General features: G+C 37.6%; 2 protein-coding genes across 5 annotated transcripts; one reads left to right on the forward strand and one right to left on the reverse strand.

Annotated features, from left to right (window-relative positions):
* The first annotated feature begins 15,817 nt into the window (after positions 1–15,817).
* On the forward strand, positions 15,818–93,455 carry LOC121313572 (glucocorticoid-induced transcript 1 protein-like). 3 transcript variants are annotated; one of them, XM_041246248.1, is made up of 8 exons: positions 15,826–16,452; positions 28,393–28,544; positions 61,893–61,982; positions 72,241–72,357; positions 77,231–77,380; positions 80,215–80,425; positions 91,411–91,531; positions 92,794–93,455. In XM_041246248.1, exons 1-8 carry the CDS (start codon positions 16,071–16,073, stop codon positions 93,116–93,118), a joined length of 1,548 nt encoding a protein of 515 aa, XP_041102182.1. In that variant the 5' UTR covers positions 15,826–16,070; the 3' UTR covers positions 93,119–93,455. The 3 variants fall into 3 exon arrangements, with proteins under 3 accessions (XP_041102184.1, XP_041102182.1, XP_041102183.1); XM_041246249.1 differs by having other exon boundaries at positions 15,827–16,452; positions 72,244–72,357; XM_041246250.1 differs by lacking the exon at positions 77,231–77,380 and having other exon boundaries at positions 15,818–16,452.
* A 2,011-nt stretch (positions 93,456–95,466) lies between these two features.
* Positions 95,467–115,310, reverse strand: ica1 (islet cell autoantigen 1). Of its 2 annotated transcripts, XM_041246251.1 has the most exons (15): positions 115,202–115,310; positions 114,265–114,328; positions 114,044–114,080; positions 113,640–113,811; positions 112,882–112,954; positions 112,425–112,548; positions 111,879–112,077; positions 107,196–107,321; positions 106,952–107,050; positions 102,091–102,197; positions 100,276–100,322; positions 99,166–99,243; positions 98,511–98,786; positions 97,792–97,887; positions 95,467–96,905 (listed from the first exon to the last, which is right to left on the reverse strand). In XM_041246251.1, the coding sequence occupies exons 3-15, from the start codon at positions 114,055–114,057 to the stop codon at positions 96,784–96,786; spliced, it is 1,533 nt and encodes a 510-aa protein (XP_041102185.1). In that variant the 5' UTR covers positions 114,058–114,080; positions 114,265–114,328; positions 115,202–115,310; the 3' UTR covers positions 95,467–96,783. The 2 variants fall into 2 exon arrangements, with proteins under 2 accessions (XP_041102185.1, XP_041102186.1); XM_041246252.1 differs by lacking the exon at positions 99,166–99,243.
* Between the last annotated feature and the right edge of the window lie 10,904 nt (positions 115,311–126,214).

The following is a 126,214-nucleotide window of genomic DNA, read 5'->3' on the forward strand; positions in this document are numbered from 1 at the left end:
TGAGGATTTGTGGAAAAAAATATGTTTGTCCAATGAAAAGCTGCAACCTTGGAAAGGAGGTACTTTGTTTTTAGCTAATGGTGACCCAAGTTGTCCATTAGGTTCTGTTAATCTAGAGGTTAATTTTCATGGAGTAACAGTTGCAATGCCTGTAGCAGTGGTGTCTGGAGATGAGTTGGCTTTTGCTCTAATTTTGGGGTTAGATTTTATTACATCAACTAGAATGTTGATAGATGTAAAAAACCTTTACTATGTTATGCAGAAAGAGAAATTCCCTTTTCAACCAGGTTTTGCACATTTACATACTTGGCATGCATGTGAATCTACCACTAATACTTTTGTGTATACCAAGATTAATCCAGTAGTTGCAGTAGAGTTAAAAGCAGAAATGTCTGTGGAAGCGTAAACTGTATGTGAAGGAGGCTTTGTCTCGAATGGATACTGTATTTGAGTGTGAAAAAGAAATGGCTGATGTGATGGAAGTGTATTTGGGTGTTTGTACACCAAAACTTGGAAAGACTGCAGTGTTATCTCATATGATCCATGTGAGAGAAGGTCCTGCAATCAAACAACGGTCATATCCAATGTCTGCGGGAAAGCAACAAATTGTGAAAGAGCATTTGGATGATATGCTAGATAAGGGAATAATTGAATCTTCATATTCTCCATGGAGTTCCCCTGTAGTACTTGTCCCTAAGAAAGATGGCTCCCAAAGATTTTGTGTCGATTATCGTAAATTAAATGCCCAAACAATAACTGATGCTTATCCTATGCCTACAATTAATGATATGTTAACTTTGTTGTCTGGTTCACAAGTATTTTCTACAATTGACTTGAATAGTGGTTATTGGCAAGTCCAAATGGATGAGACTTGCAAACCATTGACTGCATTTGTAACAAAATATGGCTTGTATCAATTTAAGGTCATGCCTTTTGGCCTTAAAAATGCTCCAGCATCTTTTCAACGTTTAATGGAGTTGGTGTTAGGAGATTTGCGTGGTAAGGTTTGCTTAGTATATCTAGATGATGTGATCATTTACTCAGCAAACAAAGAACAGCATTTAAAGGATATCCAGTCAGTCTTTGATAAACTTCAAGAGGCTGGTCTTACTATTAATTTAAAGAAGTGTCAATTTTGCAAAACTGAGATTAAATTTCTGGGACACGTTGTTTCTACAGCAGGTGTGTATGCAGATCCTGCAAAGACTGAAGCAATTCATCAATATCCAGTACCAACTAATTTAAGGGACTTGCAAAGGTTCTTAGGAATGGCAGGCTGGTATCATCATTTTGTTCCTGGATTCTCTGTCATTGCTGAGCCTTTGAACACTCTTAAGAAGAAAGGTGTGAAGTGAAGGTGGTCTCCTGAATGTCAGTCAGCATTTGAACAACTGAAAGGACATTTAATGTCACCACCAGTGCTTGGTCACCCAAACAATGAGTTGCCTTTAGTGGTCTGTATTGATGCCAGTGGTTTTGGTTTGGGAGCTATATTGGTGCAGAGCTTATCTCCTACTCAAGAAGAGGTGTTAGCGTATGCCAGTCAAGCATTGACTCCTCCAGAGAAGAATTATACCACCACTGAGCAGGAATGCTTAGCAGTTGTGTGGTCTTTAGAGAAATGGAGACAATATTTAGAAGGCAAGCCGTTTAAAGTGGTTGCAGATCACTCTGCTATTTTGTGGGTTTTTAATACTACAAAGCCTAACTCTAGACTCATTCGATGGGCTTTACGCCTTCAAGAATTTGAGTTTACTGTGGAGTTTCGTAAGGGTAAGCTGAATGAAGCCCCAGATGCTTTGTCACATGCCCCATTGGGGACAACTGAGAAAGTTCTATTAGGAGTACAAGTGGAACAACTAACAGCTGGGCAAAGTTATACTCCATTTCCTTATACAGATGACGATGTTTGGAGAGCGCAGAGAGAAGATCCGGAAGTACAGAGAATCTATCAAACTCTTTTGGAAAAGATTGAAGAGGATACCACCTCTGAACCAAAGGAAAAGGCCTATATTGTTTTAGAGGACAATATTTATAGAGTGAGTAAAATGTACAATACTACAAAGTACCAACTCTATATACCAAAGAGTTTACGATCTGATGTGTTGCATGCCTATCATAGTAATCCTCTGAGTGGGCACATGGGTCGGTATAAAACTCTGCATCGTATCCTGCAAACAGCATATTGGCCAGGGATATGGAAAGATGTTGTTACTTATGTGCGCAACTGTCAAGTTTGTCAGTCTGTAAAACCTGAAAATATTCGCCCTGTGGGTAAATTACAGTCTATAACAGTCACTCGACCATGGGAAATGGTTGGAGTTGACCTTATGGGTCCTCTGCCTAACAGTTCCAACAATAATACACAATTGTCAGTGGTGGTAGACTATTACACCTGCTGGGTTGAACTTTTTCCATTAAGACAGGCAAAACTGTAACAATTGCTAACTGTCTGAGAAAGGACATATTTACAAGATGGGGTACGCCTGCTTATCTTTTATCTGATCGGGGTCCGCAGTTTGTCTCAGAAGTGTTGATTACTCTTTGTAAGCAGTGGAATGTAGTAAAGAAACAGACCACTGCATATCATCTGCAGACGAATTTTTCTGAACGTATTAACAGAATATTGAAGTCTATGATGGCATCCTATGTGCAGCAACGACATGCTAAATGGGATTGCTATTTAGCAGAGTTCAGATATGCTATTAATTCATCTAAGCAGGAGACTATTGGTTATTCTCCTGCAGAGCTCAACTTGGGCAGACCACTGAAGGGACCTATCGATCAAGCCTTGTCTGGAGCAGGTATATCACCTGACATGCCTGCTTATGACACCCTACAACTGGTTCATGATTTGAAGGAGCATGTGCAAAACAATGTTGCCAAAGCTAAAGCGCGACAGAAGAGGAATTATGATAAGCATCGGAGAACCGTTAGTGACAAGTCCCAAGATAGAGTGTGGGTGCGTAATCATGTTCTTTCTGATGCTTCCAAGAAGTTTACTTCCAAACTAGCACCTCGCTGGAAAGGCCCTTATCGCATTGTTGAGAAACGGGGTCCAGTGAGTTATTTAGTTTGTTTAGAAGACACCGGACAAGATGTCAGGACTATTCATGTTTGTGATGTGAAACCCTTTTATCCTACAGCTGAAGAGCACGATTTCCAACTTTGTCAAAAGGTGCTTGAAATCTTTAAGGATGATGATGTGGATGAAGAGCTGGAGTTTGATGGTTTTACTAAAGATGATTTAAACCAATGACTTGTGCTTTTTTAAAAGGGGGAGAATGTGGCAAACACAACATATCGATATTGTCCGTTTAAAAGAGAACTAATTGCGTATAAAAGGGGAACAATTAGCTTGTTGAGGAGGGCTTGCTGGAGGTCACTTCGGGTGCTGTATGGAGGTTGGCGGTTCCTGTTTGTTATGCAGTCTGGGATGGAAGGCATTGTGTGATGTCATCAGGAAGTTTTGGAGTTGAGGGCTGTGACTGTGATGGTGTGATCAAATGAAAACAATTTGAAAAGAAGAAAGTTTTCTGTATGAGGAAAATGTTAACTAAACTACTTGCCAAGTACTTGGAACAAACTACGTGCCGGAGGCCAGATGAACAAACAAGGTTAACTAACCTGTTTGTTCCAGCGGAACAGGTTGTACAGTTTTGAACATGGGTAGTTTGGTTTTAAGTTATTGAAAGGATTCCCGCATCGTTGTTTCGATTACTAAAGGGAAATTGACATTTCTGTGACTGGTTAAATAGCCAATACAATCTCTTTAAGGAAGAGAAAATAACTCGAACATAACTGACTTGCAGCATATTAAATGAACATTACTCTGTCTATCAGAACTGCTAAAGTATTACCGTCAATCTTTGTGTATTACAAACTCGTGTGTTGTTTTCTTTACTTTATTATTTTTCTCTTTATTTATTTTGTTTTGACGAGTAAATAATGTTAAATATTGCTTTATAGTATACTGGTGTTTTTTGTTTCTGTATTTTATTTTAGTAAATTGTTAATTAACTTTTTGCTTTGTTGATTAATTGTTGGGTATGTATATTGTGTTGTGTGTGTTTGCTGAGACTACTGAAACCCGGCTTGCAGTTTAATAGTGTAATTTGGCTCGTGAGGGTATATTCTCGCAACCACTGGCATTGATTACTAAAGAGGTGTCTTTGGTAATACAATGGTAAAGTTAGTTTGTCTCTTTGAAGGACTGTATTTAAAGCAGCTTTCCAATAGGGATGAAAAGCTTTTCATTGTCTTGTACTGTTTGTTACTACCATAGCAATTAACTGTTTTTTTTTTTTTATTATGTTTTGGTTAATTAATATTTTGTTCTGTATATGTTTTGTTTCTTTATTTTGTAATTTGGTTTAATTAATGGGTAAATGGACTTGAAGCTGGAGCCATTTAAATATATATATTTTACCTCATAAGCAACTTGTTTGGTTGTTCAATTAATTAATTGTCCCCTTTTTCTCTGGTTGATTATATAGGACTTGATTAGGATGATGGGTTTTCTGGTCCTGGTAATGTGGTTAAGTTAAATAATTTGATAGGACATTTATTACTATCTGGCACCCTAGAGCTTGACGCCGTTACATAAGTGGCACCCCAGATGGGACAGAGCTAATTAGTACTGGACTAATTGGGATATAATTAATTGGAGTTGATAATTGGGCGATTGTTTTAGAGGAAAAAAAAAAAATCTGCAACTTGGATTGTTTACATGACGTGGATATCTTCATAATTCAAATGTACAGAACAGTACTAAACATTACATTTTTCTAAATAAAGTGGAAATGGGTTAATCAACTGATGTATGTCAAAGAAAATATTATAGTAAGGTTGGTGATTCTTATGTGTTTCACTTAAAAACTCGACATGAGGGCCTCTGGGCTTGTTAATTCCTGCCACCTGGACACAGATGCCAATTCCCTGACTGTCCGGTCAAACCCAGACAAGTGGCAACCCTAACTTAGGGAGACGATGTTGAATTCTTAAATGCTGTGCAACCCTGTGGCAAAGTGGTTAACATTGTACAGGTGCAGGTGATTTAAGAACAGACAGACAATTGTAATCCAGGTGAAAAGGTTTGTTTTAATTAGTTGTTTTTGTCCAGTGCCTAACGGCGAAACAAACAGAAAATAATAATGCTGGTAAGTAATACAGCGGCCTATATTACTTACATTTATAATCCCCCAAACTGGTCCCGAAATAATAATCCTGTTATTGTATCCCCACATTAAACACTAAACACATACACAAGTCCTGTTAGTGTGTGAATTAGTGATTGTGGTGCAATACAGTTTACAGTGGTACAAGTGAAATGCAGTTCTGGGTTTGTGCTGGCCTCTGGTGACAGCTCCAGAACGTATCAGCCATCTAGAATACACTCAACAATAGATAGTACACACAAACACTTAGGATTTATTTCACCAACAGTACAGGTCTTTCCAGGTCAATGACACAACCAAAACGAAGGAACAGATAACATTGCTTTGACCCCTATTTATACCTTCACTCATGACCCCTTGGTAAATGATTGCAGCTGCTTTTTATGATCTGCAGCTGCCACATCATTTGCCCTCCGGGAACAGATAACATTGCTCACAAGTCGGGAGGGAGATTTACCGGTAAACAACAACACACATTCTCCCCATTCACTAACTACGCGACCCGCCCCATTACCCTTACAATACATGTAAGATAGACAGACGAGACAAACTGAACAGACAACAAGTCCTGCAACAAAGCAACTGTCCGGGTCGTTACAATATATTTTTTAAATTTGAAAGTAAAAATATATGAAAGCATGATGACCTTTATGTACAAAAATTTTTTTTGACAAATATAGTTTATATATTTATAGTTTATATAATATAGTTTGTGTATATGTATATATATCTTATATAATATATATAGACATATATATCATACATATATATATATATATATATATATATATATATATATATATATATATATAATAGTTATGTAGTTAACATTTTGTAAAACCAAACAATTTATACCGTGAAACTTATACTTATACTTAAAATAAGTAAATTTATTACCACAGTTATTTTTTCAATCAGACTCTTGTTCCTGTAAAAAGTAAAGTAAGCAACACGGACACTTCAAAATGGCATCGTGGATAATGTTTAAGTTGTTTGGACCACTTGGCAAATATTGCTAGCAACCGAGTAACGCAGGAAAAAACCTTTAGAACGTCTTTGGTACAGTTCAGAAAACCAAATGTCCAGCACAGTTGTGAGAATCATATTTACACTCCACTAACACAGTAGTTCAGTCTACAAATAAAGGTGTTTTGAAAAGACATGTTTAGCTTATTGCTGGCATTCACAATAACAATAAAAAATATGAAACTGTTTAGTAACAGTCCAGCAATGTCATGTGAGAGTAATCCTGTGTACAGTACTCAACAAATGTAAGTTTAGCATTTTACTGGCATTATAATAATAACCAGGATAAAATATGAAACACAGATAAAGGCGTGTTGACGGACTCAGGTTCACTGCTATGTATTACCCGATTGTAATTTAAATATTGCCCCTTTTAATGTAAATGCATAATTCATCCTCGCAATTGTTTCTTTCCTAATTCTGCAGTGTTATTTGTAAGATTTAAAAAGAGGTGTGTCTCCAGACAGAATGTCTTTATGAAACCAACGGTGTATAGTGTAATGACTGCATCCTTTACATAGTAAAGTGATCAATTTCCTTTAAAGATTGTATAGCTAGAAAAATAGTTTTGAGCTCATTTCTTCGTCGTCAGAAAATATAATTCAATTAAGAAACGGCCATGGTTTAAAATTGCTAATTACAGCTTCATTAAAAGCAGGTAGCATGGAAAGAAATAAACTAAACAATAATGCAATTAATTTAGCTTACTTTGGGAAATCTCCGTCTTGAGCGCAGTACCTTAGGTCTTAGTTTTTCAGCATACAATGCAGTGCTTTCCTATTGTTAACGTCGTATTTGCTTTCTTATTCTCTACGTGATTTTACGACTGGCATTATTATATTTAATGGTTCTGACTTGTACATGATCATGCGAATTACAGCAAAACTTTAAGAATACTATTGCACCATCCTGATATAGATAATCAGATTTCTTTTAGCTCTGTCTTACTGAAACATTGCTTTATTTTCTTCATTGGTGCAGCCGCCATGTTGAGTTTCAGCAGAGATATAGTGTGAAGTCACATGATGAATTAACTCGCAAAAAAATAAAATAATGCTTCACCCACCCTGTACCAGTAGACTCACTGGTGCACGCGCGAGCTCTGCATAATGTGAAGTGCATTTTTACAGGAAAATCAGAGAATCAGCTGCAAGACAGCCACACATATGCTTATGTTAATGCTTAGTAAGAATGGTATCAAAATAATAGGTTTACCTCAAGAGACTGGAGTCTCGATTTGAGTTTGATAGTTATGATAACTAGTAAACTGAGTGCGAAGGTTGTTGCCATTTACTGGTAAAAATACGTTTTAGCCTTAGAGGGAACACTGATGACAACCAAAACGAAGGAGCGGATAACATTGCTTCGACCCCTATTTATACCCTCATCATTTGCCCTTTTTATGATCTGCAGCTGCCACATGATTTACTGATGTGCAATATCAGGTGTTCTACTCCGTCAACCTTTTTGGACAAGACTGCACCCAAACCCACATCCAACGCATCAGTGGGGAGGATGGATCTCTTGGTGAAATCTGGTGTGATGAGAGTGGAGTCCTGGCAGAGTCTTAACAGTATCAAACACCCCTTGATACTCAGCTGACCATTTAATTAAATTTGGAGCACTCTTTTTGGTGAGGTCAGCTAGGGGTTAACCACTGTGGCATACTTAGGGATAAGGCGGCGGTAATAACCGGCTAATCCCAGTAGCGACCTCACCTGAGTCTTGGTTTTGGAGATCGCCGCGTCTACCAAAGCCTGGATTTTGTTGACAACCGCTTTCACCCTTCCATTCCACATTAAAAATCCCAAATATTGAGTTTCTGATTTGGCAAACAAGCATTTTCCCAAGTTAGCTGTCAGCTGGAATACCCTTAGAGACTGAAGGATGGCTGTAACCCTAGCCAAATGCTCTCGCCAGATGGAGCTGTAAATAACCATTTCATCAATATACGCTGCTGCATATTCATGATTTGGGCATAAAACCTGGTCCATCAGTCTCTGAAAGGCAGTAGGTGCACCATGTAGCCCAAACGGCATGATTTGGAAATGAAACGGCCCTTCAGTGGTTGAAAATGCTGTTTTCTCTCTAAAACGGTGGGTTAAGGGTATCTGCCAGTATCCCTTCATCAAGTCCAGAGTAAAGATAAACTTTGCCTTTCCCAGTCTATCTAGAAGTTCGTCGACCCGAGGCATAGAGTACGGATTGAACTTGGCAATAGCGTTTGCCTTCCAGAAATCTATACAGAAGCAGTTGATGCTGTCTTTCTTGGCCACTATGACATTAGGACTGCACCACTCGCTCCTGGAAGGTTCACCCCAAGTTCGAGCATGTCCCAGACCTCTTTGCGAAACCCACTTTGTCGAATTTCTGGGATCCGGTAAGGTCTCTCTTGTACTTTGACACCTGGTGGAGAGATAATGTCATATTCAGCTAAGTTAGTTCTGCTGGGCAAGTCAGAAAGAACATCGCTGAACTCCTCAATAAATTACGCGGTATCCGTTGCTGATCAGGAACAAGTTGTTCCCCCATCAAAAAGATTTTAGTGCTAGGGGTCTCTAGACAGGGGCCTAAATAATCCTCTACATTTCCTGGGGCTATAAATAAGGCATCTCTTGCCTGCTAGGGCTTTAATTAATGTATGTGATAAATTTTACGTTCATTACGGCGATCAGGCTGTCTAATTTCATAATTCACCTTTCCTATAGCCTGAATCACTTCATATGGCTGCTGCCATTTAGCACATAATTTCGATTCCGAGGAGGGAAGTAGCAACATTACCTTGTCTCCTGATTGAAAAGTTCAAATGAATGCATTTTTATTGTAATGCTGCTGTTGCCGATGCTGAGCTGATTTGAGGTTGTACTGGGCCAAACAACCGACCAAATCCAGGAAATCTTTTAGTAGGAGCACATGCTGCACTACATTTTATGGACAAGCCTTTGTGCTCCTCCCACCCCTCTCTCAACAGATCGAGGATGCCGCGAGGCTGTCGGTCGTACAAGAGCTCAAAGGGGCAGAACCCTGTTGAACTCTGCGTAGAACCTCTCCTACTGCAAAAAGGAGATAAGGAAGAAGCGATGCCCAATGTTTTTGCACTTGGTTTACAAAACGTCCCAGCATCTGCTTTAGGGTCTGATTAAAACATTCCACTAAACTATCCGATTATAAACAGAGGTCCTAATGGGACGTGTTTTTTTATATATTTTACACTTGCTGTAGCTTGGTAGACAGAAAGTTGGTTCCATGATCAGTCAAAATCTCCTTGGGGATCCTTACACTGGCCATAATCTTTGGTAACTGCAGCTGCATTAGTGGACATCAATGGAACTGCCTCCGGGTATCGCTTTGCATAATCTTCCACCACTAATATATGCATATTCCCGGAATCAGAAGGTAGCAAAAGGCTCACTATGTCCATTGCAGTGCGTTCAAAGGGGGTAGAAATAATTGGCATTGCTACCAAAGGGGTTGGGCGCACTCGAACCTGGCGCTACTCGCTGGCAGTCTGGATATGTTGCTACATATTCCACACATCAGTATGAAGCCCTACCCAATAGAATCAAGCCAATAGCCATTCATTTGTTTTGTCAGCTCCGAGGTGCCCCACAAAAGGGATATCATGCGCCAGCCTCATGACCTCGGGCCGACAAAACGGGGGAACTAATAATTGTTTTATAGGCTATCCTATGCCCGAGGCTAGGTTTACCCTATATAGTTGTTGCCCCTTGATACTGAAGTGTAGAAATACTAGAGCCCCGGCACTATCAACATCCTTACCTTCAATAGACCCGACCTGTCCCCATGCGTGCACTACTGACGGGTCATTATGTTGGCCCCATGCTATGTCCGTTCTTGAGTACCACATGTCCAGTATATTGAGAGGGGCTGGAGTAGCATCTGCCCTAGATGGCCCCGTAACCTCGCCCTCTCAGTCACACTGCGTTCCGACTCCCTTTGACTGGTGTTTGTTACCATCCGAGTGCTCTCCCACCAGACCCCAGCCTTGTCTTAGTGATGCTCCCTCCCATTTTGTGGTCCTTTTCTGCATTCGTTTTTCTAGAACGGAAGATAGGAGAAAACATTTCGGCTTGAAAAGGAAGCACATCACCAATTCGTTCCATTTACCTTTTTTCTGCCACGTTTACATGTGCGGTCGAGACTGCCATTAATTTAACCAATTCTCTATAATTTAGCATTACTACCGATAAATATACTTTTAGGGTGGGGTATGTCGCTGTACCTCCATGGACGCAGGAGATCGCCACCTGGCCTTGTGGCTGCCATGACACACCGCCCAAGAGAGCTGCTTTAATTAAGGTCTGCTCACACCTGGTCTCCACTAATGCGTGGGTTGTCACCTTGGCTAAAACTGTATTAACAATACAAGGCCTCTCCCAACCATTTTCCCTGCACTTACCTGCACCAGATGCCCAATTGCACATCGCCATGTCACACTCCATTGCTGATGGGCATGACCTGGCCTGGTGCCTCTGTTGGTTGCATCTAAAACAGATAGGGGAGATCCGGAAATCTAGGAGATCTTGGTCCCAATGGGCAACCTCGCCTCCTATTCATAGAGATCAAGGTTGGCCCCCAGCGGAGGTAAAGCTGCTACTCCGGCCCCATTACCATACCAGCAATAAGACAAACAGTTAACCAATGTTCCCTCCTTCTCCCCTATCTGTTTTAGATGCAACCAACAGGGGCACCAGACCAGGTAGTGTGGGCTGAAACCAGGGAGTCCTCGAAATCCTCCGCCAGTTTTATCGCTGCTTCCAGGGTGGCAGGGTTGTGGTGCCGTATCCATACCTGGGTTTCGACGCCGACCACATGGCAGAATTGCTCCACTGCTATGGCTTTGCCCATTTGCAGACCCGTTTTCTGGGCGGGGCTTAGCCAGTGCACCATGTGGTCACACAACTGCTGCGCAACCACCTGGGGAGTGTATCTGAGGATCATCGGTACTCCCAGAGTCGTACCCTATGCGTTTCTCCCCGTGATGTTGAGCCGGCATAGGATGGCTCGTTTTACCAGGTCGTAGATGGTACGCTGCCTGAGCCTCCTCGATCAGGCAGAACCCAGCTGGCTCCCCCAGTACCTTCTGGGCCATGACGCGGTGGTAGCCAGCAGTTTGAAAGCAACCTGGTAAGCCTCTGGGTGATCCTCCACCATCATTTTCATTGCCCGTATTGGTACCGCAGTCTGGACCGCCAGACCGACCTTCTCCACCAGCACCGCATACCACTTCTCTCTGTCTCTCCAGCGCCTGCAGCAGCGTTGAAAGTGCTGCGTGATCCATAGTCCCACTTTTAACACCATGTGTGGCAAAGTGGTTAATAGTGTACAGGTGCAGGTGATTAAAGAACAGACAGACAATTGTAATCCAGGTGAAAAGGTTTTTTTTATTACTTGTTTTTGTCCAGTGGCGTTTAATACAGTGGTGTATATTACTTACATTTATAATCCCCGAGCTGGTCCCGAAATAATAGTCTGGTTAGTGCGTGAATTAGTGATTGTGATGCAGTACAGTTTTACAGTAGTACAAGTGAAGTGCTGTTTTGGGTTTGGGCTGACCTCTGGTCACAGCTCTGGAACGTGTCAGCTGTCTAGTAAATACACTCAACAGTAGACAGTACAAATTAACAGCTACTATTTATTTCACCAACAGTTCAGGTCCTTCCAGGTCAATGACACAACCAAAACGAAGGGACAGATAACATTGCTTTGACCCCTATTTATACCGTCACTCATGACCCCTTGGTAAATGATTGCAGCTGCTTTTTATGATCTGCAGCTGCCACGTCATTTGCCCTCCAGGAACAGATAACATTGCTCACAAGTCGGGAGGGAGATTTACCGGTAAACAACAACACACATTCTCCCCATTCACTAACTACGCGACCCGCCCCATTACCCTTACAATACATGTAAGATAGACAGAAGAGACAAACTGAACAGACAACAAGTCCTGCAACAAAGCAACTGTCCGGGTCGTTACAATATATATTTTAAATTTGAAAGTAAAAATATATGAAAGCATGATGACCTTTATGTAAAAAAATCTTTTTTGTTTAAATCTTTTATATATTATAATATATATATATATATATATATATATATATATATATATATATATATATATATATATATATATATATATTATATATAATTATATTAATTCCTTTGTTTTCATACAGTAGTAAATGTCATTGTTTATATGATAGTGAAAAAAATATCAAGATAAATAAATACATAAATGTCTGCATTCATTTATGTATTCATTTATTTCAGCATTTATAGTAATGTATTTATTTATTTGTATTTTACATTTACCAAATATATATGCTATCCTTCAGCATAGCTAATTCACATACTCATTAAAAAAAAAAAAAAAAAAAAAAATTCTAACAATGTTTTTCTGTCTAATTTAAATATATTGCCTCACTGCTGCAACTCACTTGTCGATCTGGGCAATGAAGAATCACCAGGAATGCAAAGACCAATACAGCCAACCTGTGGAAATGTTCTACGAGATGAACCTTGTGGCCTAACAGTGTTGTGTAAAATGACGAGAAAAGAATATCTGTTTTTGTTACCCCTTACATCATTATTACTACTTGATTTACTGTTTGCTGTTTCACTAACCATTGAGACGCCAGGAACCAACAAGGCAGGCCTACAAGAAGCTGGATAAGGTGAATGTGAGCTGTGCAGCTTGCTGTGCGTATTCCTTTTCTTTTTTTTTTTTTTTAGCAGTTATTTTGATTAATTTTCCAATTTTCCTCCCAATTTTGGAATCTCCAATTATTCTTCAACCCGGCTCACCGCTGCAACCCCCAAACTGACTCAGGAGAGATGAACTTGAGCGCTCGCGTCCTCTGAAACGAGCGCTGTCAGCCATCTGCTTTTTTTCCCGCTCTGCAAGCCCGCCGTGCAGCCATATTCAAAGTTGGAGGACCACGCATTTCTGAACTGTGTACAGGCTGGCCTGCAGGCGCCCTGTCAGCCACAGAAGTGGCTGGTGTGTGGTGAGCCAAGGACTCCCCAGCCAACCTACCCCTACCCTGCCCAGGCAGCGCTTGGCCAATTGTGTGCTACCCTCTGGGAACTCCCATCCACGGTCGGCAGTGGATTCGAACTGGCAAATCTCCAAGCTAGTGCCTAACTATGCCTATTCTTTATGCATAAGTTTAAATATCATAATTAATATTTTTCAGTGCATAAAACACCCAGGACACAGCTTATCTGAAGTGCTGGATGGCACTGTTCATTGCAACTGAAAGTAGTTTTCCATAATTAAAATAATATGCCCTTGAGATGTAGGTGTTCAGCTATCTGAGTAGAACACACAACATATAGCCCACTGACCCTTATGAAACAGGATGAATGCTCATTAGAAACCAATTATGCTTACTAACAGCGACATGTTATCACATACTGTAACACATACCCCCCCCCCGGGTGTAGTGAATAGAGGATAATGCATGCCAGAATATCTGGTATTTTATGTGTGAAGAGCAATCACATTATTGTATTTTTATGCTTTATGCTTTATTAAAGTACCATAATATCACAAATAAGCGTGGTAAAGCTCAGTAAATTCATCTTCACACAGCTGAGCTGGGATTTGAATAGAACGTCCTGGTATCAAGCCCTTTTCTTTAACCACTGGACCACCATTTTTTGTTATAAACTTATTAATACATTTTCCAAACTAACACAAAAAGACCACCTCAAATGTAACATTTGAAATCACCCTTATCATTTAGAGACACAATTATGTTCAGTTTTAAACTTAAATATAATTATTATTATGCAAATCCTCCAAAGGAATACAAGATTCCTCCCCCAGTTTCCTGCCATATGTTATTTTACTCTGTGACAAAGAGCATGTTTACATGCAAAACATTCGGAATACTGCTGTATTCCAAAAAAAGTATTCAGTACAATCTGTTTACATGCAAGTGGAATGTAATATTACACTATTATTCCAAGTTTACATGCAGACAAAAATATCCAGACTACAGTAATACATACCTTTGGCATGATTACAAGTTTTTAAGAAGCAAGATTAACTTAGCTAATTAGATGTATGTATTAATTATAAACACTACATAGACGATCATAGCGTGTTGCCAATGTATTCCTTCCTCCATCATAAAGTTGTAAACTTCACGTCTGGGTATGTATTTATCTACTTCCAATACAAATGCTGTGTGCACCATATGTAGAGGTTGTTTCACACATGCACCTTGATAGAGAAAGTTGGGTATTTGGAATATGCTGTTTAAATAGCTTCCACATATCTTATTGTGAACACTGTTTACCTTATGCTGTCAATGCTCTTTACATGACTGTAACCCTAATTTTGAATATTGAGTATTCAGAGTAGTAGTCGAATATTAGCCTGCATGTTAAAGTACTCAGAGTGTAATCAGGCTGTGAGTAGAGTGAACTGTACATTAACATTCATTGTAATACATTTTGACTTTGTGATGTCAGAAGTAATGCATACTAGTGTTCATTTTTTTGCATGGGCCTCGCTGCAATTTAGTTATGCACAATGTAATTTGGTTATTTTTGTGACTTTAGTCAAATACCAGAAATTCTAGTTATGATTAGATGATCAAGTCGTTAAATTAGTGATCACTGATATTTGTGTTAAACCTAAATGATTGTAAAATAATTTACAGACCTTTTTATTAGGTTGTGATTTGAAGAACAAACCATTTTTGAAGAAGCAAAAGAAGAAAAAAAACAAGCTGTCCAAATTCTTACATATTTTCCAGACACTCTCAGAAGTGGTTTGGTACAAATGACCAAAGAATATGTATAGTATTATCCTTTTTTTTGTACATAAAAACAATTAACATAAAACATTTGTTTATGTCTATTTACTATCAAGTATTTCACAAATATTGGGTACTGTAGAAATATGTAGACAAATGAAACTAAATATAATTAAATATTATTTTGCGTTCGACTACACTGTGCTTGTAATATGGTAAGGGTTTTTTTTTTCTTTGAGTTTTTTTTTTTTTTAAATATAAAACTCTCCACTCTCAATCTGCTACGGGTATACTGTATTTGAGTTTTATAGTCGTTACATGGTTATTTCTAAACACTCGCATACAGTAGTAAATAACTAATCTGGATATCTTCCACCAATCAACATTCTGTACGATGACAACGTTTTCTTGCGCGACAGTCTTCTTGAATGTACAGTGCATGCAAAGAAGGATGTCAGATTCTTTCAATAACCAATCGAGTGCTGAAACCATGTGCTAATCCCAGTTCTGGGAAACCTCAATGAATGTATTGGTTAAATACAACGTCAGTATTATGTTAAAGGCCTATAGCTGAAAGCACTGTATTTTACAACCACCAACCAGATGAGTACAGTCAATAATTGTGACCAACCCCTGTGTGGCAGCGACTGCTTCTGTCGTTGCAGCTGTCATTTGGAGTATAGACAGGGAAGAAACAGTGTTGTGTAGGGCTGTGTAACAGAGGCTTGGGTAATTGCACTATCGTTCAACTTCAGGTTATAATAATAATAATAATAATAATTATTATTATTATTATTATTATTATTATTATTATTTTAATATTTGATGTTCATGGAATTTCTGAAGGGATATTTATATAAAAATCAAAAAGTATATTGGACAAAGTGATCAAACATGTAAAAAAAATTTTTTAAAAAAGAGCTGGCTCTATTATTGTTACTTTATAGCTAGCTACTAATACACCTATAACCCAAAGTAAGTTAATGCTAATTGCAAACCATTATTTGACTTTTACTGATCGTGAGACGGATATTTCGTATTCATTTGGATTGAAGTGCAGTGTACTGTAACGATCATGTCCGCATCAACTTCAAACACATCTCACCACCAGCAGCAAAGAATGAGACGCAGCAATGCAGGTTCTCCCACCTCAACCGGCATCAGCAGCAGCAGCAGCAGCAGCAGCAACCGCCTGCTGCAGCCCATCCGCGCCACCGTGCCCTACCAGCTTCGTGGCAATCAACAGAGCCCTACCCGTTCTCCTTCTTCCTTTTCAGTGGGGAGTAACACAGGACTGACATCTTCCCGGTGCTCTAGCCCGCCCAGCCCGACACAGCTGATTACTAACCCGGGCGGCAGCAGCTCTGTGGAAGGAAGACGGATTGGGAGGCAGAGACGATCTCCCGACTGCAGGAGCTCACCTGAGCGAATGAGTCCGAGCTTGCCTGTATACAGAGGTAAAGTTGGGATACGAAATTAAAATACAATGTGTGTGTTTAATGGGAATGATACTTTGCACAGAACAGGCTACCTTGGAATGAATCCTCTAAAGTTACTACTGTACTACTACGACTACGACTACTACTGCTAATGTTCAGCTGATGTTTGTCATTTGGCTTTACTAGTACGCTACCCCTGCCGTTGTTTTCAATACTACTGTGCGTGTAACACGACAGCACAGCTTTCAATTACTGTAGTACCGGCTAGTACTAATTGTAATATGAAGTAAATCGGTTGTACTGCTCTTTACGGGTTGAAGTACCCTAGCACTACAAAATAATGAGCAAGCTGTGAGATCTTTAGTTCTGGCCTAGATATAATCACGTTGTAGCGTTAGGCACAAGTCTCAAAATCACATACTTTCATGCAAATGATGACAGTGGTTTAATAGACATAGTGTAAACAAGGTGCACTCATTATATTAAAAGTCGCCAAATCCTTGGTTTATTTGAAGACAAGGCCAACGAAAAGCTGTGTTCCGATTGTTAAGAGTCAAGTTACAGTTAGCGAAGAAGCACATAATAATATTGCTGTACCAGACATCAGGTTGTGTTTAAGAATTTTGCAGTGTTGATGCTTTTTTTTTATCACACAGTCATTTCTGTTTGAAAGAAATCAGTTCCGATTGAAAGAGATAAGCCTAGAAGAATGCCAACCAGGGGAGATGTATTCAGACATGAAATCATGTAAAATAGTTATATGCACCAGAAGTTACAATATATAAAAGCAAATGTGACAATAAAATGATACCTTCATTTACAGAAATAACAGTTGAAACTTACTTTGCATTATGTTAATCAATAGCAAGTCAAAAACGTCTAATAAGAACAGTAACATCTTGAGGTATGCATGGGTTAGCCTAATCATATTAGTAATGCTTGTAGGAATTGTTGATGATCAGTTCAGCTAACTTCCTTGTTGCTTCCTTTAATCTAATACCCACTTTGAGATAAGGAGTGCCTTTGGCAAATTAAGCAGGTCTTTGTACTGTCAATTTCAGTGGAAATGGAGTTTATAGAGCGTTTGTCCCTCCTCTAATTAAAAGAAATTCACCAATAACAAGCTTATTAATAATTTGTTTTATCCATTTTCCTAAGAAGCTTCTCTGTTATGCATACGTGCAGTCTCAAAATATCCAAGCTTCAGTTGGCATACTTTCCTGTACATTTGCACTTTATAAAGAATGAAGCTAATATCCCAGTCGTTACTGTACTTTCTTGAAAGTGATTTTATCATCATGCTAATTCTGTTAGGTTGATGAACTGGTTGTAACTTGAACACTATTGTCCATTGATAAAATGACAAATCGTTATATTGAACCAGTGCTTCTCTGCTTGAATACTTATTTTCTACTGTAGTAACAGTTCTAATAAACTCCCATCAGCAGTGTTTGCACAGCGTGTGTTGCTTTGCATGATTTATTTTATTGTAGTGATGTCTCTTACTGTAGCTTTCTGTGCTAAATGTACTGAACGACTCTTGGATTACAGCCTCAGTAATCACTGTACAATAGCAAAGCATTGACTGGACTCAATAGGTACACAGCATCTAAAATACAGTTAGTATGTAAAGTGTAGTATGGTTTGTGAAATAGCTCCATATGATATACTGATATGGTGAGTCATCCTGGTAATGTATGATTCACTGGAGGTTTGTTTTGATATTACACCAATATCAAAACAAACCTCTTTTTGTTGTGTTTAACTTCTTTTGGCTCGTCACACTACAGATTTTGAAAATTGTATTTGCTGCTTACTTGTACCTGAGTTATTGCAGATTTTTAATTTTTTTTTATTTTTATAAAGCCGTAAGTCACTTTCTGTACTATGGGTCATGTGGTCTGGTTACAGCTACAGTAGGTATTTAGGATAAATGGACAAGTATCCTCTCAGCCTATTCTTGGTTCATCATTTCACACAAGGGGTTGGCAAATCTCTCTGGAAACATAACAAAGCCCCTTGATTCCTTTGGCATTAGTGTTTAACTTGACACAATGTTGTAATTGCGTTGGTATTTGAAAGAGTATTGGAAATAATGCTGTCCACCCGAAAAATGTGGCTTTCCTTGTCAGTTTGGATATTTATGGCAATGCACATGCAGTCAGTATCTTACCTTCTGCAGTGCTTAGCCTGCCTGTACACTATGCGGAAAAAGAAGCTGAAGTTACCTGATTTGAAATACAATGTATGTATTGTTTTGCACTGTGCATTGTGCAGTTTAATCCATGAATTCAATGGGCAAGTATCGATGGTCTCTCTTTCCAACAGTTTTACCTGCTGAAGATGGTCACGACCCAGCAATGCTTGAGTGCATTTAGAACTGGAGATGATCTGGGCTATGGACCAGGAACGCTGACGTTTCACCCCTGTGTTAAAACATTTACAAATAAACATTAATGCATGGTACTCATCAGGGAATTACTATATTGGTGAACTTACACAGTAGTTCTCTGACTTTGTAATTAAGCATTAGTCATTTTCATATAGGCTGTCCTGTGTCAGGTTTCAGATTTTTTACAATATGATCCTCTGCTGTTATGTCATGTACATGATAAACATTACCGAGTAAGCTAAATGCATTTCAAAATTGATTAAAATAAATCAGGCTATATAAATATTTATGTGATGAGTACAGGGAGTATCAAGTGTACAAGGGGAGAACAGTCTTATTTGTGGATAAAGACCAATCTGTGTTTTTGTTTAGTATGACAATATGACTGCAAATCTTCAAGCAGCTGTCATTCTGCTTACTGTGTACATCACAAGTGCAATAGCTTTTCAAATCTAGTCTGTAGAGTTCAGCTTCGCATTTCTTGTTGAAAAAACCTGTACGTAACCGAGTGACGAGCTGTCAATCAAAGCGATGATTTAAGTCACGTCCTGGTTGAGTCTCACATTTGCAGAAAATACCACCAGCTTTAAAGACTGAAAAACACAGTGTTTGTTCAGCTGACACGCTTACTTTTTTTAACCTTTCGGTGCCTTTATATTGCACTTGTAATATGTTAATTGTGAGAGGTCTGGCCATATTCCTTATCAGGTTATATCACTAGTGTAATGTTACTTAATGTTCAATTTGCGTGGCAGTCGAAAGATTGAAGACATTTTGAGGACTTTTCACGTGGTTGTATTGTGAGACCACAAAACACTTTCTCAGTTTATCGTGTAACATCTGTGGAGGAAAAACAACGATAAGTTAAACTAGTGCAATAATCCACCATTTCCATTGGCAACTGCATGAGAAACCAGATTATTTGGATTATTATTATGAGGTATTATTCTACTTAAAAAGATGTAATTCAGGTTATATATTGATAAAGCTCTGTGTTTTGCTTGATGTATGTGTTATTGCAACTAAGACCCAGAGGGAAGTCTTTCATTTCCTGTTTTTATTTTTTATTTTCGACGCATTTATTTATTTCTACATGACTTTGGCAGGAATCTCTTACCAATTTGTCTGGGGGCCAAAAGAAATAAAGGAATTTGAGGGGAATGCCACTAGATTTTAAAAACAATTGCTTATAAAAGGAAGAGAAAGACGTTGCCTAAAAATACTAGTGAAATGCAACTTTTATTTGCCCTTTTATTATTATTAATACTACATGCATCTGGTGTTTATTCTATTTAAGACAGACTCGCTTTGTGCAACACTGCAAACACTTACATAAAGGAAAGATGATTAAATAATACTTGTAAATACTGTAACAATGTTACGATTAGTAATAACACTGAATCCCAATGGAACCCCCACTTTTCGAATCAATTAACAATAATAAATCACACTGGTAATAATTGATTGGCTGTATAGAACTAGTGAGGATCTTTGCCTGCCACCCGGGCTTGTCTCTCTCTTTAGTGTTTTTTTTGTGTTACTCTAAAATGCAAATAATATTTGGTTGGTCGTACCGCAGTTGTACTATATATTTGAAGTATGAGAAAAGATAACAGCAAAGCAAGGTAATTATTTGTGTATTTCGACCCTAACAAAGTAGGGAAAAAAATCCCTCCTTTCAAAACTGGATGAATAAACAAATAATAAACAAACAAGATAATGATGTCTTAATAAATGTATAAAAGGTTTTATTTCACAATTCACGTCAGAAGTGAACAAATTGCAGCTGTTGTAACACAAAGAGCCCTATGCGTTTTCAGCACAAAACACAATGGGAAATGCAGTTTCCTTACTGAAATTCGCATAATGACTCACTCAGTTCCTCGGATGGCAGAGCGACGACCTTAATGGTATTCTTAATTGCCAACAGGTTAGTTTAGGTCTCAAATGGTGACCTGGCAACCGGATTTCTGCCACGCTGCTAGAGCGGCTACCCATGAGTGGATTTGCCACAACAGTTTAAATTTCCACAGTATAATATATATATATATATATATATATATATATATATATATATATATATATATATATATATATATATATATATATATATGTAATGTACTGTAGTAGTTAAACAACAAGAATTAAATTGTATACCTTCTTTTTATTTTAATTAAATTCATTCTTATTCCAAATATCTGATACAGAACTTTCAGTTGGCTGTATCACATTATTATCAGTACAATATGTACATCAATATAGCCTGGCCCGGATTATTGTATATTTTTTGATTCTTAATGTTATGTGCGTTTTGGGTTTCCTTTAATAAGGTCTGTCCTGTTCATACATCTTCCCTTCTGTTACAGTCTGGTTAATGCTCAGATGATCATTTTCTTTAATCCTGCCGTAATCTCTACGCTATGCACGCACACAGTACAGTCCTCTTTTCCACATAGGGATTTACAATGTATTGTATGAACCAAAGATCATGTGTATTCTGTATTTCAGTACTGTGCTTAGACATGCATTATAACACACAATAAATATTACGTTTGCTGATAATAATTGGCAAACTATACAAAGTCTGGTCGTCTGTGTTGCTGCACAGTAATATATTCACACTGCTGCTTATTGATGTTTTTATATTCTAATACTGTGGATGGCCTCTTGTTGTGATTTCATGGCCACTGTACAGTAGCTGTCTCCTTTGACATGGTTTTGATTTGCCCCTGTGCTTCTACTTTTGTGCAATGCAGTAGGTGTACAGGGTAGTATTTTTACACAGCACCTGCAGTGTAGGATTTATACGGCACCTGCAGTGTAGGATATTGAAGTCTTCAGTCAAGCAAAACATCAGTTGTGCTGATGGTTTATTTGCATTTTAAACAATTCACTGCTTACAAAAGGTTTCTCCTAGCAATCTGCAAGTGAATGAAGCAGTCTGCTGTAGATAAATGGATTTGTTTTAACTGAGAAGTGTGCAGATGGATTAGGAATACGCTTGGAGCAGCGATTGCACGGATTTAAAGTCTGAACATGCTTCTCAAGAAAGCACATGCTTGTTCTTTATAGTCTGAAATCCTTTGCAAGAGAATTACACATCATTATATATATATATATATATATATATATATATATATATATATATATATATACAGTGCCTTGCAAAAGTATTCAGACCCCTGACCAATTCTCTCATATTACTGAATTACAAATGGTACATTGAAATTTCATTCTGTTTGATATTTTATTTTTAAACACTGAAACTCAGAATCAATTATTGTAAGGTGACATTGGTTTTATGTTGGGAAATATTTTTAAGAAAAATAAAAAACTGAAATATCTTGCTTGCATAAGTATTCAACCCCTGTGCTGTGGAAGCTCCCAGTTTGCACCGATGAAAGAAATTGCCCTAACGAGGACACAATTACCTTACCATTGGCCTCCACCTGTGAACCATTAAAGTTGCTGTCACATTTTCTGGATAAAAACCCCACTGTTGAAGGATCATTGGTAAGGCTGTGAATCTGAAGGAAAATGAAGACCAAAGAGCATTCTACAGAAGTTAGAGATAAAGTAATACAAATGCATAGATTAGGGAAAGGGTACAAAATAATATCCAAGTGTTTGGATATCCCAGTGAGCACAGTTGGATCAATAATCAGGAAGTGGAAGCTGCATCACACCACCCAGGCACTGCCAAGAAAAGGCCATCCCTCAAAACTCAGCGCTCAAACAAGAAGGATACTTGTGCAAGAAGCCACAGAGAGACCAACAATCACTTTGAAGGAGCTACAGAGTTCAGTGGCTGGGAGTGGAGTAATGGTGCACCAGTCAACCATATCAAGAGCTCTGCATAACACTGGTCTGTATGGGAGGGTGGCAAGAAAGAAGCCGTTACTCAAAAAGTACCATCTGAAGGCACGTCTGGAGTTTGCCAGAAAGCATGAGAGTGACCCAGCTGCGATGTGGGAAAAGGTTTTGTGGTCAGATGAGACCAAGATAGAGCTTTTTGGCCAAAACTCAAAGCACTATGTGTGGCGCAAACCTAAAACTGCCCATGCCTCAAGACACACCATCCCTACAGTGAAGTATGGTGGTGGCAGCATCATGATGTGGGGATGCTTCTCATCAGCAGGGACTGGGCATCTTGTTACAATTGAAGGAAGAATGGATGGAGCAAAATACAGGAAAATACTGCAAGAGAATCTGCTTCAGTCCGCTAAAAAACTGAAGCTTGGGAGGAAATTCACCTTTCAGCAGGACAACGATCCCAAGCACAAGGCCAAAGCAACATTGGAGTGGCTCAAGAACAAAAAGGTGAATGTCCTACAGTGGCCCAGTCAAAGTCCTGATCTCAATCCCATTGAGAATCTGTGGCACTATTTGAAAATTGCGGTCCACAAGCGTCGTCCAACCAACCTGAACAACCTGGAGCAAATCTGCCAAGAAGAATGGGCCAAAATCACTCCGACACTGTGTGTAAAGCGGGTACATACTTACCCCAAAAGACTTAAAGCTGTTATTGCAGCGAAAGGTCGCTGTACGAAATATTAATATGTGGGGGTTGAATACTTATGCAAGCAAGATATTTCAGTTTTTTATTTTTCTTAAAAATATTTCCCAACATAAAACCAGTGTCAACTTACAATAATTGATTTTGAGTTTAAGTGTTTAAAAATAAAATATCGAACAGAACGAAATTTCAATGTACCGCTTGTAATTCGGTAATATGAGAGAATTGGTCAGGAGTTTGAATACTTTTGCAAGGCACTCTCTCTCTCTCTCTCTCTCTCTCTCTCTCTCTCTCTCTCTCTCTCTCTCTCTCTCTCTCTCTCTCTCTCTCTCTATATATATATATATATATATATATATATATATATATATATATATATATATATATATATATATAATTTATAATATATTTTATATAAAAAAAAATATATTATAACCTGTAAGTAAACTTATTAGTAATTAAAGTGTAACAAAATATTAGACATACTGGGATCTTTTACCCATTATATGGGGTATCATATCATAAAGACAGGGTACGACATATCTATATTCTATCTGTCAGCGATGCTTCATTTTTTTAATTTTTCTTATTAGTATTTATTGTTATTATTAGAGACTGGAAAAGCATATTCTGGATAACTGTAATGTAATGGAGGTGTCTGTACATATATTAAGGGCAAGGTTTTCATACTGTATCTGTCAAATCTTGTATCCAGTTGTGATAACAGTTGGTTATCATTATTTAGCTGTAAGTGAGATTATAAGAATTTGGGTAGGGATGTGGATAAATGACATGCTTACATTTTTACAGTACATGTACATATGGATGTACTGTACAAGTAGATAATTGTGATCAAGGGCTACTTTTTCCAAATACACTACACAATACAGTTTAGCATTTACAGTTGAGATGGGGGATATTAGTAATAGAGTATATAGTATTGCATTTGAAAGACATCAAGAAACAAGGGAACATTCTAAAAAACTGGATCATCTGACATGCTTTAGAACATATAACTATAGCAAAAGAATGTGGTTATTTTTGGGACACAACGATCGTACTGACATACAGCAAAGTCTGTACAATGGGGATTCTCACTACACCACTTCTGTATAGTAGTTTTTTGTAGTCAATGGAACAGAACTTTCATATGGGCTCACTTGTTAGAAAAATAACACTATTGTTATCTTACTTACAAACCTACAGTTGGCTGTAGGCCTATATTTGAGTGTGTTTGGAGACTGGTGTGACTGGCGTATACTGATGCCAGCACATGCTTTTTTGTAATTCGGCAGTTTCCTAGTATAATGCTAGAACAGTTCTAATCCAAACATAAATAAACATCTAGATGTGCAGTATTTGGCAACTTGTTTTTGTGCTGTGTGAGTGAATTCTCAATTAAGTGTCTGCTCTTGGCGTCTGCGTTTGTTGACACAAACCAATTCTTTCCATCTGTGATGATTCAGACACATTTGAAAAAGACACTGGTAATGCACTTACACCAAATGTTGTTTTTTTTTTTTTTTTTTTTTTACATAACACCCACAATCCATTTAACATTTGGTATTTGCTTCATGATTGTTGTTTTTGATTAACTTTTGTTTGTTCTGCATTAAGTGTCATAGACAGTACATTATGCAAAGCTAGTTCTGCAAAATATTCAGTAAATGCCAAGATACAGGGCCTACCCCTCCTCTAGTTACATTTTGTCTAATAATAATAATAATAATAAATAATAATAATAATAATAATAATAATAATATTTAACTAGTTCATTTTAGTGTTTCTATAAAGTTAAAAGTGAATGATTCAGTTTATCAGAACATTCCACTAAGAAGAACAAAGCTAGCCATCACATGTCGACTCAAGCCTTTTTTGGTTCAGTTACTCACTTACTCTTGATTACAGTGGGCGGGCGTTTTCCCATTTTTGTACTTTGTGCATAAAAAGATGTAGAGCTGGCAGTTTGTCGTTTCAAAATTGACAGGAAAATACCTAAGCCTAAGGAGTATTAGTTTACATGAGCATTGGCCAGATGGTTTATTGTCGTTTTTGATAAATGCTCGAGTCTAGACTAAACCAACACTTTCCAGTCTCAGGCAGTGCTCCAGGTGTTAGAACAACATGCCAAGCCTGTTAGATTTGAATGCATTTACTGGATGCAAGAAAAGACTGTAAACAGGTATGTGGAGCGCATGAGCTTGCAAAATAGATCAGTAAATGGTTTTCCTCCATTTATGTGAAACATGATTTCCAGCTTGCCGTTGTTGAACTAATCTTTCCCCAGAGACACAAGCAACAGAGGCTTCAGTGGACACAAGTACACAGTGGCTGGACTCATCTATAATGGCAATCTGTGTTTCTTTCTTTATAAAAGTCTGGTGGAGTTGCTGGTTGTGTGTTTACTGCCAAACAGGAGAGTATCTTGGTGCTTTACAGGACAATCTATAGACTAGAGAGAGAGTGGGGTGGCTTTAACAGACATAGCTAGGGACACTAGTTTCCTAGAGTATCATCATTGTCTGAATGATTTTCTATCTCCTCCAGAAGTCATTCCAGCAGGAAAATAATCTCAAGTTGCCATGATGATGATTCCCATCTAGAAATGATGACTCTTTGTTGGACACTTTTCAGACCTCAGTGAGAACAACCTGTTACCTTTTAGTCATGTGTTTGACCCATTCTATTCATTTATCCTTTTTCTTCCTTCCTTTCGAGTCAAACATCTCTTGCTCTTTTTTCTGTCTTAACAGCAGGTCAGGTAATTTGAATCTAAAGGAAAGTTCCCCTCTGCAATGAAAACTGTTGATTTGTATTGGATAAGATCAAAACTGTGCCATATAAGTGCAAAAAGAAATAATCTTACAGGTAAAAAAAAAACCTAAACATTATAGAAGTGAAGACCATTTACGACAGACCAGGATCTTTCAGGATATTTGAGCCAATCAGAGTCCCAGTTTCGCATTCTGCATGCCAAAACACATCACAAAGAAACCCCATTGATGACATCAATCATACAATATTGGGTTTCTCCCTAGCTTGTTGCATATAAACTTCTACTTATTCCCTGATAACCAGACATGTGCTGTCTGATACACAGACATGTGCTGTCTTATAATGGGCACCAGATATTTGGAGTAGTACAACATTAGCTGCTAATTACCATGAGCTTTAAAAAAATAAATACATATCAGAAATTGGCCTGATGTGTTTTACAAAAAAACTGATCCTGAGAAGAGACAAAGTGTCTGTTCTGTGGTGGCTGGATATGCAAAGCTTTTATAACTGTCTCGCACTGTAGCTCTTGTGTTGAGACTAATGGCACAGGCTTTTATCTCGACCTTAATTTAAAATCTTAATGCTACTGTATATGGTTGTAAGAAGATTTTGGATCCTACAAATATGTGTTCTGGTATGGTTTTGTTAAAGCTTATGCCTCCTGGGTTTGTGTTTTTCACAAGAGCATATTTGTAAATACAGTACAGGCAAAAGTTATGGTAAGTGAATTTGCAGAGCTGTCTAACCTTGATTATAACCATGCTGCTAACCGTTAAAGTCCCCAAAAAATGCTGTTTACACGAGCAGAGATCAGTTTCACGAGAAAGAATCCATGTGTCATTGTGTTTGATGTAAATGGTTATTAAAGATCTGATTTGCCGATGGATCGTGCCTGCTTTTTTAATATTTTGTTTTAGTGTTGTCACTCACACTGCTTTTCACACATCATCTGTGTGTGTGTGTGTGTGTGTGTGTGTGTGTGTGTGTGTGTGTGTATTAATAATAAACTGGGCCAAATTCGAGTGGTTTTTGAACAGGCGTTTGGGCTATTGCAAGGGAGGGGGCCGATACTACTGAAACATATTGAAGTGAACCATGAGCTTGTTCCCCAAATTATTGCTGCCTGCTGTATCCTGCACAGTCTGTGCCAGGGCCATAAGGAGGTGCTCAGGCAAGTGGAGGAACAGCTACCTCAGCCTCCAGCAAGAACTGCACAACAGAGATATGAAGAGGGTCCTGCTATTGGAGATGCACTGCTATCTTTATTTTTCTAACCCGATGGTGTACTTTTATTTTGTATCACAATTTTTGTTTCATTAGCTTATTTTGTATCTCAAATACCAAATATAGCATCCTCCTTTGCGCTGTACTTGTATGACTACTTCTGCTTAATAAGGAATTGGAATATTGAGTAGTATTGTTGATTCCCAAGAAATAAGTCGGAAAAATTCCACACTTTTTATTTTGAGAGTGGGTTAAACAGTGTTCATGTTGTGCATCGTATCAAGCTGCCTCATCATATCCTCTTCCCTTATGGATATTAACACCTGAGTCTCTTTATCGCTCCAGCGGACATAAGTGGAGGATGGACACAGGTTTTACTCAGACATAAGCAACTAGTAGAAATTTCATGGGAGTATAGTTATACACATTTAAACATAGTACTTAGTAGCACTTTACAATAAAGACGTTTTGAAAATTGTTTGGAAATCTATTTGCAAGTGTATTCTGAAGTACTGTACAGTAGCTGTAACCACCTAAATTCACAAGCCCACAATGCAATTTATCAAACATTTTTAGTAATAGTTTGAAACAGAAACTTGGTAAATACAATCTGTATGATACTTTACAAACACATTATAGATCCATGTATGATTAGCATTATGCAAAGTTCTAGGGAAGACAGAGAAAAAAAGGGTTATCTGCAACAATAATCTTATAAAGGAAATACTGCAAACAAAACATTAATTTCCCTGCTATCATCTTTGGTAACTTACGTATTTCCATGTGACGTTTATAGCAGCTTTAGGAAAGGACTTGAATGAGCTAATTAACATTTTCATGAGAAACTTGTGTTTACATGTGTAAGTGGACGTTAATTTCACGAGCATTTCCTGGACTCTTACAAGAAATGGAGACTTTCATGGAAAATGCTGAGACTGTTTTTTGGGACATTTTCACAAGTTTTCTCCTGTCAAGCTTCAACTGGCCTATTATTATCCATTAACATTTAAGATCCAGTTAAAAGACATGCATATCTTCATTTTCACAGTTGAGAGATCCAAATCCCTGCAAATAAGAACCTCGAATACCATCAGGAGGACCTCCTCCCTGGACACAATAACAGGACCTTACCTCACTGGACAGTGGCCTCGTGACCCTCAAGTGCACTACCCTTCATGCATGAAAGATAAAACGACTCAGGTAAAACCAATACCCCCTATCTTATCACTCTGGTGCAATCAATCTTGAACATTATGTTTCATGGCTGTGGCCACTGTGTAGAACACATCAAAACTGTTAACTGTTCAATTACTGTCAGTTTAGTAAACTGTAGTACAGTCACGGTCAAAAAATAGTAATAGAGTCAGTTACTGTTTATTATTTTTTACGTTACTGTTGAATATACTGTAACAGGTAACAAACAATATGTTATGCAAATGTAAAAGTATCATTAGAAAGTGGCAGTGCAGGCTAAAACATAAAAAAAAAAAAAAAAAAAAAAAATTTTATCAGGCAGTTATCATGGTTTAGACAGGTACTTAAAAACCTGAAGATTGTGGAAGAGTAGTTTGTGATGTATAGGTCTCAGTATTGTTATTGTAACATTTGAAAATCATTTTTGAGTTGTACTGTTTGAAGTAGAATTTATTTCTGTATGTGGGTTTGCTAGATTGTGGTTTATATAATTCATAACCTTAATCATATCTATACGTTACTGTAAAAGTTCTAACCTGGTAACTCTTACGTTTTACTGGTAACAGTCAACATTTACCAAGTAATGTGGTAAATGTCTGGAAATATTAAGAAATATATGTTTTTTCAGACATTTACCAGTTAATCAACATTTACTGCTTTACTTGGTAAATGTTGACTGAGATTTGCCAGTATTCAAACGTTTACTGTAACATACACAATGATTGTCCTTGGTCATGATAACTATCAACTGTGATTTTTAAAAAGGATGGTTATTGTCCAGTGATAAGGCAAGGAAATGATCGTACTTAAAAATTCTTGCTTATGAACCCTTGATTATAAGCTATAAAAGCTATAAAAAAAATCTCAAAAGAATTACAGAAGAGGGATCAAGAAGCTGAAATAACCCCATTGTTTTCAAAAGCTTGAGGCTATGTGCTTTGTATGATGAACTACATTACAGTAAATAGGACAACGGTTAAAAAAAATAAAATAAAATTAAAGCCAATTAAGTTTTTTTATAGAAAAAAAATTGAATCAGGTTTTATTTATACTGTTATTTTGTGTGAATGGGTTAGAGTATTTAATTGTAACACTGCAAACCTTATTCTACACAGAAAGGACTCTCAGAGTTTGATCAGCAGTCAAGAAGGGAGTTAAACATATCTGCCAGGTGGATTATTACCTGCATTGAAGGAGAGAAACCTTTAGAACTGTTGTTATCTATTCACTCACAGGCTTCTGCGTTTCATTACCAGGGCCAGCTGTGTGGTACAGGGATTGTGTTTCTATGTGTGTATTACAGTATCAGGGAAAAGGTAGGGAGGTGTATTTATAGAACTGAGTTAGTGCAAACATTTCCATTTGTTACTATGGCAACATTCAAAGGGCCCAGACCACTAAAAATGTTGGTTCAAAAACAATAAAGATTAATAGCATGTGCCCTACTGTGGTCTTAATTTGGGTTTTCCAAAAATACAGAAATTCCAAATTCTCAAATTTGTTGCTTTACAATGTGTTAACTAAGTATGCATGTCCGATTCTTTGTCTTTTTTTTAAAATTCCTAACTGGTAGAATTAATGTTTGCAAATACTGATCTAATTGCGGTAAACCTTATCAATATGCTCTTCAGTGTGGTTTTGTAGAGATACTTTTAAAATGAGGGAGACAGGGAAAGAGAATTATTATTTAAAATGTTTGTATTGTAAATTATATTTAAAAGTTGCTGACAGATTGTGTGCTACAGTAGTACAGTACCGTATGAGTCATTGCAGGGTTTTCATGGAAACATAAAAATAAGTCTCACCTTTTTCTCATGCTATTTTGTTGTACCTTTCGGGTAATTTGGGTTTACATGTACTTTTCTTTTAGGCAGAGAAATTCTCCTTTCAAATGCAAATAACCTAACAAATATACCACCCACTTGATCTATTGCTGGTGTCGGGGTCTAAAATAAATCTACTGCATATCGAGGGCCGCGATATAGCGAGAGACCCATAGAAAAACAAATAGGCTAATAACAAATACTGTACAACCACTCCCTCGTTTTATCGGGGTGTGAGGGTGTAGTATAAATCCTCTACGCAACCCGCTTTTTCTCATTTTTCGTATAAAAAGCAGCACACCATTTTAATTCATACAGCGGAGGGTAATTGCTTGTCACGAGTCTTCCTCTCCTTTCTCAAATGCACAAACCCGCTGCATTGAGATATTTCATTCCCAACAACAACATAGGAGGCTTGTTGCTAGGGAGCTGACATCACTCTCTTGTGGCTTTTGCTAGTGCATTGCTGCCAGAAGTGAACACCTCGTTGGCTAAAATGAAAACCGCTTCAGCAAGTAGATATTTAATTTGCTTTGTGTTACTGTGCAATACTTGTGTATATATTAACTGTACGATATTGATGCTTTGTTTTTAATTGTTTTGTATATTTTTGTTTGTAATGTGGAGTCCGAAGTAAAACGGACAGTAATTCTAAGTGCCTTTGTATATTGCAGCTAAGCCATACGCAGTTAAACAGTAAAAATGGGGAGCCAACTCCAGTACCGCGATATATCCGAATCCACAATATAGCGAGGGGCGATTTAATGAGGGGTCGTGTATTATAATACGGGAGGGTATATTTAAATGTTTCTGACTACTTTCCAGTTTGGCCTTGCAGTACGGATATCTTGTAGCTTTCTTAAACTGGTTTTCCACTAAGTTTTTAGGTTGTGTTGAAGAAACATGAGTGCAGTCTGCCTCATTTAGCCACCAAAAAAATGTAATAAAAAAATTAAAAAATGAGGGAAACAAAACGAAAACCCAGACAAAGCGTTACACAAATACAATTACAAAAAAAAAATCCATAAGAAAGCGCTATGTACTATCCTTGTATTATTTGCTAAGAAAAATCAATCCCCATATATATATATATATATATACACACACACACACACACACATATATTATATATTATATATATATATATATATATATATATATATATATATATATATATATATGTGTAACAAATGAATGCACTTACCCATCACACGCGATTTCTGACTCCACCACTAGTTTTCTGATACAAAGCCCATCTCTTCAAGGTTACAATTGACTTGTTTAACTGTCATAGCCCACGTTTTTTTTTTTTTGCATGGCAAATCAGTCTGTCTTTATTGTGCAGTGCACTTAGACAGCGCTTCCACCAAAAACAAAGTGAACAAGACAAGGCACGATAATGTAAAAGTTAATCATTAAAAAGTTTTAGATACTGTGATGCTTTTTTTTTTTTTTTAATCTGTGATCTTTAGTTGCTTTTGTGCATTTTCATTTGCAAGTGAACTGTGACATTATAGCCTTATCGAGCACTCTATACTGTAATTTTGAATACTGTGGGGAAAATGATTTTGATCAAAAATACTTTATATGCACAAAATAAATACTTTTAATACAATCGTATAAACATTGGATACAAGCAAGCAAAGGCACCTGGTCACAGCATGAACCAAAATATGTTTCACAACACGCGTCATGTGGAGACTGTGTAGGGAAGTGACTGACAATTCAAACAAAAATATGAATATTAGCATTTCCACCCCCATTTCTTCCAATCACTATGGATCCACCTTACTATTACACACCTTCAACACATCTGGTAAGGGGAAGGAGACTCGGCCAAATCTATAACATACTATAGTGCGTCACATTTAAGCATTTTACAGTCTTAACCTAATCTGTTCTTTGTTTGTGATGTTCTGTTTTCACACTGTGTCCACACATCTTGATTAGATACCTGCTAACTTTGGCTATCTGCCCTGATGCCAAGATACGAAAGACTGCAAATGTCTTTCTTAGCTAGTTCCACTTGCTTTAAGCAATATCAAAATATGAAAATAACATACAAGTAGAGAAACTTATAGTCAAATACATAATTAATACTTTATGCAGAATGTCATCACGTACAATATGGTTTTAATTCTGGAAACTGGTGTTGTTGGTTTTAAATTTTTTGCTAAATTGCATTCCCTTTTATGTTTTAAGCAGTTCTGTGTACGGGTAACATTTTCATTTCATTTTGCTATTGTGTCGTTAATTGGGAATTTTACATACTGCTACAATACATACCGGATTTAAAAGTATGTACTGTATTGCATGCCACGTGCCCATTGTTGTCTCTTTTGGCAAGTGATATTTTCAGAATCATATTGTTCGGAACTAAAATACCACTACAGTTGAAAATATAGTACTGTACCAACAAAACCAAGTACAGTACATCTAAATGGAAACCTACTTATTTTAAAACACAGTCCTTTCAGATATGTATTTGATATTGTATCTTTTTTTGTGTTTCCTGAAAAAACAGGCATGTTTTTGTCTTTTACTGCTGTGTGTTATTCCCCCAACTCTTGTGCTAACAAATTTCAATGAAATATATTAGTACCTTAAATCTAATCGTTCTTCCAAAACACAGTGACAAGTCAAAAAAAAAGACAAATTAAGATGACACCGGCACTGTGTTGATAGACAATAATCCTAACTTTTTGCTAGCTGTGCTGCCAGCTTCTACAGAGGAGCACTGAAGCTTTTAACTAATCATATGGGAAAGAATGAGCGCAGAGAAGCCAAGCTTATGTGTGGTAGCGAATGTTGCTAGATTTGTCATCAGAACTGTTGAAACATGTTGAAACATTTGTTACCATGTCATGTAATTTGTGTCTGAAGCAGTAAATACAGTAACTGCAGGACTTAAAAACAAACAAGCAAACAAAAAAACTAGCTCCATAGGCTATAAAGCTAAACAAATACTTTGTAGACAGCTGTTTAATATTCTTTATCAATATATTCTTTATCAATGTAAATGCTGTACATGGTCATTTTCTTTTTTTTTTATTTGTTTTACAAAACAAACATTTAATGTATTTATAGGTAAATTAAACAATGTTTGTGGGATACCACTCACTACCCAACATTCAGATAATTATTATTACTAGTCGCGGTGTAGCCGTATTGTTGTTGCAAACTTTAAATGACCAGTAGACTATAAATATATAACCTGCTTCAATATTTGATGTAGTTGTTATATTGGATTTGTTTATAGCCCCCCCCCCCCCCCCCCCCCCCCCCCCCACCCACTTTTTCTTTCTCAGTCCGCGTCAACTGGATGGAGTGACGCGCAGTTGACCTACATACACGTCAGCTCAGATGAAATAATCAGATACGCGTCACACTAGTTTAACCGCCACTCAAGTCAAAGTTGTATCGGGTCGAATATGTGAGTGCTGACTGTAGGCAAGTTTTCCTACAGAACTGTAGCTTCAGTAGTTCTGAACCTTATTGTAGCCTTTGAATAAAGCTAAAATGCCAATTTTATAAATACTTGTTGTAAAAATGCAATGGGTTACCTTACTCACCCACATTTCCCACATAATAATAATCCTATTATAAATGACTCTGCAGCAGCAATTGTTAATGCATAGTACACTCCTAGTCTCTGTAAGTCGCTTTGGATATAAATGCTTCAGCTTATTGACTAATAATAGTAATAATAATAATAATAATAATAATAATAATAATAATAATAATAATAATAATAATAATAAATACCTGAATCCGAATTCCGCAGGGACAGTGCAAGGCTCTCGCCAGTAGAATGGGGTTACATGTTTTTTGTTGTTGTTGTTGTTTGAGATCCAGTATACCGGTAGTCCATATGAGTTCAACACATTTCTCAGTGGATGCTAATACACACAGGACTTTCTAGAACTTGGTTATGCAAGTCTTGCTGATGTTAAGCCCTGTATTTGTCTTTTTGAACAAATCTGTGGAACCAGCTGTTGTTTTTTTTTTCTTTTTCATGTTTTCATTCTTCTAACACAAATCTTGCTCAGTGAGTTAGGTTTAAGAGATTTAACTTCAACTCTAGCTGGTTGCTCAAGCCTGATACAGTCGGTAGCCCGCAGCAATAATACAGGAGGCACCAATTCCCAGCTGTGCTAATTTAATACATTTTGGGGTAGAAACATTACTTTTTTGTCCTTGGTAGGTGCCCTTGATAGATACTACTTAAGGCTAGTGTACAGTACATTGTGTCTTATTGCTACAGAACTGAAAAGTATAGATTTAAAGCTTTGGGAGACTATTTCAAAAACTGTCCATGGACACCATATTAAAAGCAGTTGCATTCTCTTATTTCCATCAACCCAAAGACACGTTGCTATGTTGGTGACAGCAGCCAGAGGTTGAAGTGTTGACGAGGCAGACCCAGCAATGCAGTGAGCAAATCAAAGTGGTGGATATTTGAACCACCATGTTCAAATCAAACCGTGCTCACCGGATGTAATGTAATCCAGGTGCAGAGGCTCACAAATTAGAAACAGCAGGTGCTATCTGAGCTCAAGTAACTAAGTTCTCTAAGTCCTTTTGGTGCTTCAAGATCAAACATAATTTGTCATTAAAAGGTGAGAATTTACTAGTGGGGCACAAAACACAAACATTTAAGGTTAGTATTGTAGATTTAGGAGGATGCCGTATTTCAAGATCTCTGACTCATTAGTTAACATACATTACACCCTGCAGTGTTTACAGTAACCTTTGGTATATCCTGTGCTGTCTGTATCAAGGTAACTTTAATCTGCTGGGAAACAAACCTGGACCCAATTCACACTTGTGATTTAAGGCGGCCCAGGAACGATCCAAAAAAGAAAAGAAATTTACAGTATAATCGTAAATCTCGATAAACTACTCACTTCTACATCTTTTGTAGCCATTCTTGTATTTCTTTAATATAAATACATGTTAATTTGGATTCATATGTTGTTTTTTTCTGACTTTATGTGAACGAAAAGACACAAAAGCGCCCGTTTTCTCACTGGAAATAGTGATATTTCAAAATATCACTGTCCTGGTCACAAAAGCAAAGTTTGTGGGGAATAATAGCCATTTTCTGTACTTTTGAGGCAGAAGCAATTAGGAAATAACACTTACTACCCAGGAACAAAAATTGTGTTACATAGTGTAATTAAGCTGAATTTGTCACAATTACATTTTCTTCCTGTTATTTAGTAACTAAGCGATAAATAAAAAAATTAAAAAATGCAGGATTATGGATCTCAGTAATGATCAGCAATAGGGCAACTTGGCATATTCAGCCACCTTTGCTTATTTTGCACTCAACGATATACATAGATACTGAAGTGTGCATCTTTACATTATAATGCAGATTTTTTCCTTTAGCTGCATGTTTTTGCACACACATTAATTACTATTCTAATCCACAAATATTAAGATTGATGCACCATAATATTAACTCAAAATAGTCAATGGTATATCCAAGGTGTTGAGTTAACCACGGGTGCACATGAGCCAAGGCATTAACATGCATATAAGCAATAGAACTCACACGTCTACAGTGTTACGGTACTTACAAGTTTATTTTTTAGTTAAATGTCCTTATGAAAACGGTTGAAAGAGCTGCAGTGAAAAAATCAGTTAGTCGGTATACAGTACTATATAAACTCGGTACAACTAATATAGTTCCATATAGTTCCATTTCAAGACGATGGGTAAACCTGTTGGAAAAAGAGAGCCCAACTTTCAAGAAATACTCAGTTATTTATCAAACAGGAAATACCCAGATACACTTAAAGTGAACGGTGGAGGAAAAACTAATTTTCGGAGACAATGCCAGCGTTTTTTCATTACTGGTGGCCAACTAGTGTACAAACACAAAGTACACAGAGAAAAGGACAAAAGTATGCATCAAAATAGACACGTTCTATCAGTATGTACAGGAGTTGCACTTTAGTATGTTAATAACAAGTGGTATTTGTTCCAATATTCATAAGTGTGTATATATATATATATATATATATATATATATATATATATATATATGTATGTGTATATGTGTGTGTGTGTGTGTGTGGTGTGTGTGTGTGTGTGTGTGTGTGTGTATTATATATATATATATATATATATATATATATATATATATATATATATATATATATATATATAGTTCATAAAAAAGGTTTATTAAATAAGATAACATATTAAAAACATGTTGTACAGCAAAAATGTTTGTAATTGCTTGAGCGTGATTGTTGTTTTTGAAGCACTTAAAACAGTATGCTTGAAATAAGGTCACCCGTTAGCTATAGATTCCAATTTACTCTGTGTGTGTGTGTTTCCGGATGTAGTACTGTGTTTTTGTCTTTAATGTGTAAATAGGTAATTTTGGTAATTTTTTATTTTTGTTTACTTTGTATTTCAACTCACCGTATTGTGAGTACGTTTGGTTAGCTTTATCTGAAAAACATATGGGGAAAATGCAAATGTAATACCAATAACTGTAAAAAAATCCACATAAATGCTTTGAACTTAATGTACTAATGTGTTTTGAGCATTAGAAGTAGAGTGTTGTGAACGTGCACTAAAAACACTCAGAGTGTTTTGAACACACTACAATTGTAGTTCTTCCATTCTGAGTGCAGGCTATCGTTCCATTTAAAAAAACCAAAAAAAAAAAACCAAGCAATTCGCCACATTTTAGGTCTGCTTTTCAGTCAGATATGTGAACACATATAGCTGCCTTAAACCAAAAATGTGAATGGGGTTGCAGACCTAAATATGTGGCGACCCTGAGGTGGCCCTGGGCCAGCCCAGTAGTGTGAATAAGGTCCTAGAACCTTTCTCAACTTTCACTCGGGAGTGTTGGCCAGGAGAAGGAGGATTTGCCTTACGAGTGTCAAAGTGTATCCAGATCACAATCCCCCCTGCAACACTGTTGGTTGATCTGATTGAAATGAATGACTATTGTGGGAACAGAAAACAAGCAGCATTGTTGCAGGAGGGAGCATGATGTGGATACACCATGACACTTGTAAGTTAAATCATTTTTATTCTGATAAACTCTTGAGAAATGTTCCTTTGTTTATTCCCCAGTTGATTTGACCCTTGGTGTGTGAATAAAAATATCAAAACAATCGAATACATAACATACAGTACTGCGGGTGTTGTCTTCTGTGTAACATTTCATAGAAAGCATCAAATTAATCGTAAACCCCATACACTAGGGGCACTCAAATGTAACAGACTATCAGCCGCTCTTCTAAACTAATGTCCTTCACACAGCCACAGCTAGCAAGCCTAATGGTACTGGCAAATGTTAAAATTAAGCGTTCAATAAAGCCTTTTTCTTTTAATGTACCTTAATGCTGCAATTAGTTAATAATAATAATAATAATAATAATAATAATAATAATAATAATAATAATAATAATAATAATAATATAAAAGCTAACAATTAACAATATTTCAATGCTGCACAGATTGAAAACATGTGAGTCATAGGAAAAGCACTGATTGGTAACTAAGGAGTCCTGGTGCTCCTGGTTGTTTTATGAGCACTCCCAGAAGCCTCTGGTTTTGGCTGCCCTTCTCACTAACCTAGTGCTGCTTTTCCAGTGACTGCTGTGCTTCAGTCTATCAGCGTTCCTTCATGTGACTTCTTGAAGTGGAATGCAGAGACACAGTGCAAGTGAAGCATTGAAATATCTGAAATTACTCCTCGAAAAAAATACAACAAATAAATCAAATGCATGCTTACCAAAACACATTTGTCTTTTCATAGAGGAAATTATAAATAAGATGGTCTTAACTGGTTCCTAGTAGAGAAGTCACTATCCTACACAAGCCAACTTGACTTTACAATCTTGTAACTCATTTGAAACCGCAACTTAAATTTCAATCAGCCTAACCGAAAAATATAACCTACAAACACATTTAAAAAAATGTCCTCATACACAAAAATATTTGTTTGGTGTATGTTAGCATCTTTTGAAGGGGTCTTTACTTGGCTCTGGGCATATAACTGTCATTATCTAGCAGTAATACATACTAAGTAAGATTTACTGTAATTATTTTGTTATTTCTATGTATTATGCACTGAAACTCTGTTTGCCCTGTATCGCACGCCAATGCTGACAGCCTGCTGTGACATCAACATAAGGGTTAGTCCTGTCAGGGTGCTTGAAAGGCTAAATTGATGTAGGTAAAGCTATCTGACCAAAGACATTTCAGAAAAAACAAAAACACACATTACACTGTTCTGTTTATATACGATTGTAGCAGGGCAGGAGCCCTGCACATGAAGAGTGGGTTTTGTGTGTAGAGATATTGTAAATAAATGTGTAAATTGTTGTAATTAATTTAAGGAAGTACCTGATGCTCCTGGGATAGCCTGCCTGCTGTGTGTGCTTGCCAGCTGTGGATAATCAGCAGGTAGATGTGTTCCAGCACGGCATCAGGTATAAAGAGGTCCTGTTTGTTCACCTCAGGGATGCTGCAAAGCCACGAACAACGGGCAAAAGATAGTCCACGCTACCCGGACATGGAGACCTGGCTGCGTAATCCTGGTCGCCGTGAGAGTGACCCGGGATCAGAAGCGAAACTGCCGATGGCCCTGCTAGTAGTCGGAAGTCGGGGTTTGTTTATGATTGAACAGAAAAGATTAGTTCAGGGATTGTAAATCCCACTAATGTATAGTGAGCGAGGTGTATAAAGCGGGACCTCCATGTCTTAGGGAGTAGCGCACGCCATTATTACAGCACCTTTATTTTGATAGTTTTTTGTGCTGTTTTATTTAGCATTATTTTTTTTTGTACAGCTTGCTGTAGCAGTCCTCTGTGCGTTACCATCGTTGGTAACGTCACATGACCATTTGTATTTACTTTCACAACTTCAACCCCTGTCTTGATCTCCTGCCTGTCACTCAGCAGCGAATGCACACACCCAGAAGCAAGACCCTGTTACATATGGTGGCAGTAGTGGGATTTGCTGCGTTTTGCCGAGGCAAGGCGGGACATCAGGAGGAGATCGTGATTCCAGGGGGGAGGACCCTGGGGAAAGAGCTGATGCCCCAAACCCCTGAAATTTTTTTTGGGGGGGGGACAAGGGCAAGCAGGCAGGTGACGCTCAGCAGCCACTGGAGGCGCTGCTGAGGGAGCCAGAGAGGGGAGCCAACTGAGACTTGGGTGAAAAGCCACAGAGGGAGGAGCTAGAGCCCTGAAAGCCAGAGGGGGAGGAGCTACCGTCATCCAAGGCCAAAGTAGGAGGAGCTGCTGTCCTCAAAGGCCAGAATAGGAGTGGCTGCCTGCCTGTCTGAAGAGCCAGAGGAGGCGCTACAGTCCAAGAAGGAGTAGCTGCCGTCCCGTGGGCCAAGGAAGGAGGAGCTACCGTCCTGACAGCCAGAGGAGGAGGAGCTGCCATCCAACAGCCTGAGGAGGAGGTGCTGCCACCGCCGACAGTGAGGAGAGAAGCGATGGGTTTCTATGGTGGAGGAGTCAAGGAGACCAGATCCACCACAGCCCCGACCTCCACCCCTGTAGTCCATTCCGGCGCCTAAGGGTCAGCTCCCTCGGCCCGTGCTCCCAGACACCCCACCGTCGTGTCTGGACCTCTCATCGCTGGGCCTGGGTCCCAGGTCGCGGCACCACCAGGCACGGTCGTTCGCCCAGACTCCTGTTTCGCTCCCCCTGGTGAACCAGACGTCACTACACTGTCGCAGGGGCTCTCGCCTCTGCCTGCAGCTGCAGCCGCCCGGTGACCAGCCTGCGCTCTGGTCGCCCTATCCACGCCGCCTGGGTCCCCTGTCACTGGTCCTCGGTCCCTTTTTAAGGGGGCACTGGAATGGAAAGAGCGGCCCATAAAAGACCCACCATACCCTCCTGCCCAGCTGTAACTCCCACCCACACAGAAGCGTCAGTCAAAGGGGGAGGTGGCCGGTGGCGGCCATCTGTGCTTTGCACAAGGGGGGAGGTATGTAGCAGGGCAGGAGCCCTGCACATGAAGAGTGGGTTTTGTGTGTAAATATTGTAAATAAGTGTGTAAATTGTTGTAATTAATTTAAGGAAGTACCTGATGCTCCTGGGATAGCCTGCCTGCTGTGTGTGATTGCCAGCTGTGGATAATCAGCAGGTAGGTGTGTTCCAGCACGGCATCGGGTATAAAGAGGTCCTGTTTGTTCACCTCGGGGATGCTGCAAAGCCATGGACAATGGACAAAAGATCGTCCACGCTACCCGGACAGGGAGACCTGGCTGTGTAATCCTGGTCGCCGTGAGAGTGACCCGGGATCAGAAGCGAAACCGCTGACGGCCCTGCTAGTAGTCGGAAGTCGGGGTTTGTTTATGATTGAACAGAAAAGATTAGTTCTGCAGTCCTCTGTGCGTTACCATCGTTGGTAACGTCACATGACCATTTGTATTTACTTTCACTTTCTGTTTGTATGTGAATAAATCCTGCGTGCCTGTGCCGGCATTTCAACTTCAACCCCTGTCTTGATCTCCTGCCTGTCACTCAGCAGCGAATGCACACACCCAGAAGCAAGACCCTGTTACAACGATGCAGTGTAGTTTGCTAAATATCGTCACAGTTCTGTGCTAAGGTTCTTAACAATCAATTAACAATAACTATAACAATATTAGTGTACACAAATATTACTAGTTAATGATTGCAAATGTTATTCTCCTACTGTACTTCTACTAATGTATCAGCATGCCCAGGCAAGCCCAACACTATACCTTTCTAGAGGGCACAGTGAATGTTCGAATATAATACAGTGCAATAATTACAGTAATAAAGGATGGTTCATGCCAGATTGCATTTTCTGTCTGTGTTCCTTAATTGATGCACCGCCTATATATCTTTGTTCGAAATTTGTAAAATATTCAAATACAGCCATTTGTTAAAGAATGAAAAAAATAAACATGTGTGAATGGTGTGATCGATCTACTGAAGGTAAAAATAAAATTAAACATGAATTCACTTGTCGAACTCCGGTAAAGCCCTCTTCTTCGGGTTCTGTTGCTTAATTATATCACTGTAGCTCAGCCAATCAGAGTGCAGATCATTTTTGCATTGAAGTATGTCTTCATGTACTCTACATTTTGCCAAAACACAGTAATTGGTAGGTTGAAAAATAGTTTTTCTTCTTTCAAATACGGTACTTGGGGAAAATTTTAGTTATAAGATGTTAGTACTTTTATAACTACAGAGGTTGAAAACCGAGTGCATACAGGAAACACTGAGATAACAGACTTAGATAAGACATCTGTACTCAGTATGACAAAAAAAAGTACCTCAAATAATTCTGGTATAGCACTGTAGTTTGTAAACTTATTCAACACCATGATAACCTAAATTAAATATTGAATTAGATTATTTTAATATACCTCCATTTCAGTTTGTGATTGTAGTATGGTTCAAGCACTGCCTTGACTGTATAAGCAATAATTTAAAAACTCTCTAGTGTTTCATTGTATGGACCACAGGAACCATACATGGAGTATGCTATGTTTTAGCAGGTGTAAAACATTGCTTTTGATCATCAAGAACCAAGGTTTCTTGTTTCTCTTATTGCAATTATGCGACAACCTTTTTTCTATAGATGCAGGTCAGGTTACCTATATGTGCATTATGTACGGTGGGTTCCTTCTGATGAGGTTAAACCACATAGTTGAGCAAACTTTGTACTGATCTGCAGTATTGGTTGATGAGGTACTTTTACATAATGGCTGTTTTTTTATATTCAAATATTCTTTCATTTTGAATTAGCTTGAAAAAACAAAAGTAGTGTAATCCATTCCATATTGCAGTAAAATAACACTGTGTAACAAATTATTATTATTTTTTTTTGTTCCTGGGTAGTAAGTGTTATTTCCTAATTGCTTATGCCTCAAAAGTGTAGAAAATGGCTATTATTCCCCACAAACTTTGCTTCTGTGACCAGGACAGTGACATTTCAAAATATCACTCTTTCCAATGGGAAAACAGGCAAATGTGTGTCTTTTCATTCACATAAAGTCAGAAAAACAACATATGAATCCAAATTAACATGCATTTATACTAAAGTACAAAGTTACTTAGTGAATCTGTCAGGAGTGAAAAAAAAAGAAAAAAAAACTGAGACCCCATTCATAAAGGAGAGAAACACTCTCCTGTACAGTACAATGTGTTTCTTTTTTCCAGATGTCATTTATACATTGTTCTTTTTCAATCAGTTTTTTTTTTATACAGTCATTTCAAAATGTTGTCACATTTTTTTGCCACCGAATGTCTGCCACCGAATGCATTTCATTTACAGTAGTGTTTTAATATTTGTCCAGGCACTACAATTGCATACAGTAACACATCGGGTTCTACATCACTTTTAGATCTTGGAGTGTAAAAGCTAAAGCTGCCAGTGGCAATTCGTCCAGTTTCCAACCCTCTATTTATGTTTGCACTTCATGAAACCTTCTGCGCAGGATCATTGAACTTGTTGGTACCCTCTGCCAAGTCTAGGGCTTTTGAACAGGAGTACAGTGCAACGATTTTGTGAGCCTGTCAAAGCACTGAATACAAATATTTCCATCTGAATACACAATGCAGTGGCTCTCTAGGGGCAAGGTTAGCCTTGTGCTACAGTTAACCTAAAATAACTATTGCTTTGCCATTGCAGGTAACTTATTAAGGACAGAATTTCCGAGATTTTAATGGTAAATTGATTTTAGTTAAGTTCTTTTTTGTTTCTTATTTGACTTGTAATATGTACTAATTGACAAACAGTGAGGGAAGTATATATCTATATATATATATATAGAATATATCTTCTTAGTTGTAAGGAAAACACTGAGCTACTCAGCAAATAACCAAACAATGAGCTGCTGTTGACCTATCTCACCACATACGGATGGTCACTCTTCAATACCGGTTATTTAGAACATCTGTTAACAACCTATTGTGAAAAGAATGTCATGGTGTGAAATGAAAGCCACAAACAAATATATATGGCTCCCTTGAGAAAGATATGTACAACATATGGAAACGTTGGGCAGCTGGCTCTTTGAGCTAATATATATATATATATATATATATATATATATATATATATATATATATATATATATATATATATATATATATATTCACACAGTACCAGTCAAAAGTTTGAGTACACCTGCTTGAAACCAGGTTTTTCATGATTATCCATGCTTTTAACTGTATACACTTGTCTATAAACACTTAATATTTCATTATATGGTACAGGTACTTATATAAGCTGATAATCATATGTGAATTGCATTCAAAAATGTATTTTTTAAATGAAAATGTAAATCTTGTCAATTTCAATGAAATGGTCACCCAAAGCAAGGGGATTTCAGTCTGAAGCCCAAGTCAGTTAAAAGTCTGAAATGTGTATAACACGGTGTTAGAACACTGGCCTAAGTATAAAAGTGTCTTTGTTAGATGGTCTCTGATTAACTAGCATGTTACCTAATTAAACTTTTGTCACCAATGATTATTATAAATATAGGTAGCATAGGCACAAGTTTGTCATTCCTGAATGTAAGGGAGCAGAAAATGGCAAAATATGCTCAGTTAAGCAAAGAAAAAAGATAGTCTGTAATTACTTTAAGAAATGAAGGTCAATCTTTAGACAAATTACAAGAACTTTGCAAGTGTCTGTAACTGCTGTGGCCAAGACCATCTAACAAATATTGATATTGATTTCTGAACTCTTCCTAAGTTAAAACATTAGTATGGTGTTGTTTAAAAATGAATATGAACTTATTTTCTTTGCATTATTCGAGGTCTGACAACACTGCATCTTTTTTGTTATTTTGACCAGTTGTCATTTTCTGCAAATAAATGCTCTAAATGACAATATTTTTATTTGGAATTTGGGAGAAATGTTGTCAGTAGTTTATAGAATAAAACAAAAATGTTCATTTTACCCAAACACATACCTATAAATAGTAAAACCAGAGAAACTGATAATTTTGCAGTGATCTCTTAATTTGTTCCAGAGCTGTATATATATATATATATATATATATATATATATATATATATATATATATATATGAGGGATATAAACACTCCGAGCCAAATTTCTTTTGCTTGTTTTTATGGCATTTTTTTTTAATTGATCAAAATGACTCCGGCCCTTAAACAAGGGAGGTGATTATACGAGGGCGGCCTTTATTATAATAGTACAGGACTGAGTAAAATTGGCAATTTATTTTCTTTGTCATGTTGCTTTTTTTACCGTAAAAAAAAAATTAACTGAGTTTTACTGAGGCCGGGAATTTGTAATAACTAATATGCTCCCGAGGGCGGCCTTTATTAATAATAGTACAGGACTGAGTAAAATTCCAATTGAATGAAAAACAGAACAACTAAACCCCCCTGCAAGAAGATATCTTTGGCCAGCTTTCAGGTAGCGCTTATAGTTTTCACCATCCAAGCTGAGGACGAGGTAAACAGACAGCCCTTGTTTTATCCCCTGCTGTGCTAACACTGAACTCTGCTGGGGAAAAAAAAAAAAAAAAACTGGACTGCTGTGCTGTAACTAGTAGTTCATCTTGGGTTATCTATGGCTTTGGATTTTGGTTTGGTGTTGATGACGAGGGAACAGTCTTAGCCTGCCTCGCTCTTAGATAATATCAACACCTGTTTAAGTAGGGCCCGAGAGCGGGTTAGGTTTTGGTTCTGTTTTATTTTGTTATTGTAAATAATAAACACATGCTACACCACATTCTCTCTCTCTCTCTCTCTCTCTCTCTCTCTCTCTCTCTCTCTCTCTCTCTCTCTCTCTCTCTCTCTCTCTCTATATATATATATATATATAAACTAACAAATAAATAAAACCTACTAAGATAAACACCTCCCCAAAACCATAATTAAAAAAAATTGAACTTGGATGTTGTAGTCCTGTGAGCTAACCACTATACCTGTACACAGTGTGGAGTAATGGTTAGGGCTCTGGAGTGTTGAGTGGAGGGGCCTGGGTTCAATACCAGGACACATTACTGGTGTGTACCAAAATTTACTGCCATTTATGTGTGAACTAGTACATTTTAACTCCCCTTTCGGGGAAAAAAGCTTCAGCCAAATTAATAATTACTATTATTATAAACAGGCGAGCGCACCATAGTGCTGACGAGAAACTGCTTCTGAAGTTCCATTTGGGATAAAAATGATGCATGTAATAAAACTAAGTGAGTATAAAACAATACTAGGGGGGCAACTTGTGCCAAAACTATCCAGCTGTTATTTTGTCAATTTGTCAATTTGTTTGTCAATTCGTGATTTGGTCAATTTGTCCAGCAATTCGTCCTTAAATTTGTCAATTCATACAGTAATTAAACTTGTATTTGTTAATTCATCTAATAATTAATTCATTCATTTGTCAATTCATTAACACGAAAGGCTGTACGAACCTGCAAATGACCAATCAACCAGACAAACTTCCCAACAAACAGACAAACTTCCAACTATCAGTCTCACACTGCAACCTTTCTAGCCAATGGGAGCACACACTAATATTTTAATCAATGAAAATCCAGCCTCACTTAAAACTTCTCCAGCCAATAATATGTAGAAGGGCGTTTCAAAAGATATTCTATTTAACAAGAGACTCAACTCGACTAAATGGAGACTTCCGCCTCACTGCGTGCAAAGTATTGTGGTATATAGAGAATTAGGCAAGAAAATTCTATGGAGAGTCAATGCAGGCATATGAAATGTTGCTGGTTACTTACTACTGAGCAAAATGTTCACGTATTACACCCTCCCTGACATGTCTACCAGTAGCAGCAGCTGATTCATTTTCTAGCGGGACATGAAATACCGCATCATGTTGCCTCTGAGCTTGTAATGTATCCTATGGAGTGTCATATAACATCCATTACGTATAGTAATATTGTGCAAACAAAAACTGCAGCAAACATATTACACACCTGTACTGCAGTGTTCCACCTGAGCGATCAACACGTCTGAAACACATTTTCAGTATTCCAAATGTGTGCTCAGTGACACTTCTAACAGAGGTGATGGCTGTGTTATACTTGTGTTCAGCAGGGATAATGTGAAATCGGTGTCATGAGCCACCGTTTAAGTGGGTATCCATTGTCACCTATCAACCAGCTGTTCAGACCGTCATCCTGCTCAAACAGGGTGACAAACAAGCTGTCAGCTGTGAGTTTGCAAGGATGAAGGAGCATGATGATGCTGTTCTGGCTCGCCTGTGTCTTTCATTCATGACCTCTTTGCAGTACTCCATTGTATCTGCAAAAGAGGAGGTTTTATTTTTTAAATTTATATATTTGTTTATTATTCATTTACAATTAATATTGTATGTGTTTCTTACTTTTTGTCATTTTTTCTTCTTAGGTTCATCTCTTTTTTCTTTTCTTTTACTCTTCTTTCTTTGATTTCCTCTTCCTGTGTCAGTTCAAACGCACACAGTTGCTACTTAGGACTACTTTGCTTTTTATAGTGTGTTCAATTGTTAAAGTTCCTGATTGAGGCACTAAATAAACCTGGTTTCAGCGGGTCTTAACACAGTGCTCAGTTGTCTATTTGGGACCCCATTCCACTGTCATCAGAATCGCTTTGGCGAATATGTTATGCCCCGAAATTTATGCCGACCTGTGGGGATGAGGCATACACTCTATAACCATTACAATACCATTTAGCGCAGTGGTTTTTTTTTTGCTTCTTCACTCCACTTATGCGCTACAGAAATAGGGGCAAGTGCCATTCGCACTTGCACTTGGATTTGCGCTGTGATTAGAATACAGCCCTAAGAGTACAGCTGTAATAAGCAGTACTTGGAGTTATTTAAATATAAAAATAGATTCTGTCTGTTTTTTTTTCCCCCACTTTCTCTATAAGCTGAATCCAACTCCTGATGTACAGGTGTTTTGGTTTGTTCCATCACAGATACGAAATCATTGCCAACTATTACTGCTGCTTTGTGGAGTTCAGATTTTTCTTGACGTTCAGTTTTGTAACTGCTGAAACACAGGTTTTTAAAGGACTTGTTTATAACCAGTCAAATTTCTGCATTTTTTTTGTACTGTTTTTCTTCCAAAATGCACGCAATATTTACAGTAGGCTCAATCAAATTCTGCAAAGACAACATATTAATTTTCTTTTGTTTATTTCTATTGTATACTTATTTTTTTAAACCAGTGTACTGCATTTGTACTGCTGTTTTTTTTGTCATCTAACATCTTTCCCCATGATGGCTAACTGCAGCAGGGTGATCCTGGTTTCATATCATGATGGCTTTTTTTTTTTTTTGGAACATACGAACATAATAAAGTTTACAAATGAGAGGAGGCCATTCGGCCCATCTCGCTTGTTTGGTTGTTAGTAGCTTATTGATCCCATCATCTCATCAAGCAGGTTCTTGAAGGATTCCAGGGTGTCAGCTTCACAACATTACTGGGGAGTTGGTTCCAGACTCCCACAATTCTCTGTGTGAAAAAGTGCCTCCTATTTTCTGTTCTGAATGCCCCTTTATCTAATCTCCATTTGTGACCCCTGGTCCTTGTTTCTTTTCTCAGGTTGAAAAAGTCCCCTGGGTTGACACTGTCAATACCTTTTAGAATTTTGAATGGTTGAATCAGATTACAGCGTAGTCTTCTTTGTTCAAGACTGAATAGATTCAATTATTTAATTCCACAAAATAGACTTTTTATAAATTAATTTTATAAATTACACAACATGATTTCTTATAATCTGCTAATAGCTTACAACTATGGTGTTTTTTTTTTTGTAACTTTACTAGATTGCTGCATTTAAATGTCAGGTTTGTTTATTAAGAAAGTAGCATCACTTATTTGCTAATTTACAAAAAACCTAAATAATACCTTACATTTAAAAGATTAGTCTGTGTCTTGGCAGCCATTTCTGGGTTTCTTTGTAATCAATAAGATCTGCTTTTTTCCACAGCTAGCCAATTAGAAGTGAAAGGGGTGGAATGTAAACACTTTTGTAAATGTTTGTGTGTAGGTGCTGGACTTCCACAATTCAGTTTTCAGAAACTTATATTTATACAGATACTTAAAATATACCTGGAGTGTTTTTCTAGCAACAGAACGACCATAGGAAAAATCAGCCCATGATCAGTGATCAGTCTGTGAACAGTGACTTTCTCTTGCACAAGCAAAATATTAGAGCCAATTTTCAATTACTTTTACTCCAATATCATGTTACTGTAAATATGTTCACCTTTGTTATCTGTTATTATTTCTGCTTAATCATTTACCATGCTTTTGAAAAGACTCAACTTATGAAGTGACTTTGTTTTTACAAATGACCATTGCGGGTATGGAACTGCCCCATCTGCTATTGCGAAACTGGAAATCTCTATACAAATTCACAATTTCTGGGGGGACAGAAATGACAGCTGCACACACAGAGTGTTAATTTTTCAAAGCACAACAATGACAGTGACTCTTGTTTTTGCAACACTTCTAAGTACACACACAAAGCCTGTTAAGCCACTGTAATACTGTGGCACAGTGGTTTGCAGTGCGTAGGTGTAGAGGTGATGCAGTGTTCAAGACAAGGACAAGCAACAAAGTAAATGGTGGTTTATTTAAAATCCAAAGGAGGGCTGGAAGTGCACAGCAGTGTGTATTGCACAGTTCAGTAAACAAACTTGCAGTCCCGAAATAATAGACACAGTTAAACACAAACACAGACATGATCACAAGTCAGAAGTGAGTGCTGTAGTGCTCGGGTGAAATACAATTTGAATCCGCCCACAATGGGTCAGTGTTGTCCGGGTTTGTGCTGGCCTTAAGTGACAGCTCTACATTGTGTTAGCCGTGTAATAAATAACAATCAGCAAGGACGCTGGTGCTGGGGGTGCGGCAGCACCCCTGGCTTTGCATGGCTTCCATCATATACAGGGGTTACAGTTTTGTTCAATGGCTTTCAGCACCACCACTTTAAAAATTGTTTCAGTGCCACTGACAATCAGTATAATTAGACGATATAAATAAACAAAACATGGTTATTTTATACTCGTCCTTCAACGGTTCTCTTAAACATAAACAAAGGAACAGATCACCTAGCCACATCCTCTTCTTGTACCTTCAGTCAGCTCCCTTGGTTAGCAAGTGCAGCCGTTTCTTCTCCAATCCGCAGCTGCCACATCGCTTTCCCTCTGGGGTGATGACTTAATGTACTGCAGCTATGACACCTTTCTAGATGGCCCACTTCCACCTAACCCTGGGAATGAATTGTCAGGCCTTCCAGTCCAAGGCCATCTGTTCCCTTTATACAATGCCCACACAGGTCGGGAGAGAGATTTATCACCAAGAATCATTCTGTCTCTGTCACAGCTACATGCACAATTAGAGCTGCATCAGTGCAACACCTTTGTAAGTGCCGGTTGCATTGGTAAGCATGTTACCTATTGTTGCATAAACCACTAACATCCTGCCTCACAAGGTCATGGTGTGTCTGCTCTATTCTTAATACTTTTCTCGCTGAGGGTTTCCATTTGTTCACATTTTTTATGTTTGTAAAGCTGCTTTCATAAAACTATTAAAACGTAAAATGTTGGCTCTTAAGGAGCGAGCAGTAGTGCCAGGTTCAAGGGCTTTTCTGTACGATTGCATGTGCTGCATGCAGATTTTGACAGTATCATCAATCACTCTATGCATGGATCACAGTTCTGAAAATGTTATTGGCTTCCTATAATTAAGTTAAACAGGACTTGGTAGCTCCTTGCAGCATGATTATCAGGATAACAGTGATGATGTTACATAAAGCTGCATCTCCCTGTTACAGACCCAGTTTCTGTAGCACTTGCAGGACGTCAGATCTGATTAATTCTGGTGAAGGAACAACTTGTTTGAATTTTGTTTACAATTGACCTTATTTGACTGCAGTACAGGAACAATGATATTGGTATATTTGTTCTTGCTGTTACAGTATGCAGTAAAAGCAGTATTTTTCGTCATAGGAATAGACAAACTTTCAACTTCATCTCATACTCTGTCTTCTAAAATCACACACTGTAGCATTATGTTGTTGGCTGTATCTTTGTTGTGGGAGTTCCTTTATCTGGAAAGCTTACCTTGAAATATTATCCACAGCATTGAGAGAGCTTCCTTAAGCTTTATACAACCGTTATTTTGAGCAGGATGAAAAGTTCAGACCATTTTACAGGAGTGGCACCAACATGTATTGAATTTACTGAATGGATATCTGCTTACTGAGATTACAAAGAGCCAGCTCTGATCAATTGGAAATAATAGCCCAGGGTGGATGCTGCATGCAAGTTTGTGTGGACTAGAATGACATTTGCCACAAGCAGGCACTGCTTTTGTGGATCTTTTCACAGTTTGCAGCTGTCAAGCCATTTATCTCTGTGAAAAAAAAAATGAATATTTTATGATGGTGAACAAAGCCAATCCAATTCTTGCTTAAAGGTGTGCCTTCAATGGCTGTGGTTTATATGCAATTAGTTCTGGTGTGAAATAACCCACTGATGAGATAGCCTGCTTGCATTTCAGTGTATCACGTTTTCTGCTTGGGTTGAACATTTTAGGCAGCAGTTCCCCTGGATTTATTTCACATGATCTGATGAGACAGGGTGATTGGAAACCGATGTGTGATAGTATAGCTTTGTTTTCATATTGGAGTTCTCAGATTACTAGAACACGAAAACTTGGATCAAAAGAAAGTGCAAAATACAGTTGAGAGTCACAATCAAATATGCAGTAAAGCAATAGAAGCGGCAGATAGTGGTGAACGTGTGTAATATGTTAACTGTTACAAGCATGAGGCTGATTCCAGTGCTGCTGTACTACAGTAGATGTTTATTTGCTTTCCTCCTTTTTAAATGTTTGTAAAGATAGGAAAATGCTGTGTTAATACACATATAGACCCTACAGTATTTTCTAATCCCTCCTACTTGCTGATTTCAACCCATTTGTTGTGCTTCGTCAATTGAACAACAACAATACCATTATGTAGGGCTACTGAGTTTACATTCTGGGGAAATTCCTTTTTTCAAAAATGACCGATTCCGGTTTTTCCCACTTTTTTTTTTATCAATTTGTTTATCAGCATGGCATTTGAGAATAAATATGTTGATACTTAAATAAATACATTAATAAATATATAATGAATATATAATATAATATATATAATAATATATATATATATATATATATATATATATATTATATATGTATTTTAAGATATTTATATACATACTCTGTAAAATTTCACAACTGTAAAGCCAAGACTTTCAATCAGACTTGTAACTGTAATAGTAAGTAAAGCACCTGAAGACACTAAACATCACTTGGATCACTGGTGGTATTAAAATTAGCAGGAAAACTGAATTATATTACAACAGGTCAGAAAACAAATGTCCAGCACAGTTGTGAGAATCATATTTACAGTCTTCCACTAACACAGTAGTTCAGTCTCAGTGTATAGCTAGAAAAATAGCTTTAAACGTGTTTCTTCATTGTCAGATAATACAATTTAGTTAAGAAGTGGTAATGGTTTATTAAATGCAGGTTGCGTGGAAAGAAATAAACAATTAAATTAGCTTTCTTACTTCGGGAAAGCCCAGCCGTGGCAGAGCAAGAGCTCTGCCTGTAAATACTGTGGTGTTTGTGTGTGTTTTGATGGTGGTTGGTAGGGATGGGGTTAATTCCTGTCCCTGCCAAAAACATGTGAGAATGTGGCTGCTTCTTAAATGAATAATTAGTGGTAATTGGGAGCAGCCACATCCTATAAAAGGAGAGCTCAGGCCTCTATTAGGAGAGAGGAAAGGTACAGTGTTTGCGATCCATGTGTAAACGATAAGTGTTGGGATTTAAAAAAAAAAAAAATTTGACTGGGATACAGCTTAGTCCAATATAACTTAGACCTGCAACAGTTTTGTTAGGGTTCCTGGAAGGATTTAGGTTTTTGATTTTGTTTATTTTTGTTTTGGAGTTTAAAATAAACATACAGGCCTGACCTGTTGAAAACCTACCTGTGCTTATGTGGAGTTCTGTTCCTTGTACACAAAAGACCAGTGGCAAGCTCACCCTGGGTTTGTCACACCCACCTTGAGGCTTGAGCGCAGTACCTGAAGAAAGCATAGAAGAAATCAGTGCTTTACATTGTTGCCATCTTTTTTGCCTTAGTGTTCTCTACCTGTTTATGACTGACAGTATGATCTTCATGGTATTGACTGATCAATCAAATGACAGCAACATTTGCAGAATAGTATCCTACCCTCCTCATCTGGATTATCAGAGGATGTTTAAGATCTATCTTTTGTTGAAATATTGAATTTTTTTCTTCGTTGGTACGGCTGCCTTATTGAGTTTCAGCAGAGACATGTGAGTGAAGTCACATGATGAATTAACTCAACTTGGTTGAGTGTAGTGAGGTGAAAAAGACAACACTGCAAAATTCCATTCGCAAAATGCTTAATTCTGCGATCGTGGGAAAGAAGTACCTCTAAGTGTCTTCAAATTCCAACATCTTCGGTACAGTTGGGTGGTTCCATGAACGCATTTGAAAAACATACTAATTTATTTTGCAGAACAGGAAAGTGGTACTGTATTTGGGACTGTCCTGGGTGATATTTAAAGCATGTCTTCTTGGGTGCAAGAAAGGCTGAGTGCTTTGATGATCCTAGATCATTACTGTATCTACTGTTTTATCATGGGGTAGAGGTGTGTGGTTGACCCGAGCTGTAATGATCTGTGACATTCCCAGTTAGACAGAGGTGGCATTTCAGTCTGATAGAAGCTCAGTGATAAATGGCTGTGTTAAGTGTCAAATTGTTTTTTGGAGAATTGAAACATCAGAAAGTTGGCTACAGTACTGTATCTTGTCTCATCATGCTTTTCTTTCTACAGGTAGCTGATGTTAGTTAGATGGCATGAAATTATGGTAAACTACTGTATGCAACACATTTTGTTATCAGCCCCAATCCGTCGCAACCTTCCTGTGCAATATGCGGTCCACTCAACATATGTTGTTGCCAGACATATTTGCAGAATGTTCTACATATCATTGAATTGATTTAAAAAAATAAAAAAATAAATAAAAAACCTTATGATTATTTTGGCCCTGATACATGCTTGGCAGATTCAACACATTAAATCCATCAGTTATGCACATTTCCATGCCATGCTTTTTAAAAGCCACAGTCTAGCATTGCTCGGCTGACTCAGCTCTGACACGTCAGTCTAGTTCAGGGGCAAACAAATGAAATCTGTGGTTAACTTCTGTATTTATTTCTTTAGTTATCAGTGTGAGATATGTAGTTTATATAACAAGTAAGCGTTAGGGTCCGAGCCATTTTTTGCCTGTTTTTTACCGTTAGATTTGTGCCTATAACTCTTTAACTTTAAAGGTTACAGGTACACTTCATACAGGAAATGAATGTGCACACTCTGGGCTTTCAATAAAAAAAAAAAAAAAAAAAAAAAAAAAAAAAAAAAAAGCGATAGTCTGAAACTCACCCTGTTTAATACAGATACCAAAAACCACAGAAAAAGAGAGACGCTTTTTAGAAAAAAAACAAAAAACATTGTTTGTAAAATATATTTTAGCACGGCCAGCTCAAATCTGACAGTGTATAATGAAACTTGAACGTGTAGGGAACATGGCAAAAAATGTGCAAAAGAAAACAAAGGAAACAAAAACCCATTCAAATTATTCGTCCCAGGCACCCTGAGTATGTTGTACAAGATGGGGCTGCCAGGGCATAATAACCCCTAAACAGCTCTGGTCTCATGCATCTGATCCACAAACACGAAAAATGTATAGATTTATCAGAAAATAAGTCCTTGTGCCTTCGATGATGGCATTTCTCTTATTTTGTAAAGATTTTGTGTGAAAGGTTTGGTTACTGCACTGAGTTAGATCTGTCTTCAGCCCAGCAGCAACATTGAAAAACACTAGTGCTCAAGGATATCTCCTAATATGGTCATCTACCAGAAATACACAAGTAGGACCTAATTTTAAAGTTCAGAATCTCCTGTTTCCAGTGACATATGGCGAGCAGGGCTGGCTCTTACGGTTGGGAATTTGAAAAGTATAAACTCTAAATAAGTTGTTAAGCATTTAATAATATGCCAAATGTATAACATGTCACGTGACAAATGTCACCAAATGCATATTTCATTATGCATTAAGTTTAGTAATTTATCATCAACAGTCCTTCGCTTATCAGACTGTTCAGTGCCACAGTGAGGGTGAATATTATAAAAACTAAGGGTTTTGGCAATTGCCTAAAAGTAGCTTTTCTAATTGGTGCAACAGAAAGATTGACACTGGTGCGGGTTTCATTCTTGGTCGATGTGGTGCTTCATTGGTGCACAGTGTGTTTATGGCTGTAGAAGGCGTGGTATGATATTAATTCCACGGCGGGGTAATAACGTTAATGGAAAGCGTTTTTTCTGAGTTTGTTCTATGTTTCAAATGGCATCTTTAAACAAAGGAAGCCACCAAAGGAAGGAACCAGACGAGAAAACCGTGGTATGTAAATAATTATGCCAAACAAAATTGCCGTACCACAAAAACACAAGTTCAGTGCTTCACCATTTGAAATGGAAACATTCACAATTACTGTGGATGGAGCTACTGATGGCAATAAAAAGCAAGCATCCATACCAACATTTGCTATAGATTTGACCAAACATTCAGCGTGATCACGTTATCCCCTATGAGGACAGTGCGTGTGAATCGTGAATCCTGCAGTTTTTAAATCGATGTAAGATTATGCCAATACTGTGCAGAATCATAAAACAGTAACAGCGAGGCTGGAAAAACTTTAAAAAATCGTGCTGCAGCTGTTCATATAAAACTTTCAAAGGGAGAAAAAGTTGCAATTACAACAAACCCATTCACCAATCTTCCCATAGGTGGAAGAATTTTTTCACTTGGAATTGTTCTGTAAGCTTTTGGACAGAACAGCCGTTTATGTTTAGCACAGTTTTTATTTATGTATGTTGGAACTACTGCAATAAAGCAAAGGACCGTCGAGACACACTTCAACTTAACTGCACAAGAAGGCAAACGTTATATTCATTACTTAAGATATTACTTGATTGTGTGCTAATTTGACATTTTGAAAAGGACGTGTGGCAATGTTTGGTTGGTTTGTGTACGCTAGTACAGTATGTAGAGGAGAGTGCCGTTTGATGCGAGTACTCGGAAATTGTAATGATCAAGTACTCGTCTCGAGAAATAGATTTCAAAAATCTGACGGCAACTATCAAAGACCGCAAACTTTTAAATCTGTGAGGCAGACTTTTTATTGTCAGTCTCAGTGCTCTTTACAATTTCAAAATATTGTGCAATTTTATCCCTGGTAATTACCTTTTCCAGAAGTGAAAGTATTTCCAACTTTTTTTCAATTGTAAGCACAACTCGCTTTTGCTTTCCTGTAGCCATTTTGCATTAGCACTGTACAGTGAGTGGTTGATGTTCGTCTCTTTTTGAATTTTTTTTTTAACCATATAATTTTGGCCAAAGTTACTTAGAAAAAAAAATACAGCAAAAAAAAAAAAAACGGAATAGGTTCCTGTATTTTTGTTGTTAAATGAACCTTTAAAAAACACAATATTCGAAAAACTTTATACTATCCGAAAATATGTTCAGTATGTATATAGTTATAGCTCCACTAGCAACTTTAATTACAACCATAAATATAAACATTTTTACTTCGTAGTTTTTGCGATGTTAAAACATTATTTGCTTATTTAGGGTTTATTGGCTTAGACTAACCAGGGCTATCGGTATCAGAATATAATATAAAGAGAGTGTGTGTGTGTAGATGTGGTTTAAACGCTGACACTGCAAAGCATTTAAACGTTTATAAAAACTTACCAAAAGCACATCCCTACTAGCTCTCACAGCGCCTGAGTAAAAAGAGTTAGAGTCAGATGTCTGGTGGGAGCAGCAGAAAGGAATATCAGATAATTCTAGGACATTTGCCAAGCACTTCCATCTTTCACTTCCCGAGATTGGCACCTCTTCGACATCAACCCACCCTGACCCTAACCCAACCCTAACCTTAAGCAGCCCCAGCCCTAAGACCTAACCCTAACCCAATAGCTAAACCTAACCCTTAAGAATCATCTGATGCCCTGGAGAGCAGTTTCTAGTGGATATTCCTTTGTGCTGCCCAGCGGGATATTTAACATTGGGTGGACCCTAATGACACACATTTTTATTCAATGATCACTCTACTATTCGTTTGTAACACTGACACCAAAAGCTGGTGCTTTTTATATTCATCACAGCACTTATAATTATAAAAATGTCTGTTTGGGTGTTAGTGTATTTACAGGGAGTACGCCATGGTCTATTGCATGGAAGTGTGTCTTTTATGTACTGTATACCTCTTACATGCACCTCTAGCCAGGGAGGTTAGGCAGGTATGCATTCTGCAGTGATCTTGCTTTTATAATACATAAAGCAAACAAGTAGCTGAAGCTGCTTCTGAACAAAATCAATGTATACTGTACTTTTAACAGTAGGAAAATAGTAAAAGAAAACCAGCTGTAGTTTAATAATGTAAATGTAGATGTGCATTGAGCCACCGCTGTCGTCTAGACAGCCAATTAGTTTTCAGTGCCTTTATAACAGTCATAGTGCTGAGAGTACAGCACAACTATAGAAACTCAATTCCACTTAAAATGTAACAATATATGTAATTGTTCAGTATTATTTTCAAATGGATTGGAAATTAGTTCCTATCTAGACTGATGTACTGTAGTAGCATCATTAGAAATGAAGACGATGGATCTTAAAACTTATTTCAATACTCAAACCCAACTGGGTATATTTTCATACGTTACACGCAATCAGCCCACTAGTATCAAGACATTACCTTACACAAAGAACTCTTTATTAAGTGTTTTGTATTTAAAGGTCATGACAGCAGCCATGTTATAAAGGACAAAGACTGTTTGTGTTTTTTTACAGACTTGCTTAAAATTCTTAAATATACTGAAAGTAAAAATAATGTTTTTGTGTGTGTGTGTGTGTGTGTATAATGTACCAAACATTTAAAAACATTTGTCTTAATAAAGATGCACTTGAACAAATGCTACATTGCCTATTGTTACTAAGTATTGGCGACAGACCCTAATCACTTCAATAAAATGTAATCAAAAAACTGTATGTGCATTAAAATGTAATTTAACGAGTTAAAGAAAAAGTAAAAAATCTTGTTTGTACTACAATAAAGAAAGTACTGTACACTCCAGCATGGTGTGGAAGCTGGAAAGTTATATCATATGGGTATTTTTGGCAGCACCTATGAAATTATAAGTAGTGTTTTTTTTTTTGCCAATAGTTTACATAAATGCTGAAATCCCCTATGCAGGCAGTGAGAAGGGGCTTAGGACATGGATTTCAAAGGCTGGCTTGATCTCTGCTACTGTACATTACTGTGTGTTTAGGAATTTACACTACTTCATGTTACATTCTGAAAATAAATGTACTTGATACATTTATGAAATATAATTATTAGACTTGAACATGTATGCAACTTTTCAACTAATATATCAGCATTTTCAAACTGCATTCTTTTGGCATACTGTACAACCTTGCAATATTGAATGTATTAATCATTATGGGCCTTATTTTTAAAAACGTCTGAAGGTGAAGTAAATTAACCCAATACTGTATTTATCACCAAATGGTTCATTTTAGATTAAACCCAAAACTTATAAACGCCTTTTACTGCCGAATAAATATGGGACAGACTTTGACATGATAAAAAGTGGAAGATCAACATTAGTTTATTCTCTGTTTTCTGTTTGTTCCAACTGTATCTTGACTGCAAAATGGACTGCTTCTGTGAAACACTAAATGTCCCTAGCTATCGAAAAACCTACAATGTCAGAAACATCTTCTCTCAGGCTCAATCTTCAAAATAGGTTAACCTTTTTTCTCTTTTTTTCACCATACAGGATTTTTTTTTTTCTTTTAATGAATTAGTTGTCGTCATGTGTGTCAGTCTGTAGCATTTATACTGTACACTCTTGAAAATTTAGAAACAAAGTTGGAGCCTCTAAATATCATGTAATCTGCTTTATTTCATCATCACTGCACACATCCTCCCCACCAGTGCTGGTGCACTAAAACCAGTTAAGTGAAACCGAAAGGGTAGTTTAGGTTTATTAAAAGACTACTTTGGCTTCAAAAACTGCATTCCATCATTAATGTGGTGTTAGAGAGCTCATTTGCAGTCTCGCTGGTTCAAATCCTGCTCATAAAAAAACATTATATTTGTGTACTACAGTACATGCTGCATGCAACAGAAGATCTGCCACTGAAACTGCCTGCAGGACCGATGTCAGTGAAGTGATAAACTAGTGTACACATTGAGGCACTTTAAACACTGGTTCAAATAAACACAGTAGAAGAAAAGCATGTACAATGAACAGCTACCCTACAACCCATATACTGTACAATAGCATGAATAAAATGAATTTGTGGAGTCTGTATACAACAAGGCTACTGAAAATTGAGCTGTTGGAAGTCTTTTATTACAGGTGATGGAAAAGGGTTTAGTGGGCAAATGTTGTCAGCACAGTAATATGAAACACAACCATGCCTTACAGTATGACCAGTGTTTACTTACAGTAGTTGAACACAGATATATAGTATCAGAACAATGCCCAGTGTGTTATAGTACAGTACCTTGTGTTCCCACTTTTGGTACTAAGTATTGGAGTCTGACCCATTACTCTTTAAAATATTAAACGTTTTTCTTGAAGCCAGCCATAGTTTTATCTCTCTTGTTAATGACAAGTAGCCATGATTGCTGACCTGTACAACATGTACTGCACACAGTGTCTGTCATCTGAATTATTTAATTAATTCACGGTATGCCTTTACTATACAGGAGGAGACCATTTGAATAAGTTCCGGTGAAGAGCTATTCATTTTTGTTTTCAGCAGTAATGCATGATCCAGGCTCCAGGGTGCTCTTTCAGTAATAAGCTACTTGGTTACACAGTGAGGTGTAAACTGTTTTTATCTCCTCAAGGCAATAATACAGCTGTGTACATGTGTTACTGTACATCTGACACTATTATTCTGTGTGCACAGTACTGTAACAACTTACATACTGTATGTTTTAAAAGACTGAATTTGTGTTAAATAAAGCATATCCTGTTTTCAGCAAGGTCCTGTTTTAGTTGTACAACATGATCCTGTGCCATGGTTAGCACAAAGTTTGTGAATCCACTCCAGTTTAGGACTAGTGGCACAGTGCACAGTACAGAAATCCAATTAAAAAAAATGTTCTGGCAAACACACTACTGTAAATACCCACAATGTCACATCTGTAGAGGTGAAATTAATCTGTACTGTACCTTTAAATACTACCGTAATGTGTGATATGAATAAAAGTGCCATTTACCATTCTCTGGGACTTGTTTTACAAGCATTTAACAACATACTACTTTATATTCTTGGGGAAATAATTGTGTGTCCTTACCTGACAGGTTTTCTAATGGTACCAATCTCTCCAAAAGGGCTAGTTGGATTACCTGCAAAGAGATGTATGTTATTTTTGTACATATAATGTTTTGTTAATTAGATTTTGGGGTAGATCAAATAAAAATGGCCATTATTTAAATAACGTCCTTCACATTTATTGCTACAAAAAGGGGAATGGAGTCCTTTTAAATTGAAATAAGGGATTCAGTATGATTGACACACATGAATTGCCTATAGCTTGATAACCATTCATGAATTATTTTTATGACTTTTTTTTTAAACAAATCTTGTTCTTTTCACTGCTGTTTTAACTACACAATATTGAATCACAGTTTGACGAGGTCAGTGTCTTTTACAATTCCAAGCTGACTTTTGAGAAGTAACTTTTCTGTGGTGAAAGGTTTAATTGAATTTTATGTTTTGAATATGCTTTCATTGTGATAGTTTCTTCTTAATTTGTTGTGGGGGTGCTTTGTTTTTGTTCACAATACCACTCAGTAGTTGAACTATATTCCTATGCTTTTACTTTCTGGTGTACAGGTACAACAGGTGAACTGGTGCTGTGTTTGGATTGCAAAGCCCAATGAATAGAGTACATCCTTTTAGAACTATTATAAAATGGCTTGGAAATATCCTGCATTCTGATTGGCTGCTGACATTCCAAAGCCATATGGTTAAAGCAGTACAGCCAATGATTCTGATTTAATTTCCTTCCATGCATTAAGATCAAAGTATGTCTGGTTCAAAAGCTTTGTAATGTGAAATTTATCGCCAGTTCAGATGGTGGTTAAGATCTACAAGCCACAGAGATATTACACTTTTTTCAGATCTTACAGAGAGCAAATATTTATTGTACTCATGCCTAACAACACACCTAGCAGTGCGCAGATCTTGGCCTAGCTTATTGCAAGTGTACTGTGCAATACTGTACATTAGCTGTTAAGCATATTTAAGAAGGTGAACTTACTTGGAAGTGTTAAAGTAGACAGTTCAGTGTATAAACTACTGCTTTCTTTGGTTGGGAAAGTTTTAGTGGTGTTTTTTTAAACCTCTCAGAGAATAAGAAATTCCCAGAAAACACAGCATCTGCCATATATAGATAGTGTGAGCAGGAGCTGGCTGTAGACTCCTAATGACATGCAGCAGCTGACACAGTTCAGTAGATAAGTACAGCAACTGTAGGTGCGTTTTTAAAACCTTTTGAACTGCGGTTAAGGTCAGTAACTTGTTCACAGTGTATTCATAAGCTTATTCAAAGCCTCCTGGCTTTGTTAGAGAAGAGAGCAGCACAGTGCCTTTGTTATTATGATGAGATGCTGAAATAAAGTTGCTGAAAGTTTGCTTCCACTTTAAAAGACAACAGTGAAAAGACAACATTCGGAGGCTGTGTACTAGAACAGAGAAGTTCTTTCATCAAGCAAAAAAAAAGTTAAATTACATAAATGAATAGTGTATTTCATTATTTTCCAGCGAATTGATTTGCAACAGTGATTAAACATAGTTTGAAAGATAACATTCAAGGTCCTTTACCAGAAATTAGGGACCTCATATTGACCAATCAGGTTAAAGGAAATCTCCAATCCATTTTCAAATTACACTTGTTTTGATCTGTAATTGCTTTACAGTGTGTTTGGTACATGTACCACTGAATCCCTTAACTTCTGTTGTAACCCATAATGTAGGCTACAGTTTAGATAGTAGTTGCTACTTGCTAGAAAACTGCAGTAGAACATGCTTAGTAAAATATGGTCATCATTTTTAAAACAATTTCTTCAACAGACTATCATGTGGTCATTGAAATACAATACATAAATTAACATTGTCCTCCAGTTCAGAAGTCTAGACTAAAAGCCTAAAAACACATACATTTCAGTTAATACTCCAGCAAAAATATCAGCATGACATGTAACAGAAGCTGGGAAATTAGGTTGTCCTGACAACGTTCTGGATATTATTGGCTGCTGACATCATTTGTTCTCATTGCCATATTCCAATAAAATTCTAGCGGTGATGTGACCAATGTTTGTTTGTTTTTTCAGACCCCAAATTGTTGGACAGAAGAGGCAGCAGAGAAGAGAAGCACACATCAGCGTTCTGCTTCTTGGGGCAGTGCTGATCAGCTAAAAGAGGTAGGGGGATTACGTTACAAAATGGTGTAACAAAGGATGTGGTAAATACAGGCATGTGCTTTCGTACAACACAATGTACCCCTGTAGCAACACGATCATTCTCCAACTCTGGCCCTGGACAGCCCTAATCTTGCAGGTTTTATAGGTGTCTTTACATCACCCCAGTGGCTAAAGATCTGGAACACCTGTTAATCTTGACTAACTGAGCCAGTAACTGAGCTTGGCTGAAACGAAAACCAGAAGACCCTGTAGCTCCAGGACCAGAGTTGGAGAGCACTGTTACAGACAGTCAATTATCTCCTCTGACACTTCAACTCCTGTCGTGAGCAATAGATAGCTATGATATTATACTGTGGTGGATAACACCTTTTCCTAGTGGCTGAAAATGAAACTGAATTCGCATGGTTCACATTTCTAACACAAATATTAATATATACACTGCTGTGCAAAAGTCTGGGTCATGTTGCATTTTTCTACTCTGATGCATTATGAGCATCAACAGTTTACTCAAAGCCTCCACTAGTGTTTTCTACTGGGGACAGGTGTCGTTGTCCATCCATCAACAGTTCAACGCAGCTTTGACCATTGTTCCACAGTCCAATTCATGTGTTCTTGTGCAAATTTTAGCCTTTTAGTTTTGTTCCCCTTTCTTAACAGAGGTATTCTTACTGCAACACATCCTTTAAGTCCTGATTTCAAGAGTCACCTTCATACTGTTGATTGGACAGCGACATCTGTGCCTTCTGCCAGTTCTGTTGTTCTTTGAATGAATTGTTGATGCTCATAATGCATCAGAGTAGAACAATGCAACATGTCTAAGACTTTTGTACAGCAGCATATGTTTTGAGGGTTTTTTGGCAGGGGTTGGCATACATTAATGATATTTAAAAAAGTTGTTTACAGATGAAATTTGGGTGGAAGTACGGCAAACCTGATTTTCTTGGCGCGCTTGTATAATTCTTTAACTATATTAAATATATTAAAATGACAGAGTAATATAGTATATGGAATCATTTTTTTGTGTTCTTAAGACAAATGTAAAAATATAAGTGCAGACAGAGAGGCCTCTCCATATATCACCACAATCTGAAACACCCAATAATATGTTAAATCATTTTATTATAAAGTTTCATCACAGTTGGATGTGTACATAGAGTGTGACATGTTATGTACGTACAGATATACAGACTTGCAGTCTTAAGGTACTCTATGACTGCTTCGACTATAGTTACTTACATGTAACTGTCACATAATTTCCAAATCGTGCTGTATAGGTCTTACATATACACTTAAAAAAAAAACATTTGTAACACCCTATGAGTCCAATTTTGTGCTACAGAGCTACATTGTGAAAAACACAGACATACTGTTCACCTTATTGTAGCTGATTAAAAATAATAAGAAAAAAGGCACAGAAACATGAGGTTGACAAGAGATAATCAGCACACACTGGAGATATTATAATTCCTTGCCAAGAACTGATTGTATCTATCAAATAAGACACAAGTTAGCTTGCCCAACATACATTAGTCTTTGCACCTTGATTCCTGAAAGCAAACTTAAGAGTAAAGTGCCAAATACATATTTAATATTTAAAGGGCTGTTAACCTGTTTCAGGACAGCATTCATGGATGACTGAGAAATAGCCTACAGTATATTGTACACTCAGTGACCCAGTATACGTACTGCATCTGCTGTGTATCCATTTCCAGATAGTCCTAGCTGACCTTGGAGTACACTTTAGTTGCTTCTTGAAATCTGTCACACCAGATGAGTAGATGTTAGAGGCCCCTACACGCAGCAGAAACACAGAAAGGAATTACTGGTTGAAGTGAGAATAACTTTTTAATATGTGGTGTTCTCATTACTGCATTCAACAATTAAATATTTGTCCCTTTCAACCACATTACACAGCCATATCTTTGATTTCCTTTATGCATTTTGAATTCTTTGTGTACCCGTGTTTCTTTCACTATCAGAGCAGGACGTGTCTGCAAAGAGAAACTCTTGCTTATCGGCCGGCCTCGTTTTTTTTTTTTTTTTACCTCAGATATGCCGTCCATAGGGAGTAACTTGATTAGGGCTGACAGCAGAAGCTGGATGATTTGTCTGGACTTTCCTTTCGAGTTGGAACAGAAATAAAATGAGTACATAGTTCATGTGCTTATAGGAATAGAGCCCCAGGACATACATTGGTAAAGTCCAACGCAATCGTTTTTCATCAATTGGAAAGTAGTGTTAACACAGAATCAGACACAACTATCTTGGAACTTTCCTCTCTCTCATACTATTATTTATGATGCTGTTGTTTTTTCGATCCAGCCAGACTTTCTTTTTGCTTCATTTGGCTGTATTGCTGCCTTGGAAAAAAACCTTCTTGCCCAAGTAACATTTGCAGATAGGGACGGTTAATTGCTACTTTAATGCCACACAAGTAAAACTGGTTATGTTTTCCTTTTTACAGTACTATCATTTTCCATTATTCAAACTCAGAATGACACAGTACAGCAGTCCCTCGCTAAACCGGATATGTAAGGAGACAGACAATCTGTCAGAAAAAGGTGCCCTGTTTAGAAAAAAAATCACATATATTCCATTTATTTTAAATGTATAAATCATTGTGCTGAATTGACATCAATGTGTTCCCTGTACACTTTACATTATGTAGAAATATAAATCTACAGTAGGCCTATACAGTATGCAGTATATACAGTAGTAAAATCAAATGAATACGTAGCACACTTTCTTTTTACTTTAGCCTGTAGGCTACTGGTAACACAACATGATGCTGCATTGTACACATTACTGTACAACGCGAAAATACAAGGATTATTTTAAATTGAGACAAAATGACTTTATCGCAGTTACACAATTAACACAACATGGATCATGGTGCCGCGTTGAGTTGTTATGATACTGTCGGTACCTATACTGCACGCACTTTACACCAATACATATTTTTTACAATTACATAGAACATTTTACAGTGTATGCATGGCTGCAATTAAAACACAGTCTACAGTACCTGCTACTTTTGTTCTCAGTTGGTATGAGTTAGACATTCTTTGCAAAACTAATTAAATAATTCAGTATTTCAATTATTAACCCACATTTTGTGTTTTGAACCACTGCAAGCTTCCCACCCTTTTCCAACTGATGTATCGCAGTTAGTTTAAACTCTGTAGAGTATGAGTTTATATAGTTTTATTTGAATCATGTACTTAATTTTAGCGATTTAATTGGCTACTTGTATCTGTTCTTCCATTTGTCTTATCTTTGGTGTTAGTGTAACAGCAATTTTGTTTCAGTATGCCTCTTTGAATCATGCAGTTCACAGTGACCGAGCATCACACTTAACTGGATATTGTTGGGAGAAGTACGTTGTGTCGGCATAGCCAAATATACGGTGTCTATATTAACAAGGGACTGTGTACTAATATAGATATTTCAGGTACAAGCAATGTATTAAAATGAAAATGGATTACATCCTCTCACAGTGGCTACTCATTCAATACCCTCACCACTGTCTGGGGTCTATTCATGAAGGGTTAAGGCCTGTCGAAATGAGAAAACAGGAGTACATGGTCGGATTTTGTCCATAGCCGCCTATTTAATGACAGTTGCTATTCATAAGTTAAGCCCCAACCATTTTCGTCAATGAAGGCATATTTTTAACGAGTTGAAAGAAAGGTTAACGATTACCTCATTAGCATAAAGTTTTCATTGGTCCTGAGCGTCAACCTGCTATTTATCAGAGTGAATGACAGCATTTGACAGCATTCGATAACAAGGAGTTATTGATTGCATTCTACAGTCAAGTCTAAACTAATGACAGCCTCGGCAGGCTATTTTTTTAAAGACATGTTTTATTACTACACTTGCTCTGTTGTACAGTTTGACATACCAGTGATTAAGCCTATTTTGAAAAAAAAAAATCTAGCTTTACATGCTTAATATAAATATATACTCACACAAGAATATATTCTCTGGCATAATCATTTTGAAACAGAGTTGTGAAGTGGAGAGCAAGTGGTAGTGATCCGTGGCTGACAGCCATCCTTTTTTTTTTTTATTTCTTTGACCTGTGTTCACCATAAACAGTTTGGACGAATACTGCCTGTGTGAACCTGTTTATTTTCATGGAGCTTTACAATATACAGTATACCAGTGCTGGTGATACAGTCAGTGGGAAATTTGGGCTTGCTTGGCAGTGCTAAAAACACAGAGGCTCGATCAGTGTTTGAAAGGGAGTTTTGGGGTTTTTTATGAGCACCACAAAATGATCCATTTGGTGTACAGTGTGCAACATGGCGTGAAACTTTCACTGATTCATAAACATAAACTCTCCCCTTGATATAATAATAATAATAATAATAATAATAATAATAATAATAATAATAATAATAATAATAATAATAATAATAATAGAGAATTTGTAAGATTATCATTTAAAGTCTGCAAAATTATTATTATTATTATTGTTATTGTTATTGTTATTATTATTATTATTATTATTATTATTATTATTATTAGAATTACAGTATTATTCAAATGTCCTCCTACATGTTTTTTTTTTTTTTTTTTTGGTACTGCAGTTAAGAATGGAAATCTTATGAGCGCGTATGGAAATGTGTTTACCAGCGTTGCCAAACAAAACGAAAATACAAGAAGACTTTTTTTCTCAATAATGATAATGATAATTTTTGGCAGATGTGATAGGGTGATAGGGACATCGGAATCAGGTTTTGCAAACAAATTATTAGCAATGTTCCAAACAAACTGGAAGCTTGAGATATTTTAAACTGATGATGTTTACAGTATGCATGAATATGGTTTGGGCCACCGTGCTTTTAAATACTGCAGAACTGTAGGAGGTCCTGTGCCTAATGCATAAACACAAATGCTTTCTGATAGGGAAAAGATAATTTAAAGGCTTGGATTTCTGTTTCACTTTGGAAATTTAGATTCCAAAATACTACAAAATACAAAATACAAATTGTTTACTACAAAAAATAACTGTAAGCAAACCAACCTCTTTTACTTGTACCTACACTTGATCACTCTTTATGGAGATTGTAGTAGTTTTTGAAAACCAGCTGCCACTGTTGAAAAGAACAAATGCTTTTGATTCTCAAAACAAAAGGGTGCATACTGTAGAAGGTTGTACAAAACATTAGAAATGCCTGCCACTACACTGAATGGGGTTTAGAGCCACAATGTACAACACGTGGGACAATTCAACACGACCAGGCTGCAAGGTGTTCGGATAGTTTTAGAGATACATGACCATTCTCCTTTCTGGAAGTTAGGGGTAGAAATCTGAGACATTAATCTTATTCTTTCAAGACTTTTGTTTGTGAAACATCAGTAATTTGTAATGCCTTGGATACAAGAGCACTGACCAACAGTTGTTAATAGTGTCAGTAACTGCATTGAGGGATTTCATTTCCAGAACACTGTAATTACTGATGTGAAGCACAGCCTATGTGAACCCAGGGTGGGGTGCATATTGCAGTTATTCTTTCAATGTTGTGCCCAACTCCTGTGCAGTACAAATGCTGCTAATAAAGTATGTTTGTTAGTGCATTCTATTAGACTGATTTTAACAAACAAATACCATGGTTATACTACACTGGACCAAGTCAAAACTGTGGATAATGAACTGTATTGCAGCTGCCCATTGGAAGTGGTATTATTAATCATTGGTAATTTCAAACACAAGTGACACCCTTTTCTTGTAAATAAGAAAAGTTTGGTAGTGTCCATGAGTTAAGGTTATAATTGCATTTCCAACTCTGGTCACACCTTATCATAGAGATAATCCATAGAATGACATTGTTCCATACAACAATGTGGCCATTTTATTACCACTTCTTGTATTTTATGTTTTAAAATTCAAAAGGTATGCATTGACTAACCAAGCCCAGTGTACAGAGCCACTGCACCACAGTCTCGGAAAACATTTTTAATGGGCACTCGGGGAATGATTGCTCTTCTTAGGAAACCTGTTTTAACATTAACAATGTAATAACCTTTGTGTAAAGACTATGCATAGACTAATAGGAAGACTGAAAGCTTTTATTTCATAGCAACACCCCCATAATGCTGTAATGTATTTTGTTAATAATAATTTTTGTTTGGCTTCACAACATTAGTGTAATTAAATTAGCTCTAGGGATAAGAATATTAAAGGTTAAAACTGTTTTTTTTTCATGTTTTCTGGAGAGCTCAGTTGTTTAACTAGGTTATGTGGACTACAGCACATTCATCATTCATGATAAGAACTGAGTGCAAGTGTAAAGGATTGTGTTTGGATACAAACACAGCAGGCCTGAGCTCGCCTTTCCAGATAATGAATATAAATAGTCCAGGAATTTAGAAAGACCAGGTGTTACAGGAAATGGCGTTGCGGTGATGTCCGACCAGAAGGAGGAAGCACACACAGGTCAGGTAGCTGCAGTTTACAGGCGCAGCGTGCACCGTTTATTAAATAACACAAAATTAAATACAATATTTAAACAAAAATAAACACTGGTCACAGAACACAAAATAAAAGGTTTAAACAAAAATAAATCACAAACACAAAATACAAATGTAGGTCAGAATGGGCGATTGCCTTCACTGTTCCTATATCTGCTGTTTTTAAATGAATCTCTCCTCTCACTCTCCCATTCTCCACTTCCGAACACCCGGCGTGCAGAGAGCTGCAGGTATTTATGCAAGTGACCATCTCTGATTAGCAACAAATTAATCACTTAATTCAGTAGATGGCCACCTTCTGCACAAGTTTTTAATGTGGATGGGGCTTCCCATCCAAGCTGCAAAACAATGCAAAAACAATAACAAAACAAAACGCACGGCCACCCCGTCATATATATATAAATATAAAACAATAAATACACAAACACAAATACAGTACAGGGGCGGGGGAAACCCTGTTCTAAAAATAAACAACTAAATGTACAGGGCTATTCGCCCTGTTACATGTCCCCCCCTCCCCCCTTGTGCAAAGCACACATGGCCCCAACGGCCACCTCCCCCTCAATCTCAAAGTCCCAGAAGAGGTGTCTGGAGTAATCCATGGCGGTGGCCTTGGTGGGAGGTCCTCCTCCCCCCCATGTCTTCCTGGCTGGTAGCTCCCTCTTCTGTGGCTCCAGACGAACTGTAGCAGGGGGAACTGGTCTTCTGACCTACTGCGAAAGAGCGGCTGGGGGAGCTGGGCGGTGGGAGGCAGGCATCCTTGGGTGGTGTGAGGCAGGCCTCCTTGGGCGGTGCGAGGCAGGGCGACAGCGGACCCTCGGGAGGCGACGGCGGGAGGAGAGCCCGGTCTAGCTGTGGTGTTGGGGTTGGCCCTCTTCGCAGCCACTGCGGCCGGGCGGTTTACCACTGTGCTCCTCTCAGCAACCTATGCAGGGGCTGCTGAGGTCTGGCAGCATCCTGCCCTGGTCCCTTCAGTGCTGAAGGGAGAGGCAGCTCCTGCTTCTCTCCCTCTAGCGGGTAGGTGGAGACAGAGGCCGCTCCTGCTACTCTACTCCTGGTGGTGGAGATAGAGGCAGCTCGTGCTCCTCTTCTCCAGGTGGTGATGGTGGTGGAGACAGAGGCAGCTCCTGCTCCTCTTCTCCAGGTGGTGGTGGTGGTGGAGAAAGAGGCAGCTCCTGCTGTTCTGCTCCTGGCGAAGGCAGCAGGGGCTCCTCCCCTTCTGGCTGCAGTGGGGAAACCAGCAGGCACGCTCCTTCCTCTGGTGGATGTATGAGCGGCATGTAGTCCTCCCACAGGGATGGAGGTGGAACCAGCAGGTATTCTCCCTCTGGCGATGGAGGTGGAACCAGCAGGTATTCTTTCTTTGCTGGTGGTGGTGGGAGTGACACGCCTTCCTCCCATGGCGGTGGAGGTGGAACCAGCAGGTATTCTCCCTCTGCTGGTGGGTACCTGGGCTGCCAACTCAACCCTCTTGGGCTTTGGACGCACCGACTCCCCCCTCTTGGGCTGTGGACGTTCGAGCTCTTCCCAGTCAGGTGCAGGACGTTCGGGCTCCTCCCTCTCAGGCGCAGGACGTTCAGGCTCCTCTCACTCAGGCGCAGGACTTTCGGGCTCCTCCCAGTCCAGGTCTTTGTCACCTCTCTCCCGCTCCTTCCTTCCTCTCTGCCTCCTCCTCACCTCCCTCTCTGTCTTGGCCTGTGGAAATGATGGGGTCTGCTGCTCCAGCAACCATCCAGACGCACAGGACACCGTCCCCATTGAGTAGGCCTTCCAGAAGCAGGGGTCTTCGTATGGGCAGTCCTCTCGGTCATGCCCAAACTCCCTGCACATGATGCTCAGGGGGGCCCCTTCAGCCCTCCACTGCTCCTGCTCGTCCTCCCAGTATGGGGGTCCCAGTCAGGTGGGGTCCCGTGACCACCATCTCCTCTCACCTCTCTCCTTTAGCTGCTGTGGCTTCTTCCAGCTCCTCCTTTTTCCTCCCATCCTTCCTCCTATTCTCCACTCCAAAAAAAAATTATAAAAAAAAAAACGAAACTGCAGTACCCTGCTGCAGTACCTCTTCTGGCCTGAGTCCAGGAGGCCCTGGTGATCCCAGGCTGGACACCACGTGTGGCTGGAAATGGCTGAGCGGTGACGTCAGACCAGAAGAAGGAAGCACACAACAAAGGTATCTGCAGTTCAAAAAGACGCGCTGTGGCACCGTTTATTACAGAACACAAAAATAAATAAAATATTTAAACAAAAATAAACACTGCTCACAGAGCGCAAAAATAAAAGGTTTAAACAAAAATAAATCACAAGCACAAAATACAAATATAGGTCAGGCTGGGGGATTGCCTTCACTGCTCTTATATCTGCTGTTTTTAAATGAATCGCTCCTCTCGCTCTCTGTTTTCCACTTCCAAACACCCACCCGGAGAGCAGAGAGCTGCAGGTATTTATGCAGGTGACCATCTCCCGCAACAAATTAATCACTTAATTAATTCGGGAGATGGCCACCTTCTGCACGGTAAGTGGTTTAATTTATGTCAGGACATTTCATTTATGTACAGTATTGCCTTATAGTTAATTCATGGGAGGCTGTGTGGTCTGGTGGTTAAAGAAAAGGGCTTACTGTGTGATCGTGAGCAAGACACTTAACCTCCTTGTGCTCTGTCTTTCGGGTGAGATGTTGTTGTAAGTGACTCTGCAGCTGATGCATTGTTCACACACCCTGGTCTCTGTAAGTTGCCTTGGATAAAGGCGTCTGCTAACTAAACAAATAATAATATAGTATCTCTCTGTGAGCATAGGTTTAAACACCTAATTGACTGTGTTCTGGTCTTAAGGGATGTGTGATTTGGAAATGGTTCGTTGGAACAAATAATGCACGCCACACTGTGGTACTGGTACTATACAGCATTGGATTATATAGCTATAGATAATCTAGAAGGGGGTAAAACTGTCAGAAGGTAAAATAAAGGTCTCCTGGTTCCTCACACATGAGTACAGAAGTAGTCTCATGAATTAGAATCATGAAGGAGACAAAAAAGCAATATTTTTCAAGAAAACCCCTCGTCACAAGGTCAGAAAGGCTAGGGGCTTCAAAAAATGAACACTAAATTTATCACAACATTCTAAATGAGAATATTTTCCTGCTGGAAAAAGATAAAATAAAAACAAAACACATACCATACACTGAGTGCAAACAGGCCTAAATATCCATCCCTGCTCAGATTCCAGCGTTTGCTTTAGATTTATTGCAGGGATTAAAATTGGAGCTGTTGCAGCCTTCCCTTGGTGGTTCATGATGCCAAGACACTGCCAAATAAGGGTCATAGATACTGTAGCTGTGCCGTCCATCTGCAGATTTTTATTTTTTGGCTTCATTAGAATCCTTCATTGAATTAAGTAATTTCATATTTTGCCTGTACTGAAAAGTCATACAAAGCAATTTATTGTCACAGGTTGGAGACAGTTACTAAGCTGTAAAGTATAAATACATCATCTGGGTGTATAATAAGTTATATATTGTAATCTATTGGGATAAAGATTTTTTTTTTTTTTCACTAGAAGGATAATAATCAGCGATCTGGAGGATTGGTTTTGGTGTATTTTGCTGTATACTGGTAGTTATGTAGGATTAATTTGCAGATGTGCAATATAAGAATGTTGTGGTGGAAATTTACCTTTTAACATTTTTATGTTTATTTTGTACCTTTATTTGTCAAGTATCATGTAATTGACATTCCTCTTTTTTTAATCTGTCTCACTGTCTTCCGCTCTGGTCTATTTCCAGCAGATTGCAAAACTAAGACAGCAGCTCCAGCGCAGCAAGCATAGCAGTCGGCACAGCAAAGAGAAGGAACATCATTCTCCTCTCCATGGCAGCCACACCACAGTCACCCAGACTCAGGTGGGTGAAAAGAGATCATCTGGAACCCTTAGGGTCCTACAGTGTGTACAGGTATGAGGCTGCCGTAGGCAGATTCACTGTGTGCTCGGATCATTAGCACCCTCCTGTGGGTAGCTTGTACTATAATTGTGCCAATCCAGCAGTGTCATAATGGGATCATTTTACTTTCTCAACAATCAAGAACTAATGCTTCAGGATATTGGACGCTATTCACAAAACTTTAATGGCTGTTTCTGATAGTTGAGAGACTGATTTTTTTATTTATTTTTTTTAGTCCTTGTTACATTTAATTAAATCAAGATTGCAGTTTATGAAACCTTTTTTCCACCATTGTTGTTTGAACGCTCTTCAAAAAGAAGGCCTTAAATATTCCTTAAAACAGTATTTAACGTTTTGTGAATATGGTCCATTGACTTCATACTCGACACATAGCTGTACTCCGTCAATATCTCTAAGTTTGTTTGTGGGTGTTGTGCAAGAAAAATTAACTCTTGTTTTATAAAGCTGCAACTGCCTCAGTACCTAGGCATCCTCTATCAGAAACCATTTGAAATAGTAACTTATGTTTGTAATACTATATAAAACCTTCCATGCTAAATGTGTTTCTGCTCTAAGGAGGGAGTACACTTTGCATTATTGTCTAAATGTTTTGTTTACAGCTGTATTCTTTGTTTTTAATTCAATTTAATGGGAATCACATGAATAACAATAAACACATCTCTTATGTCTTTGAATATGTGATCTACAGTCAGCCTACATGCTATTTCTGCCAAAGAAAGAATATCCTGTTCAGACAGAGTACATGTTTATAGCTCTCACACACCACTCCTTAGCAGAGCCTGAACATGGACCATAACAGATTGTTGTCCAGCCATGGTGCTACTGTTTCCTTCTGGCTCAGCCAGGGTTATTTGAATAGGGTATGTATCACATCTCTGTTCTAGTCAGTTCCTGTTCACAGTCCTGTGGCTGCTTTGAACATGCTCCAAGTCGGGGATTCTCAACCTGTTTTTAATCATACCCCACCTTAGCAATTAGTTTTAATGCTGTGTTTGCATTGAAGACACACATGTGAAATATTTTAACAGTGTTCCACCGAGGAATGTCCAGTAACCAATGAATTATTTTAGGGTTTTGAAATATATCCAGGCCACAATTTGACCTTAATTGCAATTTGGCTATGACAGAAAATATTTAATGTGTCTCAAAGCTGACAGAACCATTCTTTAATGTGTCATCTATAGGATAGCACCTCCGCTGTGCTATGGAATTGGTGGTGTTCAGGCCCAGAGAGAAAAGTGTGATACCAACACCTGCAGTATCTGCTGTTCATTGGTCATCTCCCATACAACCACTGTAAAAAAAAAAAAAAATTCTGCTTAGCTTTTGATATCTGAAGAGAACAGAATCATAAAAGTTATTTCTGATTTGTCTGTGCCACGGACTGTAGCCTGATAAGATAAATACAAAAAATTTGACATGGTAATGCTGTGGTATTACTTGATATGCAAAGTTCAGCTGAAGCACAAACATACACTAGCACACTTTTATGGTAGGCCTGATATCGATAAATACAAAAAATTGACATGGTAAAGCTGTTGGTATTACTTGATATGCAAAGTTCAGCTGAAGCACAAACATACACTAGCACACTTATAGCTAAAGTAAATAAATAATAGGTTATTATTTTAAATATATATATATATATATATATATATATATATATATATATATATATACACACACACAAAAATATTTCTGTTTTACAACCGGAACCTGACATACACCATTGTTGTAAAAGGTTAGCTAGCATTGTAAAGAAGGCTTTGAATATAATTTGTTTGTTACTGTCTCAAAAATAAATACCCTATTCAATTTGGTGCCGCAGCATTTGTTTTAAATTGATCAAAATCACTGCGTCGCTTAAAAGAGGGTGGCCTTTATACAAGGGTGACCTTTATTAATAATACTACGATTTTTAAACGCTGCAATATTTTATTATTACATGATTTATTACATTTCAGAAGTATCGCGTTTGCTTATTTTGTGTATGTAGCAGCATGTGGCTAATCGATTTTGACTACAGTACATTTTTCGGTGATAGTTACCAAGAGTGTGACGTAGATGTTTTCCGCACCAAAAATCACCTACGAATATCAGTTTGATTTCTGTAAAAACCACAATATATCCTTGTAAGACAGCAGTCTCGTAGGATCCGCCTGTCAGTCATGGCGATGACACAGAGAGGTGGGGAAGAGGGTGTGGGCTTTCCCTCTCTCTGAGTGACTGTTTGGGAATACACAGAGATACTGACATAAAACGTCAGAAAGCCTGCCGAGAAATAATTTAAAGAAAAATAGAAGAAATAATTATGTACCCGAGGAGATATTTTTTAGCCCACCACCTTTCCACCATCCTACTCAGTTATTTTTTTTCTCACTGTTACTTGATGTTTGTAATTTCTCTGTAAGAGAAACCGAAACTAAATCTTCTCATTTCTTTCAGAATTGTACTACCATAAAATAAAATGTGCTTACTATGTGTGTGTACATTAGTTTGTAAATTACGTACGGGGGCGTTACATGTACATAGTCAGCTTGTTTATTTGTTTACTGTGTGTGTGTGTGTTTTTTAGTGGGGGAGGGGATACCTTAATGTTTCTTTATTGATAGTGGCGTTTAAGCTGAAATATGACGGCGGCCTCAATATCATAGGGCGTCTTTAATTCGTGGGCGGCATCAAATTGAAGTAATACGGTATTCATCATTTACAACCTTGGCCTTGCATTTGGTTGGAAAGGTTATTCATGAGTCATTTTATCTTTTCCCTTTATGCATGTTGTTGTTTTTTTTTTTTCTCGTTGTGTATTGTTCTCTGGCACCAATAACCTCTGCATGTGTACATGTGTCTTTCTTAAATATTTTTAGTCTGCCATATCTTTTTTATCAGACAGGCTGCTTTTGTCATCACTTTGGTAATTAACTGGAAGCTGGGTCATTTGCATAGTATTATTAAAATCACACAAGATCATAACTGTGTAAAAAGAGATGCTTTAATGACTACAGTAATCAGGAAGAGAAACTGAGGAAGCAGAACTAAATTCTGCCATACTTTGTACTGTAGGTGCACAAATGTGATTGATTAATACAGTGACGGTAATAACCTTTGTAACATTTTCACCTTACAGTAAGCCTTGATCACTGTATTTATGTCTCCTCAGTTTAGCAGTTGAGCATTCCATATACCTTTTAAAGTGAAGCAGACCTGTATACAGAAACAAACTGTTTGAAGTCAGTTGAGCAGATGGCTTGCATGTGACAAAGATAGTCTTCCTCTGTTGGTTGTACTGAAGGGGGAGATTACTGTGTGCAGCAGTTTTTTTCTTCATGTCTGTTAGTTCATGATATAACTGACTGGGTGGCTTTCTTCTACATCTGTCAGCATTTTACTGTATGTTTATTTGGAAGTAAGTTTTTATATATTTTAATTGGGGCTTGTGCTCACTGTATTATGTTTCTTGTTTTATATTCACAGTCCTTACCTTATACTAAATAGACAATTTAAACATGGATTCAAATTTTGCTATTACCTTTTAAAAAAAACTAAACAGACATTTTTGCTAGTGCCTTCTTCATTGTATTTCCTTATAAATCTTGACTGAATGAATTAACTGCAAGACCAGGGTTTTCCCCAGGAATTGTGTACAGTTGTGTGGCAGAGCATTATCGCCAGGAGCACTTCTAACGCAAAAATAAAACTGCCTTACCTTAAATGTACAAGACAAAGAATTATAATAATAATAATGAATAACAATCCACCCTAATTCATACCCAGTCTTTTTTGTGTTTATAGTAGAGCTTACACATCATACCACCCAATTCCTTGCTGTAAAAAAGCCATTTTTTTCTCACATAACATCATTCCAACTATCACAATGTTTCTTTTTTTTTTTACACACTTGCCCTTCTGCGGTTCTTCCAGTTCTACAAGTTGCTCTTCATTGACTATAATCAGGCCGCTGGTTTTCATTTTCTACATTTTCTTATTCATCATCCATTTCAGTTTGGTAATTTCCACATTCATCGTCACCATTTCTTGCTTAGAAGATAATCTTATTTTTTTAGCAGTCATTTTAACGTTTCAGCCTCTCAAAGTGCTTAAAACGGAAAACCCACCCCTTCAACTCTCTGATTGGTTAAATGTAGTGTCAAGACGCAACACAGCTGTCTTGTGGTTCCAAGATTTTTTTTGTTTTAACCTAGCGCCTGCAAGTGATCTAGTCTGCTAGCAGCACAAACAATCCTTATCGTTAAAGGCACAGTAGCATCTGCAAGACGGGCGGATCAGGGTTGTTCAGCGACAGTCACTTAGCCAGATGCCCGTCCAGCTGAAAAGGCCTGGGGAGAACCCTGAAGACACATGCAATCCTAAAAAGGTAGCAGAGAAGTAAGTGAGTGAACAGGATAATTGTCCAGCAGTTCACCAGCACACATGGAACCAATCAGAAAATAAAGCCATTTTATGTGTGGTCTTGTGGGATCACTAAAATCTGCAGTCTTTTGTGGATTTAACGTCTGCTGATGTTGAGGGTAAAAAGATTAATAAAGATGAATTTGAAATCCCTTGTGTCCATCTTGTGGACCTCTTTAACACACCTATGCTCCATTTGTTCTGGTAGCACGCTGCCAGCCTTAAAGAAGGTGTTTCCAGACATATTGACATACTTCCGCTACTTCTTGGAGTGATCCATCTGGTAGTTGCAATATTGTGATTACTGATACTGCTGAATGTTTGTTATAGTGTCAAAGTGTAGTTTGATAGCATGTTGCCTGTTAAGTCAATAAGATTTTTTTTTTTTTTATGATTTCCATAGGCATCTGTGTCAAGCTCAGTCCCAATGCCATTATCAAACATTCCAGTGCCAAAGTCCGCAATTTCCCGAGTACCAAGCAGCATGGAGGGAATAAATCATGAACTGGAGAAAGTGTTTATTAAAAATAATGAAGAGAAGGAAGAGTTGAAGGTATGTTGTCTATATGCATCTCCTTCGTTAAAATGCACTGTTTTATTGTTCAGTTGATACAAATACAGTTGGTTCAGTTTTCAGGATAATTTTCTATTCAAAAGGTCCTATTAAAGATAATAATATATATATATATATATATAATATATTATTATAATATATTCATATATATAGTGACAAGCAGTGGCTGGTTATATATAGTGCAGCAGTGGCTGGTTAACATATGGATTTTGGATTCACACTGAGGCAGTTATTTTCAAGGAAACATAATGGTGATTACCATTGAGTAAGGGCTTTTTAATGTAATTTTACAGTTTTCCTTTTTTTCAAAAGAGAGAAGGTTGTAAGGTTATGTTATGGCAAAAGAAAAACAAAACCAACCTATTATTTCTCAATATTGCCCCTAGATTTATTTGATTGAAAGTAAACTCAAAAGTTTAGGTAATGCTGTGTAGTTGTTGCTGATGCCCTGAGAGTGCCAGGAGCACGTAACTTTTATCTTGGGGGAGGAGTAAATGTAAAACGACTTACTAAAATAGATATGTAACTGGGTAACAGATTTTTTGTGTGTGATAAGTCCTATCCACACAAACAAAATGACAGTTTTTGAAGATAACCCTCTAAGGGGTAGATGTAGTAATGTGTTGCATCTGTCGCAATCGTTGCAAACCAGTCAGAGTGTGACGTGAAATGTACTAAACCAATGCAGCACTGTTAGCATCATTTTAATGAAGGTTTTGCAGCCACAGTTCTTATTTGCCCTATAGCCTTAAATGAATATGTAAGTCTGGGCATTCCTGCAGAAATTTGCAAAAACAGGGTGGAGATAGTGCAAATGAGGGATCAACAATACTGTAATGAAATGTACTAAAGCTGCACGCAATTGCGACACTTACAGTTGCATCAATTTGTTAAGTTTAACTTTTAAAAGGATGTTTTAAACAGTCACAGTTGTTGCTGGCATTTCCCAGTCTGTTTTTTCTCGTGTGTTGCCAGTTGTGCTCAATGTATTTTTTGAGATGAACAACCAAGTACCTAATTTTCACTAAAGTGAGGGTGTACTTACAAGCCTTGAAAATAAATTTCAAGGACTTTTCTGGTTTTCCCAGCATGTTGGGAGCAGTAGACTGCACACACTCAACTGCCGCTATTTTATTTGAAGAAAATGTCGCACAACTCTCGATAAGAACATGGAAATAACATTTCAATTAATAAATTAGCATGTCTCTTCATTAACATATTTTTTTCTTAGTACATATGACAAAATGTGCACTTTGCGAATTGTCGTGACGAAATTGCACTGCGACTGGCTCATCTTGGTACAACTATCCTAAGTCTATTATGACAATGATTACTGTAGGAAATGTGAGCTTGTTCAAATCCATGGCCATCAGAAAAAACAAACCAAAAAAACGAAGGGACTGCAGTTCAGTTTTATTTATTTTCTTCCTTTCCAGATGCTTTTTTTTTTTTTCAGTTTGACCACAAAAAAATATTTATACGATGTAACAACCACCAAGCATGTGTTTGTGACAGCAGTTTGCACTTTTGTTAGGGATTGTACATTTTCAGTTTTACAGGATATGTTTAAACCATGGTGGTGCTTAAATTGCTCAAAGCATTAAGCTGCTAATCTTGTAAAATCAACAAAAAGGCACAACACTAGAGATGCCTGCAGGCCATTGTGTGGTAAGGTATGAAAACTAGATGCCATAAAGTAGGTACTGTATTTAAAAATATAATTCTGACATGTTAACATCTGTCATATTGTCTGGAATATCAATATCACCTATCATGTGCTGCCAATGAAAGATGAACAGCCTCAATCAGCTCATTGCAAAGGTTGCTCTTAAACCTGACAATGTGATGAACAGCATAATAAAGTGCAGCAAATGGCTTTTTCTTAGTCCAACACTTCAGTCATTTTCAAATTATTCAGACTTCATACTCATCAAAATGAGGAAATTGGTTTTGTGCCATTGTTATTCACTGCAAATTTGTTATTTGCCTTTTTGTAACTTAACAGCTGCATCTGGGTTTTCCAAATAACCCAAAACGACCTCCCATTTCCCACATATGCTGCACAACATACTAGATTTATTTATCGATGTATTTAATAATTTATTTTAATGATAAACAGAATGTAAACAACTAAAAGCAAATTTGACAAATAGGATTAACGTGTGTGTGTGTGTGTGTGTGTGTGTGTGTCTGTGTCTGTGTGTCTGTGCTTGTTTTGAAGGCTTTACACTTTCAGTTTGAGCTGGTGGAAAGGAAGCTGTTGAGGTTATGAATATATTTTGATATTTAGAAGATTGCATAAATAAACATAAGGAGAGTACCCTATTTCTCCTACCCTTGCCAGTTTCCCCCACCTGGGGATAATCATATCCATCTGACATCTGCATTGCATGCTTACATTGTTTCGAGCAAGTGGAGGAGATTTAAGATCACTTAATTTGCTTGCCCACTCCATAGCTAATCTGATAAACTACCTTAACTATATTTAAGCCTGTTGTACCCTAGGTAGAGATGTATGTAATGTTTACATTTACCCCAGGATTCCAATGAACTCTATATTACTTCCTTGGGGTATAATGTATTTAACCCACCTGAAGCAGCCAATAAGAATCATCCTTGGTTTAACATTTATCTTACTAATGTGATTTCAGAACCATAATTGGGTTTATTGTCTTTATAGATTGGCTGCTTTGATCATATTTCCACACTGAATGAATTTGGGGCAGTGAGCAAACCATATTAACCAGAACTTTCTGCGGGAGATTGAGTGTTTTATGGGATGATATGGTGATTTATTTTTGTTCTGTCTTCAGTCCCTGGAGGTCCCCGATGGCCGGCGAGCTCCATTCCCTCCTCACTATCGCAGCAGCAGCACCCGCAGCATCGACACACAGACGCCCTCGGTCCAGGAGAGGAGCAGCAGCTGCAGTAGCCATTCACCAGGCGTCTCCCCCTTCTGCCCTCCTGGATCTCAGGATGGAAGCCCCTGCTCGGCAGAGGACCTACTGCATGACAGGGACAAAGGTGAGACGGAGTCGTCTACACTGCAGCGTGGAGGTCTTCCTACCAAGCCACCTGCTGCCAGTTTATCTTTCAACATGTTTAAAATGTATAAAAAAAAAAATCATTGCAGGGTATCTGTGATGCAAGCCGAAATATCATAGTGCTGGGTTTTTCACATTTCAATACTCTTTCAATATATAAACAAATAATCTTTTGAATTCTGAATTAGTTTGAAAAACAAAAAGTTTAATTCCTACCGTACTACCATATAATTTGTACCAATATTATTAGTGCTGGGACGAACACAGGATTTTCATGTTTGGATATTTAAATATGCGTTCGGATATTCGTTCATTTTCAAAAAGTAATAAAAGACATTATATTGCTCAGAACACAGACAGAGACAGCAGGGGCAGGGGGCATGGCCTCTGTGTATGCCTTTATTTTACAGCAAGACGTCACAACATGTGACATGTTAAAGCAGAAAAATATCATAAGAGTAAAGAATACATTGTGTAGGCCTTGCTTTACTCCCGGGAATTAACTACAAAACAAAGGGTAACAAATAACAGTTCAAGTTAAACATTGTTTTGTTTATTCCCAGAATAAATAGCACATAAAGTTGACTCTGAATTTTATTATTTTATTTATTTACTTTTTTTCATTCCTTGCCATTGACATTTCTTCATAGTAAACAGTGGCCAGAGACACGTTTACTTGTGCCTTTTTTGTAGCTGAACAAGCAAACGAAAAATGAAATTTAACTTTAAACACTTCAGATAAAAAAAAAACGTCGAAATGGCGTTGTAAAATGAAGAGGAAAAAACCTCACTGCTGTGGTTCTCGTTTATTACATTCCTGTGACAGAAATACAATGAATTTTGGTTGTAAATCTCCCTCCCTACCTGTGAGGGCGCTTAAGTAGCGAGGACAGAGTTCTTTGGACGGGCTGGTCTGACAGTGTTTTCCCCGGGTCGGGAAGTCGGTCAGCCTGGAAGAAGGCGAGACTCCATTGCAAGAACGTATTGACCCGGAAGGGAAACGACATAGCAGTTGCAGATTTTAAAGGCAGCTGCACTCGTTTAATCTGTTCCTTTGAAATAAACCCGGAAGGACCCATGCAGTAATTGTGAGATATCATGAGTGTTTGTTTGTCTTGTCTATAATTGTTACTTGTGTTTTCATAGACAGCTAACACGTTCCGGAGCTGTCGCTAAGGGACAGCATAAAACCCGGAACAGCACTGCACTATTGTCATGCATTAAACTGTATCACCCGCCACGAGCAGCACGCACTAGTGACCGTGTTTGTATATTGTGGGAGAGATACCTTTGTTTATTGTTTTGGACAGGAAACCCATTATTATTTACCACATGCATTACACATTGCTGTGTATTGCCAGGGATCATTGTTTTGGTCATCAGACCTGGATTATAAAATAGCAAGTCAATTAACCTCCTTGTGCTCCATCTTTCGGGTGAGATGTTGTTGTAAGTGACTCTGCAGCTGGTGCATAGTTCACACACCCTGGTCTTGTATCTTGTAAAGCACTCTGTGATGGTGGTCCACTATGAAAGGTGCTATATAAAGATTATTATTATTATTAATATTACACAATAAACCACTTTGCCACAATTCCACATAACAAATGGCACTAAAAAGATACAATATATACAATCTATATAAAAATCACTACACAACATTTCCAGCAAGTTGGGCACTGTTTAAGTGAGGCATTTCAGAATGACAAGCTTGCCTTTTTTCTGTCCCATAAGATTCCGACTCACTCTAAAGCAGCACGGTGGTTTTTGACCCACATGGCATTCCATAGAGATCATGCATAATCTGGTTTGGTTACTTTTTGCTGTCTAGAACTTTTAAACAGAGTCTCGAGAGATTTTTTTTTTTTTGTTTTTTTTAATATATATATATATATATATATATATATATGAATCACATATCACAGAGTTCTTTTTCATTTGCTATGTTTGAAACTAGCGCAACATCTGGTAATTTCTAGCGAATAAGAATATCTGGATTTGTATCCGAGTACATGTCAAAAAATATTCATTTGATTATTCAGATATTTGTCCCAGCACTAAATATTATTGCAATGAACCAGTACGCCATTCAAATGCCTATGAAATAAAGGACGGGAACACTTTCAGTACAGTCAAATGTGTGTTTATTTCAGACATCACTTATGCACTGATTTTATTTGCATGACATCTTTGTGATATATTAATTTATATATTATGCAATTTTGCCACTGAATACATTTCAAGCTTTGTTTGTTTGAATATTCCAAAGCACTAAAATATCAAGACTTTCATTAGAGGGAGGCTGAATTTCATAAACAAGGGTCATCTGATGTCATCTGGGTATCTCATATCTTTCTCTTGTTAACTGTATGAGAAGCGGGGTATTGCCTGCATTGTAGTCCAGCATATAAATGGATTTACAGTTATTTTGCATGTTTTGTAACTAGATCACTGAAGTACAGGTTAGAGCTATGGATGACATCATAGTTAAAAATGTTAATCAATCAAACAGTTCAGGAAGATGCTGGAGGAGATGCATCAGTGTGAGGTAATTTAATCACAGCACTTTTTGTTGACTTAAATTGAGGCAATTGAATTTAGGACTTTCTACACTCTGGTGATTGAATTGGAGGGTATTCAGAATAGTAATGTTTGAAATCCATATGTGATGTGAATTGCTTATTCGTTCAGCCAGATCCCGTACCAAGCTATAGTGCAGAGGTTTGGCCATACAGATTTGACATTATGCATTAGTGCCCCCTGCAGAAAACCTATTGTGGTCAAAAAGAGAAAGGGGTAAATATGTTTACAGATCGTTGTGCTGAACCCCTCACTGGGTCCAGTAATGGGGCTTCACTAGGATTTCTTCTCAGTTTTAACAATGTTATGTTTCCTCTCTAAGCAGTTGTCTGTTCTCACTTGTTTTTTGGTTGACAGCCGATTCCTAAATGTACACCTTGCTTTCACTTGTGAATAAAAGTAGGGGCTTGTTTGAGATTAGAAAAGGTAAATGGTTGTTCCTCACATGCAATACGAGATACATTATCTTGAAGAAACAGCAAAAGGAAATTCAACTAGTCCTATGTTTCTTTAGATTTAATTACCAGGGAATTATCGAGAGGCAGACATTTGTCACTTTTTCATGCTTCTCCTGGCTGCTGTACAGATGATGGAATCACTGTCTTTGGCTCTGTAATGAAATCCACAACACTGCTGGCAGTAGCCTTTTAAAGAGCTCACTTAGTGTAATCATGGGGATTATTCTCCGTCTTCACTTGCTGTTCAAACAAAGAGAGGAACAATCTGCTCTTCCACTATATGCCATGACCATGTACCTGATTGTGCTGTTTCATTCCTAACACATGAGCCTCAGTAATTGCTCTATTTATCAGCTGTTACTAGGCTTTTACTCCATGAGCTCTTAGGGCTTTAAGAAAAAACTTTTATTCCTGGTCATTGTTTGAGAAAGTCCATCACATTCAGTACTGTTTGAGTGCCTTGCATGAATGATTTACCAGCAGATTTTCAAATGCGAACTGGAAGAGGCAGGTGCTGGAAATTGAGACTCAGGGTGTCTGAGAGGCCTGTTGTTTCACTCTACTTAATGAAAATAGTTTCATATTTTGTAGTATTCTGTATTCTGATGAAGCCACAGCCCTTTCAGTTATAGATATAAAAATATAGATATCCAAGACATGATGGTCCACAGAAATAGACAGAGTTAATATAATGTGTTAGATTTGTAATGAGAGTAATAATATTAGTTACTTTCCGCAAAAAATAAACAAGCTTGTCTCGTTACCTTTTATCTGTTATACATCTACATTAATTCCTAATCTACATTAATGACTTAGATTCTGGTATAGTAAGCAAACTTGTTAAATTTGCAGACGACACAAAAATAGGAGGAGTGGCAAACACTGTTGCAGCAGCAAAGGTCATTCAAAATGATCTAGACAGCATTCAGAACTTGGCAGACACATGGCAAATAACATTTAATATAGAAAGGTGTAAGGTACTGCTCACAGACAGTAAAACTGTGCATTATAAATACCATATGGGAGATACTGAAATTGAAGAAGGATTTATGAAAAAGACCTAGGAGTTTATGTTAACTCAGAAATGTCTTCATCTAGACCAGCAGTTTTCAAACTGGGATAAGTGTACCCCTGGGGTTACACAAGCTGTTGTCAGGGGGTATGGAGAAGAATCTTGTAATGGCAGACCACTTTTTTTTTTTTACCAGTTGTAGTACTTTAGGACTGAGCAATCGAATCAACAATGTTGAATCTCCTTTCAAATAAAACCACAAACGTACTGGTGCATATTTCCTTTGTGTTGGGCGAGGTTAACTCTATAAACACCTAGCTGGCTGCTGTCAGTGAGTGAGCGTTGAGCGCACACAAGGCTAATTTCATTCAATAACTCCTTTGTCCTGTGAGTGCATTACCCTGGGCCTCCAAACCGGTAATGATTAATAAAAGCACAAACTCAATATTATTATTATTACAAAAATTGAATCGTGGGATTAAAAACAAAAAAATCAATACCTAAATCCTGTGATTGGGAAAAGTGTCTGGAATTGGATTCCCTACTCCAGACCTAGTGTGTTCATATCATACAGCTAGTGCCCTTCAACCCGCTTTGTTTTACAGATGATTTTCAAACTACTGCACTAAACACTTTAACATGTAAACATTTTGCTAAAAGTCATTTTTGACTGTACAAAATAAATATCCCCTTTATACTTTCAACAAATTAGTTTTTGGAAATACTGACTTCAAAACAATGTGTTTATTCTGGCTGTATTTGATATAACACAAGACACACAGCATTTTACATTGTCTCACCTCAAGTATTCAACATATAAGATCTGAGTTTAATAAACAAAACCAAAAAAAGCCTATATTTGTAATGTTTTCTCTCTGCATGTATGCATTTGTTGGAAGAAATGAATGTCTTCTTGAAAATTGCTTTTTGATTTTGTTTTAAATTGGAACCTTATGTTTTTCAGAAGCATAACCTGTTTTTGGACTCTTTAATTTAGACTTGTTTCAGCATACTTATTGAGTCTGGATTTTAAAATAATTTTACACAGCATGTTTAGTTGGTGCATTTTCACCGTGGTTAACTAATTATATTTTATTTTGTTCGGTTTTATCAGCAGCCATTTAAAGTACTTAATCTAGTACCGGTAATTATAAAATACCTTATGTCTCAGATGGTGGTACACGGTAGACTAGTATATTGGAAAGGGGTACAGGGCCTAAAAAGTTTGAAAATCACTGATCTAGACAATGTGGGGAAGATGTAAAAAAAAGGCCAACAAAATGCTTGGAAATGTAGTGAAAAGTGCTGAATTTAAATCAAGGGAAATAATGTTACAACTTTACAATGCATTAGTAAGACCTCATCTAGAATATTGTGACCAGTTCTGGTCACCTCTCTACAAAAAGGATGTTGCTGCTTAAGAAAGAGTGCAAAGAAGAGTGACCAGATTTATTCTGGGTTTAAAAGGCAATTCATATCCAGACAGGCTAAAATAATTGAATCTATTCAGTCTTGAACAATGAAAACTATGCGGTGATCTGATCCAAACATTCAAAATTCTAAAACGTATTGAAAATGTTGTCCCAAGGGACTTTTTCGACCTGAAAAAAGAAACAAGTACCAGGGGGTCACAAATGGAGATTAGATAAAGGGGCATTCAGAACAGAAAGTAGGCATTTTTTTTACACAGAGAATCGTGGGAGTCTGGAACCAACTCCCCAGTAATGTTGTTGAAGCTGACACTCTCCTTCAAGAAGCTGCTTGATGAGATTCTGGGATCAATAAGCTACTAACAACCAAACGAGCAATAAGCTACTAACAACCAACCTCTCCTTTGTAAACTTTCTTATGTTCTTATAACAAATACATGATGCACATGCACAAATCAGCTGTTTTGACATATAGGCAATCATTCTGAAATGACGTCAATTGACTGCCAGTCAGTTGATCGGTTTAAAAAAGGTTGTAAGACTTATCTGTTCTGTGTCGCATTTTGGGTAAGGCCCTTGAGAAGAGCGTCTCTCGTTGTCCTCTGCTATGTTTGATTAAGACCGCTGAGAAGAGCGTCTGTCGTTGTCCTCTGCTATCTGTTTGATTAAGCCCCTTGAGAAGCCTATATTTGTAATCTGTTTTGAGAAGAGCGTCTCTCATTGTCCTCTGCTATCTGTTTGATTAAGACCCTTGAGAAGAGCTTTGCTGATTGTCCTCTTCTATCTGTTTGATTATGATCCTTGAGAAGAGCATCTCTCGTTGTCCTCTGCTATCTATTTAATTAAGACCCATGAGAAGAGTGTCTCTCATTGTCCTGTGCTATCTGTTTGATTAAGATTCTTGAGAAGAGCGTCTCTCGTTGTCCTCTGCTATGTTTAAGACCCATGAGAAGAGTGTCTCTCGTTGTCCTCTGCTATCTGTTTGATTAAGACCCTTGAGAAGAGCTTTGCTGATTGTCCTCTGCTATCTGTTTGATTATGATCCTTGAGAAGAGCATCTCTCGTTGTCCTCTGCTATCTGTTTAATTAAGACCCATGAGAAGAGTGTCTCTCATTGTCCTGTGCTATCTGTTTGATTAAGATTCTTGAGAAGAGCGTCTCTCGTTGTCCTGTGCTATCTGTTTGATTAAGACCCTTGAGAAGAGTGTCTCTTGTTGTCCTGTGCTATCTGTTTGATTAAGACCCTTGAGAAGAGCGTCTCTTGTTGTCCTCTGCTATGTTTAAGACCCATGAGAAGAGCGTCTCTTGTTGTCCTCTGCTATCTGTTTGATTAAGACCCTTGAGAAGAGTGTCTCTCGTTGTCCTCTTCTATCTGTTTGATTAAGACCCTTGAGAAGAGCGTCTCTCGTTGTCCTCTGCTATCTGTTTGATTAAGACCCTTGAGAAGAGTGTCTCTCGTTGTCCTCTGCTATCTGTTTGATTAAGACCCTTGAGAAGAGCGTCTAGGAGATTGGCTATATAATGCTGTCTTTAAAGTTCACAACGTTGATACAAATCCTTACGTGAAGAAGAATAAAGAATTCTCTTCCATTTGTTGCACAACTTTTTCAACACACAGTTATGAGATTAGAAAACATTGGCACATTCTATCAACTGATACTATTGGCAGTAAAATATTTCACAGTATACCCCTTTTTACACATTATACAGGTAGAAATATGCGGGATATTTTAGTTCATACTGATTCATTTAAAGATACAGCAAAAAAATTCAACTGGGGTACAGTAATTAATGGATTCTTTCCTTGTGAGAACGCTATTAAAACCAAAACCTTCACAAGTCATGTTACTAACAAAAAATATACGATTTCCCAAGACTTGCATCTGATTTTGTTGTTTATTTAATCTCTTGCCCTTGGAATTTACGATATGTCGGAAAAACCAAAAGACAGCTACGAGTTCGCATTAATGAACACAAAAGTGCCACCCGTAGAAAAGACATACATTCGCCTTTGGCTAGAGATTTTGCGGAGAAAAATCACTCCACTTCGGATTTAAAATTCTCAAAACAGTACAACGTGAAAGAATTAATGGAAGAATTAGGTTTATCTTTTATTCCAAATTTGTATGAATTCAATTTTATTCCAAATTTATATGAATTGCTATAATCTGGATAACTGTTTGTTTAAACTCATTAGTTTATCAATATGCTACATTTTTATGATCCCTATCATTATTATTATTACATATGATATTTTCCTGTCAATGTAATTATTTAATAGAGTATATATTATATGTTCTTTGATGTCTATATGTTCCAATGTATTAATTGGTCTGTATACCTGTTCATCTGTTTTTAATTGAACACCTGACTCTTTAAATACCCAGGCGTTTGTAACCTGTTTAGCACAGCACTGAAGATGGTCAAACAACCGAAACGTTTGCACTGGCACTGAGCTCTTTATTTGCTTGTTCTTTGGTCTAATAAATGTTTTTTTTCGCTTACTTTGATTATGTAGTGGTTTCCTTGTCAACACTCTCCTGATCACAGTGTGCGGATCCTTTTTGACTTCTGGTTCTATATATTGTGACATCATTTTTTCTTCTATCTTTAAATCTGCATTAATTCTAATTAACATTAATTTGTATAAACTTATGTTTATATTATCATGCAACGCTGGCTATGAGGATCAGCCTTGATTTGGCCTCCCTAGCACATCAGCATTCACAGCTTTGTTTATTTGTTTTAAAATATGTGTATATTTACTGGATTTAATTAGTTCATTTTTTTCTCTTGAGTCATGCTGGCATAATCGTGTTCAGTCTATTTATCCATTTACTTTCTTTTATTCTTCTATATGTCGCATTATCTAATTTTAGCTGTTCTAATACTATAAACTTTACATAATGTATGACATGTCCTTGACTGGTGAAGTGCTGTACTATTGGTTTGTTAATTTTTTTTTCTAATTAATGAAAGGTGGTTCGAATTCTTTTTATATAAAGTTGTTCCAGTCTCTCCAACATATTTTATATCATCACATTTTTCACAGGCTATTCCATAAACAACATTTAGAACAGCTATTTTTACAGTAGGTATTAGTTTTTAGTGGATATGTGTTGTTCTTGTGTTTAATTATATTTGTACTTTTGTCCATGTATTTACACACTTTACATGTACTAGTACAAGTATTTGTAGAACCTATTCTGTCAATTATTATTTGATGTTTACTATGAACTAAAATATGACCTAAATTAGCTTCTCTTTTGAACGCTACAACTGGGGCCTTAAGAAAAACTTTTTTCAATGTTTGTGTTTTATTATGTAGAATCCGCAAGTGTTTCCAAACTATCTTAGAAATATTAGGCAAAAGTTTAGGGTAAGTCATTACTAATGGGACTCTTAATACATTTCTTTGTTTCACGTAAATACTGGTGCATGTCAGTAGGTTTACAGAAGTCTCAATTGAACCTATTTACTATGGTATCTAAAAATTCTATCTGTTTTCTTGTCCATCGAAGGTCCACCTTAATATTACTGTGTATTTCATTTGCCATTTTATGAAACTGGAAAATATATTCTTCTCCATGTGTCCAAACTCCAAAAATATAATCTACAAACCAAATGTATTCTAAAGGTTCTCTTTCCGATTTTTTAAGTAGTTGTTCTTCCCATTTCCCCATGTATGTACTGGCAAAATGCATTCCTAGTTTAGATCCTATTGCTGTACCATCATTTTGTTTGTAATTCTTATCAAAAAATGTAAAATAACTGTTTTCTAAAACTACGTTGATTGTGTTCAGCACTTCTGTTGTTGGTATTGATTTATCTAGTCTATTATCTAATGCTTTCTGACAAGCTTCTAAAGTTTCTTTACGAGGGGCACTTGGGTACAAGGATTTTAACCCTTCTTCAGCTGTGTAGAAAGAAAAGTGAACACAATGCAGTAAACTTCTTGATTTTCAAAAATTCTGAGATAAGAATAGAATGTTCAGGTTGTCTTTGCTTCCGAGTACAATTTGTACCAAAAGACTGACTGGTTCATCAGATGGTGATGTCTTCAGCAGTGTGATTATTGCTGTTGAAGTGTCAGGCTACTGGAAATGTCAAGGTGTTGATTGGAATGCTTCATAAATGTTCCACAAAATGATCTGCTAAATGTCTTTTAGTTTCCCCAGTGTATAATTGGTTGGATTTTGTGCTAATGATGCAGTACCCTGCTCCTTTAGAAGTACGTGCAAAGGGCTGGTGGATGTGGAGTGATGATTTAGGGCCTCTGATCTTAGTTTGGTAGTTAATATATTTCTATGTCATTGTGGCAAAGTGCCCGCCCCTGTGTGTAATTTGTGTTATATGTTGTATGTTAATGTTGGTGTACACGGGATATAAACGAGTCTGTGTAACACAAGTGTTTAAAATGTATATTTGTAATTAGGCACGAGCACTTCACGTGCAAGTAAAAAGTAATAATATGTGAGCATGGGGAATTGCATTTTATTAATTCACGTGCACTTGTACCGCGACTCCAATTGAATGATTGATTAGCAATCGAGTCACGGTACAGCTGCATAAAAGCAGCATGTTTTAACCTTGGTTCTGTGAAACAGAAATGTAACCAGTAACCTTCAAGGTCGCTGCGTCCAAGATTGCAGCAGGCTTGAAGGTGCTGTGATCTGTTCGCCACTTGATGAACTTTGACGCTGCTCGTTGGCGCATGCGTATTTCGATCACCTTGCATGAAAGCCAGATATGCAGTTGAAAGTAAATTTCACAATTTTGAATTAAGTGCTCATTTGTTTCATGGAGACAATGACATTGAGCAAACCCTCTACGAGTAATAAACGAAAATATGAGGCTTAAAGCCAGAATGGAAGGAAGAGTTTGCTTTCTCATCTGCAACAAATCGCTTACACGCTGTAGTCTATAAAGGTGTAACATTCAATTAGCAGGAGTTTCTGAAAAAAAATTATCCGTACAGGTCTTCACCATGAGGTTAAACCCACCACTTGTTTTCCAAGTCTGTTTGTCTCAGACTTGGCTAATGTTGTGTGTTTTGTGTTGTAGTTCATACATTGATTTGGCTATAGTGTAACTGTTAAACTGATGCGTTTTATACAGTCAACCCTTACTGATTTTTCCACAGTAAGGATGGTAAGACGTTGCAAACCACATAGGCCTCAGTTTTCCCTGAGAATAAACAAAGGTGGGTCCTGAATGGATTACTCCCAATTTAACCCGTTTCAACAACTAAAGGGACCAAGTAGTTCTAGAAGGCGATCGACTCCAAATTAGAAGCAGCTGACTTAATGATCAGCTGACCTTCATATTAAGCTGATTAGATAGAGGGGGATTACTGTACAATAATGTCAGAACGTCATTTGAAATTGGAATGTAATTCAGATAAGGCAGTTGATGGTCGTAAGACTGTCCTGTTCTTGAAGTGTACCACAAAGACATTGACAAATCCCTCCTTTTACATTTTCAGACAGTGGAAGTAGTTCACCTTTGCCTAAGTTTGCCTCCTCTCCCAAACCCAACAACAGTTACATGTTCAAACGAGAGCCCCCAGAGGGATGTGAGAGAGTCAAGGTCTTTGAGGAAATTTCGTAAGTAATACTTTTTATGTTGGCTGATTTCTGCAAGCAGTAGACAATACTGCTTTGTTGAGAAAGACATAGCAATTATAAGAAATATATCCCATCTGATAAGATGTTCACACAAACTGGTGATACTCAATATACAAAGATACAGTTCAGCTGTTTTTAACTAGAACCGTTAGTCATAAGAAATACAGTATGTACATGCATACATTTCAGTAAATTAGTTTTGCAGTGTGTGTGTGTGTCTACTGGTGTAGCAGTGCTGGACCTACGGTTCATATATTTATAGATATCCACTGGTAAATTATATATTTTGCTATGAATATGATTAGCTGTTGGGCCGCTCAGGGAAAAATGTGATCTTGGAGTACTCAATGTGATCTGTAATCACTACTTACAACTTGGAAAATCAAATCTGTACTTCCAGAAATGTTCGCTCAATTCCAATTTTCAAATACCATTTGAAAGAAATCATCTCACCGAGAATAGTGGTTACCAAGAATTACAATAGATGCTTACATATATAAACACTAACTTAATACAGCTGTTTCTCAAATAATGTTGTAATTGGAGATGCCTGAAATGTCTTTAGCATTGTCTTTATCATTTAACAAGACAAGGAGGTATAATCACATCTACAGTGGTGGAATCTGTGTTAGGTTTGGTTTGGCATTACATTTTCCAATGGCACATACTCAAGGCCACTTAGCGTGTCACTTCTATTGTGTTCATTGTCTCCTTTGCTTCTAACCCTGCAATTGTCTAACAACTATCTGTCCAGTTGCTCTGTGCTGTAGGTGTAAAGGTGTAAGACAGGCTGCTGTAGTTAATTATCCCATTGCTTAGGCTTCTCCAGCAAACGACCAGCATGATACAAAATGACCACAAAAAAAAGCATAACAGTTATTTACACAAATTCCAATTGAACGTAAACAAAAACCACAGCAAGAAACTAAGAACCTACAGCACAATCTGATGGTGTATAGCTTGCAATTGTCAAGAACCCTTTGTGAATCACACTTCTTGATTATAATTAAATTATAATCTAATTCTAGGGTCACAGAAATATTAAACCCATAGCATTCTGTTGGCTGTTGTTATGTGCCTCCTCCATTTCTATAATTTAATTGTCTTGGAAATGTTCTCGTCTTCTTATGAGCCATTAAGTCAACTATTTAAACAAGTACATTTTTAATTGGTTAGGAAAACAAAATTTGAAACGTATCTATTAAATGAAAATGGCTGTTGTTTTTTTTTTTCTTTCATAGGTCTCGTCAATCAAACTCAGTCCCTCTGTTTTCTTGTCCTGACAAAAACAAGGTAAATTTCATCCCGACCGGCTCTGCTTTCTGTCCTGTGAAACTACCTGGATCCCTCGTCCTGGCATCTTCTGACCTGATGCTCATGAGCTCTCCTGGCCCGGTTCCTGTTCTAAATGTTGGTCAAAGCACAGCCTCAAGCAGCCTTGTCACTGCTGAGCAGCTCTCCTCTCAGGTCTCCACTGACACCATCACAGCAGACTCTGCTGAGGCCCCAGCACAGCCACCATACCAGGAAGCACCACCAGAGGAACTCTCCTCGGCTCAGAACTAGGTGGTCATTTAGTCTCTGGTAGAGCAGGCCTTTGCCTAGTGAAGGGGCCTAATCTTGCTATAATAAAACTTCTGCATGGAGTAGCAACAACGTCCAGAACAAAAACGTGTAGTGTTCTAAATAGCGTATCTTTAGACACTTGGCAGGGATAGAACGAATCTCATTTTAAGTAACGCAGAAATGCTTGGAACATAAAAAAGGTTAAGTGTTTTTAGTGGGGTACTATGCATTTCATAGTTTATTTAATCATAGTGGTGTTGTGTCCTGTGTTCTGTTAAATATCTACAGTATAAATAAGCTATATATCAGTACATTAAAAAAAACAAACAAAAAAAAAAAAAAAAAAAAAAACTGTCAACTGAAACTGTATTGCTGTGTCACGTATGTTATGGATAATGCTGTATTTTTTCAGGATTATGTTTATAGTCAATCCAGGTTATGTTGCTAAACTTCTTTAATACATACAATGCAAAAAAAAAAAAAATGACCACAACAGTTGCACAGTGCCTGTATATTGGCCTAGCTTCAGGTCCTTTTTTTGAAGTCTAAACTCAGGTAATTTGGAATGTATCCACGTATATATATATATATATATATATATATATATATATATATATATATATATATATATACTGAATCCGTGGAAGTTAACAATAAGCATCACTCTCTTGCCTTTCCTTTTTTGTACATCTTTCCATATTACATTCCATGCTCTTGAAAAAAGTGCATTCTGATCCGGGGAAGGCTTCCTGGACATAACCAGCAGAAATGTGATGTCTGACATCACACTTGTGATTTAAAAAAAAAAAAAAAAAAAAAGTGTGGCATTTCAAAAGATTCAGGTGTTTCTCATTCTACGACTGTTAAGCTCTTGAAAATAAGTGTTCAGTACTAGGCTGAACATGATAAACATTCCACGATAAACAAATACCCCAAGTACACATAACAAAGGAACATATCAGGTTATAGTATACGATCTGTCCTGTTTGTCAGCCTAATTAGCCTATTATGTGAAGTGCTGCTTTTCTTTTACTGGATTCATATTTAGTTTCTCACTTTGACCTCCAAATTCATATCAGCAATTGAGTCAGTCCGTAGAGAATTAGAGAATGTGTATATACGTTGGCCTTTTGCCTTAGTACATGCTATTTCTAATTTACACTAAACGAGACAGCACCAAAGCAGTCCAGAACAGGTTTAAAGCAAAATGTTATGATGGGTTAGATGCTTTATTTGCTACCATGTCATGCACAACAAAAATGTAGCTTTTTTTTTTGTATTTCTTGAAATGTTTAAAATCTACTGTCTGAAGACACTCAAGCAGGTTTTTAACTTATTCTTGTAATAAGTAACATGAATGAAATTACATCAGACATATTTTAAAAGTTCACAAATACTATTATTACCCTGGAGTTAAAAACACAGTAAATATAAATATCTATTAAGCTATGATTGTGTGCAATAAAAGCAATGTAAATTGGCAAGTAATAACTTAAAATGTTACTCTAAATACTACCATTACTATATCACATTTACAGAATAGCAGAGGAACTAAATTTGAATTGTATATATCATTGTTGCAAATCTGCTCATATGTTTCTAAAGTTAATAACCAAACTCTTTTAAAAAAAAAAAAAAAAAAAAAAAAAAAAGACTAATAGTGTCCCGTGTAGAGGAACTAAAACATTCCACGTGTCTCCTACATCCAGAAGTAGATTTGTTTGTTGAGATACACTGCTTAAAAGCTTGTTTGAAGTCTGTATATAGTTTCACTGTAATATCAAGCCACTGTGCTAAACAGTATTTATGAGTTGCCACACAATGTTGCTTTAAATAATGCAGTGTGTGGCTTTTGTCTTGTATTTTTCAAGATATAGCTCTTGTGTCTTATTTAAATAAAGTTATTAGCAAAACCAAACCATACATATTGTAAGTTTGTCTTGAAAAGATCAAGATTCTGATAGCTGAAAGCCATTAGCTCTGATTTGCCTCCAGGTGTGATTGTTTTATTTCTCTTGGATTTAGGCATGCTAGTGTTCTGTGTCCTGGCTTTCATTATTGTCAACCTTCTCTGTACTTCTTACATATGGTTATTCAATGGAGTTGTTACGTTTAGTTTAAAAAACAATGCAGTTTACTATACATTTACATTGATATCAAGAATGTGTACATTAGATTAGAAGAGAGGAGAGACCTGTTAATAGCACGCCTGATGCCTTTAAGAAAACTACTACAGGTAATGTTTGAATAAATTATTATTTGTCTCCTGGTATTATTTACCAAGGGAAAAAAAAATATCAGTTGTATGACTCAATCCCATTTAAAAAAAAATAAAAAATAGACACAGGTATATTTAATTTATTTAATCCGAGTACAGTTTTACATCCCCTAATAATTACAATGAATCATAAGTACATTACAAATTAAAAATGGTCTCGGCATTAACATAACATACATTTGCCTTTCAGTTTGATTACATCAACAGAACTTCACAAAACTTGTGGTTAAACATGCTGTAGAGATACAGTACATAAATCAGAGAGAACAGAATTCAGTCCAGACGAAGGCTGTTATACTGTATCAATAAAACCAACATTAACAGCCATAAATACAGTATGTCTTCAAACCTTTGGGTAAGATTATCAAGTTGTATTTTGGGTTAAACAAGTATGACACAATCGGAGGATACATACTATAATGAATACTATGAATCTAGAATTAATATGGGTAATGATTATGGACAGTACTAGGATGCACACCAAAACCAGGTCTGTCTTCCTTTTAAGGAAGTAAAAAAACGGTACAGTACAAGTTTGTATTTTAATTTTCAGGCACAGGGGAACTATACTAGCAGTTTCAGGATCTACTATATTATTGGCACATTATTATATTAAAAAAAAAAAAAAAGTTTTCAGTGTTCCTGCTTTGAAGCTTGTAAAATCAAAAGGTTTAAAATCTGGTTGTTATTGTGTATAAAACAGTTAATATAAACGTATTTATGACAAATGCCTTACAATCTGTATTTTTATGATTGTATCCTTAAATTAAAAAAATAAAAATACAAATCTTTGATTATCTGAGGTAGGCAACATGTCAGTGTATGTAACATATATACTTGAACTGCATTGCAGATATCAGTATTCCTCTTTGTAAATGCAACTATTTGAAGATTGATTTGATACTGGATTGTTAATAACAAAATAGTTATGAATAGTTTACACTTTCAGTATTTAATTCTATTTAAATCATACACAGATTTAGTAGCACTGTTCATCCTCTTAGTTTTTAAAATGATTTTCTGTTTAAAACTTTTGGTTTAATAAAAACTAGAAAAAACTCAAAAACGTACTAATAATATTGATGGCACATTTATGTTTAATGGCAAGTGATGCAATTGGTAACAACAAAAACTGTTGGAAAGGCAAAAAAACAAGTAAATGCATTTCTTATTTGGCAATGTATATTCAAATCATTTGTCATCTTTTGCAGTAATATTTACAATTAATTTAAAATATTGGACTAAAGGCTATAAACAGTTTGACAATATTACACCCAGTAATTTTAATGGCATGGCATACAATTTAGGATTTTAGTATAGTGTACTTATGAGCTGATTGCAACTGTTCGTCTGCATTATAAACTGCAGAGCAGAAACCACATGACACTCATGCATTGAGCAGCTCATGCTCTTTGTCCGTTTTTCCAACAGCGTCGGGGTTCGATAATGGATCCAAATCGGCAAATAAGCTGAACCAAGCAGACAGGTCTGCAGCTGGTTTTGGAGTTTCTATAAATAAAAAGGGGAAATTAATGAGCTTTTCCAATCAATTTTTAATAAACACAATCTTCCAGTAACATATTCCAATTAACCATTTAAAGGGTTTTGTGCATATACTGTATTGTGTATCACATGTTTGCCTTTTGAAATCAAGTCAGATTTCCAAACCTTTTGCTTTAGTAAATTTTCATCAGCATAAAGCAGCACTGTATTTTTTTAATTTAATCGATTAATCTTAATTTCCTGTAGATCTAACATAGTTCATCAGTGCCGAGTAAGAAATAAGTTGGCTACATACTGGATCCCTTTATCGATGTATTAATTTATAGTTTAATGGATCACATTTATGTAGTAACAAAAGAAAGTTCTGTACATTTGGACTAGTTTAAATGCCTAGTGAAAATGGGGCCTCAGCATGCTGTGTATATTGTTTTGAAAAGGGAGCAGAAATGTACAGTAAATAAATAATATGATCAACAGCCACACTTTGAACGTATGTTTCCAATAAATGTAATTTGGTAATTTGTATATATATATACGATATATAAGCATATATATATATATTATATATATATATTTATATATATAATTATATATGTGTGACTAGGAATATTTAAAACACATGTCTGTCTGTGTCAACTATTCGTCTGTAAAATGTGGAAATGTAAAGTATAGAGTAGAATAATTGTGAGTAACAGTTTGCCGCTGATAGAATTTAAGAACCATCACCATTAGAAACAAATATGCTACGGTGTTAGTTTTATCTGTCACACTGATTTTAAAAGGATTGCACAGCTAAGCAACTGTGAAACGATTTCCACCTATAGGAAGCCATAATAATCATCACCTAATCAGCTCAAGGATATTTCATGCAGAAAGCAGCTGGGATTCTTACCTTTCACCGAGGTCTTGGTAATAATATTCTGATTAGATCTGTCGGACTGCTCCACTGACTCTGGTGTTGCTGGCTGTGTGCTGCTTGATGCCCAGTCTGGAACGAGAAATGCAGTGGTGTCCAAACGCAAGCCTACTTCTTGTGTTACACTTCAGTATGAAATTATATACATTACAATAATAAAAATATACCAATGGACTTTTGTTTCAGCATAAGGTGGCTATTTATTCATTTTTAGGCTTGAGTATCTGCAATTTATCTTTCTGCAGGCACATTTACACCAATCAGTATTTCATTACAAAAGTCTCAGATCAAGTGAACTTTACTCATAGAACAGTGAGACAGTATTTCATACTAAGATCTTGAAGTGTACCGTCTCCATCATACATTAACCTAAAAAGTCACAGGACCTCAACGTCCGCCATATTGAATCTGAGAACAATGTCAAGGTTATCAAAACATTTAGCCTGCCGTGTGTAAAACCTTGCCTTGAAATCAATACCTCAAATGTTCTTTGCTATAAAAGGGCTGTAAGGGTTATTTATTTATGGTGGCAGATTTATTTACACATAAAAAGAATCACCAATTAATTAAAAAATATGCTACTAAACTCTGGTAAAGCAATCAGTTGCTGATACACTGCACACATATTCCTATGAAAGAGACACTTAGTGTGACCAAAACAGTTCATAGTTTGTGTTGACGGCACTACCACTTACCAGCAAATGAAGACTGCAAATTATTCATGTTTTGGTCAAGCAGTTGAGAAGGAAGGAAGCCTGAAGAAGAAGAAGAAGGGTCATCTTGGAGTGCCTCTCCTGCTGCGGATGTGTTGGCACTGCTCAGAGAAATATCTTCTCCAAATACCGCTTGCCACTGCTTGCTGAAATCCTCATCCTCTAGGGGCGAGGTGTTGAGAATCTCATTCATAAAAGTAATTTCATCCTTGTCGCTGCCATCGTGCTCTTGGGAGTCGATGAGCAGGTCCTGGGAGGCTGAAATAAAATGGGAAATAGGGTCTAGTAAAAAATAAAAGCTGTATAGAAATAATAATAAAAAAAAACACACACACATATATTGTAACACTGGTGTTAATTGGTTCGTATGGATTAACCCCTTTGCAGCCTCCATCAGCTGTGTTTGATTCCCCTAGTGGTCTACGTGTAGCCGCTGTAGGTCAAAAGTGGACTGGTAGCTTTGTCACTATGTGTCAGTTTGTAGACAGGCTTCAGGGCAAGGAGTGGGGGAGCTACTTCAAGGTTCTGAAACATTCCATACTATATGAAGTTCAGAGAGGATATGACATGATAATACATAATGGGACATATACACACACACACACACATCAAGATAGAAAGCATGTAAAATATGTACCTGTATTTGCCTTGCCACTTAAATCCACATCTTCAAAACCAGACAGAATATCTTTCCCATGTGTATTTAGGGCTGCAGCTTAATATATAGAAAGGAGACATACTTTAGCACTATTCATCGACAGAAACAAATGCCACCCTGTAACAGAGGCAGCATCCTGTCACTGGCTTTTCGGGCCCATGTGTGTGTGTGTCTGCAGGAGAGAGTTAAGATGCTCCACCTGGGACATGCTTCCTGTTGTGTTTGTTTACGAGAAACGGCAGTTCTGGATTTACAGGCTGTTGGTCCCAAACCAGCAGTCAAGTCTGCATGGTTGAGTTTGCAAGGGAAGAAGAAAACGAAAAAATAGTTGGGGTAATTTTGGCTGGGGGTCTCCTCTGGCTCGCAGAGAACCTTCCTCAAAGCCAGGCCTCTAAGATTGGGACGTGAGCTTCACTTCCCCCAGAGGAAGACCATTGCAGAGGTGGTGCAACATAGTAGAGGAGGAAGGGATGATGGAGGAAATGAAAAATCAAGACTGAGAATAAGGGCATGAACTAGGTTTATATAAACAGAGAGAGCAAAGTACAGAGAAGTCCTTGAGGAAAACCTGCTGCCTCTACAAGAAAGCTGAAGCTGGGACGGAAGTTCACTTTTCAGCATGACAACGAGCCAAAGCTACACTGGAGTGGCTAAGGAACAAAAAAGGTAAATGTCCTTGAGTGGCCCAGTCATAGCTCCGACCTTGTTGTCCATCAACGCTCCCCAAGGAACTTGACAGAGCTTGAACAGTTTTGTAAAGAAGAATGGTCACATACTGCCAAATCTAGGTGTGCAAAGTTGGTAGACACCTATCCCAACAGACTCACAGCTGTAACTGCTGCCAAAGGTGCTTCCACTAAGTATTGACTCAGGGGGATGGAGACTTATCCAATTATGATCTTTCAGTTTTGTATTTTGTATGGTGTGTAGATAAGTGGAAAAATCCTCATTTAAATGCATGAAACTCTGAGGCACTGGCACAACAAAATGTGAAAAAAGTTCAAGGGGGTGTAGATTTTCTATAGGCACTGTACACATCAATATAAAATCAGATCAGAAACTAAATAATATAGAACATGTTTGTTTTACCTGGGCTGACAGGCTCATTGTGGTTACCATCATCTAATGAAATCAGCCTAAAATAGAAAAAAACAATGTGGATTTAAACAGAAGGATTTAAAATACATGAAAGTACAAATTTAATGTTATATAGTGATGTGGCTAGCCTTGAGTCAAATAATTCTCAATAATAGGCTCTAGATATCTGTTGGGTCCTGATTTACAGATTCACTGTACAGATAGTGGGTTATTCAAAAGCACTGATCCACTTTCACTATGAAAATTGTCATATATATATATATATATATATGCACGCACAGGTTCGACTGAGAGCAGTTAATTGTATAAAAAAGATTTGCTAAACGAATGTGTTCAGTCTAGTATGAGCACTCGTGCATCATTCATGCTATTTACCTGGTCTTACTAAAGTTTCATTCTCGTAAATGTTTTTTGCAACTTGTGTCTATGGATATTTCTCATTTCCTCTAAATAATTAAAGAGTTCAGTCATTATCACACCGTTCCATAATCGTTCAAGTCACGTCATGACCAAGGTTGATGGACTATACCTTCAGTGACATAACATCACAACTGGGTGTTCTCAACACGTACTGTATTGGGTCCAGTATAGTCAAGAGTTGTGAGGTTTACAGATGCTGTCTGAACAGGTGTGTCTTGAGGAGGCACTGAAAGGTGGTTAGGGACTGAGCAATCTTGATATCCGTGGGTAGGTTGCTCCACTACAGAGGGGCAAGGGTGGAGAAGCGGGCTCTGTAAGCGGGGGAGCTGGGGGGGGAGGTACAGCTAATCTGCTGGTGGTGCAGCAGAGGGAGCGAGAGGGGGTGTAGGGAGAAACGATAGTCTGGAGATAGGAGGGAGCAGAAAGGTCACAACAGCGATAGGCGAGTTTTTAATTGGATGCAAGCAGTGATAGGGAGCCAGTGCAGAGAGTGGAGCAGCGGTGTAGCATGGGAGAAACAAGGAAGGGAAAAGACAAGGCGAGCAGCAGAGTTTTGGATGAGCTAAAGCAGACAGATGGCAGAGGCACGGTGGTCGGCCAGGAGGAGTTGCAGTAGTCACAGTGGGACAGTACCAGAGCCTGAACTAGGAGCTGTGTGGGGTAGTTGGTGAGAAGTAAGAGTGTCCCACAGTAGAGATGTGCAGGAAATATCTGGAGAAGCAGAGGCTTTCTACTTCCTATAATGGCCACGGGAAGATTTATATGGCCTGATAACATATTTATATTATCCTTGGCCATGCTTAAAAAGGGCCTGTCTTCCAAAAGGTGATTAAATTGGCTAAGCCTGCAAAGACATCTGCCAGCTGTGAAAACCCCTACCGGGGTATGCGCCTCCCAGCTGCCGAACAGGATTGATAGTCTGTCTTGTCTCCTTCAAATGGGACAAGGACTTATTAAGACCAGTCCCTTGGGTCTTTTTTTTCACGATCACTAACAAACAAACCCAAGCAACCGGGAGTTCATTGTGTGTAGAGTTCATCATACAAAATCTTATTTACATCCCAGCACTCTGCTGTTATGGAAAAAAAAAAATACCACTGAGCAATGAAACCTGGCAGGTGAAGAACCCAAAAGAATGATGTGCTTGTCACTGATGCCTATTTGCATTTACTGTTAAGTGTGTATACTATTTGTCTTGAGAAGGGGTCCTATTGTAAAATAAAGTTTTCAAGGGGAAACAAGACCGTTGACATCCTTCAATTTGATTATATGTTGTGTTGGCATTACCCACCAGATAGGAGCAGTGCATCTAACTGGTAGGTCTATTTCTTAAATATTTACAACACATAGTCGGTATACATATTAATAAATACCAGATGGACTTACTGATCATCCATGTCGGGTGTTTTCTTGGAGGTATTTCCCTTAATTTTCTTTTTACCTTTTTTCTTTTCTCCTTGATCAAGAAGTTTATTCATAGGATCTTGCAAACTCTAAAAGCAAAACAACAAACCAAAAAACTGTAAATTTGCATGGAAGGCAATAAAAATGAGTAAAAGAGGAACAATAATATTTAATATAATCTTCATTCTTTCCAGAGTATCACGAGTCAGAAAGAGGTGATCAAAGTGTTTTATTTCAGTTAACTGTATGCAGGACACCTAAAAGTGAGACTGTTTGCATTCAGTGCGATTTAAATATCAGTTGAGAATGATCAAATCCTAATCATTTACACATATTTCACAAAAAAGAAAAGATGATGCAGTTGTACAATGACAACAATAAAATGATTACAATAAAAGTATATATATATACAAATCGACACCACACTTTGGAAAGTCTTGCAACAAAAATAAAAACAGAAACCCACAAAGACAGGAAACTGACTATTTATAGACCTGCACTGCCGAGTTCCTCCTCATGTCTCTTGATGGTATATGTTTAAAACCATCAGTTCATGCTGTTACTTTCGACCTTGCGTTTCTAACGAGTACGTCAGTGACACACAGCCATCACCATGACTGTAAATATTAAACTTAGAGCTGTCGATATCACAAATAAAAATAGATCACCAGCTCTACTGTAGATCCACAATCTACACAATGGCAAACCATACCACACCACATTCGGATGCTGAACAAGTCAGGTTTTTACCATGTTTCATCACAGTTGCACAGATGGTTCTCAGAATATATACAGTACATCCATAACTTCAAAACACTCTTTCAGCAGTCTAATGTATAACTATAAGCAGCTAAATCAAGCAGAGAAATGTTACGGCTAGTTAGAAAAGTGTTAGAAAAACCTTGTTAGAAAAGTGTTACACACAATGCCTAAAGACTGAAAGAGTGAGTGGTGGCTGAATCTGCCAATATCCTTTGCTTGGTTTGCTTTTCATAAGGTTGTTTTTTTTGGTAGCCACCACCCTTCCACCCAGCCTTTGTTAACACAGCGCTATCCCTACATAGCTTTCATTCAGTGTCGCATACTTTTTTTTTAGGCCATTTGCTAACTGTTTCCTTCAAGCCTTCAATTTATCACAAGAATTACTGGCGTGCACCTAAAATGTCTGCTGTAGTCCATAGCAGACATTGCTATTTGGTTTTACTTTAATTTTCAAAAATGTATTTAATTTATATACCACAACTTTTGCACACTACTGTAAATAAAATGAGAGCAACACACTTACTCACGTCCTGTGGTGGTTGTTCTGGTAGGACAACCCTTTAACCCACTAACTGAAAATGTTTTTGTAATTAAGACAATGGTGCACAAACAACATCGAAATCCAAACATATGAACATTAAAACAAAACAGTTTACATATATAAAAAATAAACAACAACAACAATAATAACAAATAATAATAATAATAACAACAATAATAATAATAATAATGCCATCTAGTGAAAAGCACAGATTACACAGAAGATGGCTTAAGCACATCTTTATCGAACAGTAACAGCGTCACTTCAGAAGCAGCAATGGGCTACATTTACTGTTACACAAAATCAAAAGGGCTCAATGCGTATGGGGCATACTGTAGAAGCTTGGTATCTACCTTGGCGCCACAGAGAGCTTGTATTCTTGCACATGTTTTGTTTCTCAGTGACATGTGTTCATGTGCTCATCACTTCCTTCATCTTTTTTGCTCTATAAAACAAGGCGAACCTGCAGGTACTTTGGTAGTGAGTGATCACCCACCCCACACCCCTCTTTGGAACATCAAGTGAGTGACTGTTTATACAGCATAGCACAGTGTAAACAAAACATTACCACTGTAGTAGACTATTTCTTAATAATTTGTGATTACATTTAACTAGCTTAAACTCCAACTAGCTTAAACTTAACTAGCTTAAACTCTTACTGTTTGTACTGCTTCTCCAGTTATCTTCTTTAAGCTTAAATACATATTCACCAAAACTAAGCAGAAACATTCCTTTACAGACCTGTTAAAAAACCACACAGGACTGCCCAGCCCCTTCACCCAGTTTTTCACCGTTTTCATGAAGCCAGTAAGGAAAGGTATTGCTGGCACAGCTTTTTTCACAACACGCCACATAATTAAATGTTTCCTTCAGAAATGAAATGAAACGAAACCTGTCAAATCTTTTGGGGATTACAGTGTGGTTGTTACGAAACTGTCGCACATATTCAGCATCAAATAACTGGTTACACATGAAGAAAACTATACAGGCATTAAGGGATTTTGACCAGTTAAACACAGGTTGTTAACGATATTTTTTAATCCAGCTGACTACATACTGTAGGGAACATATGTGTTTTACAGTACCTTATTACTAAGGACACTTTTCAGTGTAAAATCCCAGTTTCTGTGAATGGATGGATCAACAAATTGAGTACATAAACAGTTATTAACCAAACCAAAATTATTTGATTTTTTGTAACTAACGCAACATTTGACAATGAAAAGAATTTCCACAGCCAAGCTACCAAAACGTCAAAGTACAATTAGCCATGTGCTTAACTTTAACTAATAACAATACACTTTACTCACATCTACTTTGCATCAAAATGAATCGCAAGCTGTAACCTCAAACAGTTACTTTGGAAAGTCTTAGCTGATCAAGTTATATGAAATGGAGAATGCATGAAGACTAGAATTACTAGAATTGCAAACAACCTTCTCGTGGGAAATGTGTTACTATAAATGTTTTTTTTTTTTTTTTTAATTAGAGAATCATTCATTTGTATCATGGTGTTCTAACTCTTTCAAGCATGCCATACAACACCTGATGATTCACGAAGCATGCTGTGCTAACATTAGCATGGTTTACATAGAACTAAAATAGAAATACGTCCATTAATCTTTCAGATGAAGTGGACAAAAACCCAGAAGGGAGTGTTTGTGAACAAAAACAGCACATCCCCAGGGGCATAATGCAAGTGGAATGACAGCTGCGATCGAACAGTTTGTAAACATGAGGTACATTTGTTCTTAATACATTTTAATTTGAATAAATATCTTGGTATTTTTGGTAGGGAACTATGATCTTCCAGGCTATCATAGTAGAGCACATAAAGTTCATTGCTGGGGGCGTGCCAGTTAGACTTTGAAAAGCAAGATTGTTAGGCCAAGATTTTGCACCATTTACATCTACATTAAACAGCTTTAAAAATTAAAAAAAAAAGTTTCTGGACTGAAATGAGTAAGGTTTTAAAATGTAAAATATAATATGAAGTATGGTGAGAGGTTAAATCAGTGGCCAAAAAACTGATTTTTTAAAATTGGACAACATCAATATTCTAAGTAGACAGAGAGAATCATAGAATATGACGGTGCACCAAGGTGAAAACACGATCTCTAAACTTGTGGCCTGTATCACTGATGTGACCAGACGTTACAACACTCAACTGTGGTTCGGAAAAGGATTATAAAACGGTCGGAATACATGACTCGGCCATATGCTTCAATCATGGGAGACATCTAGGATTACAGCTATGATGAAGGAAAATTAGGTAATTATATAGGGTGATACAAAACATTTTGCCATAGCTGCAGTTTGTTCTTGTCTTTTGTATAAGAACTGAAAATTGTTTGCCAGGGTACTGTTGCATTATTTTAAAAAAAAGTAGAGATATTTAATTAATTGCACAAGTTAGCATCGATTGATTTAAAATGTATGTAAATCAGTTCATCTATTCCGCACGAGTTACCATGAATGAAATGTAGTAAAAGTGAAGGGCTGCCACCGTCGTCAATATGCCTCAATGTGTTTTATATCCCTGCATAATTAAGAAAGCAGATTTTCCCAGCATGGGAGTTCTGCATTGCAAATAATGAATACTGTCAGCCTCCTCATGTGGGGCAAAGCAGCAGTTTATAATAGCTGCATCTCATGCCTGTACTGCCAAATGTGGGCACAATAAATGCCCGTGAGGTAAAGACAAGTGGTCCATTCAATTGAGTGAAACAGCATGTTGTGGTTGTCTGGCTTTTGTGCAGGGCAAGCCTAATCCCCTTTTGATTTGTTTTTTAATCAAGGTTGTTGTGCTAAAGCAAAATTTGCAAAGTTTTTTGGAAAGAAAAACATAAAGGGATCACACATTAATATACAATGTATACACTGTAAAAATCTACCAAACATTAAGAGAACAAGGCAAAGTGCACTGGGTATTTTGAAACTTAAAAGTAAAAGTTAGTTAGGGGTGTACAAATACTTGGATTTTCCAAGTAATTCTCTTTGTTAGGTATTAACAAAACATGTTCATTTCTTAACACAAAACAAAGCGACACCTCATTTGCACTTGTTTACACAATAGAGTACCAACCAAAAACATATAGAATATAAACATTAATATAGACGCCATCGCAATCAAACAAGCTAAAACACTTGTATTTTAGAAGCGACTGTATGTCTTTCCTTTCTTTCATCCTTTTGATTTCACTTTGCTCATATACCTTAAAAATGGTTAATCATGACAGCAAACTGTGGGATTGTAGTCTTGGGCAAGATTTTAAAAACACTTACCTTCACATCTCTAGTTTTTTTTTTTTTTTTTTTTTTTTTTTTTTTTTGCTAGGTTTTCAAAACATATTTTCATTGTCAGCCTACAGTCCTGGTACGACAATAAAAATGTCAAAAAGTCACGACCCCCAAACATTAAAAATATTAGGCTGCCAATTAAAATGGTTTATGATATATTCTTCTGCTTATATTTATGACCCATTACTCCCTAAAAAGTGCTTCACGCAAACCTGTTAGTAAGGACAGTAAACGTTTTACCTTTATCATTGTAAATTCATATGGTTGATAGCCCTTGAAACTTTCATGGATGGCTGCCATTGTGTGAGAAGTTTTTTCCCAGAAGTGGAGAAGTGTGGTCTATAAACAAAGAACAAAGTAAATATTAAAGACACTGCTACAGTAGTCAAATTACTTTCATGGTTATCTTGAGACAAAAGATGATAGGAGAAGAAAAACAATAGCTGTCCCGATGTAGGCATTCATTTTTTCTTAGCTATAGTACCTGATAGGTTGTTAGCACATGGGACAGAAGATTACATCGACTTGCTCCAAGGAGATCCACTTTTTGGCACACATCATTCTTCAGTTTGTCAAAACTTGTTTTAGAATTACGAACCTGAGACTGAACCTTAAATAAAATGTAAAAAAAAACATAAATTACAGTAGAAAAACAGTAAGTAAGTAAGATGGCACTGATACTTTTTTTTTATTACAGACAATGATGCTGCTGCCATCTGCTGGACATTTCTGGAGCAGTTCTTTATTAACTCCCATTGGACTTTGGTGTTTGCTGGATAAAACTGCACTTTTTAATTCACAATTTTGCAGATGTTCTCACTTTTCTCCACTTCAGTCATTTGATTTCTTATACACACACACACACGTTCATATTCATGAGGACAGCTAATCAATCCTCAGTACTCTATGAACGTTTATGATGTATCCTTTATTTATGTTATGATAGATGCAGATTTATTTCTACAAATATTTCCTTTCTTTATTTATTAGGTCACCACTGTATATTTTTATATATATATATACACACATACACACACATACACACCCCCTACACCCCCTTGAACTTTTTTCATATTTTGCTGTGTCAGTGCATGAGTTTCATGCATTTAAATGATGATTTCTTTCCCCCCACTTATCAATACACCATACTGTAAAGGGGAAAAAAGTTTTTATTGAGAAAAACATTATATATTAAAAATATAAAAACTGAAAGATCATAATTGGATAAGTCTCCGCTCCCCCGAGTTAATACTTGGCAGCAATTATAGCTGTAGGTATTCTTGGGATGGGTCTCTACCAACTTTGCACACCTAGACAACCTTGTACTTGGCTTGATTCATGCGTCCTTCACAAAGACAAATCTGCCCGATTCCAGCCTTGCTGAAGCACCCCCAGATGAGTCCAATTTTCAGCTTTGCCCAACACCTGGTCGTCTGATGGTTAGACGGAGATCTGGAGAGGCCTACAAGCCACAGTGTCTCGCACCCACTGTGAAATGTGGTGGAGGATCGGTGATGATCTGGGGTTGCTTCAGCAAGGCTGGAATCGAGCAGCTTTGGCATGAATCAAGCCAAGTAAAAGGTTGTCCTGGAAGAAAACTTGCTTCCTTCTGCTCTGACAATGTTCCCCAACTCTGAGGATTGGTTTTTCCAGCAGGACAATGCTCCATGCCACACAGCCAGGTCAATCAAGGTGTGGATGTAGGACCACCAGATCAAGACCCTGACAAAGCTGAGCTGCTTGAATTTTTGCGCCAGAAATGGCATAAAGTCACCCAACATCAACGTGAAAGACTGGTGGAGAGCATGCCAAGACGCATGAAAGCTGTGCTTGAAAAATAGGGTTATTCCACCAAATATTGATTTCTGAACTCTTCCTAAGTTAAAACATTAGTATTGTGTTGTTTAAAAATGTGAACTTATTTTCTTTGCATTATTCGAGGTCTGACAACACTGCATCTTTTTTGTTATTTTCACCAGTTGTCATTTTCTGCAAATAAATGCTCTAAATGACAATATTTTTATTTGGAATTTGGGAGAAATGTTGTCAGTAGTTTATAGAATACAACAAAAATGTTCAATTTACCCAAACACATACCTATAAATAGTAAAACCAGAGAAACTGATAATTTTGCAGTGGTCTCAATTTTTTCCAGAGCTGTGTGTGTGTGTGGTGTGTATGTATATATATATATATATATATATATATATATATATATATATATATATATATATATATATAGTTTCAAGTTTTCACCTGAATAGTTTGTACTTTAAATTGACAACAGAAAACTACTGGTGGCATGTTGGCATAGGGGAGAGTTGACATGTTACCTCAGCATACTGTAGAGAAAGTTTGACAAAGCCAAGCCCCAGTTTCCAATGTGCATTTTCAAAACATCTTCATGAATATTAATGCATGTTAAAGGTTCCTGACGATTCACACTGCATAACACCGTGTAACAATTTATTTGATTTATTTTTTGGTTCCTGGGTAGTAAGTGTTATTTCCTAATTGCTTATGTCTCAAAAGAATAGAAAATGGCTATTATTCCCCACAAACTGTGCTTTTGTGACCAGGACAGTGATATTTTTAAATTTACCTATTTTCCAGAACATTCCAGATAGATTCAGAGCTGAGTAAACTTGGAGTAACTTCTAGAACTTTCTACAACTTTCCAGTAATATAAATAGTAGTATAAATACAGGGGCCTTAAGCCCACCAGTTCAGTTTAGTTCCAGCTGCCTAAGTGGATACATATCTGCATTTTTCTGAGATGGCATCAAGAGGCTGCAATGGTGGCATTCCTGATGGGTCTCCAAGGCGGTTTTACCAAGTTTCCCTGCTATCTTTGCCTTTGGGACAGCAGGGACACCAAGGCGCACTACCACAGGCAGGACTGGCCACAGTGGACCGAGTTCTCTGTGGGGAGGAACAACGTCAAGTGGAAGCCACTGGTGGACCCCTGGAAGGTGCTGATGCCACCACTGCACATCAAATTGGGCCTTATGAAACAATTTGTCAGAGCTCTAGATAAGGAGCCGGCAGCCTTCAAGTACCTTCAAGACTCCTTCCCTAAGCTGTCTGAGGCAAAGGTCAAAGCCGGTGTCTTCGTCGGACCACAGATAAAGAAGATCCTGGAGTGCAATGAATTCCCCAAGAAGCTCATTAGTAAGGAGAAAGTGACTTGGAACAGCTTTATCGCAGTGGTTCGGGGCTTCCTGGGCAATCACAAGGCCGAAAACTATGTGGAGCTGGTTGAGACTCTGGTGAAGAACTACGGCACAATGGGCTGTAGGATGTCCCTCAAAGTCCATATCGTTGATGCTCATCTTGATAAATTTAAGGAGAACACGGGAGCGTACTCGGAGGAGCAAGGCGAGCGCTTCCACCAGAATATACTGGACTTTGAACGCCGCTACCAAGGACAGTATAACGAGAACATGATGGGATACTACATTTGGGGGCTGATTCATGAAAGTGATTTACATTATAATCGTAAATCTCGAAAAACTACTCACTTCTAAATCTTTTGTAGTCATTTTTGTATTACTTTAGTATAAATACATGTTAATTTGGATTCATATGTTGTTTTTTTCTGACTTTATGTGAACGAAAAGACACAAATTCGTTTTCTCATTGGAAACAGGTACATTTCAAAATATCACTGTCCTGGTCACAAAAGCAAAGTTTGTGGGGAATAATAGCCATTTTCTATACCTTTGACGCATAAGCAATTAGGAAATAACACTTACTGCCCAGGAACAAAAATTGTGTTACATAGTGTAATCAATGAAAGGCGTGATGTCAGTAGAACAAGGGGCACCTTTTGTTTGAAAAATGTCAAACGTTACTGAAGAATAAACCAGAACTTTCTCCCTTGTTGGTACGAAACTGGGGTTAAAAAAAATAATAATAATAAAATAATTACAGCCCTTTCACATTTGGATGAACAATTAGTAATTAGTAAGCCATGTTTTCAAGGTAGGCATTTTGAATCACTTATTTGAAATTCCACTTGGGGTAGTCTCAAGTCCAGTTCTAAATTAGATCGCATCAGGTAGTGCGGTTTATCAGAAGTGAGGACGCTGTAATACCAAACCACACTTTTTGAGTATCCCCCAATATCCCAAAAGGCTTTCTGATATTTTGGTGCATGTACATTACAAATAGAGTACTCAGAACAGGCACCTGAAGGAGTTGAGAACGACTAATAATATCAATACTAATACCATATTCAATTTCTGAGGCTTGTTGTAAAATGGTGGATGATGGAGAGACGTGATCAGATGACTAAATCAAGGCACAATGATATCTGGAGCGATGAAATCAGTCAAGGAGAACTTCAGAGTAAAAAACTGCACACATTATGATAAAATGTACCTTGTGTTTTTAAGAAACAAAGCCATAACATTCATCCTAAGAAGCGCTATGTCTTCCGTGGGCACGGGCTCCATATTTGCCAGGTTGTAAACATAAAATACAGTGCATGGTGGGATAATGTCATATCAAGTCCCTCAGCCCAATGCGCTGCTAGGAACTGTAACTGGACTATTTTAATAGTGTTTCTAAGCATTAAGCCCGACTAACTATGAAACGGTACTTTAGTGTGGATGCTTTGAGATGGATTAACAAACGTTTTTGAGTACAGTTCTCGTGATAGTGTGGACAGGGCCTAGACGGTAAAGCAACTTACTTATCACTATTAAATACACGCGCTACAACTTTACGACAATATTTTTTTAAAAAGACATACCATGATCATGCAAACTATGTGCTTTTGCTACCTTTTTCTAGATTGTGCATATAAATGACAGTGCTTCATAAAGCAGCTCACTGCCTAAAAAGAAAAGCCGTGTTCTAACAAAAAAGTAATGATTGCATTAGGGAACCATACAGAACAGACGTAAATAGACTCTGAAAGCAACCAATGAATCAACAGCATCTAAAATGACATACAATGTCGCCATTCAAATGCAGTGAAATGTTTTTAACCTTTCTAACTGTTTGCTCCCTCCAGTGGGAACAACCAGTTACTGCAGCATTCAAGGTTTACTGTGTAAATATAATGCATTAGCATGTACAATCTTCTCCAATACAACAATGCAATGAACATTTACAAACCCGTGCAAAAGTAAAAGAAAGACACACAAAGGTTAATACACACCTTTCTGAACTTCTCCATTTGCTTGAAGGTATCAGGATCAAGTTCCTGAGAAACATCCTTCATCCACAGCAGTGCCCCGCGGTACTCCGTTCTAGACTGCTCCATTCGGTTCACTGTCAGCAAGGTGTCAGAGATAGCCCTGTACCTAAATGTCTCCACTTCATGATAAAGACGACATAAAGGGCTACGTAGAGCAAGTCTTCAAAAGGGGGAAGAGAAAAAAAAATGACACATTATCAGTTAATCTAAACATTTTCTAGCAACCTGCATACAAGTAGTACATAATAACAAATGTATTTAGTACTGAATGAGAATTATACCTAAAGACATGCAAATTAAATATTCCAATTTGTTTTATAATGATAAATTAGTGCTCAGAGTTTTGGACACTTTACAACAATAAACATTGAGTTACACCCAACACATACATTTGAAAGGGATTATCTGTCAAAATATACAAAAGGTTGAGGAAAAACATATCAGTCTTGATGTCATTTTTTAATGCATACCAATGAATGCACTGATAATATAAACCAAATGCAATACCTTTGCTGAGAGGAAAAACAGAGAGCCTTTCCAGTGGCCTGCATCATTTTTCCTGCTCGAGTTTTATCTTGTGAGCCCTGCGTTCTGAGAAATCTCCCCAATTCATTTTCTTCCTGAGATAAAACTAATAGAAATGGGATGCACATTACTTCTGTGCACACCAAGTTCATTCCATACAGATGAATTCATCATACCCGAGTACCGCACAAATCATTTGAAATGTGAGATTACACAAAATTACTTGGAGTGGTATTTTGCAAATAAAGAAGACATTGCATTCTAGTTATAGACAAACTGTGGAGATTTTCTACCCTGCTAGAGATTTGATCACATTCTTTATCAGAAATTATTGAAAGTATCTGAATCTGAGGCTGCAAGGGGATGTGTCCATCTGTATTCTAGATCCTTTTTGGAAATTCCAAAGCATGTTACAGTACTAAAACGTTTAAATCCTTACAGCAAATTCTTCTCTGGTATTGTTCAATGACCTTCAATAGCTCCATGCATGTTCTTTGGACAGAATGGAACACCTAAAAAGTAAAAAAAAAAGCAAAAACAGTTAACAAATCCAAGGCATAATGTAAAGTAAGGGAACTGGATAATATGGGCCCAATTCTGATTACAGGGCAAGGCACTAGCACCAAGGCAAAGGTTGTTAGGGACTAATTACGGGGCACTAGTTGGAACCATAAAGGCATGATCACACTTTGCCATGTGAAGTGAATTTGGTACCATGTTTTGCCCCAAATCTCTCCGTCTGCATTACTGCCAAAAATGTGTGGTGTGGCCTCGTTATTCTTTATCTTCCAAGTACATATTCTTATTAATAAAGGTAACCCTTTTTGCTATTGGCTAATCCACATTCCCAATACTGTCGTTCAGTACAGTATTTACTATATACTCCTGCCAAATGTCTGCATATTTTTCAAAGAAAAACTTGCCAACAGGAAAGACATGGGTCAAAACTTTTTAGTTTTAAAATTTGCTGCCCAGACTTATCTACACTTTCATCTTTAGGAATCAACAGCTTTGCTATGCTTTTAAAAAACGAATTAACTTTTGTAACGTCAAGTGAAATAAACACGCCTTTGTGATAACTTAAATTCCAAGACACCATTCAGAACGACAACAAGTTGACTACGAATGTATTGTTGCCATGATCCAAGAAGCACAAAAATAAAGACATGATTAGCAAAGGACTTGACTAAAGCACACCTCTAGCTTTGCATCTAGGTCTGCGTCAGATGCAACAACATATTCATCTTCTTTCTTCCCTGTCACTTTAATCAGCGTCTGCTTGGTTTTCCAGTATTTCTGCTGAAATTTGTTCACAACAGATGTATCTTGGCTCAAGACATATCGGTCATACTGTTCCCGAGAGTATCCACTGAAAAAATAAAAGGAAACGTTACAACCATAGTACCACCTAAAAAAAGTACAATGTACCATTAGTGAAAACAATACAATACCAAATAGTAAAACTAGCAGCAGCAATGTGAACCGGTAGCAGTGACGTGAACTTGTTATGGCACAGCAGCATGGCAATTTCAAGCCACCACAGATGCAGCACATTTTCATTACCTTTGAAAATTTAAAATTTAAAATTAAAAAGAACTCACTATCGTCTATCCATGTTTCCTGTAATGTCCTTAGAACCTGGAACAAAAATTACATGACTTAATTTTTATAAGTGTACCACATACAGTTCACCCTTTTGTAATATTAAGATAAAAAAAAAGTTAAAGAAAAGCTTACTATATACATTCTAGATAGAGAGATAGATATTGCTTAGACTAGCAGAAAAAATGGCAATATGTTTGCATAAGGAGGAAATGTGTACCTGCTGTTGAAAGTAGAGAATGTGACCAAACAATAACGCCAGCAAGGTCTGTTCTCTGATAAAACTGTGGAGAAAAATAAGAAAAGTTAGAAAAATATCATCAGAAACCAAGTATTTACATTGTAGTGTAGCACTGGACACTGCAGCTTTAACATGCACATGTCACAGGTGTGGGGAACACCTATCACAAAAGGGTAGGCTGTTCAAAAGTTGTAAGAAGAACTATCTTTGCAGGGTGTATTGTAGAGCCATCCCATGCCATACACCCACACAATCCATTTTAGTTTGTAAGATACAGTCCCTTGTAGAACTAAACACTACATGACAGGGCACTGGAAAACGTTTTTTTTTTTTTTCTGCAACATCACCTTCATTACAGGGGTTAAGTCTAAAAGTTGTTTTTTTTTTTTTTTTTTTTTTTTTTCTGTCATGCAGGTATACATGATGTGCAGCATTCAGGTCATAGCATATCATAAGGCAATTTGTTTCTGCATTGTAATCATCATGATCTTTGATCTGTTTTTGGTCTAGTACGACTACTTAACCGTTTCAGTTTGTGCTTTTTTTTTCGTCAGGCCTCTTGCCATTTTGAAGACTGACAGTCGCAGCGCCAATTTTCTGACGTGTACTCGTTATATTATATATATATTATAATATATTATATATATATATCTGATATATTCTATATATATATATATATATTAACCTGGACGTTTCGCTCAACAGTCAAAAACTGTTCACTTGTTTCCGTGTGCTGACACGCCAGAATCAACACAAACTGTTTTTCTTGCATGTGCACCAAGAAGAAAAGGAGTTGGCTCCCTGCATCAGCCTAAATAATTAATACAGCAGCTGAGCGTCTGAGATGTGTAACAAAACAAAATAAATATATATATATACACACAATATTTCTGAGAAACATCAACATGAAACCTACCCAATGAAGATTATATCCTTTGGGTATCCTATAAACATGCCTCCTCCATCGTTACAATAGAATAATCAGGTGTTTCAGTGTCTCAGGCCATACATCAGCTCTGCATGACTCAGTGCTGACGTCAACAATGAATACACAGAACCACGTAGCATTCAGTGGGAGCTGCTCCCCGGACAGCAGAGGGAGGGACTTGGTGCACCTGTTCTTTTAAACAAATATCGTGCTTTAGGGAGTTAGCAAAGGAGTCAGCAGATACTTATTTAAAAATATATACGGTATGCACTGCACTGCATGCAGTGTGTTTACTTTCCACTGCACCGTGTTTATTTTTCATTCTGCGCAGCTTAATGAAAGCTTTTGTGAACACCCCTCGACACCCACCAAAAAAACCTGTTTGTTTATTTATTTATTTATTTATTTATTTCATTTTTGTACGATGCAGTTATACAGTACCTCCTTTGAACCCGATATACAGAATATCTATATATTGTAGCGTTATCGGGATTCAAATGATGGAGACTAAGGCAGGCATCATTTGTAAAGGCTCATGACAAATTTATTTTACAAAAAAAAAAAAAAAAAAACAAACCATCTCGAATTGATTATTGTAATTGTCTATTGTCTAGCATTCCAAGTCAAGTACAAAACTTGTACAAAATGCTGCTGCCAGGATTTTAACTAAAAAAAGAAAGTATGACCATATTGCACCGGTATCGGCAGCCCTACATTGGCTTCCAGTTCAGTTTCAGGCTGATTTTAAGCTTCTGCTCATAACCTACACAGCTGTACATGATCTGCCTCTCTCTTACTTGAATGATCTTCTAATTCTGTATGTTCCTAGGCGGCCTCTCCAGTCCCAGGATGCCGGACTGCTCACTATTCCCAAAATTTTAAAAACTAGTATTGAAGGCTGAGCTTTCAGTTACAAGGCCCCTAAATTATGGAACGATTTGCCAATTTCTGTAAGGGAAGCATCAACGGTTGCAGCTTTTAACATAAGACTGAAGACATATTTTTATATAATTAGGATATTTTTTATCTTAGAATTATTGTTTTCTTTTATCATTTATGGTTTTATTGTTTCACTTATCTTGTTTTTATTTACTTATTTATGCATTTACCTTCATTGCATTACTGTTGTATTGATCTTGTTTTTATTTACTTCTGTTTGATCTATTTATTTATGCATTTACTCACCTGCTCATGTATTTTAATTTACTGTGATTATTGTATTTCCTGCTTTTATTTTCTGTTTTAGCCATGTAAAGCGCTTTGAGGCATTGCTTTTGTGAAAGGCGCTATATTAAATAAAGGTTGATTGATGGATTGATTGATTGATATTTAAATACAATAGAGTTTACAGTAAGTGCAATACTGCTAGAATACAGTATGAGATAAGAAGTAAGTTAGGGTTAAAACCATTGTATCTACAATGACATAATAGTGCAATAGTGCAAGGATAGTGCATCAGCTGAGGATCCAGTAAGTTGGTGCTGAGGTCAGGCAAGTCCAGTGCATAGCTGGAGCTGGATGAATAGATCTACAAGTGCAGTCTAAACAGGCGAGTCTTGAGGAGGCAGCGGAAGGCAGTGAGAGATGGAGGAGTCCTGAAGTTCTCAGGTAGCTGGTTCCACCAGAGGGGCTAAGGATCTAGCCTATTTTTATATGTGGTCGTGGACAACTAGAACTGAAGAGCAGCTCCTGCACATAGTTGAAAGCCCTTTTGTACTGAGATTTTTTCCAATTACTAACAGTTTTAGAGGGGCAAAAATCTTAGTATGTGGATTCTATATATATATATATTATATTATATATAATATATAATATAAAATCTGTCCTCCTGTGTGTTTTAAGGCATGTGGATTCTTAATATATATATATCTCATATATATATATATATATATATATATATATATATATATATATATAACTGCGCCTGTTTCAGAAATTTTTAGTCTCACAATCACCCATAAAAACAAAATGTATTAAAACAATATAAACTAATAATGATCTAGTAGAAATCAAATATTCTAAACATGTGAATTAAATTCGAAAATGATATAATGCGAATAGCGAATCAGCTTCCAGATCTAGTGGGTTTCTGTTTTGCATAGATGCCCGCTGGAACATTGAAGTGCTTGTGAATTCAATTTTAAATCAATCAGCGCATAATACAAGCTTTTTCCCTTAACATTCTAATCAATAACTAATCTGACAACATAAAAAGCTACTTAAACATACTTTCTGACGCTGGTCTAGAGACAAGGGAAATCGTGTCTGTGACAGGACACCCTAAAGAAGTCTCAATAAGCAGCTACTGGACTGCAAATCAACAGGAAATACATGATTGATCCACAATTCTCTCATAAGGCTAGATTCAAACAACACCCTCCCTCAAAACCAACCAGTCAAAATGCCAACCCTGTTTCCATTCTTTTCGTACCAACCAATCCACTCCCTTCCAGCTTGAATGATGCCCCGCCTCCAATAACAAGTTTATAGTCCGACGCTATAGTACACATAAATTATTCAACAATCCCACAGTTAATTTGTCTTGCAATGTCATAATAATAATACAAACTGTTTTCTCTACGTGTATGTCATTTTTCTATTTTAATTATGCTAGGGATTATTTTCTTCAGTGGAAGGTTACCCGGCGAAATAACAGAAGTTCAAGGTAAATATAGGTTTTAGAGTTTTTTTAAAAGAGAAAATAAATAAAAAAATTCTAATAGCGATAGATCCCTCTCGATACGGGCTCTACCGTGTGGTAGATGACCTTAACTTTCGTTAGTGCCCTTGCCGATGGCTCGGGAGGCATAACTCCAGTCAGGTCATCTACCACACGGTAGAGCCCACATTAACGGGCTCTATCGCTTAAAAGTATCCTCTTAAGTACTAGTACCAGAACCAGTAAAACAAGGGTATATTGAGAAATCAAGTAGAAAGGTTAAAAAGATATGAAGTGAACTTGTCTGCTACAAATTGTTTTTGAATATACATCACACTTGAATGAAAAGGAACTCATCTAGCAAAAGAAAGGGTTAAATATCTTTATCAGCTGTTCCTTCCAAGACTGAAAGCCACAAACAACTGTATTTGTATACCGTATTTATTTTAGCAATAAAGGCAACACCATCTGGGGAACCTGATATCGCACTGGGAAAGTGTAATCGGTTGTAAAATTGAGCTGTACCTGCTAGCAATGCAAGTATGTTTTAATGTTATGAAGTAAACATAATTAACTGTTATTTTTGATGTATATACTTACATTGTAATGTTATGTTTAATTGTTCTATATGTATGCATTTGTTAAAATCTAACAAGATGGTTTTTTAATTTTCTTTTAAGAAATTGAAGTGAAACACAGGTTAAGAGGAGAAATATAACATTGATTGTATTGAGGTGAGCTGTTCTCAATCTGCAGGAGCTATTTTCTGGAAATCCTTTCTTCAACACCTGACACTTTTTGATTTTGGGATTTGCAGCTTTATTAGGTGCTTTCCTCATTCTTAAAAAATGTTTTACAGCACTGAAAATGTACAGATATACAGCACGTGGAGGGCGTGTTTAGTGAATACAAGTGTTAATATAAATATACAGTATTCAAGATGTTTGACATGCTTAGAGTTCTTTGACATTCTCATTATTTCTATTGAAAACAAAACCATCACTCAGTGACAAAATACTCAGCTGATCTTCTGGCTATGATGGAGCCAGACACAAACGCTTAACAGCATGACTATCCTGTGAAACAAATTGAATGCACAGTAAAGTGTGTACACAACAGGTAACTTTTAAACAGCATAGTATCTTATAAACATATCTAATTAAGTTGGCGTCATTTGGAGATTGTATTACATTGTATTACATTAGGACTGAAGTCATTGTATTTTGTATCTTGCTCTTAATTGTACTGCAATTCTTGATATGTATTTGTATAGAACTGTAAGTCGCCCTGGGTAAGGGTGTTTGCTAAGAAATAAATAATAATTATAATAATTGAGATAGAAAATGGACTCATACATATGTTAGGACAAGTTATTTTATTAATGTTATTATTGTTAGAATTAAACGTAAAAATGTAGGTTGCTATTTAATGTGTTATTTTATTCTGAATACAACAAAAATGTGGGACTGTGTTGTGCACTGTGTTTCTAATGTGGTACTGTAGCTTTAATTAGAAGACTGACGCACACTGTGAAGTTGCAGTTCACTACTTGAGTTAGGGTGTGTCTTTAGATAATGTTCTTCAGATCGGTTAAGTGAATTTTCTGAATTGCAATGGGGTCATTCACAAAACAACCCCACCCCGAACTCAAAAAGATTTCGGGGTTCTGAAACTTGTAATTAACCCCAGCCCGATGGAGGCGACCCGATCCAGATATGGGCGTATTGGGGTTGGGGGTCAATCAAATTAATTAATTAAATAAATAAATAAATAAATAAATATGTACACTCCCTTGAACTTTTTTTACGTTTTGTTGTGTCGGTGCCTCAGAGTTTCATGCATTGAAATGAGGATTTTCTTCCACTTATCTACACATTGTAAAGGGGAAAAAAGTTTTTATTGAGAAAAATATTATATATTAAAAATACAAAACTGAAAGATCATAATTGGATAAGACTCCACCTCCCCTGAGTTAATACTTGGTGGAAGCACATTTGGCAACAATTACAGCTGTGAGTCTGTTGGGATTGGTATCTACCAACTTTGCACACCTAGATTTGGCAATATTTGACCATTCTTCTTTACAAAACTGTTACCTTTTTGTTCCTTAGCCACTTAGCTTTGGCTGTGTGCTTTGGGTTGTCGTCATGCTGGAAGGTGAACTTCCGTCCCAGTTTCAGCTTTCTTGCAGAGGGAAGCAGGTTTTCTTCAAGGACTTCTCTGTACTTTGCTCCATTCATTTTCCCTTCTATCCTGACAAGTGCCTCTGTCCCTGCTGATGAGAAACATCCCCATAACTTGATGCTGCCACCACCATGCTTCACAGTAGGGATTGTGTTCTTTGGGTGATGCGTTGTGTTGGGTTTGCGCCAAACATAACGCTTTGCATTTAGGCCAAAAAGTTCCATTTTAGTTTCGTCAGACCAGAAAATGTTTTGCCACATAGCTACAGAATCTCCTGGTAGCCTCTCTGATCGGTCTCCTTCTTGCTCGGTCATCCAGTTTGGAGGGACGGCCTGATCTAGGCAGGGTCTTGGTGATGCCATACACCTTCCACTTCTTAATAATTATCTTGACCATGCTCCAAGGGATATTCAAGATATTCAACTTTTCCCGGAGTTCTTTTGAAAGTGCTTTGGTGCTCATGGTTGAGTCTTTGCTTTGAAGCAGAGGGAATTCATCCTGAAATCATGTCAATCACTACAATTTAACACAGGTGGAGGCCACTTGGTGTGTGATTTTGAAGGCGATTGGTTACACCTGAGCTAATTTAGGATTGCTATTACAAGGGGGGTGGACACTTATTCAACCAAGCTTTTTCGTTTTTTATTTTTAATTAATTTCCTACAAATGTCTAGAATATTTTTTTCACTTGGAAGGTGTGGGGTAGGATAGGATGGGTAGCTAAATAAATAAATAAATAAATATATATATATATATATATATATATATATATATATATATATATATATAATTTGATGCATTTTAATTCCAGGCTATAAGGCAACAAAAGGTGAACATTTTGAAAGGGGGTGTAGACTTTCTATAGGCTTTGTATATTGTATATATAAATATATTTTTTTTTTAGTGGGTGATACTATATATATATATATATTATAATATATATAGATATATATTATATATATATATATATATATCTTAGAATCAACATTGATTGTAATCACTGGCCTGTGATGGTTAGTACCTCATCATAGGATGACAAATATTGCCCTAACATCCTTACACCACTGGTCAATAGTCTCAGTCTGTCATGTGATCGACTCACATCACTTTCAGTCCCGTCCCTTTTCAAAGGAACGCCTTTCTCGCACATGTTTGTTTACGAATTATTTTTCAAGGCTAGGGGCCGCTCCCAGATTGGTGTTCACTGGTCTTGGGGGGGGGTGGGGGGGGGGGGGGGTGGGGTGTGTGAGTGGTCTACAAGATCTGCTCCAGCCGGCGGTCCTCAGCGATGGCCTCTTTAAGTGATCTGGGCTCCCTCAGTAGCAGGTGCTCCCTCAGGGTGTGGCCTGGTCATGGCAGGAAGGCGGTCATTTGGGGTATGCTCGTTCGCACAGGGCTTTCATTGCCCAGTGCCCCAAGAGACTCCCCGGGTTTCCTGCTTCTCTCCCTCAGCTGGGTCGACTGCGCCACATGGTAGGGGGCCAACCCATACTGCTGTTCCAGAATATCAGCCAGTGCCACTGCATCGGTCCTCTCATACAGGGGGAGGGTGAGTATGCTGTTGCAGGCCTTGATACCCAGGGCTGCATCGAGCTGGGCCCCCTTCTCAGGCCCTGTCCACACATTTGGCTCTGATGGCTTCAAACATGCAGAAAAATGCCTCCCAGCTACCTGTGCCATCAAACTTTCCCAATTTTACCTGGCGAGGCCTAAGGAAGCCTCCAGGCTGTTGTTGTGAGGCTGTAGTGCCAGAAGTCGGTGCCTGCGACTCTACGTGGATCTCCTGGGTGAGTACCATCGCTCTATGGCAGGGGGCCTTTCCGAGCCCTCATTTAGGGCTGGGCCAGCGTCGACGCCCCATAGGTCAACATCTCTAGGTTGGTGGGGTTGTGGCTTTGCTTGGATCTCTGGGCTGGGCTTGGGATGGCCTGTAGTTGTCCCTGCAGCTGGCGGTCTCCCCGGGCTTGCACCAGGCCTGCCACCGTTGTTGACATCCCTCGGGTCCGTGGTCCTGCTAACACATCCCTCCTCATCACATCCTCGCTATCTAGGCATTCTTCATCTTTCCCAGCTTCTCTTACCACCATGGCCCGTCTTACCCAGTCTCTGACTCTTCTCCCTGGCCTCCCATCCATTCCTCCCGTGGCCAGTTCCAAGTCGGCTTTCTTTATTGCCAGAGCGGTCATAATAACAGATAGCTCTTTACTTTTTTCCATATTGACTTATTGGTAATGCCAGCAATCATCCTATGCCTAACCCTTTTATACTCTCTATGAGAATATTCACCTACAATCCAGCATTTTCAAGACTTTTCTAGAATTAGATTTTGCATTATCATATTGAAATTTGTAGCACCTTGTAGACAATACTATCATATCAATACTTTTTAATTGGCATTTTTGGAGTTTTGCAAAAAAAAAAAAAAAAAAAAAAGTTGAAATAAATAATTGTAGACATCTATTTCTTGTAACTTTTTTCCCTCATCCACAAAAGCAAAACTTTTGCTACAAAAGATTTTCCAAAAATTCTTTGTTTTCAAGAAACCCTCTATCTTTCTAAACAAGGGATTTAGGGGAGCTCTCTAATAAAAGCTGAATCCCAAAACAATAATTGTGTGAATATAGTAGTTGCTACAGCTGTTTATAATGGTATTTAAAACAGGATTCATTCATCCGGCTTTTTACATATCCACCCTTACTCAGGTTCCTGACAGTAAAATGCCTTACTATAAGGTCATTTTAATTCAGAGGCCATTACACGTAACACCATACGACAGTTAAACTAGGCACCCTCACGAGACGATCGCTTCTCAAGTATACCGTAGTAAAATAGGATTCTGCATCCATGAGTAAACATAATCATGATCATGTAAACCACAAGGACTTGTTTTGATGTATTGTCCTCAGTGATTAAGCACCACTGACATCTGTGTACTGTATTTAAACTGCTGGCACGCTTTTGCTAATTTGTAGTGTGACAGAATACCAAGGACAGTGTAAATTATCAGGCTGTAGTCTTGATTTAGTTTTAAACCAGTGTTGGTTTTATTTTTCTTACACTGCAGTAGCAAAACAACCACTAATAAAATAAACCTAGCCATCACCTGGAGTATCTAAACAGTACTTTTACAGTGTTTTTTTTGTTACTTTTGCTTCCTCACGCCTCTCTACCCCCATCACAAAGCTAAGCCGTTTCTATTGAGGTGTCATTAACTTTAACAAGCAGTCAACCAATTGACTATTATCCATAATTCGTTAAGAAATAGCAGCTGTGGATTTTTCATGGGCGTGCATACATGTGGGAACTCGTGACATCTAGTGGTCAACCCTTTACACTGCAGCCAGGGAACAAGCTCTTATTGTTCTCATACTAAGTTTGATTCTGCACCACAGTGATCATATCGGCCCTCTTTTAAGAATCAATTGCTTATAAGAATTAAAACACACACACACACACATATATATATATATATATATATATATATATATATATATATATATATATATATATATATATATATATATATATATATATATATATATATTAAATATAGATATCTCTATATCGTAACGAGATGAACGATATATGAAATACTATGCTTTTATGTTTAGATTCTGTGGTTATTTAGATTCTGTCATTATGTCATTTACTAGTTAATATAAATTGTCGTAACTGTTTTAACAGCTTTGCTAAATGCGTGCAAGTTGTTTGCTCTGTGTACAATCTGTAAACTGGTACATAGAAATCATGCATTGCAGGCCCTCATTTGCATACTCATTTGTCATCTTTATTGCTGCTTCTCATCCGAGACAGCTAATGTGTTAGACAAAATGAATTATGGACCCAAGATGGGGGTCATGTAATAGCATCCTGTAGGCGAAATACTTTGCAATCACAATGCATTACAAAGTTAATATTTCAAAATCTAGAACAGCACTTTAATGTTTCCCTAATTTTTTTAAAACAAATTTTGTACATCCAAATGTAGAGTGGTTTCTATTTCACATAACTGGGTATACAAAACGAAAACCTTAAATATAGGGTACATAAGGACCTTTTTATTTTATTGTGTTACATGTTCCCATGTGTTGCTACAACTGTTTACATAAGGTGTGTGTATTGTTTTATTTTTATTTTTTTTTAACATTTTTGACCACTTTTTTAAACTTTTAAATTGCATCCACTACCTCAAGATGGCTTGGAAAACTAATCGCAGGCAGGTGGAACTTGTCTATAATTATAGCCAGGTGTACCTCTTCCTGGCTCCCTCCTGTGGCATTCTGGGGGATATAGTTCCTTAGCCCCTCATGATCTATGTGTATTTTTCTGCCTCCACCCCAGTCTGTCACAAGCCCTAACAAGTCCCAAAACACAACCATGCTCATGCACAGTCCCATCTTTTCCCTCTTCCTCGGGCGAATTTCAGGGAGGGTCGGTTCCTTGTCCGGTGCGGCCAGGTTGGGACTGTGAACCGGTGATGAGGGACCCCACCGGGTAGACGGATGACTTGAGTGATGGCCGGGGTAGAGGAGGATGCAGCAGCAGAGATCTGCAACTCGGCACAGCAATGTCCGATCACTCGGGGAGCGAGGCAGTGAACGGGGAGCACCAGCGACGTCTGGCAGCAGCCCAGTGACGTCTTCGTAATTGGGGATAGCGGAGTAAGGAACCAGGGGAAAAACTGTGGCTCATAGTGCCGACTCCTGGCCTCTAGGTCTAGCACAGGAAGGTCCAGGCAGACCGGCAGGGTGTCCAGGAGCAAGAGGCAAGGGACCATACCCAGCAGGGCTGGACAGGATGGCAGGGGTGGTGGTCGGGGATGTTGTGGAGGCTGCCCCTCTCGCTCCATCGGCTTCTCCTTGCTTTGATGCCAGTCACACCACTCTTGCCAGCACCCGCTGCAGCTCCAACACCTCTGGTTCAGGCTGAGGTAACTCTGACAGCTGCAGCTCTTGCCACAATCGCCTATTGCGCTCTCTCTGTAGGTGGCTAGCTTCCTGCTGTGCAGAAGTTGACTGCTCCAGCATCCTTATAAGGTCTTCCCATGCCATTATACTTTTTTTTTTAAATCTATGCTGGGTCTGTAAGGTTTGTTATCGCTGCCACCATAAGTAATGGAGCCTTATGACTCGGGTTGTTTTGGCCTTTACACAGCAGACCCAGACACCGAACGTGCAGTTTAGCGCTGTTGCGCACTTTTATTATTTACAATACATAAAAGTAAACAAAACAAACAAAAAGCCTAACTCCACACAGGAGCACTAACTAAACTTTTCAGGAACCTAACTGTACAAACTGGACAGCTAAGCTGTTTACCAGTTTCAAAATACACAGTAAATTTAAGCCCAAACAAAAAGGTTCACACAATACATTTAAACCCCAAAGGTTTCTTCAGTGACAGACTCGCTTCACACAAATTGGTGACTGCCACAAACATTTTCCTTTAATTATATACCTGCCTGCTAATCAAAAGCAGTTGGCGCTCCTCTATAATTAGAGCCAGGTGTACCTCTTCCTGGCTCCCTCCCGTGGCATTCTGGGGGATGTAGGTCCTTAGCCCCTCCTAAACTACAGTCTGTCACACTATCTCTATCTATCTATCTATCTATCTATCTATATATATATATATATATATATATATATATATATGCAAAAGTCTTAGACATGTTGCATTTTTCTATGATGCATCGCCAATTTACTCAAAGCCTCCACCAGTGATTTCTACTATTATAACAACCTTGACTTGCATAAAGAAAGAAAAACATTGGGTAAAATAGCTCTCATCACTGGATTTTCAAGTTGTGGTATCCGAAGCATAATCAACAAGTACAGAGAAACATCATCTGTAATTGGCAAACCCAGGACTGGAAGACCCAAAAAGCTGTCTAACAAGGATGAGCAATTCTTGAAGATAATATCCTTAAGGAATAGAAAAATGATAAGCGTTGAATTGACAACAGAACTGGCAGGAGGCACAGGTGTCGTTGTCCATCAAATCAACAGTACGAAGGTCACTCTTGAAATCAGGACTTAAAGGATGTGTTGCAGTAAGAATACCTCTGTTAAGAAAGGGGAACAAGACTGAAAGGCTAAATTATGCACAAGAACACAGAAATTGGACTATGGAGCAATGGTCAAAGGTGCTTTGGACTGTTGAT

The sequence above is a fragment of the Polyodon spathula genome, chromosome 3, assembly GCF_017654505.1.
Source record: "Polyodon spathula isolate WHYD16114869_AA chromosome 3, ASM1765450v1, whole genome shotgun sequence".
Taxonomy (NCBI): domain Eukaryota; kingdom Metazoa; phylum Chordata; class Actinopteri; order Acipenseriformes; family Polyodontidae; genus Polyodon; species Polyodon spathula.

What these genes read in the sequence shown, in the direction of transcription:
- ica1 (XM_041246251.1), bottom strand. An exon ending in ACCTAGATGCAAAGCTAGAG is followed by an intron (nt 112,955 to 113,639) that starts GTGTGCTTTAGT and finishes TTTACTTTTTAG; the next exon opens with GTGTTCCATTCTGTCCAAAG. An exon ending in TACCAAGACCTCGGTGAAAG is followed by an intron (nt 96,906 to 97,791) that starts GTAAGAATCCCA and finishes TTTTATTTATAG; the next exon opens with AAACTCCAAAACCAGCTGCA.
- LOC121313572 (XM_041246248.1), top strand. Translation starts at nt 16,071, where the DNA reads ATGTCCGCATCAACTTCAAACACATCTCACCACCAGCAGCAAAGAATG. An exon ending in AAGAGAAGGAAGAGTTGAAG is followed by an intron (nt 77,381 to 80,214) that starts GTATGTTGTCTA and finishes TTCTGTCTTCAG; the next exon opens with TCCCTGGAGGTCCCCGATGG. An exon ending in AAGGTCTTTGAGGAAATTTC is followed by an intron (nt 91,532 to 92,793) that starts GTAAGTAATACT and finishes TTTCTTTCATAG; the next exon opens with GTCTCGTCAATCAAACTCAG.